The sequence below is a fragment of the Megalobrama amblycephala genome, linkage group LG11 (genome assembly GCF_018812025.1).
Source record: "Megalobrama amblycephala isolate DHTTF-2021 linkage group LG11, ASM1881202v1, whole genome shotgun sequence".
Classification (NCBI taxonomy): domain Eukaryota; kingdom Metazoa; phylum Chordata; class Actinopteri; order Cypriniformes; family Xenocyprididae; genus Megalobrama; species Megalobrama amblycephala.
In genome coordinates, this window is record NC_063054.1 from 10975686 (window position 1) to 11119864 (window position 144179).

At 36.9% G+C, this 144179-nt stretch overlaps 8 protein-coding genes and 1 long non-coding RNA gene across 9 annotated transcripts in view; 2 read left to right on the plus strand and 7 right to left on the minus strand.

The window, feature by feature from the left end:
* Positions 1 to 2019: 2019 nt before the first annotated feature.
* Positions 2020 to 8223, minus strand: LOC125279125 (glutamic acid-rich protein-like). The gene is made up of 5 exons (XM_048208645.1): positions 7536 to 8223; positions 7048 to 7143; positions 6701 to 6934; positions 6444 to 6603; positions 2020 to 6342 (listed from the first exon to the last, which is right to left on the minus strand). Exons 1-5 carry the CDS (start codon positions 8112 to 8114, stop codon positions 6098 to 6100), a joined length of 1314 nt encoding a protein of 437 aa, XP_048064602.1. The 5' UTR covers positions 8115 to 8223; the 3' UTR covers positions 2020 to 6097.
* A 5869-nt stretch (positions 8224 to 14092) lies between these two features.
* Positions 14093 to 23595, minus strand: LOC125279126 (tripartite motif-containing protein 29-like). The gene is made up of 6 exons (XM_048208646.1): positions 22679 to 23595; positions 21207 to 21302; positions 20771 to 21004; positions 20526 to 20685; positions 20387 to 20434; positions 14093 to 14328 (listed from the first exon to the last, which is right to left on the minus strand). Exons 1-6 carry the CDS (start codon positions 23255 to 23257, stop codon positions 14198 to 14200), a joined length of 1248 nt encoding a protein of 415 aa, XP_048064603.1. The 5' UTR covers positions 23258 to 23595; the 3' UTR covers positions 14093 to 14197.
* On the plus strand, positions 15632 to 27537 carry LOC125279138. The gene is made up of 4 exons (XR_007187321.1): positions 15632 to 15692; positions 20561 to 20776; positions 27113 to 27171; positions 27397 to 27537. It is a non-coding gene; the product is annotated as an uncharacterized LOC125279138 (long non-coding RNA).
* Positions 23864 to 30600, minus strand: LOC125279122 (E3 ubiquitin/ISG15 ligase TRIM25-like). The gene is made up of 6 exons (XM_048208641.1): positions 28653 to 30600; positions 27672 to 27767; positions 27331 to 27564; positions 27078 to 27237; positions 25061 to 25105; positions 23864 to 24767 (listed from the first exon to the last, which is right to left on the minus strand). Exons 1-6 carry the CDS (start codon positions 29229 to 29231, stop codon positions 24442 to 24444), a joined length of 1440 nt encoding a protein of 479 aa, XP_048064598.1. The 5' UTR covers positions 29232 to 30600; the 3' UTR covers positions 23864 to 24441.
* Positions 30601 to 45771: 15171 nt separating this feature from the next.
* Positions 45772 to 70440, plus strand: b4galt6 (UDP-Gal:betaGlcNAc beta 1,4- galactosyltransferase, polypeptide 6). Its single transcript, XM_048208663.1, has 9 exons — positions 45772 to 46595; positions 53386 to 53502; positions 54205 to 54318; positions 62804 to 62925; positions 63017 to 63133; positions 63297 to 63484; positions 65788 to 65910; positions 66102 to 66203; positions 66856 to 70440. Exons 1-9 carry the CDS (start codon positions 46481 to 46483, stop codon positions 67001 to 67003), a joined length of 1146 nt encoding a protein of 381 aa, XP_048064620.1. The 5' UTR covers positions 45772 to 46480; the 3' UTR covers positions 67004 to 70440.
* A 1614-nt stretch (positions 70441 to 72054) lies between these two features.
* On the minus strand, positions 72055 to 78302 carry ttr (transthyretin (prealbumin, amyloidosis type I)). Its single transcript, XM_048208665.1, has 4 exons — positions 78148 to 78302; positions 75922 to 76061; positions 72797 to 72932; positions 72055 to 72302 (listed from the first exon to the last, which is right to left on the minus strand). Exons 1-4 carry the CDS (start codon positions 78211 to 78213, stop codon positions 72195 to 72197), a joined length of 450 nt encoding a protein of 149 aa, XP_048064622.1. The 5' UTR covers positions 78214 to 78302; the 3' UTR covers positions 72055 to 72194.
* A 9278-nt stretch (positions 78303 to 87580) lies between these two features.
* Positions 87581 to 113118, minus strand: si:ch73-74h11.1 (desmoglein-2). Its single transcript, XM_048208667.1, has 14 exons — positions 112748 to 113118; positions 107834 to 107941; positions 99814 to 99972; positions 99592 to 99730; positions 98287 to 98456; positions 98062 to 98196; positions 97785 to 97970; positions 95915 to 96612; positions 94691 to 94833; positions 93902 to 94123; positions 91989 to 92228; positions 91783 to 91901; positions 91368 to 91679; positions 87581 to 90790 (listed from the first exon to the last, which is right to left on the minus strand). Exons 1-14 carry the CDS (start codon positions 112802 to 112804, stop codon positions 89927 to 89929), a joined length of 3552 nt encoding a protein of 1183 aa, XP_048064624.1. The 5' UTR covers positions 112805 to 113118; the 3' UTR covers positions 87581 to 89926.
* A 1736-nt stretch (positions 113119 to 114854) lies between these two features.
* zmp:0000001074 (desmoglein-2) lies at positions 114855 to 139198 on the minus strand. The gene is made up of 14 exons (XM_048208666.1): positions 139047 to 139198; positions 130036 to 130158; positions 128185 to 128340; positions 125419 to 125560; positions 125146 to 125315; positions 124892 to 125026; positions 121636 to 121821; positions 120987 to 121474; positions 118965 to 119107; positions 118539 to 118760; positions 118041 to 118286; positions 117754 to 117878; positions 117348 to 117641; positions 114855 to 117096 (listed from the first exon to the last, which is right to left on the minus strand). Exons 1-14 carry the CDS (start codon positions 139098 to 139100, stop codon positions 115540 to 115542), a joined length of 4041 nt encoding a protein of 1346 aa, XP_048064623.1. The 5' UTR covers positions 139101 to 139198; the 3' UTR covers positions 114855 to 115539.
* A 2561-nt stretch (positions 139199 to 141759) lies between these two features.
* Positions 141760 to 144179, minus strand: part of dsg2.1 (desmoglein 2, tandem duplicate 1) — a 19890-nt gene continuing 17470 nt past the window's right edge. Inside the window, exon 14 of the mRNA XM_048208668.1 lies at positions 141760 to 143941. Within this exon, the coding sequence (XP_048064625.1) occupies positions 142901 to 143941 (1041 nt within the window). The 3' untranslated portion in view covers positions 141760 to 142900. The remainder of the gene's footprint in view (positions 143942 to 144179) is intronic.

Consider the following 144179-nt stretch of genomic DNA (forward strand, 5'->3'; position numbering starts at 1 on the left):
TATGTAACATTCAAGATGGTGCTCATTAAGCCAATGTGGTGACTCCCAGGGGTGGAAAAAAACCCCTAGGAGAAAAACCCAGCGTGCTAACACTGGGAAAAAAGTCCTAGGAGGGAAAAAACCCCTTGGAAGATATATATAATATATGTAATGAGGTGCTATATAGCATTGCTACTGCATACAGAACCGGTTAAAGCTCTGTATGGTTCTTCAGCGGTTCTTTGGGGTGGTTAAGGTGCTATATAGCACCACTGACGTACAAAGAAAGCCCCTTTAAAGGTTCTTTATGAGCCAAAGAACCACTGTTGGTGCTGTTTAGCACCATTTTTGTTGAAGAAATAAAATGCGATATGGCACCTCTTATGGGTTCTACAGCATCGTTTGACAAAGGTGCTGCAGAACACCTTTAAAGATATGGTGCTACATAGCACCAAAAGTGGTTCCCCTGTGATTACGAGCTAAGAACCACTTTTAGTGCTATATGGCACTTTTTGCAGAAGAGATGCAGAGATGCAGAAGATGCATCTCTGTATGTGTATTTTTGAAATGCTTCATCAAAGTTGTTAAAGTGAGATGCTAATCGTGATTAGCGTAGCTAATGATATTTGTATGAATTTCAATGAAGTAGCGTTAGCATACCTGAAGTGGCATCATTCATTCATCATTCATTTATTTAATTCACTGGAGAACATTAAGGTAAAGTCCCTCATGACCTTCAGATGTGTCATAACAGGGTAAATGTGGCTGCAGGTAAATTTAATAGATGGTTGGTTTGATTTTGGTGTACCAATTGGCTTTTTTTTTAAGCCACAACTGTGCTTACCTTGGATGGTACATGAAAACAGTGCTCCGTTCATGTCTGAATGTCTTATAATGGTAAAATATGGAACAATTTATATAATTTTTAAAGGAATGGTAAAAATTAAATCGTGAATCAATTCTGGATTCATTGGCCTTTACAATTAAAAGCAGCAAGGCAGCTCAGCAGGTTTTGAGAACTACAAATTAAACTAAACTGAGTTAGATGAAAATCAGTACAATGATAACAAAGGGCAAATAATGATAAAGGGAAAAAATAGAAAATTAATGTATTCGTGAAGTTAATGTGAAATGATTAAATAAAAAGAATGTGGGGGAAAGTACGTGAAAGATTGACAATGAAAAGTTCTAGAGAAGTGTGATGGAGAAAAGGATGAAGCGATAGGAATGGGGGATATTTTTAGAGCAGCATTACCCTCCTGTTTCCTGCTGCCTCACGTGCAAGGCTAAATATAGATTGGCTGTTGGCGACTGAGACCTGAACAGAATACAAAACAGTACACACACACACACACACCTCCAGCACACACTCATTCATTAAAACAAGCTCATCAGTGTCAATCTGAGCAATACGGAAGAAGCAAGACCACAACAAGATCACAGAGAAGATGTGTGGGTGTTTTTTCTATCTTGTGCTGTGAATTACTCTTTTAACAAGGTGAATGTGTGTGGCTCTAACTGTTGCATTAAGTCTTCATTTACATCCTCTGTAAAGACTGTCCAACTCACTCCCTTAGACTCTCAAGTGCCAGATTTGTGCACTGGATCAAGCTGAATATTGTGCTTGTTGATAAGTTTTCTGTCTGTATAGGTGTATAGTTTTTAGTAATTAAAAAAATGTGATACATGAACTGCACTTTTGAGAAATATAATTAAAATTATCTTCACTAACATCACATGTAAAGTTAATGCATATTGGCTTCTAAAAAGTGGTGTATTTCAATCTACATGGAGAAGGTCGCCCCCTCATGGACAGCGTGAAACACAAAACAAGTAAACAAAACAATATAACAACAAATATGGGATATTAGTCTACAACCAAGGCACTACTGAGACAAATAAAAGCAAAAACTTAATAGTGTGTTACTGATCTTTTAAAAATAGTTTTAATTTCCATTTAGTTTAATAAATGATCATAATTAATACAAAACGTTAATAAAAAAAAATCACTTGGTTCCACTAAAATAAAACAGAACACACTTAACTTTTCAAGTTTTATTTAATATTTTGACAATTTCAAAATGTACTTTTTTTTTTTTTTTTTACATTAAGTGAAAATCCAAATCTGTTAGATATTTATCATTTCCCCAATTTAAATGATTTGGTAAGTGGGATTTGGTTTTCCGCCATGCTAAACCACAACCACAGAGACTGTTTGCAAATTTTTTTTATTTTTTACTTGTCACTCTCATTATCTCCCCTGGCATACTGGCACACTCATTGGATGTTTGCTTTAAAGCAAGACCGAGAAGATGTCTGTCCTTTTGTCCTGTGTGTGTCTTATTTGTATTCTGGAATTAGAGGCATTCTTGTGTCCTGTCAAGAGGGATAAGTCCTGCATGTTTGGATCCTGTATTTTTTTCCTCCAGACTGCTGGGAAAGTCATGAACTAACTGTAAAGGTGTTTGTTTTGTTCAGGTGTTCCTACATTATGGGGACAATATGCCCCCACAAACATGGCAATATCTGAAATCCTTGTCCTAGTGGGGAAATTTTTTGGTCCCCATGAGGAAAACAGCTTATAATAATCATACTACTTTTATATATTTATTTTTGAAAATATAAAAATGCAGAAAGTTTTAGGGTTAGGGGATAGAATATAAAGTTTGTACAGTATAAAAATAATTGTTTATGGAATGTCCTCATAAAAACCCAACATGTGTGTGTTAAGCTTGCCGTGATAGTTGGTGTTACTGGTGTTACATATAGTGTTCAGCCGTACACTGACAACTTGCCCACCGCGGCACCGCCCCCACTGTTGTTTTAGTAATAAAAATAATTTAGTTCAGTTAGAGCACAGACACTACAATTAAAAAATTCAATGGCACTGCTCAATTCAGCATGAGCTGTAGGAGAGTCACAGCACAGATCAGCATGCTGTGTGCCATGCCTCCAAGCTGTCTTATTCATATGTTAATTGGTTATTGGTTTTGGTTTCCTTCGATGTGTTCCCGAATTACAGCCCAGATGTCATCATCCAACTAAGTTCTCTAAGTTCTCATCCAATAGTGTCAGTGCAGTCAAATATGATTGATTGATCACCATGTGATTGATTCAGGCTGCATCAGAGGGCAGATTGGTTGCACTTGATAATTACAGACAGGTGTATTGGATCAGGTTGGATCTGAACTCTGCAGGTCAATAGATCTCCAGGAACAGAATTGGGCAGGTGTGACTCTGGGTCTCTGATGCTTCTGGACTGTGACTCTAATGTGTGGAGGGTCTGGGCTGTGACCCTGGATCTCTGAAGCTCCTGGACTGTGACTCTAATGTGTGGAGGGTCTTAGCTTTGACCCTTGAACTCTGAAGCTCCTGGACCTTGACTAATATTGTGGAGGGTCTGGGCTGTGACCCTGGATCTCTGAAGCTCCATGACTGGACTCTAATGTGTGGAGGGTCTGGGCTGTGACCCTGGCTCTCTGAAGCTCCTGGACCATGACTCTACTATTGTGGAGGGTCTGGGCTGTAACCCTGGATCTCTGAAGCTCCTGGACCGTGACTCTACTATTGTGGAGGGTCTGAGCTGTGACCGTGGCTCTCTGAAGCTCCATGACTGGACTCTAATGTGTGGAGGGTCTGGGCTGTGACTCTGGGTCTCTGATGCTTCTGGACTGTGACTCTAATGTGTGGAGGGTCTGGGCTGTGACCCTGGATCTCTGAAGCTCCTGGACTGTGACTCTAATGTGTGGAGGATCTTAGCTTTGACCCTTGAACTCTGAAGCTCCTGGACCTTGACTAATATTGTGGAGGGTCTGGGCTGTAACCCTGGATCTCTGAAGCTCCTGGACCTTGACTAATATTGTGGAGGGTCTTGGCTATGACCCTGGATCTCTGAAGCTCCTGGACTGTGACTCTAATGGGTGGAGGGTCTGGGCTGTGACCCTGGTTTTCTGAATAACCTGGACAGTGACTCTACTATTGTGAAGGGCCTGAGCTGTGACCCTGGATCTCTGAAGCTCCTGGACTGTGACTCTAATGTGTGGAGGATCTTAGCTTTGACCCTTGAACTCTGAAGCTCCTGGACCTTGACTAATATTGTGGAGGGTCTGGGCTGTAACCCTGGATCTCTGAAGCTCCTGGACCTTGACTAATATTGTGGAGGGTCTTGGCTATGACCCTGGATCTCTGAAGCTCCTGGACTGTGACTCTAATGTTGTGTAGGTTCTGGGCTGTGACCCTGGTTTTCTGAATAACCTGGACAGTGACTCTACTATTGTGAAGGGTCTGAGCTGTGACCGTGGCTCTCTGAAGCTCCTGGACCGTGACTCTACTATTGTGAAGGGCCTGAGCTGTGACCCTGGCTCTCTGAAGCTCCTGGACCGTGACTGTACAAATGTGGAGGGTCTGAGCTGTGACCCTGGATCTCTGAAGCTCCTGGGCCGTGACTCTAATGTTGTGGAGGGTCTGAGCTGTGACCCTGGCTCTCTGAAGCTCCTGGACTGTGACTCTAATGTTGTGTAGGGTCTGAGCTGTGACCCTGGTTTTCTGAATAACCTGGACAATGACTGTGACACTGTGGAGAAAAGTTCATGGTCTAAAGTTAAACATTTAGTCAAGCAAAGGTACATATTTGTAAAAAAAAAACAAAAAAAACAAAACAAAAAAAACACTAAGATGTTCCATAAGTTCTCGGTTTGTGGAGCTCCTGTTTTTTTTTTTTTTTAATTGTTTGTTTGTCCTGTCTTTAATAACTTTTTCCCCATAACATTTACAGGAGATGAACTGCTTCAGGCAGTTCGCACCTACCTTTTTTTTCTTTTTTCTTTTTTTTTACAACTTAGACATTTCTCTGGACATTTTAGTCAAAGTGGTGGTTCTAAATAGATGCTCCAGAAGATGCAAATAAGTGAAATGTGTTAACATGTTTGTAAAGCTTTGACAGTTTGGCTTTAAGACCCTATTGTGAATTATTCAGTGAAATTCCTCTCCTCACCTGGACAAATAAGGACATTTCCAGCTCTACTACTTTGTGCTACATAGAAACCTGGATAACTAATCTATTCTGGACAGTAGATTACATCTGCCAGGCCTCCAGCTATTTAGAGCATTCCTCCTCAAGTCTATGCAAAGTGGAAAAAAACAACATGGAGCAACAACATCCAGACTCTGATATTATTCTCTGGGACTTTAACAGAGCAAACCTGTCCCTTGAGCTGCCCAAATACAGAGAGGACATTACATGCCCCACCAGAGACAGAAACATTCTTTACCACTACTACACCACAATAAAGAACGTATATTGTTCAGTTCCCAGAGCAGCTTTTGGACTCTCTGATCACTGCCTAGTTCATCTTCTCCTGACCTACAGGCAGAAACTTAAATCTGCCAAGCCTGCAGTAAGGACTGTAAAGAGATGCACCTATGAAGTAGAGAAAGATCTACAAGACTGTTTTGAATCCACTGATTGAGTGTTTTGGCTGCAGCCACTGATCCGGATGAGCTCACCAATACTGTGACATCCATGCCAGTTTCAGAGCACTGGTAAGAAGCTAAGAGAAGCTACTCTGAAAAGCTGAAAGTTTTCAGTTATCAGTGTGGAAAAGACATAAAGACATCACCGAATACAAGACAGAAGATTAGGAAAGCTCTTGGTCCAAACAGTGTCTCATCCACCTGTCTGATAGTCTGTGCAGACTAGCTTTCACCCATCTTCACCCAGATCTTCAACAGATCTCTGGAGCAGTGCAAAGTCCTTTCCTGGTTCAAATGCTTCACCATCATCCCCATCCCAAATAATCCAAAGATCACAGGACTGAATGACTTAATGTCAGTGGTCATGAAGTCATTTGAGAGCCTGGTATTGGTCCACCCGAAGAATATTATTGGACCCTTGCTAGAACCCCTTAAGTATGCTTATTGAGCAGACAGGTTAGTGGGTAATGCAGTCAACATGGCATCCTGCAACACCTTGACAGACTGTGATAATGCAAATATGTTGTTAAATTATTAACTACTAACTTATTAAATCAGGGGGAACTTCAAGTGAATATTAATTCAAAGAGGTCCTGCTGACAAAAGAAGTTTGGGAATCAATCATACATTGTGTGTGTGCATTTTATTAGTAACCCTTACATTGTAAGTCTTCCTCGTTCTCATCATCATCTTCCTCATCATCCTCATCTTCCTCCTCTTCCTCATCATCCTCCTCATCCTCATCTTCCTCATCATCCTCATCTTCCTCATCATCCTCATCTTCCTCATCATCCTCATCTTCCTCCTCATCCTCCTCCTCCTCATCATCATCCTCATCTTCCTCATCATCCTCTTCCTCCTCAGATGAGTAATCGACCCCAGTGTATCTCACTATGGAAACCAACAGTAATTTAAATTGTTAAATTTTATAACAATCACATCTATATGTTACATGATGCGCATCTAATATTTGAACATCAGCAGTTCTTTACCTCTACTAGATATCTTTCCCATTGTCTCTTTGCAAAAATCCTCAACTTTCTTTTGTAGCAGAGAGACAGATTTTCTAACATCATCATAATGTATATGAGTATTGCTGGCAGTCTTGAAATATTTTGTAGATTTGGGGGGAAATGGGAAATACCTGAAACTCTGCAGACAAACAACAGTCATAAAATAAAGACAAAAAGTAACTCAGCAGACAGGATATCAACCATCCAGCATTTATATCACTATCCTGTTCTACTACCTGTAGGAAAAGGATGTGATGCTCTGTGTGTGAAAGCTGCTTAATTTCAGCATCTTGTCTCTTCAGGTCATCAATCTCCTGCTTCATTTGCTTCATGAGTTTTTCAGTTGATCTCACTACAGTCTTTTCCCGAGATTCGATCAGTTGTGTCACCGTAGAGCGGCTTCTCACAATGAAGCGGATCAACTCAGTAAAGATCCTCTCACTGTTCTTTACTTCTGCCTGCGTGGAGCGCTGTTAGGACACACATCACAGTCAGCTCTTACTGCTGTTGCACATGGAGTGTGTATCTTGTTGCCACGTGGCTCATCACTGATTGGAACAGAGTTGACATGTAGAAAACTCACCTTATGAGTCTGCACAACCTCTTTCAGCTCCTGGAGATCTTTCTCTCTCTGCTGGATTCTGTTTTGGAAGTTTTTTTGTGTTTGTTCCAGATGTTTCTGTTAAACAAAGAAATTGCTAAAAAATGCTCTAACAGATAATTATTTTTGAATCACTAAATCACTTAACTGACTTCATATGTAATGATAAAATATACAAGTCTTAGCCTACTAAAAACTGAAAACCAGTATTGAAATGTAATGACTACACTCCTAAAATATAGCTTTAATCTACACATGCTGATTTAAAAACACACTGTCACATCCTTTTTGTAATAAAATATAATGATAACCTATAATCTATCTTTATTGTTATCTAAAAAGTGCCTCTTGGTTCTTTTTATTTATTTTTAATATTCTTAACCCAGAAAGAGTGAAGCAGCTTTTACATTTTACATATGTGAAATTTTTTTTTTTTTAATGCAAAATAAGTAATGGAATTTGATTTATACCTGTTTCTTAGTAATCTCTTCTGTAACTCTTACAGTTTCATGTTTTTTGTGTTTATCCATTGTACACAGGTAACAAATACAGCGCTGGTCAGTGCGGCAGTAGATTTCTAGTTGTTTACCGTGTTGAGGACAGATCATCTGCTGGAGTCGTCCAGTGGCATCGATCACTTTGTGTGGCTTTCTTGAGCGAAATTCTTCATGACGTTCATAATGAGTCTGACAGTAAGATTCCAGACACACCAGACAGGACTTGACGGCTTTGTGTTTTCTTCCAGTGCAGATGTCACACTCCACATCTCCAGATTCAGCAGGAACAGCAGCTTGGAGTTTAGTCTTCTTCAGTTTCTCCACCATTTCAGCCAAAATGGTGTTTTTACCTAAAGCAGGTCTTGGAGTGAAGGTCTGTCTGCACTGAGGGCATCTGTAAACTCCCTTCTGATCATCCTGATTCCAGCAGCCGGTAATACAGCTCATACAGTAACTGTGTCCACAAGGAATGGTCACTGGATTCTTCAGTAGATCCAGACACACTGGACACATGAACTCATCCTGTCCCACTGAAATATTGGCTTCTGCCATTTCACTGCATATGAACAACAGAGACGGACACACTATGTTGCAGGTTCTTTCAGCTGAAGAGTTGAATTCATTTCCTGATTATTTGTCGTAGCAGCTCAAAGTGCAAAATGGCGTGTCTGTAGGGTGTGACTTCAGAGAACTTGAAAGTTAACTTTTTTCTGAAAGCGAAACTGAAACGATAAATAAGAGAGCAGTGCTATAGGCAGCCAATAGATGTGCACCATTTATTTTTTGTTTGTCAGCTAGAGCTTGTCAAACCGTAATGATTCTGTAGACCAGTGACCTTTGAAATCGGTGTGAGAAATACAAGGCATTTGCTATATTGGAACATTTGATATAGACTTTGCAGCAATATTCAATATAATGTTTTTATTCAGAGTCCCTCAGTGGCAGTATTAAGAAAGGTATCAAGGTTATTATAGTTTAAAATGTATACTATAATTGCCATAGCCAACTTACCTCAGAGTAGGTTTTATATTTCATATATAGTACCGTAAGTGTGTCTATTTTCCTCAGTATATCACATTACTTTTAAGTGAATTCCAGTATGTAAGGCAATGACTGAAGAAAAGTGAAAATACAGGGAACCTATTAGTAATTAATAAAGAATTATTAGATAATTCTGCAGGGAATTAGCCTACTTAGAACCTGAAACAGTATTGTAAAGTGAAGATTTAAGGAACCCATTAGTAATTAATAAATAATTACCACATAATTCTGACCCAACACTGAAAAAATAACCCAAAAATGACTAATAAAATGACAAAAATGATAAAAATGATAAATAAATAAATCATTTTATATCTGTGGTAAGTTGGATAGTTATGGCAAGGCAGTGGGGGTGGGGTTCCTTTCTGAAGCTGATTTCTTACAGAACGTGCACACAAGCATGTAATTAAAGCAAGTAGTTTTTTTTTTACCATACAGAAGAAAATTCTTAACAATTTGTAGTAATGAGTCTTTTTGGGATGTGCAGCATATTATGCAGCATATAAATGCATATGTAATTCCCATAATAATAATAAGTGGTGGACTGTAACAAAGTACAAAATAGTTGTAATTTTACTCAAGTAATTTTGAAAGTGAGTCATTTTCTGATCATTAGTAGTTAGGCTACTTCTTGAACATTAATTAGTAGATAATCAATAGTAGTTCTTCGGGAGCTATGACAGAATTCATTAGTTATTGATTAGCTAACTGTTACTTAACATAATCATAAAATTCTATTACATTCTGATTAGTTAACACATCTTGCTTAGTTAACAGTAGTGACCTAAGTGTTAATGAAAATTTAGCTATTAGATCTTCAGTAATTCCTTATTAGTTATGCAGTAAGAAACGGTATTCTAAAGTGTTACCCTATAATTTACTAATTTAATTTAATATTTCTGCCAAAATTTCAAAATGTAAATTTTTCTCTTTTTATGCATAATGTGATGTGCAAAGAAAACCACAGGTATGCTATGTTTCACAGAACCAAGATATGCTGCTGTTGTAATATTAGCTATAATAACAGGACAGTTTTGAGTATCATTGTTTGGAGCTGCTGTGCTGCTAGAGACTAACAACTAACTCTTGCTTGGATATACTCTTCTGTACTGTATGTTTATTTTTTGTTCTTTATTGTCATTCGTTTGCCATCTTCGCTTTATTTTTCAGGAAGCATTATTTTGCTTCGCTTCAGCTATAATGAGACGACATCCTCTCTTGCATTGCACTTTTGTCCATTTTGGGGGTGGAGCAGGGGTGTGTTTCAAATATCAACAGTGTTTCTCAGAAATCACTTACTGCACCTAATTTAAACATAGCTTGATGTTGATCTTATACTGCTGCTGTGGTTCCCACAGGTTTCATTTCATGTATGCCGCAGCTGGGAATGGCTGCTTCCATTAACCCAGACACAAACAGAACTTAGGCAGAGGCTTTCTGAATGAGTTTGTTATGGAGTGCAGTATTTGCTGTATGAGCGCAATCCTGTGTGAGAATCCTGTTTTAACCTCAGTCCCTCACACGTATTGAAGATCAAGGATAATTGTGTCTACCCTACTGCACTTGTTGCTCAAGTGAGTTTTGCTTCAGAACAATTTTGAAAAAATAAAATGTTTAAATAAGTATAGAAGTAAAATACATTATGAATATTTATTTAATTTGCCACACAAATGGGGATGAGGGGCATACTAGGGATGAGCTGATATGAAAATCAGTATCGTTACCTGCTCCAATACTGCCATTCTTTTTTCTCAGAGGAGACCAATCCAAATCCGATATTGTGCGTATACTTTTTTGTGTGTTAAGCCCCACAAAAGGCACAACATCATTATAAAGCACCATAAAGTTTTCTTGCACTATATTCCAAGTGTTCTGAAGCCATTCCATAGTTTAATGTGAGGTACAGATGAATATTTAAGTTGTTCACATATTAAGTCAAGTTCACATAAACTCTTCTCTCCGCTGCAACTGTCAGTCATTCTCCATTCAAACTGCGTGTTGTGTTTGGTTACAGCTCTCTCCAAGATGATTCAAGGTTCATTATACTTGGTCAAATTTTTGGTATTGGACCAGATGTATCCCTACAAATTACCACCACTACAAAATACACAAACCATCCTGAGGTCCCAAGTCCCAAATCGAAAATTTCCCTATATAGCCACCTTAGGTGCAACCCTAAATCATAGTGGGAAGCAGGCAAATTGTGAAGTCATAATCGATGCCTGATGTAGAAATACCTTTCTCTATTTGTCCTATTGACATTCATTATATGAATAAAAATGACAACAACAAACACTGAGACATTTCATCAAATTATCTTATTTTATGTTCTACAGAATAAAGACAGTTGGTGCAGGATGAACAGAATAAATGAATAGTAGTTCCACAGCAATACATAACTTTGCATAATTAACATAATTAACTATACTACCCTTCAAAAGTAAGATTTAAAAAAAAACAAAAAAAAAACAAAAACTTTTATTTAGCAAGAATGCATTAAATGGATCAAAAGTGGCAGTAAAGATTTCTGTTTCAAATGCTGTTCTACTGAAGCAATTTTAGCAAAGAATCCTGAAAAAATGTATCACATGTATCAGTACAATATGTAATGGCTGCTACAGTTTTTCCATCACAGTTATTTTAAACTGAAATAATGTCGTTTTACAATATTACTGTTTTTCTTTGTTTTTGATAAATTCTTGGTAGGCATAAAAGACTTCTTTCAGAAACATTAAAAAATATCTTACAGACCATAACATTTTGAATAGTACTGTAAAATATTTTGACGTTACTGGTATTTTGTATTTTAAAATAAAGCCAGTAATTAAACCTCCCTCATAGACCCTTTTCACATTTACGGGCTTCTCAGAAGCGGAAGTCGTCATAGTTGGGTACAATTCTATCGGTGAATGAGAGAATACATTAAATATATATTGTTTGTGTTTCCATTTACTCAAATAGCAAAAGAAAAACTCCAACAGTGTTTTCACAACTTTCAAAAAGAGGAAAAAAAAATAGAAAGCAATTGATAACGGCAGTCAGAAGAGAGAAAGATGTCATTTTTACCATCACTCCAATAGCCTCGCAACTAGTTTTTTGTCATTTGATGTAAACGTAATATAATACTAAGCATATTATAAATGTATATACGTTTATTTTTATTTATTTTTTTTAAATGTAAATATAAAAAACTATGCAGGATTTCACAGTCTGTGAAAAAGGGTCTATTATTAAACAGCTGACCCATTACTGAACCAAATGTCAAAGAACAATTTTTCTTTTCCTATACAAAAATGTTGGTAAAACTTTCCATTTGTTAATAACATTAGTTACCTACATTTGTTAAACATGAACATTTACTAATACATTGTTAAAAATAAAAGTTGTATCTGTTAAATAGCAATGAACAGTTGGAGTTTTATTAAATAAAGTTAAGATTATTAACAAAGATTAATAATAATATTGTTAGTTCAAATAAGACATTTAAAAAAAGTTAGTTCATGCAAATCAGTGTTGTTATCTTGTATTAACAATTGAAACCTTGATGTTAAGGTATATGAACTTTTTTTCTGTTTTATTAACCTATTAAAAATGACAAGGAATCAAGAGATGTTTAATGTACTTTCCCTAGCATTTATAAAGCTGTACAAAGATAACCAAAACAAAATAAATTCATCTTTCTCATAACAAAGCTGTAAAGTTAAGAAATTGCATAGCTATTTAAAAAAAGTAGTGGAGATTGAGCATCCCTGTCTGACTTTATGATTCAGAGTAAACCTAAGAGAGGTATCTATAACCATTGGTTTAGAGAAATTCTAATTTAGAGAAGTTGTAAAAATTCAAGAGTCAGCTACAAAAGAAAAGAAAAAAATAACTAAACCTGAGCAATTTAATACTTAGTAGCTTACAAAATTAAACATAGCCAGAATATTATCCATCTATCAGGGCATCCACAACACATTTCAATCAGTCATTTCATAACCATTATTCAGTAATCACTCAGCCATCAATTAATTTGGTTTTTAATTGGGTTTCAGAAGTTATTTGGCCTTGATGATATATGAAAGAAACTTTCTTTGAGCACTGAATCAGAAGTATTGCTAAATGTTTGTTAAATACTGTATTTGTGCTGTGAAGCTGACAGTGTGAAGTAGGGCTGAACGACTAATCGCATTTGCGATAATATCGCGATATGACACAACGCGATTTTTTAATCGCAAAGGCTGCGATTACGTGCTCGTCACGTGACAGGTGAGAGCAGTCTGCAGAGGAAGCATCAACTTAGCACGCAAGTTTATTTTTAATTAATGTTGTGTTGTTCATACTATAGCCTACAATATGGGAGAAAAGATTCTCTCTCTAACGTTTCTGGATCAATTCTGAGCTTAGTTTTTAACCACAGATGCGTGATGGCGCGGCGTGTGCTAAAATTATTATTCTGCTTGCTTAAATCGCGCTCCCTCCCTCTCTCTCTCACACATGTACAAATTTCGGAAAGGTTGAAGCTAATTACAATGACATCCGCACGCTTCATTCTTTCCATAGGATGTGCTGTGAGAAACGTGTGCTTTGCTGACGCTTGCGGTATGTCGTCTCGCCCACCGGTATTTTCCTTACAAATGCTCTATGCTGATAATTACATATGTAATTAAATAATAAGTTTTATTAAGATTAATCCATAAGAAAAAAAGATCAAGATTTGTTTTGGAATCGGACTGAAACTCCCAGAATCGGAATTGAATCGTGAGGTACCTAAAGATTCTCACCCCTACAATCATTTATTTCTGGTCTTTGTTGAATAATACAGAAGATAAAGAGCTTAAAAAATAATCACACATTAAATTGCAATTGCAGTATTGGTAAAAATAATTGCAATTTCATTATTTTCCAAAATCGTTATAATGCAACATGAATTAATATGAATGATCAATGTATAATTAATAATATATATATATATATATATATATATATATATATATATATATATATATATATATAAAGGATAAAAAAAGGAGTTAAAACTGAAAACAATCTTAATGCTTAAACTGTGTATGGAACAATTTTGCTCCTTTTGTATTTTACATTTAATTATACATTTACTTTCAACACTTTAAGGGATAGTTCACCCAAAAATGAAAATTCTCTCATCATTTACTCACCCTCAAGTTTCTCCAAACCTGTATAAATTTCTTTTTTCTGCTGAACACACAGGAAGATATTTTGAAGAAAGTTTGTAACCAGGCCACTTTGGGGCACCACTGGCTTCCAGGAAAGGAAAAAAAAAACTACTATGGAAGTCAATGGTGCCCCAAAACTGTTCAGTTTAACACATTCTTCAAATTATCTTCCTTTGTGTTTAACAGAACAAAGAAAATTATACAGATTTTGAACAACTTGAGGGTGAGTAAATGATGACAGAATTTTCATTTTTAGGTGAACTATCCCTATAAGTACGATTAATATAAGAAAAAAGAAAAAAAAACTTTTCATACAAAAAATATCACATACTTTAAAACTTTTACTCAAGTAATATTCTAAACAGTGCCTTTAACTTCTACCAAAGTCATTTTCTGGTAAGATATCTATACTTTTATTCAACGATAGCTTTTAAACATTTCATCCATTATTGTGCTCGCCAATGAACCTGATGTAGGGAGACTGTAGGAGGTCTTTAACCGTGGCCTTGATGCTGTCCCTATGTTGGTCTTTAACCGTGGCTCTGGCACTGTGGAGGAAAACCCATTTACACCAATGACTCATCAATGACAAATTATCAGATTAAGCATTAATTAAAGCTGCCAAGTTTGTTATAAAAAAACAAAAAAAACAAAAACAAAAAAAATCCAAAACAAAACGATGACATGTTCCATGAGTTCTTAGATGAAATAGTGACCAGATAAATTAAACATCTTGAAATGGACTCTTAACTGATGACGTGTGCATAATAGTTTGCTTATAATATTGTGCTTACACTTTATTCCAGTGGTTTTCAATCCTGTACCTGGGTATCCACTGCACTGAACATTTTGTATTAGCCGCCTTTTCACTGCTGACAGTCACACTTAGAGGGAAAGCAACAGTCGTATCCAAATGTAGCGTGCAGTGAAAAGGCGGCTTATGCGTCTGACACAGTCAATGTGTCTCTTATAATCTGACACAGTCAGTTTAGGCAAAGAATATGCACTAACAAGAAGCGACACTCAATAGAACGTTTCATTGCAACACCGGCGCTCAGCAGCGGCACTGCGTTTCTACCATTTTGGGGTGAAAGCGAGTCAGCAGTCCACTAGTTTCTATGGCAATATCAGCTGCTTTGTTAAAAAAACAAAAAAAAACAAACAAAGCTGTAATCAAACTTGAATGATGACAACACAGAATAAAATAATATCACTAGTGATCATCAAATCCTTTTAACAGTTTATTTTACAGACTTTGTGTTTGTCTTCCACTTTTTTCACAAAACCTTTTTGCTCTCTAGAAACCCAGTCAAGTATTAAGTTCAAGTATTAGCATTATAAACACTGAATTAATACCAACATATGAAATTAAATTAAGGACATGCATCAAAAAAACTGGGAATGTTGGACAATAAATTTATAACATAATATAACAGCTTGTTTTTGCAGTGTTATATAATGTCCGTTAAAGCTGCAGTCCGCAACTTTTTGGGTTAAAAATGATCCAAAATCAGTTTTTGAGAGAGTACATAACCAGCCAGTGTTCAAAACCATCTCATTATCTTAACTCGATTCACAACGGTAAGCTTGTAATAATGTTTTATAATGGTGGATTTCCACGGGAAATTTGGGAAATTTGAGCATGCAGCAGTTCGTCTGTGCGTCGTTACGTCACGGCCATAAACAGAAAGGAAGAAGTTCAGGCAAGTCTGTTGGGTGAGGAAGCTGCCGGTAGCGGCACATTTATAGCCTGTTCTCACAGCAGCTGAAATAATTAAACTTATCATTTTGATGGCGGATTGTAATCCAGAAAGATCCAAATGACAATCATCAGTGACAACTGGAGATTCACTCGTAGTCAAAAGCAAAAGACTTCGGATTGCGGAGTGGCTACAGACATTGAAATCTTCAGGTAATGCTAATACACACTAAATACACAGTCACGCAATGCTGATGTTGTAAACGTTTACAATTTGAGAACAATATAACAATAATAATAATTTGCACGGTTTGACGTGATCCGAGCTAAGCCATCGTTAGATTTAATCAACATTGGCAGCGCGATTTACTGTAGGCTTAATGCTTTTTTCCTCAGCTGGTCAGAACAAAAGTGGCAGACATGTTACTTACTTGTTCAGATGATATTTTCCAGTGAAAATTCTTATATTGGTCATACTTTCAAGACGTAGAATCTGTGATTCTGAAGTTCAGTATCCACCGGTGCGGTGACTGATAGCAAGCATTAGATTAATTCGCGCTGACGAGCTGTGCCGACGCACAATGCACGTACAGATAACTGTTCTGCATATGACTGCAACTGCAGGTTTCAAACAAGATATGGCGACAAAGAGGAAAAATGGCGGACTGCAGCTTTAAAGCAAAAGTGTCCAAAAGTGGGAATTATGGGATAATGGACACAGCAATGCATCATGTATTTTAAGATCGTTATGTTTGAAGCGCGATCCATTAAAACGTACAATATAGCCTATTTCTGTTCAGACCTAGTGGAGTGATACTATTATTACCATTACTCCACTAGGTCTAAAATATATTGTTCACTGCAAATATGATGATCTTAAATTTATTAATTATTAATTTACTATTAATAAATGTGTAAAGTTGCATAAAATGTAAATACTCAATAAAGTAGGCCAACTACGTTACCTCCGATGGTTGAATGGTTGGATTCCACAGCTGGTAGTAAAACATATATAAGACAAAACAACATTTACTGTAGGTGCCATAAAATTTACTGATGATTTCATTTGAAAAATGTTCTTTTGCGCTTCTGATTTGGCAGTGAAATTCGACGATTTTGGGTGTATAAGATGTGAAGTATTCTATGGTCCAGTTACTATTTTCACCCCATAATGGTGGCCGTGTTACCTGAGAGCCATCTAGTGACTGTTGCCCCAAAAGTATCAGAGTGTCGCCTCTTGGGTTCTATACTCTTTGGTTGAGGTCATGGAGGAACTGATGATCTGAATCAGGCATGTTAAATAAGACAGAAATAACCTAGGCCAGGACTGAAAACCACTAATCTGCTCAATGCAGGGCAAATTATTGATTGGAATAATCACATGAAAAGTATGGGTTACATGAGGATAATAAAGTAAAGTGAAACAATACATTTGTGATCATGCAAATGACAATGACTGGTCACCCCAGACTGAACTAAATAAACTTGATCAAGATCTGAATTAATGTCTCGTTTACGTATGTAACCCTTGTTCCCTGAAGGAGGGAACGGAGACGTATGTCAGTAGTGACCGAATGAAACTAAACAAGCCAATGGAACTGGCGTGTGATATTTGCATAATGCACACCGCCCCCGCCAGGTGCAATCGCACTCTGTTTTTCGCTGAGGAGACAACCTTGAGTCTGCACTACAGCAAAGGCACAGGAACTGTGGCGACGGGATGTAGGTCTCCATTCCCTCCTTCAGGGAACAAGGGTTACATACGTAACCGAGACGTTCCCATTCGTCGGTCAATTAGGAATTAGGATCCCAAATAAAACGCCACAGTTACTAACCCCCTCCAGCGCCCAGCGTAAGCTCCAGCCACCCGGCAGACCTTGGAGCGGAGAAGAGGGCGAACTTACACAGAGAGAGTCTCCTGCTGTTCCGCTAGATTAAGACAAACAATGGGAAAGCGAACCAATAGGGGACGCTGCGGAAGCCAGAACCTACCCTGCAGGGGAGGGATTACGTGGAAATACGCATATGGATTGGCCGTGGGCAGTACGCATATAGAGTCCCTGGGATGGCTCCAGCCTAGAGATAGGGGGAGACTCATCTGACAGGTGACAGCAAAGCTGGCTCTGCTAAGGGAAAGACACGGGCTCACCTTAGGGAGTTAGACCATGGACAATACACATATGGGACCACTCACGTGGCACCATATGGCACCCAGCCAAACCTCAATGCCGGAGACAGAGGTTTGGCCTGGCATCAGACACTCTGCAATGTCAGAGCCGCAAGGGGAGGCGGAGGAACTCGACAGGGTTCGCCAAGCAGGGAACTCTACTGGAGCAAATGGATGCACGTATCCGGCCCAGGGGGCGGAAATGGCATAGCAAGCCGACACCGACCGTTTACTGGCTACTCGAAGTGAGTACACGGGAAGATACCGGTTCCACATAAAGGCTATAGAATCTAGCATACGTGTTGGGTATTGCCCAGCCCGCAGCTCTACAGATATCTGTCAGCGAGGTGCTGTGCGCCAGCGCCCAGGAAGAGGCAACTACTCTAATGGATTGAGCTCTTAACCCGAGCAGGCAAGGCACACCTTGGGACTGATAAGCCAAGGTGATGGAGTCCACTATCCAGTGGGCCATCCTCTGCTTGGAGACAGCCTTTCCCTTCTGCTGGCCTCTGTAACAGACAAAGGCCACGTTCACACTGTCAGTTTTTGGGTTTGACAACCGCATTTACTTACAGGTCTGTCTGTATGAAAGTGCAACAAGAGTCAAGCCCATATTCTTTTACTAGTAACCATAATGACAGTGACCAACGTAATATTAAAGATGGTGACGTCCATAAAACTGAAAAGTCTCATCACTTTTGACATGACGAGACTAATTGAACCGCAAGTTCATCCATCAAAACTTCATTAACCAACAGCAGCATGTAAACACCCGATAGCCAGAGTGTTTGACTGTTGCACTCGTGTGTCACATCCTTTGCGACGTCTCGCACATGACACAGCATTTGAATTTCGAAAAGAAACACAAAATTTCGTGGAAAACAGTGACTGGATCTAACACCTTCAAAGGACACACAACTCATATTTCTGTTGCTGTAAGTTATCAAAAGCGAAACCACACACAAAACACCAGCCTGCTGTCTGGCGGGTGGAGGCTGCTGCTTTGCAGACTTAGCAGGGGCAGAGGAAGACACAGGCGGGTGCCCTCGGCAACGAGCAGACTGAGGTTGTGCAGCCAGCGGTGGGGTGGAGGCAGCAGCGGACCGCCGGGGCAAGATGTGTTTAATGCTGGGCGAAGCTCTCGACCGCGTCGCCGAATAGGCCGACCTGAAACACGGGGGAGTCCTGAAACCAATACTTACTGGTCTCCCTCATGTCTGCCAAGATCGGCCAAAGGTGGCGTTGCTGGACTACAAGGGTAGCCATCACTTGACCAATGGAGCGAGCCGTCACATTAGTCACCTGGAGGGTGAGGCCGGTGGCGGTGCGCAGCTCCCCCAGCAGTTGTTGGTCAAGACCAGCCTGGGGCATGTCCATGAGCTCTTTGGCCTGATAGGCCTGTAGCAGGGCCATGACATGCAGGGCAGAGGCGGCCTGTCCGCAGGCTCTGTAAGCTTTCTCTGTCAAGCCTGACGAGAATTCACAGGCCCAGGATGGGAAACGCAGTTCACCGCGCCAGCCAGCGGCCGTTGGACACAGTTGCATCGCAACGGCTCGCTTGACTGGGGGGATCCCAGTGTACCCCTTAGCCCCTACGGCATTCTCCACGACTTGGTCACCTCCTCATGCACTTCCGGAAAGAAAGGCACCGGGGCGGGACGCTGAAGACCAGCGCGGGCCGCCCCAAGAAAGGAATTGTCCAGCCAAGAAGGTTCGGGACGCAGTGGAGGATTCCAGACGAGCCCGACCTTCTCGGCGGCCCAGGAAAGCATAGCCGTCAACTCGGGATCAGCCTGTTCGTCCGCAGGTGCACCGAATGAAACGACTGGTTGCTCGACAAAGGGACCAGCGTGATCCTCCGGCAACACCACAGGCTGCACTGTTGTAGAGGGGATAGGGGCCTGCGGAGCTAACCATGATCCTCAGATCACTCTTCCTATGCACCGACGCACCATTCCCCTGACTGGATCCAGAAAAAACGGCCGAACGGGGCATAGGGGAGGGGACCCCCACTCCCTGAGATCCAAAGAATGAGAGTCTTGACCTCAACACTGTCATGTTCCCACAGTCAGAACATGAGCTAGCCACAAAAGCTACATCATCATGCTGAATGCTCAGGGATGTAAAACAGCAATTGTGACCATCAGCGGGGACCAGGGAATGACCGCATCCAGTAACGCACAGACGAAATGACATCTTGAAAAAGATGCAGTGTTCATCTGTGAAGCTCTTTTAGAAATGGAAAATTCAGCTCTTGTTCTTTGTGCTAAAGCACATAGGGAACAGCTGCGATGTGACTTCAGGTACACCACTCCCTAACACCAGCACTACAAACAAAGGCTCTTCACAGGATTGAGAAGTTCACTCTCAGTCAACAGCAGGAACACAACAGGTTGGCTTTCATATTAATATCCACCTGGCGGGGGCGGTGTGCATTATGCAAATATTGCATGCCAATTCCATTGGCTTGTTTAGTTTCACTCAAAGCTGATAGGGCTCTCTGGCGACATCCCAATTCTTTGGTCACTACTGACGTACGTCGAATGTCACCGACTGAAAGTGAACTGATGAATAGCAGACATAAATGCAAATTTTAAAAATAAAAGGTTTTCATATATTCTGTGATCACTAACTGCTTTTAATGAGCATGGATAAATATTGTTAGAAGTATTGATATAGTGTGTGCTGGTGTGTGTGTGTGTCTCTCTCTGAGTGTGTGTACTTTATTAGTAACACTTACATTGTTTCACTTTATCTTCAGAAATGGGAATGGTCGCATTGTTTTGCACTATGGAAACCAAAAGACATCTAAAGTATGATGTTCATATAAAGAGAATAATGTATCATGTAATGTATCTCAAATTTTTGAACCACTTTACCTCTATCATATATTTTTTTTGTCTCCTTTTTGCAGATATCCTTGAGTTTCTCTTTTAGCAGAGAGACAGATTTTACTACATCATCATAGAGGAGAGGACTGGCAGTGATTCCAACCTCAGGCACAGAAAGTACTGGCATGACAAACCCTCCACGTAAACTCTTCAGACAAACAAAGGGAAACAACAAAATCATCAAATAAATACAAATGAAGACACACCATCCTGTTTTTCTCAGGCTCCGCTACCTGCAGGTAATGAATGTGATCTTCTGTATGTGAAAGCTGCTCCAGCACAGTATTTCTCCTCCTCAGGTCTTCAATCTCCTGCTCCAGTCGCTCTAGTCGTTCTTCAGCTTGACTTACAGCAGCATTTTCCTGATCTCTGATCAGCTGTGTCACCTCAGAGCGGCTTCTCTCAATAGAGCGGATCAGTTCAGTAAAGATCCTCTCGCTGTCCTCCACTGCTTTCTGCCCAGAGCTCTGTCATGACAAATTACACAGTGAGCTTCAGTGAGACTGGAAGTGCACTAGGATCCTCGCTGATTGGAGAAGAGTCTCACCTGATTATTATATTTCTGAGCCAGAAATCAAATTCAGGTCTCCCAAAGCACTTTAGGGTTATATGTCAGAGCAATGTCCAAAAAGCTCTGGTTCTGATATCATGACAGCTTATCAAACTCACCTTATGAATCTTCACCTCCTCTCTCAGGTTCTGGAGTTCTTTCTCTTTGTGCTGAATTGTCTGCTGATATTTTTTTTTATTTTTCTCCAGCTGTTTCTATTGAACAAAAAAATAACAGTGATAAGAAATGTTCAAACAGAAATTAATTTTTATATAAATGTTATTTTATACATTTTTTTTTGTCACGTTTCCACCCACTGCTGTTTTGTTCCACTCCCCACCAGAGGTCTCTGTTTCAACATTAAGACTTTTTCAGTGCACACATGCAGTCACTTTCTGGACTACATTTCCCACAATCCCTCACCTAGGAACCAATCATGCACTCACACCTGTTTCTCATCAGTGACCCTTTAAAAGCTGCACTCACACGCACACACACATTGCTGAGTATTGTTTAGCCCTGTATCCGACCTTGTCTTTGTGTGGCCTTGCCTTGCCTTGCCTTGCCTTGCCTTGCCTTGCCTTGCCTTGCCTTGCCTTGCCTTGCCTTGCCTTGCCTTGCCTTGCCTTGCCTTGCCTTGCCTTGCCTTGCCTTTGTTCTGACCCTGGACTGTTTTCCTTGTTTGATGATCGTTTGCTGCCTACCTTGACCATTGCCTGTGTTTTGGATTACTCTTTTGCCTTGCCCTCTTGTATGTGTTTGCTGGTGTTTGACCTCTGCCTGTACGACTATGCTCATTTTAATAAAGCCTGCACGTGAATCTACCACTCCATTGTCCCATCCCCTCCGTTACATTTTTAATGAATGGATCAAATGGCAAAGCAACAATCGATTTTGCAATTCAATCTGAATCATACAGACAGTTCACTTGTGGAATGATTTTAATTTTTTTTGGAAGTGGTTTCTCACTAAGTAAACCACTGGATGATACTTTATAACAAAGAACAGATCACTGGAGGAAGTAAATGGAATTTATTTGTTCTTTATTAACCACAATAACCAAACTGTATTTACACTTCAGTTACTTTAAAGGGGCAGAAAGCGATTTCTGAGAAGCACTGTTAAAAGACGTTTAGAAAACTAGTCCCATCTAAATAGGGCTATTGTTTGTCTCAAGCTGATGTGCTTCTGGAGACTAACAACCACCTCTTGCTTGTATATACTCTTGATTTCAAATATCAACTGTTTCTCACTTCTGATCACTTACTGCATCTTAATTATAATTATTAGCTTATTATTATAAGCAGGCTAATAATTTATCGAAATAGAAAGACATGATTGGATGAAAAATTTCAACAGAATACATTTTTTTAAAATGATTTACTAATAAAAATAACTAAAATAATGTTTTAAAAAATAACATAATTAGATACTCAGAGGATATAATTTAATTAATAGGCTGCAGAATCAGCAGATGCCAGTCAGCTTGTGCTGAGTAGTAAATTATGTGATTTCTAGCAGATTGCGTGTTACGGATCTATCAGCCTGTGCCATCTAGAGTTTCATGACTGAACTAGATATGAAGTAATACCTGTTTCTCTGTCCTCTCTGCTGTAGCTGTTACAGTGTCATGGTTTTTGTGCTCATCAACTGTACACAGGTAACAAATACAGCGCTGGTCAGTGCGGCAGTAGATTTCTAGTTGTTTACCGTGTTGAGGACAGATCATCTTCTGGAGTCGTCCAGTTGCATCGATCACTTTGTGTGGCTTTCTTGAGCGAAATTCTTCATGACGTTCAAAATGAGTCTGACAGTAAGATTCCAGACACACCAGACAGGACTTGACGGCTTTGTGTTTTCTTCCAGTGCAGATGTCACACTCCACATCTCCAGATTCAGCAGGAACAGCAGCTTGGAGTTTAGTCTTCTTCAGTTTCTCCACCATTTCAGCCAAAATGGTGTTTTTACCTAAAGCAGGTCTTGGAGTGAAGGTCTGTCTGCACTGAGGGCAGCTATAAACTCCCTTCTGATCATCCTGATTCCAGCAGCCGGTAATACAGCTCATACAGTAACTGTGTCCACAAGGAATGGTCACTGGATTCTTCAGTAGATCCAGACACACTGGACACATGAACTCATCCTGTCCCACTGAAATATTGGCTTCTGCCATTTTACTGTATATGAACTCAACAACAGCTCAACAATGACTTACTCTGCAGGTTCTTACAGCTAAAGAGTGAAATAGTTTCCTGGTTGTGTTTATGGGACGTGTCCAAGAAAGACTGGTTTGTTGTAGGGTGTGACTGTGACTTCAGGAGTCTGGAAAGTTCACTTTTATCTATAAAAAAATATTCAAATTTAAATTTTAAAGTTTAAATTTAAAGCCTTTCAAAGTCAATATTTGGTTGGTTAGCTTCAGAAAGTTAGTCCCTCCTGGTAGATGCTATATCCAGAAAATCAGTAAAATACTGCTGTAAAACTTTAATGATAAATCTTTGTTTGACAATGAAAAACATACCAATTTCACCAAATGTGTAGTGTGTCCTGTGTTTTCTGATTAGAAACAGAATCATTTATCACTGATTCATGAATGAATCACTCTTCTGAGTCAGTTCTTTTTCAATGAGTAGGTCAAATGGCTTAACAACAGTTGTGAATCGATTTGTGATTCAATCTGAATTATACGGACCGTTCACACATGGACTGAATGGTTTGCAGTGTGTTCTCACCATGTAAAACACTGGATGACACTTCATAATAAAGAACAGATCGCAGGTGGAATTATAAAGTTTTTATTATCTTATGTTATAATAAAATAAAAAATACTATTTTTGTGTGTGTGTGTGTTTCAGTAACCCTCAATAACAAGCCGAATCATTTTTCCAAATAGAAAGAACTGGATTGACCAAAAATTCACACAGAAAAAAACAAAAACAATTATTTGCTCAAATTAATTAAAATGTTGTTGTAATATACTGCCCCACTACCAAATCTTTATAATTACAGATAAAAACATATCATTTAATTAATATTTTAAAAATGACAAAGAATCAAGAAATGGTAAATACATTTCCTCTAACATTTATAAAGTTATAAAGATAGTATCATAATACATTCACACATACATATTAATGGTGCATGGAGAGATTGCAGAATTCTAAAGAATAATAGGGTTATAAGAAGAATATCTGTAGGAAATATTATCCAGTAAACTTTCTTTGTATTTATTCAAACAAAAATCATATGTTAAAAATCAAAATTGAGCAACATAAGAAATGTCCTTTGTCTTGGTGAGCAAAACTCAGCGATGATTTGGGCCATTACTTTGGTGCTGAGGAGAGTCTGGCCTGTGACTCATGAGTCAGTGAAGTTCCAATACCTTGTCTTTGACAAGGATCTCGGCTGTGACTCTGGCATTAAGGGTCTCGGCTGCGACTCTGGCACTGCAAAGCGTCTCAGCTGTGGCTTTGGCACTGTAAGGGGGTTTGGCTGTGACTCTGTCACTGTAAAGCGTCTCGGCTGTGGCTCTGGCACTGTAAAGGGGTTCGGCTGTGACTCTGGCATTGTAAAGCGTCTCGGCCGTGACTCTGATATTGCGAAGGGACTGGTTGGTGATCCTAGCATTGGGTATGGACTGGGTGGTGACCCTGGCATCGTGGCCCAGGAGCATGACTGTGGCGCTGTAAAGGAAAGCAAAGATGTTAATGTCAAACAGTCAAGCAGTAATAAAAGCTTTGAAAACAAACCACTGGCATATTTCATTATAGTTATTAGCTTGAATTAGTGACAATGAGGAAAACAAACAGTTTTAGATTTACTCTTAACTGAGTTTGTGTACCAGCTGGTTTAGAATATTTTACATCTATAGCTTATAGATCTGAATAATCACATGATGAAACAAAAAATGTTGCATTAGTATAATGAAGGAATCAAAAAAAAAAAAAAAATTGTGCAATTAATTAGTAAGACTTACATTGTATGCTCTCCTCAGAAGTGGAAACGATCTCAATGTGTGTCACTATGGAAACCGGACATTTAAAGTATTATTTTTATGTAAAGAGAAAACTGATAAAACTCAAAGTAATGTGTTGTGTGTTGAATGTGTTGAACAACGCTTGGGACAGCGTTGCATTGTAATGAAAGCTTAAGTTTTGACAAGAAGAAGACTCGAAAGGGAACTCATTTCTTTCGCGCACTGTCTGTGGAAAGTTTTGTGCGCGCACACATCCGAACTAAACTGAGCTCTCTTTCATGTCTTCTTGCAATTTAATGGACAAATTCAAACAGAATTGTCAAAAAATAGCAAGTATCCTAGTAAACATTTGGTTATGTCTTAAGTGAACGTTAACAGTTGACAATATAAACATGTACAGTGTCCAATATCAGTAGGCTATCCGTGCGTTCGCTTTTAAAGTGACAGTAGCCTAATATTCCTGCGTCTGATTTTAATGTTGATCAAACAACAAAGGACAAAGAAACAATCACTAACAGCTCTTGACTGAATAACTTTTGTAACTTTATTAAGGATTAATCAATAAGGATGTTTAATTTATACAGTGAAGATTGTGCAGTGTTATTTTACATTTGCTTACTTTATTACATTTCTGTACCTGAAAAATACTGTAAGACCAACCTGAAAAACCTGAAAAGCATTGTTTATTTAATTTATACCTTTATTACATCGTATTTATTTGTGCTTATGCTTGTTTACTTATTTGTTCTTATTTTATTACTGACTGTTTACTTGTCTTTAATAGCTAATGTTTTAAATGTATATTAGTTGGTTAGTGATTTTAGCTGTCCTGTAGAAATTGTGAATTTTCACTAGTATCAAAAATTTTGGTGTCATTATTGCCTTTTATTGCAAAAACATGTTTCATGGTCGGTAAAAAATATATTTATGGCCGGTAAATTTTCTTAAGTCACTGGCCATTGGTAGGTGTGGCAAAAGTTAGTTTTAGGCCCTGTGTGGCCCTGTGTGTGTGTGTGTGTATATACAGTACAGTCCAAAAGTTTGGAACCACTAAGATTTTTAATGTTTTTAAAAGAAGTTTCGTCTGCTCACCAAGGCTACATTTATTTAATTAAAAATACAGTAAAAAACAGTAATATTGTGAAATATTATTACAATTTAAAATAACTGTGTACTATTTAAATATATTTGACAAAGTAATTTATTCCTGTGATGCAAAGCTGAATTTTCAGCATCGTTACTCCAGTCTTCAGTGTCACATGATCCTTCAGAAATCATTCTAATATGATGATTTGCTACTCAAGAAACATGTATGATTATTTTCAATGTTGAAAACAGTTGTGTACTTTTTTTTTCAGGATTCCTTGATGAATAGAAAGTTCAAAAGAACAGCATTTATCTGAAATACAAAGCTTCTGTAGCATTATACACTACCGTTCAAAAGTTTGGGGTCAGTAAGAATTTTTATTTTTATTTTTTTTGAAAAGAAATTAAAGAAATGAATACTTTTATTCAGCAAGGATGCATTAAATCAATCAAAAGTGGCAGTAAAGACATTTATAATGTTACAAAAGATTAGATTTCAGATAAACACTGTTCTTTTGAACTTTCTATTCATCAAATAATCCTGAAAAAAAATATTGTACACAAATATTTTGTACAATTGTACACATTAAATGTTTCTTGAGCAGCAGATCAGCATATTAGAATGATTTCTGAAGGATCATGTGACACTGAAGACTGGAGTAACGATGCTGAAAATTCAGCTTTGCATCACAGGAATAAATTACTTTGTGAAATATATTCAAATAGAAAACAGTTATTTTAAATTGTAATAATATTTCACAATATTACTGTTTTTTACTGTATTTTTAATTAAATAAATGTAGCCTTGGTGAGCAGACGAAACTTCTTTTAAAAACATTAAAAATCTTAGTGGTTCCAAACTTTTGGACTGTACTGTATGTATATATATTAGATTTCCAAACATTCCTTTTGAATATCTCCATTAATTTACCTTTATCAGATATCTTTTTTATCTCTTCTTTGCAGAAATCCTCAAGTTTCTTTTTTAGCAGAAGGACAGATTTTCCCACATCATCATATAAGAGGTGAGAACTGGCAGTGATTCTGGGCACAACAGTGGTTTGGGGAGGAACAGAGCAAGACTCGACACTCTACAGAAAGTCACAACAACATTAGAAAAGAAAGAACAACAGCATTAAAATGAAGACAGAGAAAACTGTCTTATGTTTTTCTCAAGCTGTTACCTGGAGGAAATGAATGTGATCTTCTGTGTGTGAAAGCTGCTCCAGCTCAGTGTTTCTCCTCCTCAGGTCTTCAATCTCCTGCTCCAGTTGTTTCAAGAGTCCTTCAACTCGACTCACAGCAGCATGTTCCTGATCTCTGATCAGCTGTGTCACCTCAGAGCGGCTTCTCTCAATGGAGCGGATCAGTTCAGTAAAGATCCTCTCACTGTCCTCCACTGCTTTCTGTGCAGAGCGCTGTCAGGACACAATACACACTGAGCTTCAGTGAGACTGGCACTAGGATCCTCTCTGATTAGAGGAGAGTCTCACCTGACAATGAAATGTTTCTATAGCCAACTCACCTTATGAGTCTTCACAACGTCTCTCAGCTCCTGAAGATCCATCTCTCTCTGCCAGATTCTCTGCTGGAAGTTTCTTAGTGTTTGTTCTAGATGTTTCTGTTGACAAAGAAATAATCAAAGAAATGTTCTTCTTAATGAAATCAGTTCTTTTTTTTTTTATTCATAAATAAAAAGGATTTCTTTCTTTTATCCTCAATAGGAAGATATGCTCCACACATATAGCTGGATCATCTATGTCTGATGAGGCACATTATGGACTTCTGTGAATGGCAGTCAATGGGAATACGCTGTTTTCAGTGCAGATCCTCATTCCTTACATACACTGTAACTCAGACAGCTTCAGGAAATCAACAAAGTCTTTGGAATGCACAACACACACGAAAGTAAAGTAGTACAAAACAGATTCACAAATGGCAATGTAAATGAGTGGTTTAGCATGTTTGATAGCATTTGTATTTTTATTATTAATGTCAAGAACATGCATACAAATGCCATGCCTGAAAGAAAATTCAATTATATGTAACAAAATTAGGAAAAAAAAAAAAAAAATTATATATATATATATATATAAATGTCAGTGAAGCTTTGGAGTTGCTGGTTTCTGGTGCTGGGAAGCATATTTTCCCAAAAGCCATTATTTACCCCATTCATTATAAGGATTACGAAAATAAATATCCAGAAGATCTGACAATTATTTAGGGGGAAAAATATGTTCACAATTTTAGGCTTAGTATTTTAATTTCAGTGATAATTAAGACTATTTCAAAAGCCCATATTTTCACTAAGCATATCTTTTTATAAGAGACATATGAAATGTAAATAAGTGTAATGTTGTTGTGTTGGTGCACAAATATTAATTATTCTTAAACCAGAAAAAAATTGAAACAGATTTTACTTATTACATGCTAAATTATAATGACAAATAAAACATTTTAACAACAATAATAACCAATTATATAAAACAGTAATTATTGTATTTACCTGTTTCTCTGTCCTCTCTTCTGTAGCTGTTACAGTGTCGTGGAATTTATGCTCATCCATTGAACACAAGTAGCAAATACAGCGCCTTTCAGTGCGGCAGTAGATTTCTAGTTGTTTACCGTGTTGAGGACAGATCATCTGCTGGAGTCGTCCAGTGGCATCGATCACTTTGTGTGGATTTCCCGAGCGAAATTCTTCATGACGTTCAAAATGAGTCTGACAGTAAGATTCCAGACACACCAGACAGGACTTGACGGCTTTGAGTTTTCTCCCAGTGCAGATGTCACACTCCACATTTCCAGATCCAGCAGGAACAGCAGCTTGGAGTTTAGTCTTCTTCAGTTTCTCCACCATTTCAGCAAACACCACATTCTTACATAAGGCAGGTCTTGGAGTGAAGGTCTGTCTGCACTGAGGGCAGCTATAAACTCCCCTCTGATCACCCTGATTCCAGCAGCCGGTAATACAGCTCATACAGTAACTGTGTCCACAAGGAATGGTCACTGGATTCTTCAGTAGATCCAGACACACTGGACACATGAACTCATCGTGTCCCACTGAAATATTAGCTTCTGCCATTTCACTGCATATGAACTCAGATCAAACAGCAGCTCAACAATGACTTACACTGCAGTTTCTTTCAGCTAAAGGGTTGAAATAATTTCCGCATTCATTAGACATGCTCAAGGAAATAAAAATACTGGTTTTATAGGGTGAGAGAACTGGTTTCAGGGAACTGGAATGTTTTTTTCTGGAACGTTTTGTGTATTAAAAGTGAAACTGTGATACTGCAGAGATAGAGGCAAACAAAGGCCCAAAACACTGCTTTCAAACCATATTCTACATTGTTCACTGAGGTGCAAATAACTACAACTAAGTATAAACAGTACTTAACATTATTTAACATTATGGCTTGGTTTCATAGATGGGGCTTAGATTAAGACAAGACTAGGACTTAGTTCAAGTGCATTAGCTTTTATAAATGTGCCTTAAAAAAAAAAAAAAAACTTTTCTGGTGTGCATCTTGATATGAAGCAATGGCAGTGACATTTTAAGATATGTAATTGCAAGTTGCTTTCAGTTAAAACAGCTAAAACGTGCATTTTAGTGCAATTTTGGGACTAGGCTTTTTGTGAAACACAAATAGATAAAGATAAAGCAAATTCTCATCGGATGATTCAGAATTCAGTTTTGAGTAAACTTTGAGTCTTACATTTCATAAGTTCTTATGTATTTCATTCTGTTTTCCCTCTCTCTTTACTGTTTTTGAATGGGTTTATTTTTGACCCTAACACTGTCATAGTCACCTAATTTCTACAGCCATCCCAAAACATCTGTGTATTGAAACTTTGCATGCACATTCATGGCCCAAAATGAGGAAAGGTCACACAAATTCAAGAAAAAATAAATAGTATAACCAGTAGTATAACCAGTGTTTCAGGCAGTATAAAAAGGAGGGTTAATAACAGCAAAAACACTAGAGGGAGTGAATATTTGCCTACAAACCTGCAACCTATGATTCCTATACAGTAGTTTGACAGTGACGAAGAAGCTCTTTATTTTGTTCTTGTGAAATACTCTGTACTTTAAGACCATTTTGCAATCAAAAATTACCAATTTTTTTTTTTTCTCAGACCATTTTTTTTACTGTATCATTCAATACTATATACTAAAGTAGCATAATTTATCATGTAGACAAGTCTTTAAAGGTTACAAAATGAGTCAATGAATAATGTGAACTCAGATCAGACTACAGTGCTCTGAGGGGGCGTGATTTCTACACTTCTTTTGTGGAATTTACTACAGTGTATTCAAGTAAAGTTGACAAATGGAAAAGTAAAATAAGGCAAAAAAGTAAATTAAAGTGTGAGAATTATGAGAAAATATGAGAATTAGGTGACAGTGATTATTTAGAAATAATACTATAGTGATCTCTGGTGGAAAACTTGTGACATGACACTTGATTAGATATTATCTGGATTGCTTTCTTTTTTTTTTAAGATTTTATTCACTTCCAAAAGTCTGCGGAGAGCTGGTCCTTCAGAAACCTTCTGAAAATAAAAATAAAAACAAAAGAAAACATAGTTGATAAAATCAATATTGAATTAGCATGTAGAGATTTGCTATCTAAATGTATATTTAACTTTATGCCTACTGTTTCCTGTGAGATCTGTAAAGGAGATGACTGCATTAATTATTTGATTAATGTTGTAAGTGCACAGCGGAAGTTGACGTCACGGAGGGCATTAGTGTGCTGGGGCTCCATCTAAAGGAAGAAGTAGGCAATAGCCTACAGTGATCAGCATTAACCAAATGCAACTTAATTACCTACAGATGTCTTTGGAAATAACGAAATTTTGTTTTCACGTCAATAGCTTTAAAAAGTGGGTAAATGAAACGTGTTTGCCTAGATAAAAAAGACTGCATAGACCAAAATTGCAACATAATATAGGCTAAATGAACCTTGCCCTGTTCGTACCGCTGCGGAGTAGCACAGTACCTGCGTGACTCGCCATAGACATAAACAGAGAGAAGTAGTTCCGGCTACAATGTTCTTCCGCAAGACGCATGTAGTTCTGTTAATTAACCACTAGAGCACCAAAAGTTACTCCAGCTTTAATAAATACTACATAGGCTGCATGTATTAAAAATAGCCTTGATAGCTACTCTCATTAAAAGCAAACCCATTTAGTGGCCGAGATAAACTTGAGAATTGAAGTAATTATTAAAAAGTAGTAGTATTATATTAAAGCTGCTGTAGGTAACTTTTGTAAAAAAAATATTTTTTACATATTTGTTAAACCTGACATTATGTCCTGACAGTAGAATATGAGACAGATAATCTGTGAAAAAATCAAGCTCCTCTAGCTCCTCCCAGTGGTCCTATTGCCATTTGCAGAAATACACCGCTCCCGGTAAGATAACAACCAATCAGAGCCAGGAGGAGTGTCATAGCAGTGTCAATCAATCAAGCTCGAGTACAGGCGTCAAATTCTGAAAGATTACCGGTGTGCCGCAGCTTTGCTTATGGCGAAATAAAACGATGTTATATGCAAAGGACCGTCCTGAATATCTACAAGAAACCACGCCATACATAATTTGTCAGTCACTGTTTTTGAAATTATCTTAGTTGTGTAGTTCTTAAAAAATTAAACATAATCAAGCAGGGATACATACTCTGTCAAGCAGAAATGTGGCTGACTCTGCATCGGTTTTTAATCCGTTCAGGACACGTAGCTCCCTCTACCTCGGAAAAGCCGCACCGATATTTACCCTCGTTTTATTTCGGGCTCTATCTAATTCTTTCTTTTTGGCTTTTTTATCATCGTCATCTGTCTTTATCCGTTTACCCGTCTTTATTTTATGAGCAGGTGCCACTCGAGGAATTGGCAGTTTGGATTGTTTTTCCGCCATAAGCAAAGCTGCGGCACACCGGTAATCTTGAAGCCTGTATGCGCTGGCGCTGTGCATGGGAGGGGTGAGATCAGCGCGCACGCGAGCTTGATTGATTGACACTGCTAAGACACTCCTCCTGGCTCTGATTGGTTGTTTCTTACCGGGAGCGGTGTATTTCTGCAAATGGCAATAGGACCATTGGGAGGAGCCAGAGGAGCTTGATTTTTTCACAGATTATCTGTCTCATATTCTACTGTCAGGACATAATGTCAGGTTTAACAAATATGTAAAAACAATTTTTTTACAAAAGTTACCTACAGCAGCTTTAAAGCAAGCAAGTTAATTAAGTCAGTTCGCAAGCTGTATTGTATTATCTAATTGGTAGCTGTTGACAACATACAGACCAATATGAAGTTAATATGCAGTTCAGTTCTGAGCAATTAGAAACCATGTTTTTTTAAGACTGCAGACAGAGATTAATAAATCACTCATAGTGATGTCATGACTGTGTTGTGACCTCACGGATGCTGTAGTGAAGCAGCTACAGCACAATTTCAGGGGTTGATATAGCAGTCCTGTCTTATCATGTCCTCCCCAGTAACATGAACCTTAGTTACTCTTCAGTTTGTAAATTGCTGTAGAAAAAAAGCTTCTGGTACATAGGAAGTGATAACCACAATTTAGATGTTTGTTTCCTTCCATAGCTATCCTTTGCAATGCAAACAGTAAAAGTCATATCGCAATAAAAAAAGAAAAAAGCTCATAGCGTTTCCCCTGTGTCCTTTGGTTTTCATTTTCACCTTGATCTCCAGTGATGCATCAGCTGCTTTTAAAGGCACTTTGCCGACTGGCATTCCTCCAGCAGCCGTAAAGCCTTGTTTCTGAAAATATGAAATGTAGAGCATCTTGTTTGCAGAACCTTGGAATGATCTTGGATGAAAATGGGATCTGATCATTCCCTTAAACGGAGGTCTTGGTTCGAATGATCAGCCTCCATGTCATTAGTTTCTGTGCTATATGAATGTCAGGTTGTTACAGGTCAGACTAAAGCTTGCGCAAGCACTTTGTGTTATATGGTCTGGATGTGTTAATACCACAGATAGAGAGATTTTAGCAGGTGTTAGTTTCTGCAGCTGTGCACTCCATAAAGAAATTCAGGGGAGCAATTGCCACAATTTAAATAAATGCATGGTTACAAGTTAAAATTAATTGATTTAATTAAACATTTTAAGTTGCAAACATCATTCTGATGAGGTCTGTTGGCTTAACAATGTTGATAATTACATCAGATTAATATTGTGTGTAATTGAAAGTAATTTGCACTTGTCTAATAAAATAGTCTTCATAATTTTAAATACTGGGCAGTGGATTTCTAGTTCCCAGTATCCTTTGCATATAAGTAGAGTAAATGTTGAAATTAAGCATTATTTTATGTGTTTTTAGTAAAGGGAAAGACTGTGCTGTTGTGTTTGACATTTAAATGTTTGTTGTAGTTTGTTGGTTGAACTTAATTTTATTAGAAGTTGTCATAACTTAAAAATATTGATGCATTGAAGCTGTTTTATGCATGAATGGTGTTGAAAAAAGTCGTAGACCTGTCCATGCACTTTGTTTCATTTTTATTTTTGAATTTGCATTTTTGCAGTTATTTATATTATAATTATGATAATATTAATTTATTTGCATTATTTTTGTATTATTTACTTTTTATGTATGCATGCGCTTATTTCTATTGAATTGTAATATTGACACATATTTAACTAGTGACAGGAGATGGCACCTGGGAGAGCGAACCAGTTTTCAAGGGCAATGCTGGTGTGTGTATGCCGTACAAAGCAAATAAGAAAATAAATTGCTTTCAAAGAGGAATTACTGGACTGCTTGTTGATACTAGAGGCCAGATGGTAGAAGTCAAAGCAAAGCTTAATGGTCCGATGCTTCTACAGGCTTAAATTATTTCCATCCAAAATATAAAGGTGAATATATCAAGCTCATAAGCTCATATGGTAATCTTTCAACCTAAAATAAAAAGAAAATAAATACTTAAGTTCCAGGTTAAGATATTAAAATATTTTAGCTACTCTGTAAATATAGTCAATTTGCAGGTTAGATATATAGCCAATGCTGAGTTAATGTACAGTACAATGTGTCTCTTTCTATGTCCCAGGAAGAATAGATAACATCTCAAACAAATCATATGGTTAAGGGTACCATTTCATAAAAGACATTTTTTAAAAAAGGTTCCTACTTCATAATCAGTCATGTGGTCACACACACACACACACACACACACACACACACACACACACACACACACACACACGTTTTTTGGGGTATAATGTTTGCTCTTTATTGTCAAGTGATTTTCTCTGTTGCAATTGCAAATGACGAATACAGTAATACGTCATACAGTAAGTATACAGTAGGTTATTATAAGTTATTACACAAAAATTAATATTTCTTATTCAATTTTTAAATTACAAATATAAGACACACCATACTTTAGAGACCTACTAGTAAATTGATAGAAAATTCAACAATAGCCTATAAATTAATACTCAGTAAAATGAATGTCTTTCACACGCAAGACAACACACAAGGAAACTATTTGTTTATGCAGAACAGGTCCGTAACCACCACTGTCAGTGATATGATACCAAACAGAGAACATGGTAAATACTGTGCATATGAAACATGACCTTTAATATATGTTCATATAGCAACTCGAATGTATTTTTGGAGAGTTGTCAGTCAATAAATGTGATAAACATGAGTTACTTATTTGAAAAAGCAATTTAGATATTTTGTTGTAAATTGAAAAAGTAATGTAAAAAGTAATCTGATTACGTAACTCAAGTTACTTGTAATGCGTCACCCCCAACACTGATGATCTAATGTTTTCCAGGAGTCTTCAGCTGTCTCTAACAAAAATTGCTTGTATTTTTATTATTTATTGTATTTTTATTGTATTTATTTTGATTTATGTTGCAGGATATATCATAATAACACTTTATTAGGGCTTTGTAACTGAATGAACACACACCTCTAAAAAACTCCACACAACTACACTGCGTTCCAAATTATTATGCAAGAGACAAATCAGTAAGATTTCTGTACAATAAACATTCAGATTTTAGTTTTTCTAAGAAAATGTTTGTTCGTTTATTTATCCATGTCTTTTTAGATAACTGGTATCAATCTCAGACAAAATAATTTGCCAGATCTATGAAAACCCTACTTAGAGGTTGTTCCACATTGTTAAGCAAGTCACAGTTCTCATGCAATATGAGGAGGAAGAAAAATCTTTCTGAAGATGAAAAGCATGAAATGGTGCAATGTTGTGCAAAAGGCATGAAAACAACTAATATTGTGTGAGAACTGAATGGAAATTATCGAATTATCATAAGATTTGTGAGTGATTTAGAGCACAGCAGAACTCGGTCAGATAAAGGCTTATTAATGAAAGTTCCTATCAAAAAAATTAATTGTATTAAAAGGGCAGCTATAAAAAAGCCAGTGTTGAGCAGCAAACAGGTATTTGAAGCTGCTGGTGCCTCTGGAGTCTCAAGAAGCTCTCCATGCAGGCTGGCAGTTGTGCGTAAAGATGCATTTCAGCCACCCTAAACCAAACCTCACAAAGAGAAACATTTACAGTGGGTTTAGAAATACATGAAGACTAATTTTTAAATAGTTTTATTCACTGACTAACGCCGTACTACAATGGATGGTCTAAATGGATGGATTTCTGGATGCTTGGTGAATGGCCACCGCATTCCAACAAGACTGTGACGTCAGCAAGGAGCTGACGGGTGATGATTTGGGCTGGAATACTGGGAAGTGAGATGGAGGGTACTAAAATGACTTTTGCAAGATATATGGAGTTTATAACTGGCCATTTTCAGCTATGATATAAAAAGGAGGATAGTGCATAGTACAATGCACTATTGTACAATGCACTATGCACTATCCCATGCTGCAAAAAAAACACCACAGCAATAAAACTGTTTGAAAATGTATTTCTACAGCCACTGTAAATGTTTCTCTTTAGTAGGTTTGGTTAGTGGTGTCTAAAATGCATCTTTACGCACAACTGCCAGCCTGCATGGTGAGGTTCTCAAGACTCCAGAGACACCAGCAGCTTCAAATACCTGTTTGCTGCTCAAGACTGGCTTTTTTATAGCTGCCCTTTTAATACAATTAATTTTTTTGATAGGAACTTTCATTAATAAGCCTTTATCTGACCGAGTTCTGCTGTGCTCTAAATCACTCACAAATCTTATGATAATTCGATAATCTCCATTCAGTTTCACACAATATTAGTTGTTTTCATGCCTTTTGCACAACATTGCACCATTTCATGCTTTTCATCTTCAGAAAGATCTTTCTTCCTCCCCATATTGCATGAGAACTGTGACTTGCTTAATAATGTGGAACAACCTCTAAGTAGGGTTTCCATAGATCTGGCAAATTATTTTGTCTGAGATTGATACCTGTTATCTAAAAAGACATGGATAAATAAACAAACAAACATTTTCTTAGAAAAACTAAAATCTGAATGTTTATTGTACAGAAATCTTACCGATATGTCAATTGCATAATAATTTGGAACGCAGTGTACAGTGTGATTCTTCAGTAAGTTTATACAAAGCTTTTCATCAAAGTATTTAAAGGTGCCCTATAACTTTTTTTTTAAAGATGTAATATAAGTCTAAGGTGTCCCCTGAATGTGTCTGTGAAGTTTCAGCTCAAAATACCCCATAGATTTTTTTTTATTCATTTTTTTAACTGCCTATTTTGGGGCATCATTATAAAGGAGCCGATTCAGGGTGTGTGGCCCTTTAAATCTCGTGCTCCACGCCCCAAGAGCTCGCGCTTGCATTAAACAACATAAAAAAAGTTCAAACAGCTAATATAACCCTCAAAATGGATCTTTACAAAGTGTTCGTCATGCAGCATGTCTAATCGCGTACAGTGTTTATTTTGATGTTTACATTTGATTCTGAATGAGTTTGATATATGGCGTTATTTTACTGTCAATTGTCGAGAGCACACTATTGTGACGCGAGAGCATATCAATGTAATGCGCGAGCGCAAATCTGTCCGCTCGCGCGCGGATTTCCTCTGCTCTCGCGCAAATCTGTCCGCTCGTGCGCGGATTTCCTTTGCTCTCGCGCAAATCTGGACGCGCGCGCTCAAATATACAGTGCTCTCTTATGAACTGCCTCTCCTCTCTCTCAGATATTGCGTGTGCACGCTCAAACTGTTTCCTGCGTGCTCAAACGTGTCCTGCGCGCTCAAACTGCACATGTGCGCTCACGAATCTCTCCGTGCTCTTGCAGAAATTAATTTGCTTTTGGATTAAATGCTGTCAAAAGTTATAAACCAATCAGAAGAGACGACTGATCCATGAAAATGCTACGTGGAATCTTATTGGCTGAGAGTGAACTGCGCCTGGAATTCTTTCGACAAAAATATATATTTTATTTCTTTACAATTTAATAATATTTATCAAATGTAACCTAGTCTAACTGCATCACATTACAGGTCAAACCCCTATTTATCTAAACAAACAAACAAAAAATGCTTCTTAAAGTAATTGTGGTCATACGTTTTGTGTTGAAATTTAAAAAAAAAAATAGGTAACATTTTACAATAAGGTTTTTATTTGTTAACATTAGTTAATGTATTATCTGACATGAACTAACAATGTGCAATACATTACTGTAATTATTAATCTTTGTTAACGTTAAAAATACAGCTATTTGTTGGTTGTTTACTTCACAGTGCATTTAATAATGTTAACAAATACAACATTTGATTTTAATAACGTATTAGTAAATGTTGAAATTAACATTAACAAATATTAATAAATGCTGAAGAAGAGCAATTCATTATTAGTTAATGTTAACTAATGCAGTTAAATAATGTTAACGCAACCTTATTGTAAAGTATTACCAACAAACATCTTCTGATTTAAGACCGAACAAGATCAGGGTCAAATCGTCATTCCCTTAATACTTAATGTGGAGATCACATACCACCATAGTCAATTGGTATAAAACATGACATACAAAAATACCTAAGCTCTTGTGTATGCACGATTAAGCAAAAGAACGCGATCTTATTCCTAAATGACAACGATTCGGTTATGTCTATTAAACCTTTTGAAATTACAATCATACCAGAATATTTAAACCTGCTTTTGCATTGCTGCTGAAAGCAGTGGTCATGTAAGCTATATGTTTTAAACAGCTTCACAAAGTGTTTTCAACAACATACTATTGCTACATCTGTGTTGCAAACATTAAATAATAATGCAAGTATTGCAATAACAATTTATAGTCTGAATATACACTGATTTCAGCAATTAAAATAAGTAGCTAAATGAATGTTGAAACTAATGTTGTTACACTGTTCTGCCAGTAGGTGGTGACCAGTGACTGTTAAAATGTATTTGATGTATCAGAATGTATTTGATGTATCAGAATCATTAATTCCAGACCTCAAAAGAAATTGACTATGGTGGTATGTGATCTCCACATTAAGTATTAAGGGAATGACGATTTGACCCTGATCTTGTTCGGTCTTAAATCAGAAGATATTTGTTGGTAATACTTTACAATAAGGTTGCGTTAACATTATTTAACTGCATTAGTTAACATTAACTAATAATGAATTGCTCTTCTTCAGCATTTATTAATATTTGTTAATGTTAATTTCAACATTTACTAATACGTTATTAAAATCAAATGTTGTATTTGTTAACATTATTAAATGCACTGTGAAGTAAACAACCAACAAACAGCTGTATTTTTAACGTTAACAAAGATTAATAATTACAGTAATGTATTGCACATTGTTAGTTCATGTTAGATAATACATTAACTAATGTTAACAAATAAAAACCTTATTGTAAAATGTTACCTATTTTTTTTTTTTTAAATTTCAACACAAAACGTATGACCACAATAACTTTAAGAAACATTTTTTGTTTGTTTGTTTAGATAAATAGGGGTTTGACCTGTAATGTGATGCAGTTAGACTAGGTTACATTTGATAAATATTATTAAATTGTGAATAAATAAAATATATATCTTTGTCGAAAGAATTCCAGGCGCAGTTCACTCTCAGCCAATAAGATTCCATGTAGCATTTTCATGGATCAGTCGTCTCTTCTGATTGGTTTATAACTTTTGACAGCGTTTAATCCAAAAGCCAAATTAATTTCTGCAAGAGCACGGAGAGATTCGTGAGCGCACATGTGCAGTTTGAGCGCGCAGGACACGTTTGAGCACCCAGGAAACAGTTTGAGCGTGCACACGCAATATCTGAGAGAGAGGAGAGGCAGTTCATAAGAGAGCACTGTATATTTGAGCGCGCGCGTCCAGATTTGCGCGAGAGCAAAGGAAATCCGCGCGCGAGCGGACAGATTTGCGCGAGAGCAGAGGAAATCCGTGCGCGAGCGGACAGATTTGCGCTTGCACATTACATTGATATGCTCTCGTGTCACAATAATGTGCTCTCGACAATTGACAGTAAAATAACGCCATATTGATAGTGCTCCGTGGCTAAAGCTAACATTACACACTGTTGGAGAGATTTATAAAGAATGAAGTTGTGTTTATGAATTATACAGACTGCAGGTGTTGCTGCTTGCTTACCTAATCTGATGATTCAGCTGTGCAGCTCCAGATGTGTAATGCCTTTCATAATGTTGGGAACATGGGCTGGCATATGCAAATATTGGGGGCGTACATATTAATGATCCTGACTGTTATGTAACAGTCGGTGTTATGTTGAGATTCGCCTGTTCTTCGGAGGTCTTTTAAACAAATGAGATTTATATAAGAAGGAGGAAACAATGGAGTTTGAGACTCACTGTATGTCATTTCCATGTACTGAACTCTTGTTATTCAACTATGCCAAGATAAATTCAATTTTTGAATCTAGGGCACCTTTAAATCAACAACACATGGTTACAGTTTCATTATGTTATTATGTTAATTATTATGTTATTGAATGTTAATGTGTTTTGCAAAGTAGTTTATTTGTTTTACAATGTTATGGCATAGTTTTAAATTCATTTTTCGCTCTTTATAAGGTTTATTGCAGGTGTAAACGGTAATTGACAATCATTAATCAGAAAGATTGTGTCTGGTGGAGTTGAACCAGAAAAGCTCGTTTGATTAAAGAGAATAATCACCCCACCCCCCTCTTGTCAATGAATGTGTTTGATAACCTCACACTACAACCCCAGCTGACGCCACACTTCTGATTAATGATTGTTAATCAGTGTTCACACCTGCTATATACCTATAACATAAAGAGCTAAAATTAGTTTAAAATTATGCCATAACATTGTAAAACAAGTAATATTCAATGGTATAATAAACTCAGAACTGATATCCTCGTGTTAATGTCTTGATTTAAACAACTGAAAAATATGATGAAATAAATCACACAAACTGAAGCAATGAATCGCATAGCAGTTGTGTGTGGTTTGGTGCCATTATTGAGTTTAGAGGTGCGTGTGCGTGTGTGTGCGTGTGGTCCTGGTAAACCCTATGTTGTGTGGACAAAATGTCCCCACAAGGATGGCAATACAAGAAGTCTTTGACCTTGTAAGGACATTTTTTGAATGTAATTTGGGCATAATGGGTGGAGCTAGAATGTCCAACCACACTCTTACCCTACCCATAACTCCATCCCTTCACCCATTAGATCCACAGAGGTGGAGCTGGAGTTGGTCAAACTCAACCCATGACGTCCGAGAGGTGGAGCTGGAAGTCGTTTGGTTCTGCAGTGAGCACCACTTGCATTTTTTGGTCCCCATGAGGAAAACAGCTTATAAATCATACTAAATGATATTTTTTGAAAATGTAGTATAAAAATGCAGAAAGTTTTCTGTGACGGGTAGTCCACTTTTAAATAAAATTTTCCTGATAATTTACTCACCCCCATGTCATCCAAGATGTTCATGTCTTTCTTTCTTCAGTCGAAAAGAAATGAAGGTTTTTGATGAAAACATTCCAGGATTATTCTCCTTATAGTGGACTTCAATGGACTCCAGACGGTTGAAGGTCAAAATTACAGTTTCAGTGCAGCTTCAAAGAGCTTTAAACGATACCAGACGAGGAATAAGGGTCTTATCTAGCGAAACGATCGATCGTTTTCGAAAAAAATACAACTGTATATGCTTTATAAACACATCTTGAATGACATGGGCATGAGTAAATTATCAGGAAAATTTTATTTAAAAGTGAACTAATCCTTTAGGGGTAGGTTTAGGATTAGGGGATAGAAAAAATATTAAATCAAATGCAATTATTTACTCTACTGACAGCAGTATGTCTTAGCAAATATGCAGAAATAAATCTGCATATATTTGTCTAAAAAATATAAGTAGGCCTATTCTTAAACTGAAAACATGTTCCTTATGTCTAAAGATGTATTCAATGTGTTTATAATGGGTGTGTGTGTGTTTATTGGATCTGGTTATTTGCTTTTTCTCGCTCTCTCCTTTTCTCTCTCTCTCGTTATGAGACAGGTGTTCCAATCAGCTGTGTTCAATCTGGTCGTGGCTGATTGGATGTTGACGGGAAGGAGTGAGAAGACGTGGTGAAATAGTGGAGAAGAGAGAGAGACTTCCTTCTGCCAGGGCAAATACTTCCTCCTGTGGCCCAGACTCATTTGTTGTTAGATTTCTTATATATTGTATATTTGTGAGTGAACTCAGTATTACAACTCAGGTGTGCTCTTTAATAGTTGTTTAATATCCTTTGATTCTGTTTATGTTTTACGTTGTCTATGTTTGTTAAAGGGTTAGTTCACCCAAAAATGAAAATTCTGTCATTTATTACTCACCCTCATGTCGTTTCACACCCATAAGACCTTCGTTCATCTTTAGAACACAAATTAAGTAGTCTGGGTAAACCCAGCCTGATCTGCCGGCGATTTGATTTCGCTCTGCAACTCAGTCTGGAAACCCGTGCATTCATTTCTATTGCTTCCGTTACACTTTTGCGGGAGCCAATCACAGACTGGCTTATCCACCTTGCTCGCTATTGGCGGGTATAACACGATGACGATAGAGAAGCGACGGCAAGCAGTTTTCAAACTCTATCTGATCTACCCGTCTCTTCAATATAACAATGCACAATCACAGTGACGCCGATTGTGTTAAGCATTTACCTTATCTGAGAGAAATGTAGCAGAGCGTTGATCCGACAGTCTCTTCATAGGAAGATTACAAACGGCGATTGATGACACACGATGATTCTCTGCTGTTATTTTGGTGGTTTGCTTCACGATGTGAGTACAGGACTCTTTTACTTCAACGCCCCTTGATGGTAGACAATATTTTTATTATTTGCTCTATATGTTTCGTCTCCCTGCTTCTTGAATCTCGCGCCGCCTGAGCTGACTGGAATTTTTTTGGTTGTCATGACAATGATGTAGTTTAGGGCGGCTATATTCCGCGTTCATTTACACTGAACCAGAACAGTATCAGAGTCGCCTTTTAAACTCTCGACGATGCTGAATGACTTCTTTAGTTAGCAAACAAAATGCTCGAGTGGGTGTAAATATCACTCACTTTCATGTTTTTTGTACAACCTGCAAAAATCGCTCGATGCCATTGCTGCTCCTACAAACCGCTGAGCAATGCTTCAAACCAATACAAACTAACCCTGCGTCTCAATCAGCTCCCTAGTTCCCTTGGTCGTGAATCAGTAACGTTATATCATGCAAGTGAATGTGGCTGATTCCCTGATCAGTGCTGACTACTGAACTAGGGAGCTGATTGAGACACACGGTAAACCTGTCTGGAGTTTTCGCATCGCTCTGCAAAGTACGTCACCCGGATCGTTGATCTGATTGGTTGAAGGACTATCCAATTGCGTGACTAATGCTCGTTGATCACGCCTCTTGTGCAGCAGGAAATCCATACAGACTCTCCAGACCAATGTTCAATTTTAAATTGAGCTTGGTCTGGTGATAGCCAGACTACAAATTAAGATATTTTAGTTGAAATCTGATGACTCAGTGAGGCCTCCATAGGGAGCAATGACATTTCCTCTCTCAAGATCCATTAATGTACTAAAAACATATTTAATTCAGTTCATGTGAGTACAGTGGTTCAATATTAATATTATAAAGTGACAAGAATATTTTTTGGTGCACCAAAAAAAACAAAATAACGACTTATATAGTGATGGCCGATTTCAAAACACTGCTTCAGGAAGCTTCGGAGCACAGATGAATCAGTGTATCGAAGCCAAAGTCACATGATTTCAGCCGTTGGCAGTTTGACACGTGATTTGAATCATGATTCGATACTCTGATTCATTTATGCTCCGAACGGCATGAGGGTGAGTAATAAATGACAGAATTTTCATATTTGGGTGAACTAACCCTTTAATTTCTTATGTTCTTTTTGCTTTAAGGGAACGTAGGGGAAGGGTGCCATTTTTGTTTGTACTTATCTTTTTTTCTCTCGGTTATGGCTGCGTAGGGAGAGATGGAAGTTGTATGTATTTTATTCGTGGATTATCTTTGTCTAGGTAATTTGATACAATTATTGGGTTAGTTAGTTTGAGTTTTAGCCCTCCCCTGCAGTTTTGTTCCCAGTACCTTTTGTTAATACTTTGAGAATACTCATTTTGTTTATAAATCTTTACCTTTTCAATTAAAAGATCCTAATTTGAATTGGTGTTTGTGTTGATTCTGGGACAGGATTTCCCTGGTTCTCTCTCCAAGGTTTTCTTTCTTTAGTTATTTTTACTTTTTTTTTTTCTTCTTATTTTGTTACTGGCTCCCCAGATGGGTAGTTATGTAACAATAGATACTAACATTTGTGTTTTATTTGCACTGTATTTGCCCTCTTCTCTTTATTTCCTTGCATTTATTACACATTATTTATAGAAAACTGCTATAAAAAGTTGCTGGATCCAAAATGGTCAATATTCATGCATTTTATTCATATTTCATGTCAGTCATTTATGGCTTATGATTTATTAATATTACTTTTGATTTCATATATTCATGTACTCCTACTCCATATATTAATCCTCGTTCAAGTATTTACTCTTTAATGTACTCCTTTATGGTTATTCTTCTTGTATCTTTTAGAGTATGTATGCTTGTTGTATTCAGTATTGTATTCAGTTAGAGTATGTATTCAGTTGTTCTTCAAGTGTTCCAGTGTGACAGGTTATGTTGACACGTTTTTTTGTTTAGATATTGGACGCCTGCCAAGTACAGAAGTGATGATGTTTTCAGAATTTGTTGCTCATTTGAACTTGTATGAAAATATGTCTGTTTCCATCTCTGCAGACTCTTCTGCATATTCTACTTCTGTCTGCTTCTGCTTCTTCTCTTCTTCCTCTCATTTCATTCCACAAATATCTTAAATATGTTTTTTCATTCTGATCTTCACTCGTCATTAGATACAATACTCTGGATTTTATTATAAACTATTTATTTACCTAATTAATTTGTTTGTCTCTATAATTTTTTTATAAATTTGTTATTCCTTATTCAAATTTGATATCTGACATAATCATTGCTGGACTGCCTGGATCTCATTGCCTCAGTTTTTGCATCAAAAGTATAGGAGATAGGAGCTCAAAAACATTTTAATCAAAATAATGCTGAAAATCGGCAAAGAATGAAAATGCTAAGGTACTTTTGCATACATTAGTTCCATAAAGAAATCGCGTATAGGTTAAAGGATTAGTTCACTTTCAAATTAAAATTTCCTGATAATTTACTCACTCCTATGTCATTCAAGATGTTCATGTCTTTCTTTCTTCAGTCGAAAAGAAATGAAGGTTTTTGATGAAAACATTCCAGGATTTTTCTCCATATAGTGGACTTCAATGGGGTTCAACAAGTTGCACAAGCATATTGTATAATACAATTTAGTTCAAACTTTGACCTGTGGAGGGCAGTAATACACTTAGCAGCATCTACACTGATGGAATTCAAATAGAGAAGAAGAAGAAGAAGAAGAGAGCTAGTTCAAGATGAGCATTTATGGTTAAAATGTATAAAAAAAATTTTTTATTATTATTATTATTTTTTTTTTTTTTTAGAAAATGAGAAATGGTTTCTCTAGATAAGACCCTTATTCCTCATCTGGTATCATTTAAAGCCCTTTGAAGCTGCACTGAAACTGTAATTTTGACCTTCAACCGTTTGGGCTCCATTGAAGTCCACTATAAGGAGAATAATCCTGGAATGTTTTCATCAAAAACCTTAATTTCTCATCTTGGATGACATGGGGGTGAGTAAATTATCAGGAAATTTTAATTGGAAAATGAACTAATCCTTTAAATGGTAATCAAAAATGTCTTTGGTGTTTGGGTGTCATTATACTTTTGGCCAGTTTTAACATATAGGCCTATATTTATACAGTTTTTTATGTAAATATAAAATACAATTTATATGTTAACAATATTAATTGAATGAACGTTTTTATTTTACACTATTTTACACACAAAAACATTTTTATCAAAATAATGCTGATAATCAGCAAAGATCGAAAATATTTAATCACCTCTGTCAGTGGTATAAAAATACTTAGGTATTTCTGCGTAAATTAGTTAAATGTTTATGTATTTTGATTTTCAATCTTTTTATCTGACGTTGGATATTTTCTGCAACCGGCTCGTGAAGACTTTTATTTTGAAAGCATTCCTCAAGCCTGAGCTTCTCACTGGCAGATCCATGGCTCTGCTCACTGGCAGCCATTTTGTAAGTCACGCCTACCGGAAACGGTGTCTGCACCTGCACCGACAGCAGAACCGAAATCGGAGGAATCCCTGTCGAGGCTCGACACGTTTCTCTCGACTCTCCCACTTCCATCCCGCTCACCACCGTTTCCATTCCGTTTCCTCTGCGGGTCGCGCGCCTTTTCACGCCGCCGTGTCGGAGGACTGATCGCTGGAGCGTGGGCGGATTTTACAGAGAGGGAGGAAGGGCAGGTCCCTCACCACCACCACCATCATCATCATCATCATCACTTTCACTCCCTTCATCATTTCCAAACATCATCATCATCAACGCGACGAGGCGTGTCTGCGCTCACTAGAAACATACCGCAACACTAAACCAGCAGCAGCAGCAGCAGCAGCGGCGGCGGCACCGAACAAAATGAATCGCATTAACCGCACGCCGAGCCCGGACGCCGTTTGATGTAGCACGTTTTATTATTTATTTATTTTTTGATCTGGAAATTTCTCGACTTTGTTGGGAGTGCGAACGAGCACTGCGGCCTTGCATCCATCTGAATGAACGATGCGGACTTTACCAGCACCCTGATTTAGCACCGCATTTCCCACGGATGACCGTTTCACCACACCAAACAGCGTCTCTTTTCTCCGTTCTGTGTGTTTTTATGGGAGTGACGGATAGCTAGTAGCCGGGATAAAATGTGGAAGTGGAGGCGGCTGATGCGGTTGTCCAACCGCTCCTTAATGGCCTTCATCTTTTTCTTCTCCATGTCCACGACCTGCCTCTACTTCATCTATGTGGCTCCTGGAATAGGTGAGTGCGTATGATTACTCCCGAGCATCGCTCATGTGACTGATCGTGTTAATCGTGTTTCATACATCACTGACTCCAGATACTGATCACCACCTCCCAAAACGAGCTCTAATGACAGCTTGTGTTTAAATCCCAGTGAGCTATCGTACCTAACTAAACAGCCATTGTAATGTTGCTGTGATGCTCAGAAATGCCATCTAGTTAGGCGGCTCAGTAGGTTTTGAGACGCAGTCGGTTTTAGATCCCCTTAATGTGAGCATAGTTGAAGCAGATTTGACTTTCACTTTACTTTCCACCATTACACGGTTTCTGGTTATTTCTGTACAGCCCCCCCTTAGCCAGCAACTGTTTGTACAAGCCTGTATATTTCAGAGATATATTGAATAATGCTCATATCATAAACCACATACGGATGGTTAATTTGTGTTTGAGCCTTATTTATTAGTTTTTGAAAATAACGGAATTTTATTTGCTTGTAGTAAGAACATAGTAAACACAGATATACCGTGTATGCCTGCTCACTACTACAGTATTCTTTCTGTAAAACAAAGTAGTATTTGTCGTGAAATATACTACCCTAATACATTTATAAACTATAACTCGTGTCCTTATTGTACCATTGAGTAGATTTCCTCCCCTAATACGTTTGCTATTATGATATTTACAATTAAAGGTGCAGTAAGCGATTTCTGAGAAACGCTGTTGATATTTAACCAAAACAACACACCCCTACCCAAAAAGATCACACTTAAGGCTGGAAACTTGGGTAAAGTTGGTTTTATATTCACACATTCGGACTTCTGATAAATTCAGACTTTCCAATAAATGTGCAATAAATTAATGTTTGTGAATTTTAAGCAGCGACATGATATGACAACCAACGATTGTCAACTTACAACATTTTTCACAGTCGATCAAAATAGGCAAGTATTGTTTTAATGGCATATTTACTTGTGAATGTCCACTGAATGTCCAATGTAGTGTGATTAACAAGGCTATTGAATACGGATGTCCGAATGTGCGAATATAAAACCAACTTTACCCAAGTAGGCTGGAATACACTACACGATTTTTTAAAATCTGAACAGATTTTTAAAACAATAGGCATCATACACTTGCTGACTTTGTAAATGGTTACAGAGAAAAGCTGGGCATCACACACTACACGACTTTAAAATCGTACGGAACACAAACAGAAACACTTGTCTGGTTGCTAGGAGACGCATGACAGACAGGCGAAACAAACATGGGAGATATGACGAACCGCAGTAGTGGAAGATGCGAGCCAAATGCGTTTGGAGATAGACAGGGGTGGGTAGACACAGTCAATATGGACAGATTACAACAGGAATTAGAGGTAATTTGTGTAGTTTTATGATTATCCAAGTTGTTACCTTTTAATTTAATAAATTATCAGTTGCTGCGTACCTTTAATTAGGGCTGTCAAACGATTAATTGCGATTAATCGCATACAAAATAAAAGTTTGAGTTTGCATAATATATGTGTGAGTAATGTGTGTAAATAATATGTATATATAAATGCACACAAATTAATGTATATATTTAAGAGAAATATGTTATTTATGTACAAAAAAATGTATTTATATATAATATAAATTATATAAAAATATAAATAAATACATATACTTGTAAATATTTCTCAAATATATACATGGATGTGTTTGTATTTATATATACATAATAATTACACACAGTACACCCACATATATTAGGCAAACTCAAATTTTTATTTTGTATGCGATTAATCGTGATTAATCGTTTGACAGCCCTACATTTAAAGTAATATAATCAATAATTCACAGCTTCTGACATTTTAATCCAGCTACATATCCAGGATAAAGCATACATGTATAATGGATAGTGATGAATATTAACATATTTAATAATGAATGAATCCGGATTTACCGGAGAATGTGGTTTGCTAACTCTCAAGGCAAAGCTTTAACAGTACAGTACTTACTGAAGCAATTTTTCCATCATGCTGGAGCTCCACTTAGTATTCTTCAGTTATTTTTTTTTTCTGTATATGAGAAAGAATTTCCGTATTTTTCAACCTCGGAGTGACGTGAGCTGTATTGACCCGACTGTGTGACGAAACTGCCGCAAACAATTACTAAACAAACGGCAGATTCTGCGTTTTCTCATTTATTTCATGCACGTCATGTGCGAGCTCGCGGGCGTGGCTCCATCTAGCGGCTGTAAGCGGTATATTTTAGTGTCTCAACATGATTACTCGTCAAGCGCCAAGCTTGTGATTTGTGAGCTGAAAGACCGTAAGTTTTTCTTTATTATCCGATCTTGTACAGTAGTCTGTTTTTTTTATCTCGATCTTTTTGACTTCGCACCCTTGATATGCATTGCTTGGGCAGCGAATGACTGTACCGTGTAACGTTATACTGTATTTATTAGCAACACATATAGTACACTGATATGTGTTCTAAAATCGGCTCAAAACATCAAACATGGTTTGATATCCTCCGACTGGGTGGAATCAAAATCTGAAGCAAAAAAATTGGAGTCTATGACCATCATATACTACGCGGTTTTTCCATGGAATCTGTCGGCTCAAATCTGCAGACTGGCTCTGACTTTTGTCAACTAGAGTCAACTCTTTCAGACTGTAAATCGGGGGGAAAATCGGGGCAAAAATCGTGTAGTGTATTCCAGCCTTTAGGGGTGGGCGATAAGGAAAAACTATCATATCACGATTTTTGTCCATGTTGGTTTTACTATTTTGCAAGTGACTGAGCAGTACAGCCAAACTAATTTAAAAAAAATCTATTTTAAAAATGAAGTCTTACAAGGTAACAATATATAAAAGAAAAAAAGAATGACATTTAGGCCAAAGTAGGGGAGGGCGATGAAAATATTTGAAAATATTTATTTCATGATTTTATCTTTGTTATTTAAAAATAAGAACAAATATGCCCATAACAAATACCATATATTATACAAATTAAATAAACAGTGCTTTATTTTTTCACTGTAGGTGTATTTAACAGTAGTATTCAAGTAAGAAATTGAATAAACAAATGTAAAAATAAAACACTAGACTTCACTGTCTAAATTATATACACTGATTTATAATTAAAGCTACTGAAGGTATTCAGTGAAGAGCAGTAAGTGATTTTCTCTTTGTCTTTTGTTTGATTAACATTAATGACAAGCGGCAGCAGATTAATTAGGCTGCTGTCACTTTAAGACCGAATGCACGGATCTAATATACAGACACGCGTCTGGTTTTCCCATAAATGTTTACGTTCACGTAAGATATATTTGACTGTATTTATTTAAACCTTCCGTGTATTTGACAGTTTAAGCGCAATGAGACACAAAAGATAACTTAGTTTAGTGCTCCCACCCTGTTTGACAGTCTTTTAATCTGGCTTTTAGATCAGAAAAGAACATGTCAGAACAGTGTGCGAATAAAATGTTTAACCGGCAAGGCTTTAAAATGCATGCAAATAATAAACTTTCATGATAGCGAATAACTACAATGTCATGTGAGTGTAACCCTACCTATGCGTTAACATGTGGTGTGAATGTACCTCGCGTTGTGCAGTATTGTTGGGATGGAGGTGCCAAAACTTCAACTGATAGAATGTGTGATACCACGAAACTACGATATTTCTTAAAAAGCAGATTGTGGAGACATTTTAATAAGTCCACAATCTAAAATCATGAAATCGCATACCCCTAATCACACCCCTGTCTTGATAGCCCAGCCCCCAAATTCACGAACACGCTATACAACACAGGCACCTCCCCCTCTAGTGTATACGACACTTGCTGCTGATTGGCTGTAAGTGTTTTGGTCCACTTTCAACAGCTTTTCTCAGAAATTGCTTACTGCACTTTTAAATTAATTATATGTATTGTAGTTTAAATGTTTATTAAATGCAGTTAGTTGAACTTGACCCACTCAAGTAGGACTTAAGTACTTCTTGTAAACTATGTAATTTCATAATTCTATTGTCTATGCAATATGGTTAAGGTGCCAAATATACTGACAGGTATTTATGGTAAACTTTAATATCATTTCTATTTAAATTTGTTGTTTTATAAATATATTCGTAGTTATGGATTAGTAAGGGTAAAGTTGCAATATAGTACATTTACAATGTTAACTTTTAAATGTACAATCAAATAACACTCTACAGTTAAAATTAGAATCAATTTGACTTTCATGTTCTTTAATATGTTTATCAGTAGTTTAGAATAAGTGTACTTCTTTAAAGCCTGACAAAAGATTGTTAAAGTACAGTATATTGATTTAAAGTGTACTTTAAAGCAAAACATTTGATTTGACGTTACTACAACGTGTGTTAAGAAACAATCATAAAATGTGCTCTTTACACTTAAGTGGCCTTTTACTTATTGCTGTATCGGGATTCTCTCACAACTAAGTGTCTTAAATCGTTTGCAGTTTGTCTCAACTTGCTTAACTGAATGTCTACACAGATGTTATGTTGCTGTTAACCAGCTGTAATATTTAACATCATCCTGACTGTCGTTGACCTCGTAGAATTTTGAAGATAGCAGGGATTTCACAGCCTTGAATCACAGTTATGTGCTGATTTGTTGAGTTGACTTTTTCAGTGTCTGTACTGTAAAATCTTTCTCTAAAAATCCAGGCAACACTCTAACACATGCACTACACCAGCAACACAACCAAATCCTGTTTAATAGCCTTTTCTGTTTGTATAATCAGTGTCCAAGAAACGTAATGTTTTTTTCCTCACCGCTGTTTGACCGGTGTTCACTGGACTGTGTCTAATATGAAGTGCTCAGGGTGGTTAGGAAGAACCAATGTGTTTTTTGTCCCTAGGCTTGGAGTTAAATTTTTTGTACCGTTAATGGCAGCTGTTTATATTCTGGCTTGAAGATTTGTATCAGAGTTGGGAATCTACTTGCTGCAGTGCAGTTTCCATGTAGCAATTATCATCAAAAAGCAAATTAAGTAATTTTAAGTCTTTCCATCAAGAGGTGCATCATTTTTTGGCCAAGATCTTGTATTGACAATGCAAGAGGTGAGCACTCTGTAAAGTCTCCTCCAGCACATCCCAAAGACTTTCAATTAATTTAAGGTCTGGACTCAGGTGACAAATCATGTGTGAAAATGATTCTTCATCCTCCCTCCCAACCATTCCTTCACAATTTGAGCCTGATGAATCTTGGCTTTGTCATCCTGGAATATGGCCATGATACGTCTTCCTACATGGTTGTTTAAGAAATAAAAATCGATACACTCCATCAATTACAGTTAGAAGAACTGTTGCTAAACATAACATGCTAGGAATATAGTAATCACAGAAATAATGATCCAATCATACAATCTTAAGCATTTGTCTATTTAAATCCAAACAGCGACCTTTTTTTTTGGCTTTGCAGTATATCAGTGCAAATCGGATGTGTAGACAATGTATTCAATTCAATTCACATTTATTTGTGTAGCGCTTTTCACAATACATATCGTTTCAAAGCAGCTTTACAGAGAATGCATGTCAACGTTACAATTTAGAGAATGCATTTAGCTATCAATGTAATAATTTAGGCAATTTAATTTACAATCACTGTTAGCAGATTAATTGAAGGTAAAAGCATCTTTCATGTTGCCATCTTTCTAAAGTCATTTTTAGAAAGATGACTTTAGAAAGTAATTTGGCTCCAAATCTCATTTGAAAATGGTCATTTTGACTCCCCTCTTCAAAATAGTGGATTACCCTGCAAATGCACATCCGTAACATTTAATATTTTGGCTTTACTAATCACTAATTATGTTTGTCTTTCTTTATAAAAAATGCTAACAAAACCTGGGGAACTTCCTGAAATTTGATTGATTTGACATGGAATGACTGTTTTGTATATTTTAAAATGTATTCTGTCAAAACTGAATTTTCAGCATCACTACTCCAGTCTTCAGTGTCACATGATACTTCAGAAATAATTCTAATATGATGATTTGCTGTTCAGGAAACATTTCTTCTTCTTATCAATGTTGAAAAACATTTGTTGCTTAATATTTTTGTGGAAACTGATACAGAAAACTGATACTGGTACTGTTTTTTTTTTTTTTTTTTCAGTATTCTTTGAATAGAAAGTTCAAAAGAGCAGCATTTATATAAAACGGAAATCTTTCAACATTATAAAAATGTCTTTACCGACACTTTTAATCAATTTAATGCATACTTGCTGAATGAAAGTATATTAATTTACATGCAGTATCCAAAAAAAAAAAAAAAAAAAAAATCAGTCAATATAGATTTTAGTCCACACAGATATCATGGGTTTATACTTATGTGCTTATATAGTTTGTCCCTTAGCAGGATGTGAAGCTCAGTTCAGACTTCCCTTCAGACCCACAGTTGAAACGTGTAATGGTTGGCATTCTGCTGATCTCGGTTCATTTCTCCCTCATATATGGACACAGAAACATTGGACTCGGGAATGCTGACATAATCTTAACTGTAGCGGTTAAACTAAAACAAAACCACATTACACTGACAAGAACCGAGGCTGAATGCAGATAGCCATTCATGCTTACAATGATAGCTGCTTATAGTTTCAACATTTGCCATTTTCTAATAATGCCTCTCTTAGGAGCTTCCCAGTGAGAGGAAGAGGAGAAAAAGCTTTCGGTTTTGCTGTCCAGTTACAAATGTTTTACAATGTGGACATTATACTGTACTTCTGAGTACAATGACCAACACTGTTTCCTCGACATCTTTTGGGAATTGCTTTAAACACTCTTTCTCTTTCTTTGTTTCAGTCAACACATATTTCTTCATGGTACAGGCTCAGGGTATCATGTTACGAGACAATGTGCGGACCATTGGTCACATGATCAGGCTATACACCAATAAGAACAGCACTCTCAACGGCACAGGTAAGAGTCAACGACAACATCTCTTTATAATAACATTGGCCTGACTGATCTTTGAACTGAACCATATTGCAAAGGCCCAGGTATAATATTCCTCATTCTGTTTTGTGAAGCGCACAGTGAGCGTGCCAGTATTTCAAAGTATAATCCATTGACCGTGAATGTGGATAGATGTGTTCAGTGAGTTCGTACTATATCCTGGACCTTTGTTTTTGAGTGCTCAAATTACTTGCACATGTATTGTTGTTGTCCGTGTGTACACAAAATTTGTTTATATGGACAATGACATTTACATCACGCAAACTGCCCACAGGCTGGAGCGAAACATTGACTAGGTAGTATACTTTCGCTTTAGTGGATCCTGTTCCTGGTCTCACTGTGAACTCTTCATCATGTTGTTCCATGGCAAAAAAAAACGTATTTGTAATCTCAGAAGTCAGAATGTATAATAACTTTATAAATTATCTAGTGTCATAGAACGTATAGGCTGTTGAAGGATCTTAACCACAGCTAAAGAGCTTTTTAGACACTCTCATTCAGTTCTTTTCACTGTCCAATCCATTCCCAATGAATAAAACCAAGTGCCGCCACATACTTTTCTTGGTGAATACCTTTTCACTCATGAACAAGTCACATTATGAAAATAAAATGGGAACAGTAATTCACATTAACTTTAATATGTGTCTGACTGTCTTTGTTTAACAGATTATCCTGATGGAAATAATTCTAGCGAGTATATCGCTCAGCCAACCACATACCTACCTGAGAACTTCACATATGCTCAGAACCTGCCCTGTCCCGAACGATTACCTTCTATGAGTAAGTTAAACCATTTATTTGTCTACCTGACTCAAATTATTTGAGTTTTGTGTTAGATTAGGGGTAGGTGATATGACCAAAATCTTATTTCTTTAATCTATAATCTTACGATATGCGTAATTTTATTTCACGATAACAATATAGATCACTATATAGTTATTTTTTCTTAAAATAATATAGTTTATCATAAAAAAAAACTTTTTTTATAATATTAACTTAAAGTAAAAAAAAAAAAAAAAAACTCAAGCTTACTGAAGACAAGTAAACACTAAGTGATAAAATAAGATCAAAAAAACTAATTACAAGCAATAGGACAAAACTACAATAGAACAAAGACACAAATAAAATAGACCTACCTGAAAAACTCCAAGCACAAAATAAGAAATAATACGTCAAGGTCAAGGGAGTATTTATTGTCTCCCTTAGGAGAAATTTGTTCTACAACATCAACACACAACATATGTAGCATCAGTGCTTCCCACAGGTTTGAAATATACTTGCGGTGGTAACCGGGTGGAAAATCCTTCTATTACCCATGGCACAAAAATGGTCTACTACATGTGACAAACAACAAATAATGTGTGATTTTTTAAAAATTTTTTAACGTTTTTTTTTTTTTTTTTTTAATTAATTATAATTATATAGCTTCTATTACATTTAATTACATACTAATATTATGCATTATTAATTATGCATTGTAAATTATGCAAAATTACAGCATTTAAATGGCAGAGTTCTCTTTGCTTTGTTATATAGTGTCGCTCTCAGTGAACGTGTTTACATGTTAAGTCAATGTAAACGCAAATGGCGCGGCGCGAATTGAGCGTTCACGCGCCTGACGCGTCTGATGCGCGAATTGAGCGTCTGGCGCCCTAGACGCCCAAGTTGAAAAATCTGAACTTTGGCGTAAATTTGCGGCGCGTTAACCAATCAGGGACTCTGCTTTGGTAACGTGTTTATGACGTGATCAGCGGTGGAGACCAGAACAAAGATAATAGTCGCTGTGTGTGGCCACCCTGAGCTCTTTGATGTGTCATCATATTTTTATAGAGACAGGAATAAAAAGGACCTTGCCTAGAAGAGGATAAGTGAAGAAATCGGACAATCTGGTTAGTTGTAAAATGCTTTGCATGATTTTAGCCGTTGATCATAGCCCACCTGCTCGCTAGCAAAAGCCGGCCGGCATAACAGAGTTAAATTGCCGCTACTAGTTTCCAACTGACAAGATGATGTGTTTATTCAGAGGATCTGTGCAGAAAGAGATGGAAGCCCCTCCCATGACGCGAATTGAGCGAATTTTACGCACGTCTGAAGCGTCTGACTTCAAAATGTTCAAGCGTCCAACTAGACGCGTCTGGCGCGAATTTGACGCCCCAGACGCGTTCGGTGTGAACGCAGCATTACAACCGTCTATAACATTATATAAAGGCCATAAAGTAGACATTGTCATAATCCAACTTGAGTTCATTAGCAATCACTTGGCATAAATGTGCGCTATTCATTGTTTGAGAATCACTTTGAAGCAGTCTGAAGTGCTGTTGCGCGAGCCTGTAGAATGCGCAACAGCGCTGCCTTGTGACTTGTCTCTGCAGCGCACGTGGGAAAGTCAGCGGAAGTAAACAGTTCTCGTGCACACGGAACGAGCAGGTGAGGGGAGATTTCCCACTAGTTAATCGATCGCGGATGGTTTCATTATCTCGGGCGGATACAGAAGTATAAGAGGATAGAAACAATAAAAGCAAAAATGTGTCTCCAAATATACTTGGGCGGCCGTTAATATACCTGGGCTGCCTGCCCAAGTAAAGTCTATGTGTGGGAAGCACTGAACATACATTAACAACCATCCTAATCCTATAATCCTGCATCATAAAAACAATACCATTAAAATAATAAATTACTTAAAGGATTGGTTCATTTCAGGATTAACATTTCCCTGTAATTTACTCACCCCTGTGTCATCCAAGATGTTTGGCTTTTTTCAGTTGAAAAGAAATTATGGTTTTTGAGGAAAACATTTCAGGACTTTTTTTTTTTTTTCCATATAGTGGACTTCACTGGGGTTCAACGGGTTGAAGGTCCATATTGCAGTTATAATGCAGATTCAAAGAGCTCTACATGATCCCAGATGAGGAATAAGGGTGTTATCTAGCAAAAAGATTGGCCATTTTCTAAAAAAAAAAAAAAAACTTTTATATATACTTTTTAACCACAAATGCTCATCTTGCACTGCTCTGTGTTGGAAAAGTCACATGTGACATAGGTGGAATTACCGCGGTAGTGTGAAAAACTCTCATCTCATTTTCTCCTCCAACTTCAAATTATTATTATTTATTTATTTCTTTTTTTGTAAAGGCGGATTGACCTAGTCTTTGTAAACACTTGCTCGGTACTTCCACCTACGTTACCTATGTTTTCCTCAAAAACCTTAATTTCTTTTCAACTGAAGAAAGGCATGAACATCTTGGAAGACATGGGGGTGAGTAAATTATCAGGCTTTTAATTCTACAGTGAACTAATCCTTTAAGAGAGAACCACTCAACACAACCCTCAGTTGCCTATTGTACCAGCTATTGGAGATATTTAAACATTCTGCTGTAGTTGCTCATTAATTAATTTAACAGACTGTGGGACAAATGAGTATTTGTATCGACTATGCCTGCATAATGGAACCCTGTATCTCCAACCAGAGTTCATCAGCGCATACTCAGGCTACAACACGTGAAGAGTCCAATGAAATTTTGTTGGCCTGCTGGATCGTGCAAAGCTCAAAAATATCTTGTAAAGAGCTGAGTGTCTGTATCCCAATGATTTTTCCTGCCACTCTCACCAAGTTATTTATTTGGGCTCTCAGTTTTACTGTTAAACTCCCAAACCAAACAATGATTTCATATCTTAAAACGGTCTCTATCGATGCTTTATCAAAAATAACATTATATTGCTACTCATTGCAACTCTTGAGCAAACACTTGACGTGTGTGCCATTTAAGCTAACTGTTGATATGGACCTCAAATATTTATAATGAGCAACCTGTTTAATATCTTCTTCACCATGAACCACAACAGAGCTCCTGTCCCCCACTGATCTGGGGTCTATAGTTTTCTTAACATTAATCTGCAAATAATGGTTGTCACACCAGTCCACAAACCCTTCTACAGCAGCTTTGTAGACGTCAATACTGCAGTCTCTTGTCAACTGGTGCAATAATACAGTGTCATCCAAAAATTTCATAATGAATAGATTTGACTGCTGACTAATGCAGTCATTTGTGTAAAGGGTAAACAGAAATGGTGAGCTTACACACCCTTGCAGGGCCCCTGTACTATTTACTGCAACTTCACCTGTTGTATCCTATTTGTTAAAAAGGAATAATGCAAATTAATTGTAAAAGGATTAACTTGTAAATGAACTAATTTCTCCAGCAGTCTGTGTGGTTGAATCGAGTTAAACCCAGGACAAAAATCAATAAAAAGCAGCCTAGCGTAAGCAGCCGGACTCTCCAGATGCTTTAAAACAAGGTGCGTTTATGTAGAGACCGCATTGTTAGTACCACGATTAATTTTGTATGCAAATTGATATTGATCTAAGGATGGCTCCACTTCCTTACACAGCTCTCCTATTATGATCTTCTCAAATGATTTCATAATATTCGATGTTAAGGCCACTGTCCTATAGTCATTGTCCTGAGGGCATACATTTTGTGGAATTGGGATTGTAATAGATTTTTTCCAAAGCTCTGGTACTGTTCATATCAGTTGAGAGCTGGAAAAGGCAATGCCAGGCTGCTGTGAGCTCCTCAGCGAATGTGTTTAAAAGAAAACATGACATTCCGTCTGGTCCTGTTGCCTTACTAGAGCATACATTTTTAAAATCCCTTATAACATTTTTATATTTATTTTAACAAATGACAACCGCACTAAGCAGTTTCATACCTTTATAAAAACCGTTATGAAGAAAATGTATAAAATGCTTGCATTTTAAGTGATACTGAAAGTTTATATTTTGGTCTCATCCGTTTTTCAGCATGTGCTTTATTTGTAAATAGAATTTGGTCTCTTTAATATCAGTCTAAGTGCATTAAGCCTTTTCTTGAGAGGACACGAGAGGAAACCATTTTTATAAATGTGTTGCGTTCATATTTTGGGCTCATTTGCGTATCTCCACGCAGTATGCTTTAATAAATGTACAGAATTGTTTGTTTGTCACATGAAGCGGTTTTCTTGTTAAGCACTTGGATGTCCCCGTCAAGTTCTGCTAATTCACGAGCGCAGTGAGAGTCAGACTTGCAAAGGTAATGTTAATTATTAAACCAAACGAAATCAAAACGTTCAAAAACACTTAGCAATGCCATTCTTTTATTGAGTGATAAGCAGTGGGTTTAATCAGTGCCATTAATAATAGATTTGCCATCCGGCGTCTTCTCGTCATCTCCTCGACCTGCTTCCCTTGGTGTTTTTACACGTAGAAAAGGCGAAAAAACGTTTTTCACTGTCTTGTTTTCTTTCAGAACGATGATCTGAGTTACTATCACAATTATCGATGCAGCATTAATGACATACAATGGTGACATTTTTCACAATCATGACAGAAAACAAATTACTGCACTAAACTCAATAACGGAAAGGCTGCGCGATCCTGTCAAGATGGCGAATAAACAAATAAGTTACCCAGAACTCAATGCGGCGTGACGTCAGATTCGTATTCTCTATAAACTAATTAAAAGTACAGAAAACACTGCATAGTCTTTACTGTGTAAATTAAGTCTAAATTTATTCTTATTAAAGTTACAAGTGATTCATTCAAGAGCAGTGTGTGATGTTTCTCTTAAACTGCTTCAATTATCATTTTCTGCAGTATCGATGCACAGATATCCGCTATGCGTTCTTGCTCTCTCTCCTCTCTGATGGCGATTTGATACAAATCCACTTCCTCCCTCACTCGTCTCATTCGCTCTGGTTGAAATAGTGATTGTATTGCTCATAACTGAGTCAAACAGCTCACGAATACCAAAATTACTTCTTTTTTTTATTGCTTATTGTGCTTAAACAGTCAAATACATACAAAAATCATGTCAAAATGCCCGACTTGGCAGGTATTCAGGTGAACACAGTCAGTTTTGAAACATAAATAGTTGAGCGAAAACACATGTTGTATATTGGATCCGTGCATAAGCTCTTAAAGGAAACCCCTGGTATTAAGACTTGGATGGCTTGATATAACGTAAATGATGTCTCTTACTGAAATATGTAGTAGAAAACCCATGAAAGATTTACGTTATTTAAAAAAATTCATGACATATTTGGACAATGGGCAGTGCCATTTTGTTTAGGAGCACAGTGTGTTCTGTGTCAAATGGTTGCACTCGGTGATCTACTGACACTGCCCTGTTGTTATTTTTACCGCAACACAACTCGGAATACAATATACGATGCCACATTGTGCAGCTTTTGGTTGTAATTTCCAGTCAAAGGGCAACGAGAAGCAATGCAAGTTGTTACTGCTTTACTAGCGATAAGAGGAGAAAAGAATGGGAAGTTGTGAATAAAACTTCCTAAAGACCCACGTCTTTGTTCTCTGCACTGTAGCCCTGATGACTGAGGCTTTTAAAAGACCACAACTACTGAAAGAGCTTACAGTTGCCGATGAATGAATGAACACTTGTGTATGCGCCAGAGTTTCCGCTGGAAAAAAATGGTGCCGGTCAAAGTGACCGGCAGAGGTTTTGTTTTCCGGACATTTTGATGATATGCCGGTCAAATATCGCCTCTTAATTAGTCAAGTTGAGGAACACTGAAAGCAGTTTATGTAACTTAAAAAATGACATAATCAGGCCGTATATGCAACATGTTTATTAGCCTAACTTTCAAATAGACGGGAAAAAAAACATGAACGTCCGATTGGCGTCAATCAACCAATTGTTTTTTACTATGGTTTCACATTTCATAGTTTAACAAACCAACCCCCCTTCCCCACATAAAATATCCGAATATAGCATTGTTGTTACTCAAGCAAACTTAATTATAAACTCAGTATGTCTCATTTAGCTGGTAACATTTAAATTGGCCACCGTGTGAAATGACTCCTTGTCAGATGAACTTGAACGCAACATGGTCATTGCTCTATGTTCATTGAGAGCAGACATTCTCAAATTATTCGACCCTCTTGTGAATCCGTTGCGTCGTCCTGCCTTTTCGCAGCGCGAACAGAACATTTTTTCGTTACCATCAACTACCTCACATCTTAGCCATGGGAACTTGTCACTCCATTCCGACCGATACGCCCTACACTTCGGCTTTTTCTCTGGTGGTGGCGGAGCTGTCTGGCTCTGGACATCTGAGGCTTCAGGCGTTCCTGATTCAGTATTCTCCTTCGCGTCTGGCCTCTGAAAAAAACTTTTAAGGCTAGTCTGCCTGGGCCTGGCCATATTTGAAACATCTCTCAATAGTTCGTGGTTTAGGTCTATATTATAGCCGTTAGGCGTGCGCTTTATTTGAAATTCAACATGCGATGTTGTTTAAAAACTTTCAAACGGTCGATTCAGATTGTGTTAGGGGGGCGGGGCCGGGATTATTAGGCAGTTTTAATCTGACAATTTGACCGGAGAGATTTAATTTTGTCGGACATTTAATTTTTTTCCCGGCCAATGTCCGGTAATTACCGGACAACAGAAACCCTGGTATGCGCCTGTCGTGGAGACTGACAAGGGTAGCCTATAACGCATCTCGATTAAGACGGACTGCCTCAAAGCTCGTGTGTGCTGTGATGCACAAAATCTGTGATCGCATAAAACAGTAGCATCTTCTCCGCATGTTTAACTGTGTGTAATGCATTCAGGTGACATATCAGACTATTTTTACACGTCGATCATACAACAGTTGTTCGAATAGCCACAGAGACGTTGCATGTCTTCGATGTTTTCATCCTCACTAATTTTGCGCTCTGGCTCAAATTATAAAGGCTGATTGGGTTTTAAAAGGAACCCCGTTGATATTAAGGCTTGTATGCATTGCTAGATTACCGTTGCACCAAAACATGATGAAAAGTATCAAACAGATGAAAAGTATCAAAGGCATCAAGGCTAAAGTTGAGAGCACAAAGACGCAGTTAGGAAGTTTTATTCATCCACATTCTTCACAACTTTCCATTCTTTTCTCCTCTTATCGCTAGTAAAGCAGTGAAGACTTACTTCGCTTCTCTTGTAGCTCATCGACTGAAAATTACAACCAAAAGCCGCACAATGTAGCATCGTATATTGTATTCCGAGTTGTGTTGCGGTAAAAATAACAACAGGGCAGTGTCAGTAGATCACCGAGTGCAACCATTTGACATCATCGACGTAGAACGCACCGTGCTCCTAAACGAAATGGTGCCCCCAATTGTCCAAATATGTAATGGATTTTTTAAATAACGTAAATCTTTCATGGGGTTTCTACTACATATTTCAGTAAGAGACATCATTTACGTTATATTAAGCCATACAAGTCTTAATACCAGGAGTTTCCTTTAAAGTGACAGCAGCCTAATAAACCTGCTGTTGTCTGTCATGTAAATCAAAGAACAAAAGTCAAAGAGAAAATCCCTCACTGCTCTTGACTGAATAACTGTTGTAACTTTAATTGTAAGTGTTAATCTGCATTTAATTTTGACAATGAAAATTATCCAGTGTTATTTTACATTACATTAATTTCTTTATTATTTCTTATCTGAATACTGCTGTTAGACCACTAAAAAATAAAAATAAAACAAAAAAAAACTAAAAACTGTTCTTACTTTTTTACTGACTGTTTACTTCTGTTTTTTTGTAAATGTAGTTCAGTGATTCAAATAAAGCCTCCCTGCGTTGAGTCTAAGCTACTACAACAAAATTAGCCAAACTGTCCAAAAATTGAGATAACAAATTGTCTGTATGGCGCTATATAGGTCTGGGCGGTATATAGGGAGCGGCATTTAATAGACAGAGCCGTAGATCACTGACAAGCTACACAATATCGCGTTCATTATCGAAGGCGATTCATCTGCGATATGAACGCGATATTGCTTGGCTTGTCAGTGATCTACGGCTCTGTCTATTAAATGCCGCTCTATTTGAAAGCAGGTGATGGCGATTTAGCGGAAATCAGGGAACCGGCTTTACTGACGAAATGCGCGTGACAATCGCATGTGATATATCGCCCAGCCCTAAGGGTAAATTTGGCAGTTTTCCCCATGGTATCAAATGGTATCGAATATCGATATTTTTCATGGTATCGTATCAAAGTTGGAAATTCCAGTATCGTGACAACACAACTGTGTTGCCTCTCTAAAATGCTTTCTAGTCAGTTAGCTTCCTAATCTAATCCAGTTGTACCCTCTGTATATCATTTGTCTCTTTGTGAGGAACAGCCATCAAATTGGCTGTCAAAAGCTTTTATTTGAACTGCTCTTTATGCAGAAATTTTATTCTCAAATCTCTTTTTCTTATATGCTTGCTGTTGTATTTCTTTGCAGAGGGTCAGATGGAAGTCAACATGACGGAGGTTCCTATGGAGGAAATCGAACTGAGGCTCAAACGTCTGGACATTCGATTTGGAGGCCACTGGAAGCCCAAAGATTGCAAACCACGCTGGAAGGTGTGCCACTGTTGTGGTTACATTGTTCAAAAAAGGTCATCAGGACATCAGCATGACTGCTTTTGTGTCTTTCTCTCTTCCTTTCTCTCAGGTGGCCATACTAATCCCTTTTAGGAATCGCCATGAGCATCTTCCCATCCTCTTTCAGCATCTCGCCCCTATGCTCCAACGCCAACGCTTGCAGTTTGCCTTTTATGTCATTGAACAGGTGTGTACAAACATACTACAAAACTGTATTGCCATAACATTTTTGTCTGGAATAATCATGGACTTCCAGAGAGGTTTTTAATATGGAAACGGCTAATTTACTGATGATTGAGAAAGTAAATAGTTGTCTGTGCATTTTTTCAGTCATGTATTTGTGCTTTCAGGCGGGTACTCAGCCGTTTAACCGTGCCATGCTGTTTAACGTGGGCTTTAAAGAGGCCATGAAAGACCTGGACTGGGATTGTGTGGTGTTTCACGACGTCGATCACATCCCAGAAAACGACCGTAATTACTACGGCTGTGGTCAGATGCCTCGACACTTTGCCGCCAAACTCGACAAGTACATGTACATGTAAGTGACCCATCTGAAAGGTTTACTTTAGTTATTCTCTCTTTTCACTACTTTTACTCTCCTTTTTCTGCAGTTTTCTGATTGTTTAACGTTTATTTTCTTTATTGCCCGGCTCTTGACGTTCCAGGTTTTTAATGCAGATAAGTTGAGTTCAGTTTGTTTTCAAAGTGCATATATGAAATAATTCTAGGCTCGTGTTTTAAACAATTCTAGTGTTTTAGAGCACACAATGTCGTGTTTAAGCGTGTGTGTGAGTGTATAAACTCTTGTGATGTTATCCGCCATCCCTTGCAGATCTTAAGGGATATATGCATTTGTGTTTAGTTAGTTGGTTGTTAGTTGGTTGTGTTTGTGCAATTTTAGACCTAAAATGAGCTATTTTGAAATTCATGTAACTAAAAACTGGAAAATCAAGAATGTTCAAAGCTTAATCTTGAATGCCACTAGAAAATGTGTGAAAACATCATAGTTTCTGTCACTTTTAACCACAGTGTGTTTTTGTTATTTGTGGCCTCTTTAGATTTGCCGTATGTTGCCATGTCACTTCCTTGATCATGAGATGTGAACGTGTCATCTGCCTTTTTTTCTTGCAAAACAAATTGGCTTAGTCAAAACTAGATGGAAAAAACATTTGTGATTTCCTCAATATTAGCTTTTGTAATGCAGCTTTAATTTGATACAAAATGTGAGGTCAGGCTATATGAGGGCTATTGAATATTCAGGGTGGATTTGCATTAATTTTAACATGCTTTTTATTTAGCTATTTAGCGTTTCCTAAAGAGTGGGTCATTAAAGGGTTAGTTCACCCAAAAATGAAAATTCTGTCACTATTTACTCACCCTCGATTTGTTCCACACCCATTAGACAAATGGAGATATATTTAATGAAATCTGAGAGCTTTCTGTCCTTCATAGAGATCCAACACAACTACCACTTTTCAAGGTCTAGAAAGGTAGGAATGACTTCATTAAAGTACTCAGTGCGACTGGATTAACCTCAATTATATGAAGCGACATTAATGCTTTGTTTGCCCAAAAATGAACATAATTTACCACTTTATTTACAAAATAATATTATCCAAAGCATTCAGAGTGTCAGCTCTCGTGTGAACACAAATGCATGCGTCATGATGCTCTCGTGATCGCGCGTTGAAGATCAATATTTTCTTTAATAAAGTGGAAAATTCAGTTTTTTTGCGCACACAAAGCACTCGCGTCGCTTCATAAAATTGACGTTAAACCACTGGAGTCACATAGAATACTTTCATGATGTCTTTCCTACCTTTCTGGGGCTTGAAAGTGGTAATGGCGTTGGATCTCTATGAAGGAACAGAAAGCTCTGATTGCATTAAAAATATCTTCATTTGTGTTCCGAAGATGAATGAAGGTCTTGCGGATGTGGAACGGTGTGAGGGCGAGTGGTTAATGACAGAATTTTAATTTTTGAACTGACCCTTTAAACTTAAGCCATTCTTTTCTCTATCCTTTCATCCCATGGTTTAGTCTTTTTTTCTCTCTTTCTAAGAAATGTTGAATCATTTCCCTTTTCCCTCATTTATCTAATCCATGTCTGTTCAAATATTTTTCATGGACTTCTGGAAACCTGTGTCATTTTGTTGATGTTAAGGGCCTGAAAAACTCTCCAGATCCTTAAGTTCACTTCCTGGTGTATTGTTTCGGCATATGTGTGTTTTGACCACAGAGAGAGACCAGCTCACATGTTTGGTCAAATAAATACAGGGCTGCAGTTTTTTGCGTTTTCGCAGCCGCTAATAGAACTTTGATGTAATGTAGGACTGAAATGCTTTTGGGACATGGTGTAGGACTGTTTGTTATGCAGATTATGTCATTTGTGTAATGAGGTGTAAACGCAGCTCTAATTGTCTCTCAAAAGTATTTGGGGTAGTTGGAGAGTTTACCCGTATTTTGCACGTGACTAAGGACTGGTTTAAGACCCCGTGGTTCAGCTTTGCTTTGATTGAGTTTGAAAGGACGGTTGTTCATGTGGACGTATTCTGGTTGAAACCAAAAATGCTTTGTGGGCAGATTACAAGGAAGTAAAAGAGTGCCGTATCTCCTCATCACCTTGTGAAGTAGCATGATAGTCTGTGCTATTAAAAGGCTTGTTTTTTGTTGCCTATTGCTTTCAAGTGATTCCTGATGGTAAGGTTTCTGTTTCTACTTTTTTCCCCCTGCTCCTTCTCTTGTTTGATTTCAATTTTTAGACATTTTTACAAGTGATTGCTTAGTGGTACTTTAGTTTACTGAGTGTTGAAGTTTGTGTATGTGTGTGTGTTTTTTCAGCCTTCCCTACAATGAGTTTTTCGGTGGAGTAAGTGGACTTACTGTCGAACAATTCCTCAAGATCAATGGCTTTCCCAATGCATTCTGGGGCTGGGGTGGAGAGGACGATGACCTCTGGAACAGGTCAGTTATGTTTAATTTGATGTATGTGCATATTCCTAAGAGCAGCATAACGCATAGTTTATAACGATCCAGTTACTTTTGTGTAAAAACAAGTTATTGCTGTGCGTGACTAAAGTATGTATCGTGTTATCATAAACAAATAGATGCATGTGTAACAGAAACATATGTGTGGGTGGGTTTCTTGTTCTCAGGGTTCATTACGCAGGTTTCAATGTGACCAGGCCAGAAGGTGATATTGGCAAATACAAATCTATCCCCCATCACCACAGAGGAGAAGTGCAGTTCCTGGGGAGGTCAGTGCCCGCACACATACATAAACATTAGATGTGGGTGATGTATAAGATCTATGAGTCTATTGGATATTGTAGGTGAATAGGGGAGTGCTACAGAGCCCCTCAAATACCGCCCTATAAGAGGGTGTGCTGTAGAGCCCTTGTGCCTGGCCCTAATGGCCAACATTTCCAACATGCGTTTAAAGTTTCAAGAGTTGGGCCCTGCATGATCCTAAGGAGAACAATAGGTATTTTTCCCTTTCAGGGCTTTGGCCCTAAAAACAGGAACTGTGCGTTTAGCAGAGGGTCAAGTCGACACTGAGGAAGCAACTTTATTTGTTCTAGCTAACACTTTGTGAAGGAAATTTGCTCCACCTTCTTCCTCAATCTCCTTTCAGTCCATCCCTAATTTTGGAAGCTAGGACTTCAATAACTAAGATTTGGAGGGTGGAAAACAGCTTTCTCTTCACTGCACTGTTCGATCTTTTTACCTCTGACCTGCTTACTCTTGACCTGACCTTAAAAGTTGTATTCATCTGTTTCTGTGTAGCCTAGAGTGGATTGACCTGTGTGACAAAAACATATTTGCAGTCATACTTGTATAGATATTTGCATATTGTAGCAGATTATCTCAAGGACACGCTAACACACATTCATCTCGCCCTTCCCTCAGGTACAAGTTGCTGAGGTACTCTAAAGAGCGACAGCATCTAGACGGCTTGAACAATCTGCAGTACTCTCCGGAGATCTCTCTGAGCAGCCTGTATAAGAACATCACGGTCAATCTGAATCCCGAGCTCGCCCCCATAGCAGAATACTGACAGGCTTCGCCCCCTCGGCGTGACCCCGAGTCAGAAAATGTGATGCCAAATGCCCTTAAAAACAGGAGTGAAGAGGGCAAAGGCCTGTCTAATGCACAGTTAGTTGCGTGACGTGAGTGTGTGTGTGTGTGTGCGTGTGTACGATTACTGGATCATATCTGTGAAAGTGTATTCGCGTGACTGCGTGTTCAATTGCATGTTCCTGTGTCCATGCTGGCTTTAGCAAATCAGATCACAACACATTTTAAAAAAGGTGGGGAGTGCCAGCATCAACAAATCAGATGTTTACTGCGAAGCCTTAATTGAATTTTATAGGCTATAAAACTCTGTAGATCTACATTATAGAAAGCTTGGTTTTACATTGCAACAGCACTCTTGACGCCAATAGACATTTTGTCATGTTCTGTTAGTATAATTTTTTTATACATATCGTTTTTTTTAAAAAGAAGACGTCAATACAGTTTAAATGGATGTATTTTAAATCTGTCCCTCACCTTTTGTTCTTGTATTACAATATACATTTCACCTTGGTGGTGTGCTACAGTTTTATTTTTCCCCCAATTCCATGGCTAAACAGAAGGCTGTGACAAGTTGCATGCATGGCCCTGACTCCCTTGTACATAACTGGCCTTTTAAACAATGCTTTAGCTTTGTCCCCCCTCAAAAGACGCCTGTGATTCCAGTGGAAACACTCTTCTTTTTGGCAGCTAATTGTTGTTTTTGACTTATTTTTTATTTTTTTCTTCAGTGGTTTGGGACACATGACTGCCGGTCAAAAAATATCAGTGACTGTAGAAAGCAAACAAAAAATCAAAAACGAAATACAGATATCATTACCTGCTGCATGCCTTAATTTATTTTTTGCTAAATGCTTATTTTGTGTCTTAAAGAATTTTATTTTTTAGTCATATTGAATTTTTTTTCGTCTTTGCTTTTGTTAATAGCATAATCATTCTCATGTCTCGTTTTTGAAATGCACTCCACGGTAGTGAAAGATGTGACTGAAACGGTGTTTAGAAGACAGGTCGTTCGCAGGATAACCTGTTGGTCAGTCAGGTTCGCAGCTGCTAAAGCCAAAATGCCCTTCGCAGGGTTTGGCATGTGTCTCAACCTGTGTGTTTTTGTCTGTTCGTGTGTGTAGCTCTCAGTATGAAGTACTGGGTGACGATGCACTCCTGTAGGGCCAAGATGAGAGAGCGACGTCGCAAGTTGCTCTTGAATGGCATTCGGAGTACCCTTGGGCCATGACGACTTTATGCTGTTAAAGTTTTGAGCATTACAAGCTGTTGGTATATGTTTGCCTTTTGTATATATTTTTATTTTTTTGGAGTTGTTGATGTACTTTAGTTTTTTTTTTTTGTGTAAATTTTAAGTTATCATATTAATGTCCTAAAACTGCTATGTCATATCCTCTCATGCTGTCTGTGTGCGTGTGTTGTATGTATGTATGTATGTGTGTGTGTGTGTGTGTGTGTGTGTCCGTCCACTCAGAATTACACATCGAGGGTGATATTTTGTCAGCAGCATGGTTTGCGACATTAACTGGACTTTCTGACACTTGAAGTTGAGACACTTACAGTTCACAAAAACGCTTTATTGCTCCTGCTTTCGAGGCTTTTTGTAGGTTCTTTCCATCCGCATGTCTCTGAAGTGTAGTTGAGCCATGGCATCTCTGAGGTCCTCTGCTTGCTTTGTCTTTTTCTGAGTGGATGATTTCTTAAACCCTAGTATGGTCTTTTCCCATTGATGGTGACCCCGACGTGATCTCCAGTGCCCAGTCTGTTGTTTACAGTCTCCTCTTAAACCATCAGACTCGCAGTTGGGTCTAACCAGACCCGTTTACTGTGGTTACGGGTTACAATAACATTTGAACAACTCGGATGAGGAATTGAAGAATTCTGTCATTTTCCGAAATTAACTGAATATAATATACATAAATGGAGGTTACTGGTGCCAAAGTCCGCTTTTCCTCATTGATCACCTCCTTTTAACTCGTTCAGCATTGTGTGGTAAAATGTAGCTCTAGGACTTTTCAAGCCAGTCACTTTGAAGATCTGCAAGTGTTTTTCGGTATGCGTGAAGCGAGTTTGTTTACGAGTTTGTGTCATATGCAGTCTAGTGTGAGAGGATTGCATTAGGCTATAGAATGAAGGCTGAAAAAACCCTCCCCTCGCTTTTCCATTGCACGGGGCCAACAAATTTACATAAGCAAAGTTTAGGCAAAGTTGGCATCCAATGTGGGATGCTAAGCTGTTGTTTTACACCCTGTGTTCATGTTGAAGCAGCTGGTGAGATTAATAGGTGTTGTTTAATGTAGAAATAGAGGCGTTTTAGACTGATTATAGGCTTTCAAAGAGGGGAAGTGTGGCTTACAGGTACTAGTTTCCAAATGCTCAATTAAACAAGTATCATTCCATCTTCACAGTGCACTGTTTTCTTGTTTTGCAGGCAGTAGGCTGCACTATCATGTGCTAACGGAGTAAAGAAATGGTCTTGTGCTGCAATACGGAGTCGGATAGGCCTGTTATGGATTGTGTTAATCATTAGCTTGCAAAACGCTTTTATTTGGTTACACAGATGGGTACTGAACGTTACACATTGTTCTTAAAGTGTGGTGGGTTGCAATATGAATATTGAATGTTAAGTTGATTTGAATTTTATTTTTTATTTATTTATTTTTGTTTTGTTTGTGGTGGTGAATGTGGTCACGCCCCATTCCCCTGATATGAAATGTGCTTTTTTTAATATTATGGGAAACATACTGGTGAGACTGCTCTGGTGTATTTGGATCTGGTGGTTAATCAGTTGTAACTTTTGAGGGAGCTTTGTTCAGTGCTGTCATTTGTCTCCTAATTTAAGGTCCATCTCATTTTCCACCCCAAAACCAACTCCTCTCATAGCTGCCCCATCCTGTTCAGCTGTCATTTGAAAATATCCAGAAGAAACAATAGATAGAAAATTTAAAAAGATGATTTATTCACCATTACATATCTGTAATGTGTAGAGTGTTCAACTTTTGCAGTATTCATATTTGTGCCTTGATTTTTTTTCTTTTCAATTTCACATTGTTGAGATGTGCAGTGGGGTGTGTGTGGATGGTGTTTAAAATTAGAATCGGGAGCACATTTACATTTTTCTTTAACAGTTTATTTCAATCTGGAGCTGTCTATAAATCTAAAATGTCTGCTAGTCATTCAGTGGGAACTAAAAAAAAAACATGAGGATATTCTCCTGTGTTTGTTTCTCCAACGTTGAGGGTCCACTTTAACTGTAACACCAGTATGAGAAGCAGAATGTCTTGAGATGCCAGCTGCTTTGACTGACATGTACAATCCTGGTTCCAGACTTTTGTTTTGTTTTTTGTTTTTGTTGTACCGGTCTGTTCACTGCGTTTCACTCTGTAATGATCATTAAAAGACTTTATAGTTGAAAACTTATTCTGAGTCTGATCTCTTCATTTGGTCTAAGGCTGAGCGAGTGTAATCATGGTCCAAAATTAACACCAAATGCAAGTAAAAACTGGCTGTGTTGAAGAAATAGTTACTTATATTACAGGCAAGTTACAAAGACACTTGGTAATTTTTTAAAGGCAGGGTAGGTGATTTGTTTCAAAAACATTTTTATGCTAGTTGAAAGTCTCTTTACATCCTGATAACAATCACTAAGTGGTCTAAATGTATTTATATGTATTGATATAGGGGAAGGCGTAGGACCATAAAATGTTCATCCAATCACATCCCTCGGTCTAAGGGATAAAATAGGATGTCCTTCCTGCTTGTCAATGTATGCTTTTACATATAACCTGTTCATACTTTGCAGAGTTCAGATGCCAGCCAAAACGGCAGTTTTACAGTTCCTCCTTAACCAAAACAGCTAGTTTATGCTGCTTTCACACCATAACCACCGTAATTCGGATGAGATGGAATCCCATGACATTATACTCAGAGTGGTTCGTGACTCGAATTTATGTGACGCTGTCAACGGCGAAATTAATCTGCAGCAGTCAGGTGGCACAGGTCAGTACTTTTTAAGTTGTTAACATTACAATAATAAGGAATGTAATGTGCTTTGAGGCATGAGGTAGTTTAACACACCGTCTATCATGACACTTTTGTTTGCTCCCTACTGCACGTATTTGTGTATTGAAGGAGGCGTGGCTTTGGAGATGCTCTGAAGGGAGGGTGGGATCTTGTGCTTTCAAAGCTAGCTTGCTTATGCTAGCCTCTCTGGAAATTACCTACCATGCCTTTAAGTTGACATTGTTTAAAGGCCATGACACACCAAGCCACGTCAAAGAACTAGCGGCAATGAAAAGCGACTGTTGTCGGCTGCTCCTGGGCCAAAAAGCTGCACATCACAAAACTAGCACGTGCATTCTGCATTTGCTTGTAGGGAAATAACTGCCTATAAAGAGTTTATTAGTCATTCAAAAAGAGAATCAAAACATGGACTGCTGTTAAACAAAGCAACGCTTGCTACCACTTTGAATATCAGTCGTGCTGATCACTTTATTCATTCTAATGTTATGAAAATATTAACGTATTGGAATGCATTACGGCCCTAAATTGTTTAACCTGTTATCACCAAAATGGAGTTGGTTTCGCTCTTCGAGAGACACTTGATTTTCTAGCAGCTCCCTGTTTATTTTACCTAGAGGTGGTTGATATGACCAAAATCTTCTCCATAAGTAGGCCTAATTTTCGACCAAAGTCTTTGCCATGATATAAAATGTAGAAAATGTTTAACTCACATTAGATTCTCTCGGATAACTGGCTAGTTTTCATATAAGACAACTGATCATATCTTCATTGATGCTTTCTAAAAATAGTTTATCCTTGTTTATAACAAAACAACCATTTTCTAAATCCCTTCTCCCAAACATCAGACTTTTTATCTTTAACCAGGGTTGCCAGACTATATTAAAAAATAATAATAATAATAATAATTGTAACTCATGCTAATGAATTTTACTATCGGATGTTTATTTGTGTGGAATATTCCTTGCATTATATTCACAAATATACAAGGAAAAAACTGTAATGACAAAAGAGTAATTTTTAAATAAAAAAGTAGTTTAATCGCTAGTAATATATCTCAACTTGGGATTACAAGGTGTAGCAAGGAGTTAATCTTGAATCCTGGGTGTGAAGTAATTTCTCTAAGTTGACGTGAACCAGCTTTCTGTGTGATGTCAATCATGTGCTTTGACGACCACAGCTGTTGTGGTGTATGAGAAGGGGCTCAGAAGAAGAGCCAGAGTGTAATGACGATGCCCCTCCGCATGAGCCTCAAACACCACCTGCAAAAACAGGCAAGAACCACTGAGAAACACCATCTAACACGAACACATCTGAATGTCTGTCACTTGAGCCTTTCATATGTCAGTGCCTGTGTGCTCTGTATGTCTGTGTGTGCATGCATGTGTTGTCCTTGAATGCTCTGTCCTCTTATCTAACACTGGTCCATTTACTGTGTGTCTATAGAAAACAAGATATAGGTTCTTAAATATTTACCTCCCCACAGTTATTATAGCTCTTGGTTCTCATCCAAGACAATCATTCAGGGTATTAATTTACATATATTTGCTGCAAAAAAGAGCTGTATGCATATCTAGTAGGTAGCTCTTAGAAAAGATAATTACAAAATTATATATAGTAGTCCCAAATCGTCCTAATGAAGGGTTTCGGACTGTGTGTGTTTTTGTGGTTTAGGTGTCTTGATACAACAATAACCCATCACTTAGCAACCAATAGTCACTCATGAATATAGGAGTGTCGTCACAGCACTGCTTACATCAGCCATCTGGTGGAACGGTGTACGACCCTCTTCCTTCCAGTAGGCTTTAGTGTCAAACTCCACACGATACACACCAGGAGTGAACTCCTGCTCTGTGATCAAGTTGTGCACCTCGCCAGTCATATCCACTTTCCTGTGTAAGAGGAAGAGCTTATTAATTACAATGACAGCGACAGGAAAGAGGAACCATGCGGATGTGACTAAAATGAAAATGTGCAGCAGAGTGAATAGAGCAGGCAAAACCTTTCAACAAAGACAAAAGGGATGTTTTCTTTTCTTTTCATTTTGAATTTAAAAAATTAATCAAAATGCATACATTTGCACATCGTTTTCTTTATATCGGAGTATAATTGAGTCAGTCTGTCACTTTCAATTTTGACAAAATATTTTTTTTAGGAACGCTCACAAAACCTATACAACATTGTAGTTGTAGCGGCATTTAAATAGTTTTGTAGATTTTCAGGTTAAAATCTGTAGATTTTAAGGTAAATGTGCAGGAGTGTCAATAGATCAGTTATTACTTTCTGTAAGACTTTAGTAATTGGGACACACATTCACTATTAATTATGACTTTTCCCTCAATAAATTCCTAATTTACTGCTCATTAATAGTTAGTAAGGTAGTTGTTCAGTTTAGGTATTGGGTAGGATGAAGTAGAATAAGGCATTAATATGTTCTTAAGTACTAATAAACAGAAAAAAAAATCGAAAATAGTTGAATAACAAGAGTTCAGTACATGGAAATGACATACAGTGAGTCTCAAACTCCATTGTTTCCTCCTTATGTAAATCTCATTAGTTTAAAAGACCTCCGAAGAACAGGCGAATCTCAACATAACACCGACTGTTACGTAACAGTCGGGATCATAATATGTGCGCCCCCAATATTTGCATATGCCAGCCCATGTTCAAGGCATCAGACAAGGGCAGGCAGTATTAACGTCTGGATCTGTGCACAGCTGAATCATCAGACTAGGTAAGCAAGCAAGGACAACAGCGAAAAATGGCAGATGGAGCAATAATAACTGACATGATCCATGATAACATGATATTTTTAGTGATATTTGTAAATTGTCTTTCTAAATGTTTCGTTAGCATGTTGCTAATGTACTGTTAAATGTGGTTAAAGTTACCATCGTTTCTTACTGTATTCACGGAGACAAGAGCCGTCGCTATTTTCATTTTTAAACACTTGCAGTCTGTATAATTCATAAACACAACTTCATTCTTTATAAATCTCTCCAACAGTGTGTAACGTTAGCTTTAGCCACGGAGCAAAACCTCAAACTCATTCAGAATCAAATGTAAACATCCAAATAAATACCATACTTACGCAATTAGACATGTTGCATGACGAACACTTTGTAAAGATCCATTTTGAGGGTTATATTAGCTGTGTGAACTTTGTTTATGCTGTTTAAGGCAAGCGCGAGCTCTTGGGGCGTGGAGCACGAGAATTAAAGGGGCCGCAGCCTGAATCGGCGAATTTATAATGATGCCCCAAAATTAAAATTTAAAAAATTAATTAAAAAAAACTATGGGGTATTTTGAGCTGAAACTTCACAGACACATTCAGGGGACACCTTAGACTTATATTACATCTTTTAAAAACATGTTCTTCGGCACCTTTAATATTACTCAGTACTTAAATGTATAATTACAGTGTAACAAAGACACCTTAAAATAAAGTGTAACTGATACTTGTTTATTGAATGAATCAAAATTCATCTATTTTCACACTGTTTTCTTTAAATTTGAGTTTAGTTGAGCTAAGATCTGCTTGGGTGGATCATATACTCTCAATTTTTACTTTATATCTTTATATCTTTTTTTTTTTTTTTTTTTTTTTTTTTAAACAAATATACAACATTGTAGATGTAGTTTTGTAGTTCAAGTTAATATTTGATTGTACTTTTTTAGGTTAATATCTGACTGGATTGACTTGGATTTGATACTTAATATAATTTATTAAAAATGGTCCATGAACAATAATACATTTCTGTCCAGAGATCCCAGCTGACAAGTAAAGGTGTATAGAGATGTACAGCATATGATAAATATGACAACTATTCTGGATAATGTTTGAAACGTATTGCTAGCCCTTTTTGTGTTATAAAATGAGGCACTTGTATTCCTCATTTGTAAGTCGCTTTGCATAAAAGCATCAGCTAAATGAGTAAATGTAAAATGTGAATGTCAAAAAGGTCATTGCTGAAGTCAAACTGAGCTCATGGATAGCAATAGCATTTATGAAAAGTTTCAGTGATCCACTGGGTTTTAATTTGAAATGTAATTATTCATTTTATATATAAAATATATATATATTGGTTCTCGAATCTGATTGGCTGAGAGCCTTTTCCAGCCATGCAATATTCCCCCAGTATCAGCACTGGAAGCGTTTCACCATTTGTATCACTCCGTTAGTGGCGACTGTCATGGCGGTCGAGCAATTATATATATGTCCATTATTGACACTAAAGTCATAATTACACCATTAACTGTCTATATGAGCAAATTAAAAGGGACTGGTTGTAAACAAGGAAGTTGTTTTAGCAGTCATGGGAAATTTTTTAAAAGGTCAAAGACAAAGATATTGCTTTCCTAAGCGGACATTCAAACTGATACTTTATAATGGATATAATATTATGGACATCGACCTGAAGAATGAATGCTATATCAGAGGCAGGTAATACACTCGTTTAGTCGATCTCTCTCTCGTAATACCATAATACTGTACTGCACATAATACAATAAGCTTCGATGAAGCGACTCAACGTTTCTTCGTTATTAGTTCTAAAGTGACGTTTTATAATTAGTAACGAAGGCTTGGGCTCAACTGTTAAACTGTCAACTTGAGTTTTGAATCCTTAGAGGAAGAAAGTACTGCACAAAAGAGGGTTTTTAAAGACTGTTGTTGTTTCTTATTTATTTACACACTCGTGCCGTCGAACTGTTATATAAACACAATATCACACTCGTAGCCGTGCGATATGGCTGTATAGCAGCACGCTGTTACCTATGACTGAATCATAGCTATGCTGATATACAGCCATATCGCACAGCTATGGGTGTGATATTGTATTATTATTATTTATTATTATTTTATTTATTATGTGATCTTACCCACTGGCAATCTTTTCCCATGTCCCACTTTGTTTTTGGCGATAAACATCCAGAGATACATTTCCAGCGGGAATCCCCTTCACAGCATCCAGGATCTTTACCGTCAGAGGGCAGTGAGCATCTGAACCACCATGAAAACCCTGGAACATATTCAAAGCGGCTCACAATCAATGTGCATTCAAATACTCCTTAGTTTTGCTTAGTCTAAGCATGGTGCTGTAGTCTTTTTTTTGTTCTGGTTTAGGCCTGAAAATGATCTTGACTTCAATGATCTTGATGATGAATTTCTTGTTGTATTCCTCATTTTTAAATAAAAGGATACATGTAAAATGTAATGGAAGTAGATGCAGATGTATCAGCCCAGAGCTGTTTGTTGGGTCAGTGACCACCTGGACGTACAGTTGTGTGTTTTCCAGGTATAGATTTTACTGCAGCACTTTGTAGTATGGCAGAGTGCAGATAACTTTGTGACCTTTATGTTAGCCCGTCCAGGAAAGTACCTTGTCTCACCCAGAAGGGGCCATCTTAGGAGACATTTTATCTATCTTGTACATTTCATAGATTTTGTGTCAATGCCAAGTTAAATATAACTTAAAGCTGTTGTAAGAGATTTTAGCCAGTTAACTTCACAGCCTCTTTCCCAAATTACACCCTCCAAAGACGCCTGCAAACCTGCCCATGCAAAATGAAGCAGAAAGCATTTTGGATTGGCTAGTTTTCACAGCAATACCATACAAGAAACATTTCTGCTTTTCATCAAACAGTTTTTAAAGAATTTTTTACATCTACATCTTAATCTGAAGAACATTTTTCCACTTAAAGAATGTTTCGTACATCAGAAAGGTTCAATGGATGTTAGATGTCCTCTATGTTTAAGAGTCTGGTTAGAATTCTATATAAGATATGATACATGACACAACATATTAAGAATCAAGGCTTGACATTAACTTTTTTGCTCACCAGCCACTGTAGCTAGTGGTTTTCTGAAGTTGCTAGCCACTCAGCATTTTCACTGACCACAATTTTGACATCCACGCCTTGGGGAAAAACTGCCATATAGATATTTTTAATATTATCACATAATTTGGCAGCAGGTACAGTATATTAGGGTGCTGTCACTATAGGGGTGGGACGGTTCAGATTTTGCACGGTTCGGTTTGTATCACGGTTTTACTGTCATCGTTTCGGTACAGTTCGGTATGTACTATGTTCAGTAAAAGATAGGACAATTGTCAAAAAAAGATAAAGAAAAATAATCTAACTACAGAAACAGCACAAATAAATACATGAGAGCTAAGATACAAATAAAATAAACAATGTTTTACAGGTTTTTCAGGTATCTAACAGCTTTCAGGTACAGAAATTGAATAAAGTAATCAATATAAAATAACACTGCATATAAACTTCTTAGAATAGTTAAATAAAGATGAAACATAATTGAAGTTACAAAAGCTATTCAGCCAAGAGTGATTTCTTAGTCCTTTGTCATTTGATTAACATTAAAACACAGAGAGCAGGAATATTAGACTGCTGTCCCTTTAAGATATTATTCAAAGATCCAGTATAATGATACTGACACACATGCGTTGTCTGTCTTGTTTTTCTCCTAAGACATAACCTACTATGTTAGTTAGGATACTCGCTACTGTCTGATTTGCACATTGTTTTCAACAAACCATATTATAGATGCGTCGTCAGATTTGTGATGAACCGCGGTGCAAGCGTGGGCCGAACCGTGGGTGGAGAAGCGAACGGTTAGATTTTTACAGCGAACCGTCCCACCCCTAATCACTATACTGTTACACATGCATTTTCTTTCTCAACTCTTTACGTTCACTTAAAACAAAACTGACTGTTTATGTGAATACTTGCCAAGACCAGCATTTTTACATAATTTTGTTTGTGTATTTGAGTGTTTAAGTGCAATAAGCAGCAAAAAAGAACTCAATTTAGTACTGAGAGGCGGCTTTATGTGCATGCACTTTGAGTGTGAGCACAATATATGCAGGAATGAGTAAAATTATGCACAATAAGTGCAATACCTCGCTAAAATTCAGCTCTGTAACACCAATAATATTCATCCGGAGTAAAATGAAACCCTGGTAAGAATGCATTGAGCTGGTCAGTTTAATGATACTGAAAGGTTACATTGCTATGCAAAATTTTAAAATTGCGCCAGTTCCCATGGCATAGCTTTATTCTATAGACCGAAGCAATTGAACTTACCACTGGAGCACATCTACAGAAGACAAACAGAGATGCAAGAAGCACACAAACCACTGCTTTAGCCATGTTTAGAGTACAACTGTGGGCGATAACACCCGAAATGCCCTTTATACAGCTGCCGACCCCGTCATCAGGTGACTCGAGGGGGTGTCTGAGGTGCTCTGTTGACACAGTAAATAAATGGGAATGAGTAACTCCATACAATTTGGTTAATCCAGTGGAAACAATCAAGGGCATCAGCCCATAAACAGCACTCCTGTCCTTGGAATTTGTGCATTTCATGAATGTTAATTCCCAAAGTTCCTCCATTCTGTGTGAGATCTGATTCATTGTCTGTTTACTCTCTGAGGACCTTAGTTCAAGCTCACCGGTGAAATATTTCTGGGCAGCACAAATTTGAGGGTCTGAGCTATTATTGACAGTTCAAAGAAAAGTGTACAGATATCCCTTGAGAGGCGAGTGCACACTTGTTTTTCACATGTGCTAGCTGTATTGCTAAAGGCATTGAATCCATAAGTGGAGAACAGCAGAATTCCTTTGCTTGTGAGCAGATTCACAACACATTCACAACTGGCCCACACTGTAAAAAAATTGCCAGGAATTTACAGGATTAAACAGTATTATTTTACAATGAATTTCTTTCTTTCTTTCTTTCTTTCTTTCTTTCTTTCTTTCTTTCTTTCTTTCTTTCTTTCTTTCTTTCTTTCTTTCTTTCTTTCTTTCTTTCTTTCTTTCTTTCTTTCTTTCTTTCTTTCTTTTCCTTTATTTAACCAGATAAAACTTTCTGAGATTAAAAATCACTTTTACAGAAGTGACCGTGCTTACGTCTGCATGTTGATAATGACGACCAACAAACTCTATTATACAGCTCATAATGGTGAGTGCTATAGTCACAATTTAATATAAACTTAAGTGCACCATGATATAAAATATCCAAAGAATTTAAAAGTATGTAAGTTGCTGATTTATACAATATATCTCCATAATCAAGGACAGGCATAAAAGTGGCAAAAACTAATCTTCTTTTCGCTTCAAAAGAGAAACAGGATTTATTCCTAAAATAAACCCCAGTTTTATTTTTAATTTAGTCCTTAAAGGTGCCCTAGAACCAGTTTTAACAAGATGTAATATAAGTCTAAGGTGTCCCCTGAATGTGTCTGTGAAGTTTCAGCTCAAAATACCCCATAGATTGTTTTTTATTAATTTTTTTAACTTCCTATTTTGAGCCATAATTATATATGCACCAATTCAGTGCGCGACCCCTTTAAATCTCGTGCTCCCCGCCCCAAGCTCTCGACTGCCTTAACCAGCATAAACAAAGTTCACACAGCTAATATAACCCTCAAAATGGATCTTTACAAAGTGTTCGTCATTCATGCTGCATGCATGCATCGATTCCTGTGAGTATAGTATTTATTTGGATGTTTACAATTGATTCTGAATGAGTTTGAGGCTGTGCTCCATGACTAAAGCTAACATTACACACTGTTGGAGAGATTTATAAAGAATGAAGTTGTGTTTGTGCATTATACAGACTGCAAGTGTTTAAAAATGAAAATAGCGATGGCTCTCGTCTCCATGAATACAGTTATAAACGATGGTAACTTTAACCACATTTAACAATACATTAGCAACATGCTAACGAAACATTTAGAAAGACAATTTACAAATATCACTAAAAATATCATGTTATCGTGGATCATGTCAGTTATTATTGCTCCATCTGCCATTTTTTGCTATTGTCCTTGCTTGCTTACCTAGTCTGATGATTCTGCTGTGCACATCCAGACGTCCTGCCCTTGCGTAATGCCTTGAACATGAGCTGGTATATGCAAATATTGGGGGCGTACATATTAATGATCCCGACTGTTGCATCACAGTCGGTGTTATGTTGAGATTCGCCTGTTCTATGGAGAACAAATGAGATTTATATAAGAAGGAGGAAACAATGGAGTTTGAGACTCACTGTATGTCATTTCCATGTACTGAACTCTTGCTATTCAACTATGCCGAGGTAAATTTAATTTTCACTACCTCTATTATAGTGCCCTGTAGGGTTTTAAGAGATGGTTGATTTGCCACTTGCTTCTTTGATCTTGAGAAGAACATTGCTTTAGTTTTAGTCTCGTTCAAAGTCAGGCTTAAATCACAAAGCCTTTGCTGCACATCATCAAAAGCATGTTGTAGCAAGGACACAGCGTGATGTAATTCTGGGAGCACTACAGTAGATCACAGTGTCATCGGCATAAAAATTAAACTTAATGTTACTAATATTAATGTCAAGATTACTAATATAAATAATAAAAAGTAAAGGCCCCAAAACAGACACCTGAGGAACACCCCTCGTAATCTCCAAAGGTGCAGATGAATGGCCTTCCATCTGCACACACTGTGTCCTGTCAACTAGCTTTCAAACCACAAAATTGTATCTTTAGACAATCCAATCTGTCTCAGTCTATTTTTCAGTATACTAAGATTGACAGTGTCAAAAGCCTTAGAAAAGTCAATAAAAAGTGAAACACAATTATGACCTTTATCAAGCGCATCAATAATATCATTTAAAACCCTAGTAGCAGCTGTAGTTGTGCTGTGCTTTTTCCTGAAGCCTGACTGATTATGTGATAAAATGTCATATTTATTTAGATATGATGTCAACTGCTCGCTAATGAGAGATTCAAAAACCTTTGACAGAACACAAAGTTTTGAGATCGGCCTGTAGTTATTCATATTAGAGGGATCTCCTCCTTTTATTATTATTAGATTAAAGATGTCTTCCTGTGTCATCCATATCAATATTCATATCATTGTTTTTGGTGCCTGAAATGACGACCCAACACCAACAAATTGATTAAAACAGTTCAACATCTCTCCTTTTTCTAAAATTTTTATGAAATTGTCCATTATATATGAAGGAAGTCCTACAGCCTTTATTACACCAGTAATTGATTTTTTAACATTTTTCCAGAATTTCATAGGTTTGTTTAGATTACGAGTTGTTTCATTTAAAAAGTAATCAGCTTTAGCTTTCCTTATCATCACTGTACATCTATTTCGTAATTGTCTGAAACAAAGCCAATCGGATTTAAGGTCAGAATGCCTTGCTCTAGCCCAAGCGAAATCGCGCTCATGAATCACATTTGATAATGTGGGTGAGAACCAGGGGTTATCTCGACCCTTAACGCGATATTTTTTAAAAGGTGCATGTCTATTTATAATAGTGGTGAGCCCTTCATGAAAATACTTCCAGGCACACTCAGTATCAGGAATCAATGAAATTTTCTCCCAGTCAAACAGAGCACGGTCATGACCAAAGCCTTGCTCACTAAATTGAGACATACAATTTTTAGGTAGTTTTGCATTTCTTACTATTCCAACAGCACAATGATCACTCATATCTTGCACAAACACAGATGCTGTTGAATATCTGTACGGTGCATTCGTAAAAATTAAATCGAGAAGTGATGATTTATCTGGGTTTTTTAAATTTAACCAAGTTGGTGTATTTACTAATTGCTGAATGTTAAAGGTATCACAAAAAGACTTTACTTCAGCAGAGAAAAGCTATAGACAATTCCAATTAAAATCTCCAATTAATATTAATTCCTTAAAATTCAACTTGGACATAAAATCTGTCATAAATAAGATAATCTTTTGTTGCTGACGGGGGTCTATAGCAGCCCACAACAGTAAACGCTAAGGATTTTGAGAATACCTCTTCAAATGCCATGAGATCAAATTGTTTAGGTATTGACTTGGATAGCAACAAAGATACCTTGTACTTATTTTTTATGTAAATCGTTAATCCACCCCCTCTTTTTGGCTGATCGATTCTAAAAATATTATACCCTTCAATATTGATAACCTTATCTGAAATTGATTTATTAAGCCAAGTTTCAGAAATGGCCAAAACGTACACAGCAAAATCTCCAGAGTTAAATCAACTCTGCTCAGAGTACATATGGTCCCTTTCTAAATAGTGTTAAAATAACACTAAAGCAGAGTTAAAGTTAATGAGATAATTAAGCAATTAATTAAGTGATGATTGTGCATTAGTGATGAACACCTGCTGTTAACAAGCAGAATCACTAAAGAAAAGAGAAACACAAGAACAGCCTTAATAATTGCTTAATTATCTCATTAACTTTAACTCTGTTTCAGTGTTACTTTAACACTATTTAGAGAGGGACCAAATGTACTCTGAGCAGAGTTGATTTAACTCTGGGTATTTTACTGTGTAAGCATCAGTGTTCTTTAACCATATACGCACCACATCCATTTTAGGGAGCAAACTTTGTACATTTAAATGAACAAAACCTATCCCAGATCTGATTTTAAACTCTGCCAGAGTAGGATAAGTAGTTGTAACATCTTGTGGACCTGGATTTAGTGCAACATTTCCTGAGATCAGTAGCAGCAACATTATCATACATTTGCGCAAAACTGATCTAGGTAAAGAATCCCCGTTCGTTGATGTTACACGTTGAAAAAAATAGGTCATAACATAGTGAGAAACATGATGATAAAACTTCGTCAAGACCATGTGTAGATGATTTAACACATATAAATTCTGACGGTCATTCACAGACAATAAAACACAGGTATATCTCCCAGTATAAGTCTCATTTGGCCAGTGCACGTAAATACCAAAATCTAATTGTCCAGAGTGCGTACGAGAGTGACTGCCAACATCACAACTTGTTAGGATATAGCATAAGATGATTGGAATCAACATAGTTATTCTCCAGTTTCTGTGCTGCATTGGGCCTTTAAATAATTAAGTCTGCAAGAAGACAGAAACTGTAGAGTTGTGGAGTTATGAAGTTATGAAGTTGTGAAATTAATCAGCAAAATGCACGTCTCGAGTCAAGTTCTGAACAGCGGAACTATCAGTCCACGGCCCTGTTATCCATGGAATCTCCACCAGACCAGGGCCCTCTTTTCTTTGCGCTCACCTCACCTCAAATCCGCTTGTCGACACAGGTGTTGACTCCCTGCCAAATTATTACCCCTCTCGTTGAAGTCGCTATACCTGACTGCCTAATCCTAACCCCACCCCTAATCCTAACTCCTCCCCCACACCTAACCCTAAACCTACCAATACTAGGGGGGTAATAATTTGGCGGGGGTCAGAATTCGGCACAACACCGCCAATACAGTAAGGCAAATCACAGATGACGATGGCCGTCGGTCTAGTAACTCTGGATCCCGTATAACTCTTCTACGGCGTCCGTTTGTACGTCCAGACTAAAAAAAAACTCGCTACATTTACCCACTAATATCATAACATTCTTGAAACAAATTAAAATTGGGAACTTAAAAGGGAAGAAAACAATAATAATCAAACAAACAGAGAGACTAAATCGTTACTGATGTTGCTGCGCCATCTTGGAATTACGCCTCTACAAATGGTTTAATGTAGTCAGAAATTTACTGTGAAATTAATGTATGCTGGATGTATGCAAATGATGCTAACATCACAGTAATTTACTGCTCTTTTTACTGTGAATTCACATGATAAAGTTGCCTTTAACCATGCCACTCTAAGAAAATATATTGTTTACCAATGTAAACCAATGTCACCATAATGGTGATCAGTGTTCAGTTTGCTTGTGATCTTGGACCTTGTATATTCATATTGAAATGTCTGATCTAGCCAAGTCAGAACATTTGTTAAAATGATGACAAGCTTGAATATAAAATAAATAAATTGGCTGATTATAAGTTAGTAAAATAATATTAGCGTTATGTAATTGTTTGTAGATGGAAATTTCACAATAGTAAAGCAGCTGCTGAGATTTATCTTTAAAAGATGACATAAACTTGCAACACAAGATTTGTTTTTCTTCCATCACCTAATGATGCACAGACATCAGTACTCAACATACAAATAATACTCAATAAATTAAAATAAACTCTGAAGATTACAAAATAAACAACACAAACTGTTAAAATTGAAAGTTGTCAAAAATAAGTCCATCAGAAGCACAGATAAATAATAATAAAAAACTCAAATTTTAACAGTGCATGGTTGGGTCATACAGAAGTCATAAAATACAATTTCACTTTTCTTTTAAAGAAATGTAGGCACAGCAACATTTAAAGGAAAAGGGTAAACTAATTGGCGCCTTTGTATCTGCGAAATGCTGTCACGCACATAAGGTGCAACTTGTTTCTGCTGATGAAATTTGGATATGGTAATGGATGATTTTTGAAAGTGAGGTAGGAAGCTACTTTGAAACTGTAGCCTGCCAAGCTACCTGCTAATAATGATTTGAAGTAGTAAAATTTGCTGGAGTTTTGAATTAATTAAATTAGGATGACAATATCAAACTTCAACATTTAAATGTATACAATGAGAGCTTTGAAATGTACATAACCAAGTCGATAGTATGTACAGGGAGTCGAATCGGTCAAATTCAAAATGTTTTTGAACCTGTTAATTTACATGAACTTTCCGAAGCTATTCACTAGAACTTCCTGCGCCACATATGACTTTCCAATGCTTCACATGAAAAAGATGACAGTTTGAGATGAACTGATTCACTAGAATGAACTGAACTTTCCAATGCAACAAATGAGAGAGATGAACATCACTGAATCAATTCACTACAATGAATCAGACATATGAGGACCATTAGGGCTAAGCAATTTACTTTTCAGCACTTTATATAACACAGATTGTTTCAAAGCAGAAGTAAACAGGAAAATAACAGTGTTGAAAAATTCACCAATTATGAAATGCCTTCAATTTCAGCTGTAAAGAAGCTCTACAGAAGATAAGTGGCATTATTCAGCTCAATTTAGTTCAATGTTGATTCAATTCAGTTCAATAACTGTCGATTTTGCAAAGTTCATCAATCACTAAACTAATTCAATTCAGCTGTAAGACATCTTTACAGAGCTCAATAGTGTATTATATTCAGCTCAATTTAGTTCATTGTTAATTCAGTTAAGTTTAATAACCATTTGGGTAAGTGTGTTTGGTTTTTTAAAGCTACAAAAACTCTACAACTGAATTTTTCAAAAAAGCATAGTTTATATTAAATTTAAAAGACATAACATTTATTTATATTTTCTGGATGTCGTTTATAAAAAAAAAAAAAAAAAAAAAAAAATTCTCAGGAACAAGGGCCTTTGAAAGGACAGGATGTTTCTGCACTGCCTCATTTTACTATCTGTTACAAAAGATATGTTTAAACATGAACATGATAATTGCAACTGCCAGGCATGCTCTGATCATTGTGATTCCCATGATCCATGTTGATTTGGGCAAAGCATGGGAACTGGATGCTTTGTAGGCCTAATAGTCTTAAATCATAAGTGACAAAATCTCATGTTTGTTGAAAGGTGTCATTCTCATACTTTAGCTCATACCCAGTGGCATGTTAGCTAGTTACAACAGTTTTATGACTGAACTTGAAAACTGCTGGTAAGGCAGGTTTCAGCAAGTGGCGTGAAAAGAAAAAATTAGATTTGTTTATGAAACAGCTCCTCAGGGTTTACAGGAAAGCTGTCAAGCTGACAACACATGACTCACAGCAGTAACAAAAAAAAAAAGAAAAGGAAAAAAAAAAGACTGCAGAACTGGAGCATTAAAGGACTTTATTAAAGATTATTGTCTGAAATCCCCCTAATAAAAGATTTTCATTAATTCATGCAGAAAAAAAAAAAAAAAAAATCAATCACCACTGGATAATCACCAGAATTACCAGTAAACAAGAAAATAGATGAGTCACTGTGTAAAAACATTTTTGGAAGTAAAAAATAAAATAAAATAAAAATTTTGACAAATGTTATTTAGCATTTTTTTCTCAATTTTACAAAGTTTTTTTTTTTTTTTTACCATTTTATTGATGGTTAAAAAATAGAGAAATAAGAAGAAATGATTGTAAGAATGGGGAAAGACACCCCAGCTAACCTGGAACATTGTCAGAACGTACTGGCAAGGTTCTCTCAACATTATTAACAAACATTATTCCAGTAACATTAATAGAAGGTTCATTTAAAGTTATCTAGTCTTTAAAAATGTTCTCAAAATGTTAGCACAAAAACATTATTTATACATCGCCCGTGGAATGTTTGTTGGACGTCTAACATTCTATAAACTTTTTTCAGAAAACTTTCAAAGATTCCGTTCCCATAATGTTTGAAGAATGATAAAATTGAATGTTTCCTTAATATTTGCATATATATATATATATATTTTTTTTTGAACAAATTCAAACCCTCACTTCCTGGGTGAGCATTAATGTGCCTGGATTTCTTACTTCCCTGTGCTTATTTTACAGTTTCTTCCCACGGGCCATCTCCATCTGTAACACTTAGCTCACACACAGTGTTCTTTACTGTTCACTCTCCCTCAAATGATTCCTCCTTCAGCTGTCAGAACATCAGGCCACATGCATGTGTGTCAGTGTGAATGCTGATGAACCTCTTGGCCAAACGGTCCAGATGGTGTCTGCATCGACACACCCTTCTCTGACGGACTGAACAGCACAAGATATTATCTTTCAGTGAGGACATTTATGTTTCTCCTTCCAGACATTTTTTGATAAATAGTAGCTTCAGCTGAAGACAAAGCGTTGGATTTTCAAGTTGTGCTTCTCAGGCTTGATCTCATTTTGCATGCGTGATCCTGTCTTTACATTTTCTCTGTTAAAAACAGCGTTTCGCTTCAGGGTTAAATGTCATTTGATCTAAGTGATCTTATCTTCTATGAAATTAAATTAAAGGGGTGGTTCATTGCAATTTCACGTTTTTAACTTTAGTTAGTTTGTAATGTTGCTGCTTGAGCATAAACAGTATCTGCAAAGTTACAGCGCTGAAAGTTTAATGCAAACTGAGTTATTGTCTTTTAAAGTTATGGCAGTTTAATGCCTACAAAAATGACTGGTTTAGACTACAATGAGCTTCTTCCCGGGTTGGTGACATCATAAACCCTGCAAAACACGCCCCCGGGAACACGCAAGTGGGCAAGGCCATGTCACATGGCATATAAAAGCGGAAGAGTTGTGTACACTGTACGCAAGAGGCGCAATGCATAATAATAATAAGTGATATTGTCTACACCATAGACTGTAAAAAACACACTGTTTACACTGGAAGCGGCACCAAAGACAGCTTCCAGAATCTGCTCGAGTTCAATGCTGGATTTGCACGAAGGCTATTACTGAAAGATGAAAACGTTCCCACTTTAAAAGCAGAAACTGCATAACTGTAAGTATGTTTTATTGTTTGTACATGTTTTTTAAATGTATAGTTATGTTGCTATTTTTGGTTGCATCAAGGACGTATATATATTCACGTATATATTCATGCTATAAATTAAATGCTGCCTTTACAAAAATGCTACTACTCAGTCATGTATTCAGCTACAGTAAAGCTTTAATCAGGATAAAACTGTATATTAAAAGCTAACAAACAGCAGTAACATTTACAAGTGACAGCATATCTAAACACTTTGACACAAATACAAACAGAAATAAACCGTGCTTGCAGAGGTTCTGCTTGACCCATGTCATCATGCTATCTGGGTCTGATTCTGGCTCAATTTGATAATATGGACGCCATTATTTACATTTCCACTGAAGCAAATGTAACAACTAATGGTAAGGGGTATGGCGTTTCCAGATGCTTCAGTGAATCACAATACACTGGGCCAGCTAACCAATCTGAGCACATTGCATATTCCGGAGGGAGTGGTATCAGAAGCAGGAAGTCAATCCGGCCATTCAAATGACAATGGAAACAGCGGTGTAGAATAAAAGTAAAATATATGAAAAATACAACATTTAAAAAAAAAAAAAAACATGTTAAACTGCACCCCATAAACACAATCAAGCATAGAAAAAAAAAAAACAGTGAACCACCCCAGAATTCCAGAATTCCACTACTTTGGAGTCACTCTCTTGAAGTTTGGCATTGACATCTGACTACAGACATTGGCGGTGTCTCAAAACATATGGGTCCCACTTTATATTAAGTGGCCTTAACTACTATGTACTTACATTTAAATGAATAATTTGATACAATGCACTTATTGTGTACATACATGTTTTTGCATTGATATTTTACTGAATAGATTACTGATATTTTAAAAACACCTGCATGTAATTACATCTGTAATTAATTACTGTAATTACATTTATAATTACACTGTTGACCCATCCCTTACACCTTACCCCTACACTTAAATCTACCCATACTGCCAAAGCTTTCCCTAACCTTACCCGTATCACACCTCAAAAGCAGCAAAAGTGTTTTGCAATTCAATATGAACCCAATAAGTACATTGTACATATTATTTTGATGTAAGTACATAGTAGTTAAGGCCACTTAATATAAAGTGGGACCAGCCTATGAGAAGTCTAATGGGCAGCTTCTTCATCTATCTATACAGACATCAACCCAAATGGAACTTCATGAGAAGTTTTTCATAGACAGCAACAGTTGATATTTCTATCTATCTATCTATCTATCTATCTATCTATCTATCTATCTATCTATCTATCTATCTATCTATCTATCTATCTAATCAGGGGTTTAACGAAACATGTACTCATCTACAACCGTCAATCAGATGACAAAAAACAGTCAGTCACAGACAATCCACACTCCAATCCAGAAGGGTGTGTAAGTAGTAATGCAACACTGTTTGCTAATCACCACAACGGGAAAAAGCGCAGAAGAAGAAAAACACAATCTGTGCATAGATATGTTTACATGTAATCTCTAAACTAGTGTTTCAACTGCAGAAAGACATTAATAAAACAGCTTGAGAATAATATCTAACATAGCATTACATTTACCTCAGGCAAGTCGTTTATGCCTCGTTTCCACTGAGCGGTACGGTTCGGTTCAGTACATTTCGGTATGGTTCGGAATGGTACACCCTAATCAGGCTTGCGTTTCCACTGCCAACAGTACGCTTACTTGATAGGCGTGGTTTAGCCGGAAAGTAGCAATTGACGTCATTCTCGTGCGAAGAAGAAAATGACACAGTAAACAACAGTGAATACAGCAGATCTTGATCTTGCTTCTCGGCTTGAGCTTTGCTTGCTGCATGCAACATTCGGCTTTTCACAATACCAAGTACGCAAAGTTCAGTCGTTCATGCAGCAGCATGGATGTGAGATCCAGGCGATCACTGGGCGCTTAGTGCTAATGTACACCGCCGAGAGCAGCTGTACCTTGGCTAGTCCTTCCGACATTTGCCGCTGGCTCAGATGTCTCTGTAGTGGTTAAAAACGAGATATCATTCATCTTGTGTATAACGGCCAATCTTTGGTCTCATGAATTTATCATTTGTTCCCAGGCAAATCGTTGCCTGAACCACATTCGTGTGTGGCGCTTCTTGTGTTGTCATTCCCCTTGTAGCACGTGCAAGTGACGATTCTCTGTCAACCAATCAACGTTCTGCAGAGTGTAGCTCCACCCTTTTGGTACGGTACTATTGTACTTGGTACCCCAACGAAAGGGTCCCAAAAAAGTGGTACGGTATGGTTCGGAATTAGGGTAGCATTCACAACCTTTGACAATGGAAACGGCAAAAATCGCGTACCGTACTGTACTGAACCAAACCAAACTGTAGCGCTCAGTGGAAACGAGCCATTAGTGTCCACAGCATGTTAATTCACTAGAGAAATGAACTCTAGACGGAGCATCTATCTATCTATCTATCTAGATCTAATCACTTTTTTGTAAAATACGGCAAAACATTTATAGTCACATCACTCAAATCAGGTGTCATAGGTGCTTGTCTTATTGGATCTGCTCTTATCTATTTAGATGACACAGTATCTTTTAGTTCAGCCTTCACTAATTTGGTACCTAACAGCTCAGATGGTGTTTTCTTTTTTTGTTTTTTGGCCAGTGCTGGCACATCAGTAAACAGCAATGGTGGTCTTCCCGTTTCCTTTTCTACTGCTTTCTCAGGAAAATGTGTCTGCATTAGCAGTACACCTCCAGGCGCTCCGATGGGAGATGAGATGGGGCTAAATCCCAGCACTGCCTCCTGTTCCTGTACTTCTGTTTGCAACTGAATCGGCTGATGAGCAGCTACAGGGGCTCCATTTATCACATACATTGCCTGCTGTCTTCTGCTTAGTGTCGCCTGTGAAACATTTCTGCCTTGCAGTATCAAACCTTCCGTCCCAGGGTTGCCATTTATTACATACAAACCCTGAGTGGGGCTCTCAACAAAAACTGTGTTTGGCATTTGCTGCTCCACCAGGTAGAATAGAGGCTGCTGTTGCACGAAAAGTGTCTGGCTTGCTTTGGCCCGTGGAAGTGTGGCTGATTCATTAACCGTCTCGACTTTGGTAACAGAGCTTTGTTGTACCTGTTGTGGAGGTGGAGTGGTTTTGGTAACCTGGATGGTGCTGGTGCTCTCGCTTTTGTAGCTGGTTTCAACTGATTTGACTACTTGCTCAGTTTTGGGAGGGGGTAAGCAAGGCTTTGGAGAACGGCATATGTCCGCTAATGTAAGGAACTTTGACCCAAGGTTGTTAAGGAACTCCAGGTCATCGTCAGACTCAAGGAGGCTGCAACAACCAACAGAGCCAGCAGGGGTGCCCTGACCCTCATACTGATATTCCAGAAGACCGTCTGTCAGGGGAGGCTTTGCTGCAGCACAGCTTGCTTTCTGCAATAAAGAATCAAATGAAAATTCTGTCATCATTTATATAGCCTGGCCACTGTTTACAATATAACATAAGTAACTGAGTCTGGGGATGTCAAATTGGAAAAGCACCATAAAGAACTCAAAAAAGAACTTAATTTAATAATGAGAGGCAGCTTTATGCGGGAATGAGTAAAATTATGTGCAGTACGCACAATCCCACACCAAAATTCAAGTAATAAGGATGCATTTCAGATATGTATCGAAAAATTAATATTTTTGACAACATTGCACTTAGTTTATTATTTCAGAAGACTTTAAAAGGTTACAATTGAAAATGTATTTTATATATAAAATTCAACCCGCCAAAGTGTCTAGTAGGAGTGACTGAGTTACACGCTACTGCTGAAATCTACCCACATTTGGCAGAATTCACTTTCATTAGATTGGAATGATTTCCCAAGGTATTCCATAAAAAAATTCACTTCTTATTTTACACAGAATAGTCATACAAACGCTATGCAGGGCAATCGTGATCACAATTATTATTACATTAATTTAAATATGAATAAGATGCTTCAAAACCTAGATAATCTCATACCTGAGAGAAGTATTCATTGAGGAATTCATCTCCCAATGCCATATCCCCATAAATATCCTGTTTTTCATGCACGAGTGTTGCAGAGTAGAGAGCACTATTGTGCTGGTTGGCTGTTAAAAGGGTGTTTTTCCGGTACCAAAACCTGCTGTCAGTTTCTGTAAACCCATCGTTTATTTCTTGGTTGAACATTTTGCTGACATTAGCAACACTTGCTTGAAAGGGTATTGAGGATACAGTGTTGGAAACCTTGAGATCCTGGGACAGTTGTTTTTGGGGTATTATAGCAACAGGACTGCTGAGAAGAGGAACCTCCTATATACAAAATCAAGTCCACATGTTGAAAGTGTGTTTTATGATATAAACTCAAGTTGTAATTTTAAATTTGAATCTGAGTAAATAGCTTCTGGGTACATACCTTGTCCTCCCCTATGCCTTCAGTGTGATATGAAATAAGACATTCTTTTGCATCAAAGGGCAAATCTGTGAACTCGCTCACGGTCCCACACTGGCAGAAGATCAGTAGGAAGGGTACCACTGAAAATGCAAGTAACACAGCGTTTGTATTATAAGCTTTATAAGGGTGACAACTGTACAACAGTGTCGCGCACACGGATAACTCACGCAGGAGCACAGCTGCACCGCTGAGGAACAAGCCAATGGCTGGTGCTCCTATTTTGAACGGGAAGCCACGTTGCGCGGCTAGCCTCGGCCCACATGAGCCTGTTTTCTCACAGGTGCACACTTCTACCTCAAACTTTTGGCTGTCTGCACAGGACAGACCCTGAGCGTCAGAGATCTTCACTGTCAGTGTATAGATGCCTCGCCACAAATCCTCATGTGCATGGAAGCTCACAGTTGTTCCTACAAATAAGAGAGAATTACACTCTGCTAACTGCATTCGAGTTTGTCCAGTCTACAAACCAGATTCCAAAAAAGTTGTGACACTGTACAAATTGTGAATAAAAACAGAATGCAATGATGTGGAAGTTTCAAATTTCAATATTTTATTCACAATACATAAGAGATGACATATCAAATGTTTAAACTGAGAAAATGTATCATTTTAAAGGGAAAAATAAGTTGATTTAAATTTCATGGCATCAACACATCTCAAAAAAGTTGGGACAAGGCCATGTTTACCATTGTGTGGCATCCCCTCTTCTTTTTATTACAGTCTGCAAACATCTGGGGACTGAGGAGACAAGTTGCTCAAGTTTAGGAATAGGAATGTTGTCCCATTCTTGTCTAATACAGGCTTCTAGTTGCTCAGCTGTCTTAGGTCTTCTTTGTCGCATCTTCCTCTTTATGATGCACCAAATGTTTTCTATGGGTGAAAGATCTGGACTGCAGCCTGGCCATTTCAGTACCCGGATCCTTCTTCTACACAGCCATGATGTTGTAATTGATGCAGTATGTGGTCTGGCATTGTCATGTTGGAAAAGGCAAGGTCTTCCCTGAAAGAGACGACGTCTGGATGGGAGCATATGTTGTTCTAGAACTTGGATATACCTTTCAGCATTGATGGTGCCTTTCCAGATGTGTAAGCTGCCCATGCCACATGCACTCATGCAACCCCATACCATCAGAGATGCAGGCTTCTGAATTGAGCACTGATAACAACTTGGGTTGTCCTCGCCCTCTTTAGTCCAGATGACATGGCGTCCCAGTTTTCCAAAAAGAACTTCAAATTTTGATTCGTCTGACCACAGAACAGTTTTCCACTTTGCCACAGTCCATTTTAAATGAGCCTTGGCCCAGAGAAAACACCTGCGCTTCTGGATCATGTTTAGATATGGCTTCTTTTTTGACCTTTAGAGTTTAAGCCGGCAACGGCGAATGGCACGGTGGATTGTGTTCACCGACAATGTTTTCTGGAAGTATTCCTGAGCCCATGTTGTGATTTCCATTACAGTAGCATTCCTGTATGTGACGCAGTGCCGTCTAAGGACCCGAAGATCATGGGCATCCAGTATGGTTTTCCGGCCTTGACCCTTACGCACAGAGATTGTTCCAGATTCTCTGAATCTTTGGATGATATTATGCACTGTAGATGATGATAATTTCAAACTCTTTGCAATTTTTCTCTGAGAAACTCCTTTCTGATATTGCTCCACTATTTTTCGCCGCAGCATTGGGGGAATTGGTGATCCTCTGCTCATCTTGACTTCTGAGAGACACTGCCACTCTGAGAGGCTCTTTTTATACCCAATCATGTTGCCAGTTGACCTAATAAGTTGCAAATTGGCAGTTCCTTATATGTACATTTAACTTTTCCGACCTCTACCTGTCCCAACTTTTTTGGAATGTGTAGCTCTCATGAAATCCAAAATGAGCCAATATTTGGCATGACATTTCAAAATGTCTCACATTCAACATTTGATATGTTATCTATATTCTATTGTGAATAAAATATAAGTTTATGATATTTGTAAATTATTGCATTCCTTCTTTATTCACAATTTGTACAGTGTCCCAACTTTTTTGGAATCGGGTTTGTAGTATGTTTAAAGTGAATAAACCTGCTTTGTCTTTACCATTTATAGGCACCATCTCCCATTTTCCCACACTCTCCTCTTCTATCAGAACAAACTGGAAAGGTGCGGCATTTGGATCAGCGTCCTCATCGAAAGCCGTGACATTTATCACTTTATTATTTTCACAAGTTTGATGAAATGTGCTGGTCAATGTGGGGCAGTGGTCATTTGTGTCCTCCACCTTTAATGCTATTGTCCCAGTAGCTGTCTTAGCTGGCATATCTAAAAATGTTGAAAGAAATGTAGATATTTTAAAGAAAACAACACAATCAATAGAATGAATGTTTGATGTTCAATGATTTAGAACAAGGGTTTCAAGATTGTAACAATGCAAATACAAATACAAGTATCTAAAAATTATCTAGATGTTTTAAATATCTAAATATTGTCAATTAAATATTTAACAAATATTAGATTCTATAAATGTTAATGTAATGCAATGATCAAGATTATTAATCAAGATAATTTAAATCAATCTAAGATTGATTAAATATCTAAATATTTAAAACAATTAATATTTTAAAAACAATATTTAGATACTTATTAACATTTACATATTTACAACATATTAATTATTTACAAAAAACAAAACAAAAAAAAACATACAAAAAACATTTAACAGCCTTCTGTTAGAAAACCACCCAATCCAAACACCTTCAAAAGTCTCTCTATTTTTTTGAACATAAATATTTATCTTTCTGACAAGGTTGGAGTTCAAATTAATTTCAGCATTTTTTGTTTGTTTGTTTGGGCTTGGAATAGATATGAAACCTGAAAAATTATGCTTGCCTTGAGTCATGCAGATAATCTTTGCGAAGTAGGTTCCATTGACCAAAAACTTTGATTCTCGATCAGGAACCTTTGTCAGTTTAATCTCAGCAGTTTCTTCATCGATGGTTAACCAGTTATCAGGATCATGACCTTTAGCATACCTGGGTATTCAATTAATGATCAAAACAATAACATGAAAACAGTGGATCTAAGATTATTAGGCCGCCATATAAACCATGCTATTTGATAATCAATTATAGCAATGATAGAAATCTATATTATCCACCTTTATTTACAAATATAATCAATGAAAATAATTCTGTATTGAAACTTCATATAAAATCATTAATATACTTAACATTAATATAAAAACTAGCTGTACACTTTATAACACTGCGTCCTAACCAAATGCGAAGATTCAAGCGATTACGAGACGCGACAAAATCAATCAAAAACCACATCTAATCAGAAGAGCATGAGGGCGGGCTCTCTTGGGAAGCGCACGGCAGTCACAACGAAATTCATAAATATTACATAATTTAAATATTATTTGAAGTACATCAAGAGTGACCAAAACCATCTTTGTCATATAATACACTTGTTTGTTTACAATGAGTTGACAGTTTGAACGTTCCTGTGCTGTGCCCATTATTTTCACGATCTGAGGTTTCTTTCAGAACGGCTCCCTGTTGAAAAAAAAACAGCATATGTTGGTTAGGCATGTTTTGAAGCATGGAAGCTGGTTTGAGCTGGTTTATACTGGCCCTTTGCTGGTTTCATCTGGTTAAGTGCTGGTCCTAAGCTGGTCCTTAGCTGGAGCTAGTTGCTTATGACCATCTTAGGACCAGCACTTGACCGGCTTAAACCAGCTCATGACCAGTATAAACCAACTCAAACCAGCTTCCATGCTTCAAAACATACCTAACCACCTAACCTGTTTTTTTCAATAGGGCTACAAAGCGGAGAACGCAAAATGATATTCAAACGGACATTAGACACTTTTAACAATAAATAAAGCACATAAACAGTACTTGAGATTATCATTGCCATACTTTGTGTTGCTGTTGAAGCTGCATCATTGCAGAAACCATTTCTAAAATAGAATCATAACGTGTCACTAGTCGCAGCTATTTAGGACAAACTCTGATTAACATGGGAAAGATACCTTTTATCACATGTAGTTAGGACACGATGTAATACCATTCATTACTTTGAAAAAGTGACCTTGGTATCAAAGCTCACCTCACATTTTCAGCTGGCTCTCCAGTATCACCATCCAAAGCAGCATATTTGCCCAGCACTATTGGGAAATCTTCATTATCTGGATCTTCTGACACTGGGAAGTCTTTTGAAGAAGGTGAGAATATAGGGCCATCAGGTAGGTTATTTACACTAATCTTAACTGGGTAACCTTTCCCAGCTGGTTTTTTATCAGGCTCAGATCCAGGTTTGCCAGAAGGTTTCGTTCCCGGTTTTGTTCCTGGTTTAGACCCAGGCTTTACACCAGGTGAGGGGCCAGGTTTGGCTCCAGGCTTACCATCAGGTCCAATATTACCACCCACATCTACTCCGACATCCACTCCAGCACCCAGATCCACTCCAGCACCTAGATCCAATCCAGCACCTAGATCCAATCCAGCATCCAGTCCAGCATCTACACCCAATCCAGCACCCAAATCCACTCCTGCATCCAGTCCCGCATCCAGTCCAGCATCCAGTCCAGCATCCAGTCCAGCACCTACTCCCACATCTAACCCTACTCCTAACCCCACTCCCAATCCTGTTCCCATCCCGGCCCCTGCTCCTAAGCCCGTTCCAGCCCCTGGTCTGTTCTTGTCCAGGTTCAAGTCCAGCTCTAAAGCACTTCCGTTTATAAAAGGAGCTACATTTGATATAACCAAACTAAGGTCCAAGGCCTTTACCTTTTCAAAATCAACAGGCTTCAGACAAGCAGATAGACATGGAAAAGAAAAACAGGGATATGAGTAAGACATGTCTCAGGGTTGATGACATACAAGAAAAAGTGGTTTTAAAAAAACTAGTTTAAAATGCTTGTGCCAAGTGAAAAACGTACAAAAGTTTGAAAAAAAAGTCAAATTTAATGATTCTTAAAATTATGTGGTATAACCATCAAGGAAAATTAATAATAAATAATAGTATAATAAAATAATATTATAATAATAAATATATTATATATATATATTTAAATATTTATATTGAATGCAATACATGTCCACAGAAGGTTTTTCACCTTGGGAGAATGCATATCCTCATTGTCATGTTGAAAAAATGCCCAACAATGCAGGGAATGAGGAAAGGGTAACATCTTCTGTTTCAAGTTTGTGTATCAAATCACACAGTGGTGTGGGAATTCATGACAGCATTGATAAAGCATAACTCCCTCACACCTTCAGCACTCATAAATCCCTATATAAGAGCTTTACTACCACTGAACTTTACTGTGGGAACCAGGCACTTCTCACTGTACTCCTCCTCTAGCAACACCAGAACATTTTGGATGCTGTTGGATCCAAAATGATTGATTTGGTCTCATGAGACCAGAGTATTGATTCCCAGAATCTATATTTTGTAAATATGGGCTTTGGAAATGGCTTAGTGACTTTTGGCTACAGTTGGTAGTTCCAGTGAGAACAACAATGCATGTCATTTCTGCAGGCTGCATCTTACTCTGAGAGATAAACAGTCACTCTTTTCATAGCTTTTGCTGGCTCTGAGACACTCGCTTGGTATTTCTCCTGCTCTTTGTCTAGCAAAAAAATCCCTCATCACAAAATGAAAGCATAAAATGCAGGGCTGATTATTTCAGGGCCTTGTCACAAGTCCATTATTTTTGAATTTCTATGTTACTTTTGCAATATTTTCACACTTAAAACAATGATTTGGTAATCCTCTTGTACCACTGTCCATTTGCAATGTATTTTTGAATGAATTGAGAGATTTTTTATTTTATTTGTTGATTTGGATCCCCATTAGCCACTACCTAGATAGTGGCTAATCTTCCAACACTGAATTCAGAGATTCAGTCATTGAGCCCTCAACAAATAGTATAATATGAAAGGGTGATTATTTCCATTTTAGAAAAAGCATTCACCTTGACAAGTTTTAGAATTCCCTCATTCGTTTTAGGGTCCGTTTCAATAGTGAAGAGATCATCTTCATTTCCTTTGATAATATCAAACACTGCCAGCCAGTTATCAGTGAATTCCAGATCCTTGTCCAGGGCTTTAATTCTCATGACAACCACATCAGTCACACCTTCATCAACACTGCCTGAATACTAACAGAGGAAAGAACAACTGATGCTATAGCACAAAAAAACACTTATGTCATTGAATAACCACAGCTTGCAGGACATTTTAAGATCTTACCTGTTCTTTCTCAAGAGTGGGAACATTGTCATTTATGTCTAAAATATGAATTTGCACAGTGCCTGTTCCTGTGTTTCCAGATGGATCTCCATACATATCAGCTCCCTGAACTATTAAAGTATATGTGTCGTGTCTCTGTAAAAGAGAATTGGCCAAAATCCTGAATTTAAATGATCATGCAGTTTAAATGTTATGCAGTGCCAGTTTTCATATCAGTTAGCCTACCTCTCGATCCAGGTTTGTCTCCTTCACATAGACTTTCCCAGTTTCTTTATCTATGGAGAACATGTATTTGGAATCCGCTGGTGTTTGTTTTACTATACTGTATGCTATTTTGGAATTGATAGTGCCCGGCTCGTCTGCATCAGTAGCTGTTATCTGCATGACAGGTGTTCCTGTAGTTTCATAAGAACATTGACAGAAAAATGTGTCATTTGTATTAAGTATTTAGAATAGGTGGGTGTATGATAATGTTAAAGAGATCCTATTATGTCCCTTTTCACAAGATGTAATATAAGTCTCTGGTGTCTCCAGAATGTGTCTGTGAAGTTTCAGCTCAAAATACCCCACAGATCATTTATTATAGCTTGTCAAATTTTTCCCAATTTGGGTGTGAGCAAAAACACGCCGTTTTGTGTGTCCTTTTAAATGCAAATGAGCTGCCGCTGCCGGCCCCCTTTCCAGAAGAGGGCGGAGCTTTAACAGCCTGCGCTTCGGTTGCTCAACAACAACAAAGCTGGAGAATCTCACGCAGCCAAAATGAGGATTGTCAGTAACGGTGTTCAGCCTTACATTGTTCAAACTGTCGACACTGATGGAGAGACTCGGGAAGAAGTTACAACTTTTAGAATGAAACTGGACGTTTCTGAACGGTTAGTGGATAAATTTATGTAGTTGCTGTGGAGTTGATTCAACTCATCGACTAGCATGTGCCGTCATGTTAATCTTTTGTGCAAATCCAGCGTTGAATTGACCCTCGTTTGTGAAGAAATCCGGTGTAAAATGACGGCATGGCAACAACTCTCTACTACAACAACTCTTCCTCTTCTCTAAAGCAGCCCAACATGGCCCTGCTCCCTTTGTTGCATGTTCTCGGGGGCGGGGTTTATGTAGATTTTAGGGTCAGTGATGTCACCAACCTGGGAAGAAGCTCGTTGTAGTCCTTAAACAGAGAATTCTTTAAAAGAAAATATCTTCCTTTGCATTGAACGTTGAGCATCGTAACTTTGCAGATGTTGTTTATGCTCAAACAGCAACATTACACACTAACTAAAGTTAATCATAATCAATTTAAAGCACAATAACTCACCTATAACAGTTATTATTGGAGTAGTAACCTATTAACATCATCAAAAAGTGTGCTATTTTAGGCTAACTTACTAACAATGTATAAAATAGCATTGTATTTTTAATTCATAACCTTTTAACCTGCAGAACAGAGAAAGCTCTGTGTTTAAGGAAGTTGGGAAACTGCTATGGTTGATTGGGAAAACAGGAAGAACAATGTGGTAATAAATTAATTCAACCCACCGATCTTGCTGCTTTCCTTCACAGATCCCCTTTGTAATTTGAATATCGGTGTGTTATCATTTTGATCCTCAACTTTAATCTTCAGCTCAATGTTTTCTTCTGCTATTGATCCGTTACGAAATTTTGCAATGCCAGTCAACTATACAGAAGAAAAAATTAGAAAAGATATGTGTATTTCAGTCATTATCACCATTTCATTCATGAACCTGAGGCACAACTCACGTTGTATAAAGATGTTTTCTCTCTGTCCAGCAGGCCGGTGACCCTAACAAAGCCATTTTCTGGATTGATTACAAACAAATTATATGGTGCCTTGTCAGCACCATGACCTCTTAGTCTATATTCCACCATCTGCCAGTTGATATCTTTATCAGACCGGATCTAAAAAGAAGAACAAGACAATATTGAGAACATTAGTGAATATTGAGTATTTAAATGTGTGAACGTGGTCACCTTAGCAAAATTTCTGTGAAATTTTGTGGTCAAAATAGGTCCATTGTAATAAGCAATGCCGGTACATGACCGGACTTAAAATCACCATGAAATCAAAATGGACAATTCTTTTTCTTTCTTTTTTTAATGGAATATTGCAGTGTTTATTATAAATGATTTATCTGTGCACATCTTTAAAAAAAAAAAAAAAAAAAAAATCTAATTCATGTGCCCTCATATTGTTTAATCAAAATAATGTTTCCCTATTGCAGGGACATCTCTTCTGTTCTCTGATGATGTGTTTACTAGTGCGAGGGCGGGGCAACCTGTCACTCATATGACATCACACCAAAAGCAAACCAAAACCATCCAATCAATTCCCGATACACAAAATCAAGCCCCACCCTACATTTTTTCTTGTCCGAGAAGTTTCACTCGGGTAAACGTCACAATAGGAAAGAAAAGACCATCGCAATTCCATTTTATGCCGACTTTAACATGCAAAGTAATACCCATTTTGCTTTAACTGTAATTTTTTTCACAAATGAGTAGTACTGCATTCACTGAAAAAACTAGGAAGCTTACCAATTCAGGTTATTATTTACCTAAATGATTTGCATGGTTTTATAATTATGTTGGTAAATCACCAACATTCATCATAGATGAATGTTATAGGATAAATTTGCTTTGATGTAGCAGCCATTACATCTGATATGCTAAAATATTACTTTGACAAACAGTTTTTAAAGTAAATGGGTCACTTCCACCCCCTCTATGTGCTTCTCATTTTCACAGTCTGGCAGAAATGATGGGTGGTTCACATGACATCTTACCCACTGGCTCATCTTACCCCACTCTCCCCTATAGTGCCCTTTTAATATGCTATAGACTTACATAATTATTATTGTATTGTTGGTGGAACTGAAGAACTTTTGTGACTCTTGTTTACGATAGTGTATAGGCATAATGAAAATGTGTTTTGGTGTAGACTATAGCCTAATTAATTTATCTCAATTGTTGTAGGCTGGACTAGCTTGTGTTTTGGTGTTCTGTTTTTAATATAGATCTTAGTCAGTATTTCATTTATAATACAGTTTTTTCAAATTTCTTACATGCTAAAAGTAGTATATAAATGGTTAGTTCACCCAAAAATGTCATTAATCACTCACCCTCAGGTCATTCCACACCTATAAGACCTTCGTTCATCTTCAGAACACAAATTAAGATATATTTGATGAAATCTGATGGCTCAGTGAGGCCTCCATTGCCAGCAAGATAATTAACACTTTCAGATGCCCAGAAAGCTTCTAAAGACATATTTAAAACAGTTCATGTGATTACAGTGGTTCAACCTTAATGTTATGAAGTGTTGAGAATACTTTTTGTGTGCCAAAAACCAAAATAACGACTTTATTCAACAATATCTCGCGTTTCTTCGAAACTTTTGAAACACGACGTAACGAACCCTCGTTTACTGAAATCATGTGACTTTGGCAGTTTGATACATGCTCTGAACCACTAATTCGAAACAATAGATTTGTAAAGCTTCGAAGCAGTGTTTTGAGATATTGTTGAATAAAGTCGTTATTTGTTTGTTATTTTGGCACACAAAAAGTATTCTCGTCACTTCATAACATTAAGGTTGAACCACTGTAGTCACAGTGGGTGAGTAATTAATGACTGAATTTTCTTTTTTGGGTGAACTAACCCTTTAAGGCCCACTCAGTGAAACCATTCAATCATGTACTGAATCTTCAGACCAAGTCTGCAAAACTACAAGCACATCACGTGCTTTACACTCTGTTTGCTATTGAAAAACAAACAGACACATCACTCAAAACTAACAGCTCTTGTGGTTCATTTGGGAAGATCTAGGCTACCATTTAAAAACCACACTCATTTCCTGATTAACTACAACCAATGATGAATGTGTGAAAACTCTTGTATAAAATTTGTTCACTTACAAATCAAAACTCTGTTTTGAGAAAGAAAGAAATTATTCTTATATATATATATATCAACAGTTCAGTTCAATACCTGTGTAAAATGCATCAGTTGTGCATGCATACTGTACATACAGTGTATTTGTGCAAATGTACATGCAAGTGCTATGACAAACTCCTGTACACTCCGCTGAACAAGCAAAATACACAAGAGAGTATTGTTTTACATTTTTCACATCTGTGTGCAGTTTGGCGTGTATGTGACTAATCATTTTATGTTTGTTTGTTTGTTTGTAGAGTTACTACACAAAAATACAATTTTTAGAATAATTAAAATAGTTTTGAATGAAGTGTTTGCTTTTGAAACATATGTGTGACGTTTTGCATGTTGTGTGCGTGTTTGGTTTTGTGTGAAGAGTTTTGAGAAATGGAGCCGTTGTTTCCATTTCAAAAACTGTGTGTAAGCAATTTGAAAAAACTGTAAATACGGGTTTTAGTGAATGTGTGTTTCTCAGAAAGAGCAGTCAGAAAAAAAAAAACAGTCTATCTTTTCTGGCGACAGCCCTGTATGAATGCACTATTAATTTAGTGTATGCAATTATGTACAAAATATAGGCCTAACTCAGGGGTCGGCAACCCAAAATGTTCAAAGAGCCATATTGGACCAAAAAAAAAAAAAAAAAAAAAAAAAAAAATCTGTCTGGAGCCGCAAAAAAATTAAAAGCCTTATATAAGCCTTATATTAAGGCAACACAGGCTGTAAGTGTATATTAGCTATATTAGCCTACTATCAAAATGACTAAGTAGGCTACAAATACCTAAATAATGAGGTATTCCCGAGGTATATATTTAAAAACTGCTGAAAGCAGAAAAAACCTAATGGATCGGTGCAATTCACAGAAACAGCTGGACTCCAGGCAGAGAAACATGGATTTGCATTTATCATTTTGTGTCAAATTGTTGTAAAATCATTCCATATATATTGTATTGTTATATATTATGTTGACAAATCGTCAATTAAATATTTTCCATCTTATATTCTGCATAATTGTGTGTTTTAAAATAAACATTGACAAAAACTATACTATAAAACTATATGTTTTAAGGCTGGACAATATGACGATATATAACATTGATATAAGTGATTACTCGGATTTAAACCTACCTATATTGTAGTTAACGTTATATAAAATATTCACAGGCAGATTTGCTTTATGTATTTCCCCGGCGTCAAATCAGGCACATATAAATGTCAGGAAACACGACTCCTGACTGCATGTCGATATCCATGGATTAGGTTTATTTGACAAGTTGTAAGAAACACTTTCGAGTCCAACCTTTAGTGTAATTCGTTTGTTTTACTCGCGTTTTCCTCAGTTTCCCCTATTAAATCCAGTCATGCAGCAGGTTCTTAATTGCCACTCAGTCCAGCTGAGGGAGCGCGCTTTCGGCGGGAAGGTGACGTCGATGCATACCCTCGCGCCGAGCTGAAACGTGTGTCGCGAGCTATGACGCAAATCTTCGTTGACAGAAATGCTGAAATTTAATATTTATTATACACATTTTTACAGCATTGGAAAACGTTAAGAATGTTTGTGTCATGTTTGTCCTCCTACAGAAACCATATGAAAACAAAAAATATTTTTCCATTGTCATACATTTTTGAAAAAGCTCCAGGGAGCCACTAGGGGAGCGCTAAAGAGCCGCGGGTTGCCGACCTCCGGCCTAACTGAAATACATTTTTAAAAAATGCTTTCAGCTTTTGTTTTGCTGGTCTCAGGAGGATTTACTGAGGGCAGCTAGACTGGGTAAACCCAGCCTGATCTGCCGGCGATTTGATTTCGCCCAGCAACTCAGTCTGGAAACCTGTACATTCATTTCTGCTGCCTCTGTTACACTTTTGCGGGAACCAATCACAGACTGGCTTATCCACCTTGCTCGCTATTGGCGGGTATAACACGATGACGATAGAGAAGCGACAGTGTTAAAATATATTCGGTTCCTGAAATATTCTGTTCCACTGGGTGGTGCTTACGCGAATATTCATGATATCCTCCTATTGTGGGCGTGTCCTTGAAACAACGCGCAAGCGAATGGAACTGAAAATATTAGTACACTCTCCTCAAATCGCATCGGTTTAATGGATTATTTCGAAAAGGTAATAAAATATTCCTTTGGAATATAAATCTTTGGAGCTTTGTTTTGATGACAGTCTTCATGCCAGCAGCTATGTTATTTTTGTTTAAAATATTATAATTATGATAAGAAAATTATAGTTTAGTTTAGTTTAGTTTTATTTAAAGTTTGACAAGGCAGGATATTGCAGCACAAAACCCTGAAATTTGTCAAACATAACACATACTCAAACAACCTGATTTACCTGATTTAAAACAATTTCAAAAGCAGTCAAAAAAAAAAATTCTGATAATAATCATATAATTTATGATTACAGAGGTAATGCAGCACAAATGCACAGAAAAAATAGACAGCTACTTTACAAGATGACGTTATACTTGTTATTATCACCAGTGTCATATGGTTTTGTTTTGGTTTTGTGATGTTTCCACATTACACTCATCATCTTGTAAAGTCACTGTCTGTTTCAGGCTGGATGTGAGAGCTGAAGTCTTGGATAGCTCTGGCAGTGTGTGATCTGGACATGCATATGAAGGCTGCTCCCGAGTGCCAAGGCCCTGTTTTAATATTTACCTCAGAACCTCATTGTTTTTGAATTTTTAAATGTCTTTTCAATTTGAGTTACATTCGTAATTACTTCTGTACTTGTTATAACATTTAATGTATTTAATATTTATATAGACTACAACTGAATTTGTTGTTTTAAAAAAAATAAACTAAGAAAAAATGAAACAATTTTCAGGATAATATTTTAAAGAATTTTGTACAATCCAAATAAGCTTTACAGATATTTAGAAAAGGTTTTAGCAATGTTTGTCATGTTTTTCAATTATTTCACATGCACCTATAGGTCAATCAAGGTCAGTTACAATAACTTAGGACACTAAAGAGACCTTTCTACTGACTCTGAAAAACACCAGAATAAAGATGCCCAGGGTCTCTGATCACCTGTGTGAACATGCCTTAGTCCTGTTGCAGGAGGTATGAGGAATGCAGATGTGAACAGAGCAATGAACTGCAATGTTCCTAAAACGTGTAAAGTAGTCAAAACAGCGGCGGGAATCCCTCCATCACACACACATACACACACACACACACGAAGATGCCATATCTTATCTTATCATATCTCAATAGAACACATATTTTAATTAGATGCCTGAGACAGTGCTACAGGGAGACAGAAGGACAGCTGATTGTCCTACCAGTGCCAAACCACATGTAACCGTAATTCCCCCCAGACATGTTTGAGAATGTGTATAAATATGTCGATAAACACTGAAAATATCAAATTAATCAAGAAATTAAGGATGACAGAATAATCGCACCAGGCTATAGCTTTTTATTAGGTCACAGATACATTTGTAGAGGTTTGTTTCAAGTTGTCAACACTATGCAGTAGCCTGTAGTCACACAATTACAACAAAGGAAGCAAACTAATCAAACTATTCAAATACTTTTTAAAGCCTCACAAATAAAAAAGCTAAACAGAAAACACATCAGTGTAAAACAAGGTTATTCGCTCATGTTTGCTCTGATGTATCATTACGTTAACTGTTTATCTGAATGCCTGTCTTGTACTCAATCAGGCAAAATAGCTCTGACGATTTATCATATTACACAAACTATGCATTGCTTTGAACATGTGAACTGTTGCTTAACACTGAATATTTTATTGCCTTTTCGAAATAATCCATTAAACCGATGCGATTTGAGAAGCGTGTACTAATATTTTCAGTTCCATTCGCTTGCGCGTTGTTTCAAGGACACGCCCACAATAGGAGGATATCATGAATATTCGCGTAAGCGCCACCCAGTGGAACAGAATATTTCAGGAACCGAATATATTGTAACACCGGCAAGCAGCTTTTAACCTCTCGACGATGCTGGATGACTTCTTTAGTTTAGCAAACAAATCGCTCGAGTGGGTGTAAATGCCACTCACTTTCATGTTTTTTTTTTTGCACAACCTGCAAAAATCGCTTGATGCCATTGCTGCTTCTGCAAACCGCTGATCAATGCTACAAACCAATACAAACTAATGGTGCGTTCAAGTCCTCCTGGGAAGTTCGTATTTACGAGGTGGGAATTCGTGTGTACGACGGTGTGTTCAAGTCACTTTCGTCGGAGTATGATGGCGGTGTGCCTTCTCTAAATTAATTACACAAAATAACAACACTTCTACTTTTTGAAAATGTAGAGCAAAGAATGTGCAATGGTTGTATGTTGCTTTTTATGGTTTTAATTAATTTATGAAGCCATTGTAAACTTTATTGTTACATATTACATTTTTATATTATGATGCTATCGTATTTTTTGCTCAGCTTACTTCATTGTAAATAGAAAAACCTGACAATGTCGCTGCTAAATACCTAAGTATTGTGGTATTTCGCCATGTTTCTGACTGACACGCCCCCAACTCGTACAGATCGGGGCTTAAAAATAATCCCGAGCTTCCCACTCGTATTTACAACATTGTGGTGTTCATGTGCGTTCAGCACGTAGCCTAAATACGATCTTTCCGACATGACTTGAACGCGGCTTAAGCCTGTCTGGAGTTTTCGCGTTGCTCTGCAAAGTAGCCTACGTCACCTGGATCGTTGATCTGATTGGTTGAAGGACTATCCAATTGCGTGAATAATGCTCGATGATCACGCCTCTTGTGCAGTAGGAAATACATACAGACTCCCCAGACCAATGTTCAATTTTAACCCTCTACAGTTTTCTTAAGCCCTATGTTTAGTAAATTTTTCTTTAAATGAAAAACAACCAATTAGAAAGGTCGAGAAAGCACCAGATAACAGTCCAGTAAGGTGTTAGAGTACCATCAAGCACCATTAAGAGGTGGGACGTCCTGTTCTGACACATGGTCACAGGAGCACATGGTGTGAGAAGAAGGCAATATTATTTGCTTTAGTAATCTTATTTAAAACTGCATGAACTGTACATACAAAATATGTGTGCGTGGATGAAGGTGTAGAGAAGCCTTTTGTCAGGTTTTATGAACTTTTTTTTTTATTTTGCATGTTCAGAAATTCAGTTTTTCTTTTCGTTGCCTCAGGGCAACGTTGTGCAATGAGTACTTTTCGAGGGATGTTTTAGAGAGTACCTCTCATTGGCAACAATGTATTATAAGAAGGGAAGATGCAGGGTTCCTGGGTGTGCAGGAACACCCAAAGTGATGTGCAAAAATTGTAACATACACCACTATGTCACAGCAGAGAAGAAGTGCTTTTTGAAGTTTTGTACGGAGTGAAATCTTATTACTTGAAGTACATTATATGGCATAGCACACTACATGATACAGACATATGCATGTATCAAATTCAATATATCAATGTCTTTCAAGTGTTTTTCCCTTTTTACTTAATGATTTCTTGAATTTTTTTTTTTTTTTTCTCTAATAATTTTTTTTTTTTTTTTTGATAAAATGTTCCCAAATGAACCAAAAAATGATGTGGAATATTTTTTTCTTTTCATGTGCCATCAACATGTGTGCAGTAGAGGGTTAAATTGAGCTTGGTCTGGTGATAGCCAGACAATAGGGCAGCTTGAAACGGGTGAAAATGTGAAGCTTTAAGAACCAGTAGATCCAGACCTCAAGTTTTTCAGGTGCTTGCAAGAACAAGAAAAGACTAACATTAGGACCACCCAGTGCAAGCATATGCAAAATATGTCTTTGGGTGTGTACAGAAAAAAAAAAAAAAAAAACTAAAAAAAACTAAAATGCTTACTTTTGCCACACACTCCTCTTTTGTGTAGTCAACATTCTCATACAGCCTTGTTGGTGGAAGAATCCACTCTCGTTTCCTTCGATTAGATCTGCTGTTGGCTCTTGATGCCTAAAGAATTAGATTTTTTTCAGAATGTATGACATTAAGCACATATAACTTCATTTACCATATATTCAGTATTATTTATTATTACATATATGAAAAATGTATTATTTTATCTGTACTCAACAGTACCTCTAATCCTACAATTAATGTGAAGATCTTTGGGATTTTGTCTTTATATGTTTTAGTGACTATTTCATCATGTCATGTCAGTTTGATCTTCTTTGTCAACTGTTTATGGTTGGCAACTGTTGATGTTGATAAAAATAGATCCAAGTGCTATTTTCAAGTGTGTGAACACGAACAACAATGTATTGTGGACTATTGGAGCACTGGTGTACATTTTGTGAAAGCAGATCTCTTTCTCTCTATGCTTGTACATGCTTTTGGGAATTATTTATGGCCTGCCGTGACAGCATACCAGATCTGTCAACAGTATTCGTGCTTAGAAATGATTCACACAGTACCGGTCAAAAGTTTGAAAACATTACTATTTTTAATACTTTTGAAATAAGTATCTTATGCTCATCAAGCCTACATTTATTTGATCAAAAATACAGAAAAAACAGTAATATTGTGAAATATTGTTACAATTTGAAATAATGCCTTTTTATTTTAATATAATTTAAAATATAATTTATTTATGTGATGCAAAGCTAAATTTTAACCAGCCATTACCATCTTCAGTGTCACATGATAATTCAGAAATCAATCTTATATGCTGATTTTTTATCAATGTTGGAAAAAGTTGTGCTGCTCAATGCCTAAGTTCTGTCATGAAACTCTATTGTGATGATAGAAATGTGTTTCATAACCTGTGATACCTTTTTTCAGGATGAATGATGAAATTTTTTGATGAATAAAAAAAAAGAAGAGCATTTATTTAAAATATAAATCTTCTGTAACAATATACACTACAGTTTAAAAGTTTGGGGTCAGTAATGTTTTTCTTTTTTTGAAAGAAATTAATACTTTAATTCAGCAGGTATGTGTTGAAGCTACAATTTTTCACCGCTAGAGGTCGCCTATTCAAAACAAAGGCGTAGCTTGATGACGGCGAGTTTGAGGTTTGAGCACGGAATCTTTGGAAATTTCGTCTTCACCTCACAGCCAGTAGAAAAGAATCAGGACGGGAATCGAGCAGAAATCATGTTCATGGATGAGATTATTAACGTTACTGTAATATGAAGCAGCGCAGGAGCGATTGCTAATGAACACCTCGCGAGCTGTGGAGCTCTTATTATGTCGCAGTCGCCGCTTCCACTTCTTCCGGTCAACCGTATGAGGTAACACAGCGCTGTTTATCATATTAGATACATTTGAGAGTGTTGAAAATGATGTTATAACGTTACTCGGTGGCTGTTGTGAGTACACACTGCAGTAACATAGATCGATTTTAGAATATCATAATAAAAAAATGCTGGGTGGCTTGTGTTGATAAATGGCATGCAATGTATTGTATGATGGAGAAAATGCTGTATTACTTAGCTACTTGACAAAAGAGTGTTTTTTTCTCTGAGGCATGGTAAAAGCATGGTAGATACTCACTCTGGGAAAATCAAGAGAACTAGATTTAAACAATAAGACTTATTGTAACAGAATTTTTCAGTATGAAAGTAAATGTGTTGATCTATATACAGTACAGTCCAAAAGTTTGGAACCACTAAGATTTTTAATGTTTTTAAAAGAAGTTTCGTCTGCTCACCAAGGCTACATTTATTTAATTAAAAATACAGTAAAAAACAGTAATATTGTGAAATATTATTACAATTTAAAATAACTGTTTTCTATTTGAATATATTTCACAAAGTAATTTATTCCTGTGATGCAAAGCTGAATTTTCAGCATCATTACTCCAGTCTTCAGTGTCACATGATCCTTCAGAAATCATTCTAATATGCTGATCTGCTGCTCAAGAAACATTTAATGTGTACAATTGTACAAAATATTTGTGTACAATATTTTTTTTCAGGATTATTTGATGAATAGAAAGTTCAAAAGAACAGTGTTTATCTGAAATCTAATCTTTTGTAACATTATAAATGTCTTTACTGCCACTTTTGATTGATTTAATGCATCCTTGCTGAATAAAAGTATTCATTTCTTTAATTTCTTTTCAAAAAAATAAAAATAAAAATTCTTACTGACCCCAAACTTTTGAACGGTAGTGTATAATGCTACAGAAGCTTTGTATTTCAGATAAATGCTGTTCTTTTGAACTTTCTATTCATCAAGGAATCCTGAAAAAAAAAAAAGTGCACAACTGTTTTCAACATTGAAAATAATCATAAATGTTTATTGAGCAGCAAATCATCATATTAGAATGATTTCTGAAGGATCATGTGACACTGAAAACTGGAGTAACGATTTTGTTTTTTACTGTATTTTTAATTAAATAAATGTAGTCTTGGTGAGCAGACGAAACTTCTTTTAAAAACATTAAAAATCTTAGTGGTTCCAAACTTTTGGACTGTACTGTACAATAATTATTTTTCTGTCTATAAATGTAACCAAACAGTTGTTCCCTTAATAAAACATGTAATATATTAAAGCGTCTTTAGTGTTTCCATGGTTTCTACAAACCGAGGATAACACGGGTATGACGCCATTGACGGGCGACTCCCGGACACGTCCCAGATCCTTGGTTAAAATCGCAATTTTCTCTCTATTTACAAATAGCTGGAAAGATTTGGGATATTTTAGATACTCAAGTGAACAAAATATATAACACTGGCCTAGTGGTTTTTGGATATTTTACTGCAAAATTTGTACATATTGATTGATAAAAAAGTGGGGGAGAACCGGGATGAAATTAACAAAGCGATTTTTCCAGAGCTCTGACAGCATTTGCATTTCAAATTATGACAGCACGTTCAGCACGCAACCCTTGACGAATATCATGTGATTTCATCATTGTTTCCTGCAGTTAGGTCTGAAAAGCAGTTTTTGAGAAATAAATTGCTGAAGCTGTACTTTTTTTTCTGATTACAAGTTGTGTTTCTCATTTTCTGTATCACAATAATGATCAATCTACAAGTTATTTAGTGCTGTAACCCATCCCGAAGTTTACCTTGTCAGAATTTTCAGTATGAAAGTAAATGGGGTTTAAATATCAGAAGAACACTTGTTACTTTCGTCCTGCTGAAGTGACAACAACTGCTTCTTTTGTCCCACTGCAAATGTGGTGGCTTTCTCTGCGTTGCAGCATTTATTAAAACATATTTATGTCATGTTATACTAGCAGAATATGTCAAGAGTGAGAGTCAGAAAGACAGACAGAGGTCTGATTCAGCCAGATGTTTATGTTCCTGGACATATCTGTTGCTGATTTCTGTATGTCACCATTTATTCACTCAATCTGTTTACATTTACCATAGTCACATTTACTTTTTAGCTATACCGTAGCTTTTCCACATCCACCTATGAGTTTGCAAAGTTTCCATTCAGATGTTTTTATGCATATTTTGAATTTATGCATAAAAACAGCTGGATTGGAAACATGATTACTGTTACATTATATTGAGAATTTATATTATGCTAATGTAATTTAATTTTCATATTGTTCATACTGTTGAAAAAATGTTTTATAAAATAAATTGGCATTGACAATTCAAGTTTGTACTGTTGGGTTACTTGTGAAACATTTGATGAAAATATGTTTGCAGTTACATAGTAACAAGGTCATAGTTAGGTATATTTAATAAAGACAAGACTAACACAAAAAATCTAGCTTGATTTGTTATGTTATTTTCGTCCCAACTGACGGGGTCGAAAATAACAATGTGCAATTATACTGAAGCCGTATTTTTACAAAATACCACCTGGTATTGATAGACCGCACTAGTGAATTATTGACCACAGCAAAAATATATCGCTGTCTTAAACATTATCTTTTAAAATGACATTTTTGTGAAAAATGGTATTTTCGTCCCTGCTAGTAAAGACTCATATTGTTAGAAAAGATTTCTATTTTGATTAAATGCTGTTCTTTTTGACTTTTTATTCATCAATGAATCCTGAAAAAATGCTTCACAGATTCAAAAAATATTAAGCAGAACAACTGTTACCAACATTGATAAATTCAGCTTTGCATCACAGAAATTGTGATAAAGTATATTAAAATATAAAACCTTTTTTTTTTTTTTTTTTTTTATTGTAATAATTTCACAATATTACTGTTTTTTCTGTATTTTTGATTAGATTAATTCAGGCTTGATGAGCATAATAAACTTTTTTCAAAAACATTAAAACTAGTAATGTTTCCAAACTACTACAGGTACTATGTGTGTGTGTTTGTTTGTTTATGTGTGTTTACTGTAAACCTTTCCTCTGTACTGTAAACTGAACTAGTACTGAATGTGCTGAGGGGACAGTAATGTCTTTTTTCTTTCTGTCTACTGTAAGAATCCGCTGCTGTAGCACAGAATGCAAGTTTAAACTTGAGACTATGCTGCCCACAGGCATTTTTATATTAACAGTAATTAGTGTTAGATCCTTCTATAGGCATAACAATAGGCCACAACAATTAGTGACTGTTATGATACTCATTTTACTATAATGATGTACTTGCTTACTTATATATATATTATATTTATATATCAAAATAAACTTTTGAGAACTGATCAGACCAAATCTATTTCATGTAACACTGCATAATCTTATACAAATGCTTTTGGGAAAAAAAAAAATGAAATTGTTTCTGTTAATGTGATCAAGATAGTGTGTGAAGTATGTATAGTATGTTAATAATAAAAGTGTTTGCTTAAGTATGTGTGAAAGAAACCAAACTGAGCATGTGAGAATATCACTCACCGCAGTCCTGCACAGCAGCAGGACCAAACATATTCGTCCAAGCCAAACGAGAGACATGACAGCTGTAGGTCAGGTGCAAGCGGTCAGTTCTTGTTTCTCGTATCTTCTCAGGTCCTTCTTTTCTGAGCTGCAGATCAGAGCTGTGCTTGAGGATTTGAGGAAAGGGTTTGAAGTGGGGGGCAGGTTAGGCTACTGATCACTATTTTTGGGTGGGGCATCTGAAAACTTTCACCTGTACACACCCAAGAGCGAGAGTTTTCTGCTGTGGAGGAGCCCCCTACCACCTCTCTCTCTCTCTCTCTCTCTCTCTCCACCCTTCTTTTTTTTTCACATTGTGTATGAAGGAAGCTATACAACAGATTTAAAATGTAAAAAGACATAGTGACTGTGACAGCTGTATGTGATTTTGTGCAAATGTAATAGAGTCCCTAAAAAGGAGTTTCATGATGACATAGATCGCAAAATTTTAAACCAAATCACGAAGTGTCACGATACTTTATTATTGAGCATTGTTTTATAATTTGAAATCTGACAAACCACTTTTTGTTAAATGTTTTGCTTTAAAATGGCTTTTGCTATATTTCTTTAAAAAAAATGGCAGTTGGTTTCTAAATATACAATTTACAAATGTCTCGGTTCCACTAAACAGGTACTTCAAACAATTTAAAGAACTCTGAGAATTCACCAGCACTGCAAGTTCATGTGCTACACCTCTCACTGAAATGCAGTCTGCCCCAAGCAAAAAAACACCTGACCAGTGTGCTGAAAACATCAATACAGTTTCATACCACTAGATGGTGTGAATCACAAAATAACACTCTAGCCATATATTTATTGCTTTTATAGTGGTAACAACAGAGGTAACAGCTTCCAAATACATAGATAGTTATGCAATGCAAAGCACACATAATTAGAAACAATATGCATTGTAAAAAAAAAAAAAAAAAAAAAAAAATTTAAACACTATACAAATAAACTTGAATAATTATAGTGTACATTAAACCTTCAATAATGCTTGGAATTAATGATTAAGGGAAGGTTTTTGAAGCTGCTGAAAAAATAAGATACATTATTAGCATTCACAAGACAACATTGTGTTTAAAAACACTGAGTGACCATCTTACAAACTCCTTAACTTGGTAACACTTTATTTTACAGTGTCATTGTTACGCATGTTACATGTAATTACTGTAGTAAAAACTAGAAATTATGCATAATGACATGCAATTAACCCTAAACCAAACCCTCATCCTTACCCTAAACTCAGTGCTTAAATGTATAATTACACTGTAATACTGACACCTTAAAATAAAGTCTAACCCTTAACTTCAATGATTATTATTACAATGTATCAAACAGTCGTAGTTTCACCAATGACGTGTTCCCCAACAAAAATCCCAGGGGAAACAATATTTTAAAATTCTGAAAGAAATATTAAATATCTGTGGTTATGGACACTTAATATTCAACAATGTTTTTGATCTGCCTGTACTGACACCATTGTATGCGAACTGAACTGAGCTGGACGATGACATCACTGTTTTCTCCAGAGCTGATATATAGATAAATTTACTAAATTAATAACTACTGATTTTTTACAAAGGAATGAATTAATGCTGAATTTATTTAAGCTGGACAATGAAACTATTTTCTTCTAGAGCAGCCAAAATTATTTGCCAGTTATCACTGTAAAGCTGCTTTGACACAATCTGCATTGTAAAACACGCTATAAATACAGGTGACTTAACTTGACTTGGTTTGATTTTCACAGGAACTGAACTGAATAGTGACTAATAATAATCAACACTAACTTTAAACCAATTAACTTCAATCTTCACATTTAAATGATTCAAAATGTAATTATTTAATTTATGGAAATGAAAGCTTTACAATATATTTACATGTTTAAAGGGAAAAAAATTCTGTCATTAAATACACTCAAACCTGTAAAACTTTCGCTTTGAATGAAGATAATTGGTTCTCGCACGTCAAGCAAATATGCTTGAACTTACGTTTACCACAACTGATGTGTGAGTTGATGAATGTTTATTTTTGAATAAAAGCCTAAATTCAATCTGTTCATCATATAAAGCAATCGATTCTCTTCAGAAATTTTGGACTAAACCGCTCAATTCATACGGATTAGTTTTACGATCTCTAACCCTAACCCAGATTTAATATAGGCTTTTACTCGCATGTAAACATTGATCAGTGAACATAAGCAGAAGCTCAATCAAACCTGAATAATGCACAAGGTTCAGGTTCGGTTGAGTTTCTGCTTATGTTCAATGATCAATGTTTACATGTGAGTAAAAGCCTAATTAAATAGCATAACAAGCAATCGATTCTCTTCAGAAAATTTGGACTTAACCGCTCAATTCATACAGATTAGTTTTAAGATCTCTTTGTGAAGTTTTTGAAGCGTCAAAGGGGCAGTTGCAAAGGCAGTCTATGGAAGGAAATCTGACAGCATTCTGTTACCAAAAAGATCTTAAATTTTGTTCTGAAGATGAAAGAAATTCTCACGGGTTTGGAGGGTGAGTAAATATTGACAGAATTTTCATTTTGGGGTTACTAACCCTTTAACATTATTGGCCTTTAAAACTAATTCAAAGCACCCTTCATGTAGATTTCTAAAAAACAAAATGCTCATGCCCACTTAGTGTTTTCATTTATTGTCATTAAAATGAAGTACTTCTAATTCATCTGATGCCTAAAATAGTTTATCTGCTTCTCTGTGAGCAATTCGGCCCAGAGAAAAATAATGGTATTAAATTGGGAATTGATCACTCCTAATCATTCAGGTGCCCATTTTTTACAAGACCTCTGGATTTTGGTGTCATAACCAGTGAAGTCAGAACTTTGGACGCTGTAGAGCGGAATAACTGTTTGTTTGCCATCTGAGGCAGTCCTACAGGACTAGGTGCTCCTTGACTCATGACAAGTGGACGTTGAATTGGACCATTAACCAATAGTCTACTCTGTCCACCTTCTCCTGCTACAATGTTCTGAACACTCGAGAAGGGACCACCTACTAATAGCTGACTGTTATTTACCTGTCCAGTTGCAACTTGAGACATGCTCACTAGGTTTGACGTACCTGTACTCATGGACACAGGATACTGTCCTGGACCTGCAACCATTAAGCTACCTCCATTGATGGGACCCTCTGGAATAGAAGGACCACTAAACAACAGTCTACTCTCTCCACCTTCTCCTGATACAATATTCTGAGCACCTGAGAAAGGACTATTTAATAATAGCTGGCTGTTTACTTGACCATTTGCAATTTGAGGCATGCTCACTAGGTTTGGTGCTCCTGGGCCTCCTACTAAAACATTACCTCCATTGACGAGACCCTCTATAATTCTTACTTTCCCTTGTCCATCATTCTGTGCATTGGAAAATGAGCCATCAATTGCTCTTTGGTTAATTTGTACTGGTCCACTCATCTCTTGAGAACTTATTGTGTAAAATTGTTGTGGGCTCATGGGACGTTGATTTGGACCTCCAACTAATACCATTCCTCCATTGGCTGAACCATCTAGAAGAGTTACTCTACCCTGCCCACTCTCCCCTGATACAACTGATCCCATAGGTACTTTTACCATCTGTAGTGAACCAGTTCTATCTAGTTGTTGCTGTGGCATCATTACAAGGTTTGTAGTTGGTGAAAGGTTCTGGATTACCGCAGAATTAACTTCACCTAACCCTTGATTAAACATGACTGGACTTTGAGGTCCAATTTGAGAGTACGGGATGGAATCACCAATGATGACCTGCTGTCCACTAGCTAAATGTGCAAGTGCATGGCTGTTACCTTGAGTGAGAAGTCTGTCAGCTTCTGGAGTGCCATTAATTATGTAAACACCTTGCCCAAATCCATCCCCAGACAACAAAACATTGTTTTGCATTGGTTGGTTGAACCCATAGTACATAGGCTCCTGTACGACCATCCCCTGACTAGGTGCTGTTTGGACAAGTGGTGATTTAACAGTTATTTCCACAGGACTGGGCTGGTCGGTGTTGGTCATGTGATTGGAAGATACTGCAGTAAATGCCGTTGTGGTTGCTGTTGTCTCAACAGCATTTACAGTAACTGCTGGTGTTGTCTCAACAGTATTTACAGTAACTTTTGGGTCAGCCTGAGGAGATTGAGTCTGTCTAAATCCACAGACCTCAGCCAAGGTGGTGAACTTTGTACCAAGGTTGTTCAAGAACTCCAGGTCATCGTTGGACTCGTTGTAGCTGCAGTTGCCAATAGAACTGATAACAGATCCTTCACCCTCATAATCATACTCCTTCAATCCTTCCTCCAGAGAATCAGAGTCTTGTATATACCTACATTTCTGCAAAAGAATAAAAAAAATGACACTTTTAGTGTAACTTCATGAAGTGTTATAGACATAGTTCACCCAAAAATTAAAATCATCTTATACATATCTTCATAACTTCATGACTTCATGTTTTGGAGCAACATGAGAGTAAAAAAAAGAGAGAAACAATTTTGGGTGAACTATCCCTTTAAATATAAAGAATGCATTTACAATAATACAATTATTGTAAATATGCAATAATAATAATAATAATAATAACATACTTGAATTAAGTATTCATTTAGGATTGCCGCATTAAAAAAGACCTCATGTTCTTCTTGACGCCTGGCAGATATTTCCATGTCTACTCCATCAGTATCATAGGAAAAGCCTCCAAATGCATTCTCTTGCATCATTCCTACCATTTTAGAACTGTTAAAGACAGGTTGGTTTAATTCTGGGACTTTCCCGGAATGATGGAATGATTCCGCCACCATTCTCAAAGGTTCTTTGGACATTTTTATTCCATCACCCCCTCCATTGTTGAGTTTTGTTGGGGTGCTCATCAGAAGAACATCCTGGAAGAAAAACAGAATAAATGATCACATACTACAAAAGTGTTTTACACTGTCACTTGTTCCCTATATATAATTATGAGCTGTGTGAGATCATGAAGGCATTTTTTTTTACCCCATCTTCTCCTTTTCCCTCTGTGCTATAGGACATAAGGTGTTGCTTGGTTTCAAATGGCATGTCAATAAAATGTATTCCAGCACTCCCACCACGTTCACATTTTATTAAGGCCATGGGCACCACTAAAAGTACAGACATACAAACAAACACATCAAAATCGTATGTCTGTTTTACAATGTTACTACAAATAATTTGATCCAGACTAATTTAGCCAGTAAACGTTACAGTTAACTAAACTTTATATTTACAGTAGTAGCCAATAGCAAACTACACATCATGCTTACAGATTAGGCAGAGGAATCCTAGAATCAGGAAAGCAATTCCTGGTGCTCCAAGAGTGGCTGATGCAGTGTGTTGGCCTACTGCTGCCATTTTTGCACCACAAACCACTCCTTCAGAGCAGGTGCAAACCTCTAACTGGAGGACTTGCTCATCGGGGCAGGTCAGTCCTTGCATGTCTCTGATCTCCATGGTGATTTCGTAAAAACCAGGCCATAATTCATCTTCAGCGAGCAGTGAAGCACTTACATCTGAAGAAGTGAGAAACAGTGGTTTCTTTTGATTCAAAACAATGATTATCTACTGTATGTTGCTTTCAGTTTATTATAAATAAGTGGATAATGCTTAAAAACAACTTAGTGTTTTTGGTAAATATTAGATTAAATATATCTTTTTTATAATTCAAACCATTGCAAATAAATTACATCAGACATTTACATGAACATCTGAATATGTTTGATAAGATAGTAGTAGTGGTAGATGGTAGTTCTGTTCGGTATTACCATTTATTCTCTGCACGTTCCATTTGCCTTGTGTCTTCTCTTGTATCAATCTGAACTCCAGTGGAGCTCCGTTGGGATAGAAATCATTATCTTCTGCTGTGATATTTACTACTCTGGTATCACTGCAGATGGTCTGCACATTATCAAGGAGTTTGGGGCAGTTATCATTCATGTCCTCCACCTGCAAGGCTATGGTTCCTGTAGACGTCAGAGAGGGCAGCTCTAAAATGTGTAAGAAACACAAATTATGTTACAATTAACCTTCATTCTGTAAATCATCTTTTAATGTTTGACTCTTTCACTAGTATTTAAAGTGTGTGTAAAGTGTACTATTTATACTATTTTTATAAATTGTCAAAAAAATAAAATTTGTCTGGCAATGTAAAGGTTCCCAACATAATGTACTGACTCTTTGTTCCTACTAACCATCTGTAATGCAGAGGATCTTGGCATAGTAGGTCCCGTTTACCACATATGGAGACTCACGATCTGGTACCTTGTTGAGTGTGATCTCAGCAGTGTCCGTGTTAATAGAAACCCAGTTGTCAGGGTCATATCCCTTTGCATATCTAAACAAACATGGGGAACATTACCTAATTGCAATTTTAAATTCCACATTTGGGGTTTATAAGCAGAATAGTTAATATTCAATCACATTTTGTAAAAACTAAGGCATAACAATGCTTCTCAACATGCCTGATTGAGCTGTTGTAATGTACTGCAGATTTAACTGGATAATTTTGTTGAAAGATTATAAAATCTTGAAACTGATGTTCCCTTTTAGTTAGTCACATTTGACATCACATCAGTGACTGATAAATTGGGATCTCGCCTGAGAGCCCTATCACCATTGAGTGTAAACTGTATGAGCCAATTCACATTAGCATGTGAGATCTGCATCTCGCGCTCCGCCCCGCAGACGCACATTCAGCTCTTCGCTTCGGAGCCAAGCGGTTCAACTGTTCTACTCTATCTGTCACTTCAAGAGTGTTCTATAAGTGTGTGTGAGTGCTCTTCGAGAAGAAGCCTCTACTATTACGGTGTTGGTGTGACAGCGCTGCAGTGGTTGTCGCAGTCTTCCAGAGCATTTTCCTGCTGTTTTCATACAGCCTAAAAAAGCTTTGTGCACACTGCAGGCTGCACCATTCCCTACTAGCTGTGCTGCATCCATTTCGCCTGTGCGCTTCAGCACTTAAAGAGAACTTAAGTTTCCCTAAAAGAGCAAAACACGGGTGTGACGTTGCGTCTTTCTAAAGATGTCATTCCACCCGTGTCTTTTGGGCCATCAAACACTGAGGTTTCTTTCGTGGATGTACCAACTGCGGGAAGATGGCCATCATGTTGTTGTGGTCGAGACTCCAATACCAAAGGAGGTGGAGTTCCCTTACCTATGCCCCGATCTCAATCCTCTTCTGGGAAGAGGGCTACTTCGGTGAAAAGCCATGGTGACCTAAGGATCACAGTGGGGGCTAACCTGGCGAGTTCACTTCTCTTGCACACTGTGCAACAGTGGAGTTTCCAGTTGAACACGATAATCCTTCTCATGGGGGCCCAGCCATCTCATTAGGGGCTCCTCCTGATGATCAGATGTCGATTGTGACATCAGAGGGTGAGCTGGAGTCCTCCAGGGATGAAGACTCATGTCAGAGTAGCATTACCCGAGCCTGACCCAGAGTTGATGGCTATGCTTTCCCTGGCTGCCAAGAGGGTCAGGATCGAGTGGAGACCTCCATCGTGTCCTGAACCCTCAAAGTCTAGACGATTGGTATCTCGGGGCAGCCTGGGCTGGTTCTCAGCCCCCCGTCCCAGTGCCATTCTTTCCGGAAGTGTACGAGGAGGTTACTAGATCATGGACAGCACCTTTCTCTGCCTGAAACTGGTCTGGTACCTCTGTCTTAGATGGTGGGGCAGCCAAGGGGTACGTTTCGATCTCCCCAGTGGAGCACACTGTTGGATGAGAACCTGTAAGTCCATTCTCATGGCCAAGGCTTACAGAGCCTCATGGACAGGCTGCCTCTGCCTTGAACGCCATGGCACTCCTGCAAGTATACCAAGCCAAGGCACTCAATGAGCTGCACAAGGCTTGTTCTGACCCAGGACTGATGCAGGAGCTGCACACAGCAACGCAAGTCACTACACACTCCCTCAGTCAGACGATGGCCACATTAGTCACTGGCTCGGCTCCTTAGCGGAAACCTGAATGTGCGTTGCACCCGCTTCCGCATTTATACCCACGCTGCAGGGTGGAGCACGAGATGCAAATCTAGCATTTTAGTTTACATGTTTAGTTTACACTCAAAGGTAATAGTACTGTCAGGTGAGATCCCAATTCATCAGTAACTGATATGATGTCTCCATTCCCTCCTTCAGGGAACCAGGATTACATATGTAACCAAGACATTTGTTGTTGTTGTTGTTTTTCACAAGAAATGCTTGAAGAACACTTACTTGACTTTTTCTGCTGGTTTCCCTGTGTCTTCTTCTACAGCAGTGTAGGTGTCAATTACTGTTGGAATAGAACTTTTGGTGTTTTCAGATACAGATATAGGCTTGACCCGTGGCTGGAACTTTGGGCCTTCTGGTTTGTTTCTCACACTGATATTCACTAAGTATGACTTTTTCTTGGACACGCTGGAGCCTGACAAAAACACCAATCCAGTTCCAGGTCCAGACCCCTGACCACCGGCTCCAGATCCTCCAGACTGACCACCAGCTCCAGAAGCTCCAGATTGACCACCAGCTCCAGATCCTCCAGATTGACCACCGGCTCCAGATCCTCCAGATTGACCACCAGCTCCAGAAGCTCCAGCAGCACCATCTGATCCAGTGTTTGAACCTCCTGCTCCTGCTCCACTCCCTAAAGGTGCTCCTGGATCAGCTATGTTTGCAACAGCTAGGTTCAGTTTCAGATTAGATGCTGACTCAAAGTCAACAGGCTAAAGGAGAGAACAAAGTGCAAGTGGTTACTCAATACAAATCATGTAACAAATATGTGTGTAAATATGTGGGTATCACACTAATACAGCACACCCTTACTACATCTTAGCCCTGATCTCCTTCACATGAACTTGGAACTGTGTACAAAATAAGCACTGACCTTGTTCAGGTACAAAGTACCCACATTTGTCTTCGGATCAGTTTTAATGGAGAAACGTCCATCCTCGTTTCCAGAGGTTATTTCAAACACGGCCAACCAATTGTCTGTCCTTTCTTCATCGTTATCCAGTGCCTGGATCTTTAAAACCTCAATGGGTGCCTCATTCTCATCAATGCTTACTGAAAACTATGAAACCAGAAAAAGTGTTCACCCTCTTTTCCAGTAACATCTATTATATAACATTTTCTTATACTACAGTAGACAATTAAGAGGCAGTGCTGGGTTGATTACTTACAAATTGTAGTCTATTACTGATTCCAAATTACATGACAAAAATTGTAGTAATAATCATTACATTACACATTTTAGTTAATACAATCTAACTGGTGACTACTTTTTGATTACTTTTACATTACTTGTGACCTAACGTTATCACATTGATTTGAATGGTATAATAGTGTAACATACTGATTATGAAAATACAAAGAGAAAGAAAAATATTCCATTCTTTGGTATGAACAACATGACATCAGGGCTTCACAGTGTTTGTGAGTTGAATGAAAAGCTAAAAGTTAAATCATAAATATTTAAAATGAAAATAATTTTCATAATAATTTAAGAACAATGTGTTTGAAAAGTGTTTGAAAGACAAAAGCCTTCCAAAGACAGAGCAATGCATAGTTAAATGGCACTGAGTGATTAATAATTAATGTGTTTGTTTGAAGTTGAATTAGTATGCAATGTTGCAATGAAAGCACTCCTTAAAAGTCAAATGACTTTGTCAAATGCTGCATGGCCATGTATACAGTAGCTGTGGCCATACATTTTCCATGTATTTATAGCCACCTGACTCTGTGAAATTTCATAAAACTTTAAGACTTTTTGAATATAAGTGATATGCTTTTTTTTTTTAGAAAAGAAAATTTAAAACATGAAGGGAGAATCAAAAATGTATGAATGATTTACTGCCATTGTGTGAACAATATGTAAACTTGTAATCAATAAGAAGTAACTGTAGTCTGATTATGAGTATTTTAAATTGTAATATAATCAAATTTCTGGAATCTAATCCAGATTACATGTAAACTGTTACTACCCAGCACTGTTAAAAAGGAATACCTTTGAGAAAAAGAAGTACATTTTAGCATACTTTTAAGAAGAGCACTTATTATGAGAATAATACGCTTTAAAAGAATAAACTTAAGTGTGAATTGAATGTATTGTTTTCGGACACTTAATTTCATGTTATTTTACAATTAAATGAAAATGTATCATAGTTTAGATTGCTATTAAATGCAATTTTTTCTTTTCTTTTTTTTTTTTTCTTTCTGGATTTGGTAAACACTTTGATCTAAAGCAACCTGTAAAATAAACAGTTATGAACCATAATTATTACAGTATAAACCTTTAAATGAAACAGTGTTGAACTATAAAATAGACTTTAAGTGCTGTCTCGTAAAACCTAAAATGTTGCTACTATATCTTTTACAGCAAAGTTCTGCCAACCACCGCTGCAGGGTTTTTTTTTTTTGTGTGTGTGTGTGTGTGTGTGTGTGTGTGTGTGTGTGTGTGTAATTCATAGTACATATTTTACTAGTTATTGCTATCCCTGGGATTTGAACCTATGATCTTCGTGTTAGCATGATGCTCTACTGTTTGAGATGCAGAAAAAACACTCCTTACCGTATTTTTACGGTATCATGCTGGCAATCACAGCTGCCAGAAGATTACCGTTTATTTACAGGGAAATTTTTTACAGTGTAGCTAATCAGTAACTACTGTTTTTTCATACCTCCCAGAGAACTACTAAGAACTGCTATATACAGGTTCATAATTAACAAGAATGATGCATAATGTATAATTAATTCTAAAGTAAAGGTCATGGTAACCCACTAGTAATGACTGAAGTATTACCAAATCCTTCAGAAGGAATTACTAATTATTTGGATCAGTATTTCTAAAGTGAGAAACATGATAACTCTGTAGTAATTACTGAAGTCATTGTAAACTTTTGAGGTTTTTGTACATTTTTGTGCAGTAATTCCTTCTGATGTATTTGGTAACACTTAAGTAATTACTAGTGGGGTACTGCATTGAACTGAGCACTATTACTTACTAATTCATTAATCAGAGTTTGTTGTTAGTTATAGTTATTAGAGTGTCAATAATGCATTACTCTGGGATCTTTGGGAAGCTGAAAAAGATAATCTTTTTCCTCACAACCAAAAACATACTCCTTCGGTGACAGGAGCTGCGTCTCATTTCGGAGGCTGCGTCCTCCGGAGGTCACATTTGAAGGCTGCATACGTCATCAAGGGTGTCATATTTAAGAAAAGTAACCGTAATAAAATTGACTGATATTCATTGTGAGGTGTAAAATACTGTCATTTATTTCTTACTTTGCAATCTAATGGTTATTTTTCTTAAATGATGTATGCAGCCTTCAAAGGGTGCAACCCCTGAATTGGGACACAGCCATTGTTGAAAAATCTCTCGGCTTCCGTATCCCGAACGAAGCGCGTTGATCTGCATGCTCTTGCTCTTGCTCTAGGTGATGTGTGTGTGCACGCTTATCAGGGAGAAGTGCCTATACAAGGAATTCCACAATTTATGACGTGATAAAGGCCATACTCAAAAAAATTCAGCAAAACTTGTCCACAGCTGGTAGTATATTTGGCACAGAAATACTCCGCCATACGTCTAACTCGTGTTTTGAAACTTTGGCCATGTTTAGCATGAGAATGCAACTCTTTAACAGTGTAAATAAGTCAGAATGCATGAAATAGCATTGAAATATATATATATATATATATATATATATATATTATTGTTACAGTTCACGCCTGTCCCGGACTCCATCTCCCATGATCCTCCCTGTTCCACACCTGCTCTCACTTCTTCTTCATCTCTCCCGCTCTTCCCGGATTCCCTGCACCTGTTCATCGCCATTAGCACTCCCTTTATATTGGACTTCCCTGCACTCCTGGTCCGTTCTACTGTTTGTGTTGTTTGTATTATTTGCTGTTTTGCTCCTTGGTTTAATAAATCTGTTTTTTGTGGAAGTACGATTCGGCCTCATCCCTGCTGCAACCCACACTTGTAACAAGTTCAGTTTTTTTTTTTTTTAAATATACTATAAAGGTGCACGTTCAATGTGTTTAAGCACACTTCTTTTTCTCAAGGGTATGAAGAAAACAACACTATTTATTGTCAGAATTGTGACCTCCTGACTAAATTAGCCAGTGCATATAGTCACCTCATCCTTCTCCAAAGTGGGAATATTGTCATTAACATCCAGGATGTCTACATATACAGTAGCTGTAGCAGAATTTCCTTTAGCATCTCCATACATGTCAGCAGCTTGCACTGTAAGAACATACAAGCTGTGTTCCTGTTCAACAGAAAAGAAATTTAATCAATCTCAACTGTTTGGAAGAAGTAAATGAGTTCTTTGGAAACTACAGACACATAATCACACATATAAATACCAGTTTAACTGGAAGCAATTACCTCTCTGTCAAGTGCTTGGTTGCTCACAGAGATTATTCCACTGTCTTTATTTACAGCAAAGAAAAGATGGCCGTTGTTTGGCTCTTGTTTGATTAAGCTGTACGCTATCTTAGTGTGATCAGTTTTTGGGTCATCTGCATCTTTGGCCACAACTTGTGTAACAATAGTCCCTAGAAAGGACACAGCAATTACAAAAACAAATCTATCTCATTAAATCTTTTTGGTGAAGGATCTTTCATCCCTAATTACAGAAAATCAGACAATCAGGCTCACCAACTTGACTCCCCTCGTAAATTCTGCTTTGTTCAGGCTTGATGAAAACTGGTGGGTTATCATTCTGGTCCTCCACGGCGATGTTTATTTTAATATTATCTTCAGCTATGGAGTTGTTAGGGAACCATGCAGTGCCAATAATCTACAAGACAGAGAATAAATGAATAAAAATAAAAAAGGCTTCTATGATGATATGACTGCTTATGAAATAACTTTCTTCTTGAAATGGCTGTATGGATTTGGAGTTTGTGGTTATTAAACAGTTTATCAGAAGCCGATGGCAACAATTTAAAACAATAATGATACAAAATGTACCATACAAAGTTTAAATAATTGTTTTGGCCAACAAATATTGTAATCAATAAGTTAATTAATTAATTTATGACATTTAAAACACAATTGCCCCATTAAAACTGTGTTCTAACCTAGATTTTAAAGGGACAGTTCAACCAAAAATGGAAATTTTGCCATCACCCTCAAGTTATTCCAAACCTGTATGAGTTTCTTTCTTCTGTTGATCACACAAAAGATATTTTAATTAATGTTGGTAACCAGACAGTTGACGGCACCCATTGACTTCCATGGTATTTCTTTTGCTAGTCAATAGGTGTTGTCAACTGTTTAACATTCTTCACGTCTTGTTTTGTGTTCAACAGAAAATCATACAGGTTTAAACAACTTGAGGGTGATTAAGTGATGGCAGGATGGCAGGATAGGTGCACTATCCCTTTAAGAAAATGCTTTTGCTAATTAAAGTTTAACTTTTTTTTAACAACTATAGCAAACATTTTATGACATTGTAATTTTACATTGGACGACTGAATTTACAAAACTTTTGTTTTGTATTTAAAGTTTTGAGCTAGATATCTAAAATCAACATGCAAATATGTTTTTTTTAAATCAGCGGTGATTTTTAGATTTTAAATTTACTTGAAGGGGTGTACATAAGACTAACATGACACCTTCATAATCATGACATGACACATGCCATGAATATAAAGGAGGTTTTATGCATGTTTATGACAACTGTCATTAAATGTCATTCGCTCAATTATGTCAGTTTTAATGCAAAGATGACATTGTTTGAGATGTCTGTGTCATGACAACCTGACATTACCAAGACAGCATAACCTGTCATAAACATGACATAGCAGATTAATTGTCAAACTTAAGAAACTACTTAGCTTTATGGGTTAACATTACATTACATTATTTTGGTAACACTTTAGTATAGGGAACACATAACTATTTAAGGGTTAGTTCACCCAAAAATGAAAATTCTGTCATTTATTACTTACCCTCATGTCGTTCCACACCCGTAAGACCTTCATTAATCTTCAGAACACAAATTAGGATTTTAGGTGAAATCCGATGGCTCCGTGAGGCATCTCTCAAGATCAATAAAGGTACTAAAAACATATTCAAATCAGTTCATGTGAGTACAGTGGTTCAATATTAATATTATAAAGCGACAAAAATATTTTTGGAACGGCAAAAAAAACTAAATAACGACTTATTTAGTGATGGCCGATTTCAAAACAATGCTTCAAGAAGCATCGGAGCACAGATGAATCAGTGTGTCGAATCTGCTGTTCGGAGCTCCAAAGTCACGTGATTTCAGCCGTTGGCAGTTTGACACGCGATCTGAATCATGATTCGACACACTGATTCATTTATGCTCCGAATCTTCCTGAAGCAGTGTTTTGAAATCGGCCATCACTAAATAAGTCGTTATTTTGTTTTTTGGCGCTCCAAAAATATTCTCGTCGCTTTATAATATTAATATTGAACCACTGTACTCATGAACCTATTTAAATATGTTTTTAGTACCTTTATGGATCTTGAGAGAGGAAGTGTCCATTGCTCCCTATGGAGGCCTCACTGAGCTGATTTCAACTAAAATCTTAATTTGTGTTCTGAAGATTAACGAAGGTCTTACGGGGTAAGTAATAAATGACAGAATTTTCATTTTTGGGTGAACTAACCCTTTAACTATGACTTTTCCCTCAATAAACTACTAATTTACTGCTTATTAATAGTTATTTGTTAAGTTTTGGGTAGGATTAAGACTGTAGAATAAGGTCATGCGGAATACAGCATTAATATGTGCTTAATAATTACTAATAAATAGCCAATATTTTAGTAATATGCATGCTAATAATAAGCAACTAGTTAAAAGATCCTACAATAAAATGTTACCATTATGTTATAACTGTGTCATCTTTTTTTAAGAAATTTGACGTTGTCTATTATCTGACCTTCTGTTGGACTTTTAAAAAAAACATTGTTGATTTATTCAACAATGATTTATTCATTGTTTAAAAAAAACTATTCATGATGCTGTTATAAAATTATTTGACAGAGTATTAACACTTAATGACATTTTAATGACAAATTAAATTTGTACCACTGTAGTTGATGTCAAGAAAAATATTCATGACACTGTTATAATGGCCTCATGACAGCCAATGTCAAAACCAACCACATGACAGTTTAATGTAATGTTAACTTATAAAGCTAAATAATGTCAAGTTGTCATGACAAAGACATCTCAAACAATGTCATCTTTGCATTAAAAATGACATAATTGAGCAAATTACATTTAATGACAGTTGTCATAAACATGCATAAAACCTCCTTCATATTCACGACATGTGTCATGTCATGATTATGAAGGGGTCATGTTAGTCTTATGCACACCCCTTCAAGTAAAGTGTTACCACTATATGCTCTGTATCTTAATTAATGTGTGTTTGTTATCCTCACAGTGTAGTTTTGTCTCTCCTCACGATCCAGAGGCCGTATGATGCGAATCCACCCTTTGTACTCGTCTACCACGAAATAACCGATAGGTGGCTGGTCAATTCCTGGACCCCTCAGACTGTAGCGCAGTGGCTCCTTCTGGTCAAGATCTGATTGTATCTGAGAAAGTTAATATTGCAATAATAATGGTTATACTGCTGTCTCTAAAAATGAGTGTAAAATGTCTTGGAAAGTTTAAAATCATACTTCAATAACAATTAAAATAAAATTATAGCTCTCTCATCATATACTTCTGACATGTGCTGAAATTATATTCAATTTACATTGCTTAGAATTTACTGATTTTAATAACCAAAACTATAATGTTTAGCTCAGACTTACTAATTTAGCAAAGTCCTGTTACCACATGAAAAAAATGTAAAATTCCTTTAAATTCTAACACCCAAAAAGTAACATCATTTGGACATTTTAGCCAGTTGAATGGCACAAAACAAGTAAATAATCTTTTAACCTTTCATCCTTTTTTTCAAAATTTTCACAGACTATAGTGCACAACTTTTTTACACAAACTTGACTGCATTCATCAAGCTAAAGCTCAAAAATGATTAAACAAGAACTTTAATTTATGGAAAATAAGTGGTAACCCTTTATTTCAATAGTCCAATTCAGACATTCTATACATCAACTAGCAATCATTAGAGTATTAGTAAACTGTCTGCTTAAAATCTGCTAACACTTTACTTTGATGCTCCACCAACAGACATTGACTATAAGGCCCTGTTTACACCTGGTATTAAGATGCGTTTTGGTCAATCAGATCTCAAGTAGACAGGAGACACATTCCCATTTACACCTGGTGTTCAGAAATGAAAGCTGCTGCTCTCCGTATGTTTTTCTGTCATCTCCGGACGCATTCATATGTAAATTGCGCAAGCTTATTTTGTCCATTAGACTGAAAGATCTGAAAAAACCTTAACATTTACTCACCTGTAGTTCCTCCCCTCAAAGAAATCAGGACAGAAGTGGTTGAAAGTGGACAAAAGAGACGGATTAAAACACCAGATGTAAACGGGTGTGTCTGCCTCATCTACTTGTGATCCAATCCACCAAAATTCATCTTAATACCAGATGGAAACAGGGCCTTTAAGGACCTCTGGTCTGGAAGTGGTTGAAAATGGACAAGCTCAAAGCGTTTTAGACCCCATTTACGCCTGTGTTTAGCGTTGTCCACATGTGACCCGATCGACTGAAACACATCTTAATACCAGGTGTAAACAGTGTAAACAGGACCTAAGTAATTTTGCAAGTACATGCCAACTTATTCTACTGACCCTAAACCTAACCTAAGCCTACTAATACTCTAATGAGAGTTAGATTACATGTAGTTGCAAATTAATGAGAGTTAGTTGACACACATAGGCTATGAGTTATAATGTAAATACAAACCAACATTTGTTGCTAAACTAGCTAATCCCTCTTGAGTGATAACTTCATTTAGACAACATTTTCAATGCTGTAACCCTGTCATTTTTTTATGATTATTATTTTAGCATAATTAATTTTGTCTACTGAAATTGGATTTCGATTTAATGCTCATTGCTTGAAAATGAGCAAAAAATAAATATGTAATTTGACATGTCCCAAATGTTTGTAACAAACCTGACTGGTAAATAAAACTGGTAATATAATTTAGTTTGTACCCTATTTGTGGAAAGTGCTGACAACTGGCTATGTAACAGATTTATTCTTTTAACAGAGAGAAACTGAATAACTTCGGCATTGAAGCCGGCATTGTAATATGCTGTACGTGCAACGCGTGGAGAGAATTGCTGTATAGTATGGTGTTTCTTTTACCTTACTGACATATGGCTCATTACTGTAGTCCACATTTTCTGTAATCTTTTTAACAGGTACAATCCATTCCCTTTTTTGACGGCGCTTCTGTGAACCTGTCCAACATTCTGCAGTGCTCAAGATCTGTAAAAAAAAAAAAAAAAAAAAAAACACATAACAAAAGCTATAGTATTTGCCCCATAATGCTGTTAAAAATAGTATGTTATGCTATTTTCTTTTAACTGTAGCCTGGTGGTTAGGTTTAAAGGATTAGTTTATTTTAAAATGAAAATTATCCCATCATTTACTCACCCTCGGGCCATACTAGGTGTATATGACTATCTTCTTTCTGATGAACACAATCAGAGTTATTAAGATAATATATGATAAGAATAAGATAGATATTAATCGCATTTGAGCTTTATAATGGCATTGCATGGGACCAACGAGTTTGAGCTGAAGAAAGTGTCTCCATCTACATTCATCCATCATAAACATACTCCACATAATAATAATAAAGGCCTTCTGAAGCAAAGCGATGCGTTTGTCTAAGAAAACATATCTATATTTCACAAGTTATAAAGTAAAATATCTAGCCTCCGCCAGACTGTATTATGAAAAATGCGTAAGTTGAATACAGAAGGCGGTCTTGCAGAAGCTAGATATTTTACTTTATAACTTGTTAAATATGAATATTTTTCTTATGCAAACGTATCACTTCACTTCAGAAGGACTTTATTAACCCCCTGGAGCCGTGTGGAGAACTTTCTTCAGCTCACACTTGTTGGTCTCGTTCACTGCCATTATAAAGGTCGGATGAGTCAGGATATTTATTAATATAACTCCGATTGCGTTCATCCGAAAGAAGAAAGTCACATACACCTAGGATGGCTTGAGGGTGCGTGAAGCTTGGGGTAATTTTTGTTTGAAAGTGAACTAATCCTTTAATTGCTACGTTCTTTAACAGTGATAAACAGTTTTTTTTTTTTAGTAATAGAACTTTGTGTATGAAGGTAGTAAAACATGCGACAAAAGAATGTGCCAATATTTACTACCCCAGTCATTTGATTATCTTCTTAGTCACCTTGATTTGCATATGAAACGGGAAATCTCAAAGAATCACTCATCACCTGCCAATTACCAAGACTGTTTGTGTAAGAGTAGCTTCATAAAATCATTTGACTGTAGAACTCAGACTGAAGAATTCTGCCCCAAGGAAGAGTAGTGGAGAACGAGGCACAACCTAACACTTCATGGCTTTCCCAGTTTGTGTAAATCTACTTGGGGTTTAAAAGTATTTATTTTTTCCCCCCACATTAATTTCACACATTTCTAGTACAATTATGTGCACTGTCAATTCTAACAAGTTCAGTTTACTTAAAAAAAAAAAAAAACTTTGGAAACTGATTGCCTTATTTTTGCAAAGCAAACTTGAAGGGAAAACTTAAGTTAAGTTAATAATCTGCTAAAAGTAAAGAAAGCAAACTCTTCCCAAGTAAATTAAATATATAGTTAATGTCAATTCTAGTTAACATACTATTTACTAATCTTATTTAAGATTTAATAGTAAGATTACTGCTTAAATTCCATTTAAAGTTCTAGTGTAAGTTCTGCCAGGAAGACTCAATGTTACATCACCTATTAGTTTAGATCTAACCAAGCATTATCTTACACTTGGAGTATAAAAGATCGCTGACACATGTCTGCCAACCTTCACCTCCATCCTCCCCACCAGTTTGATGACGCAACATCTGGATCAACATGCACATTCCCAAATTTCTATCCTAATTATTGTTAATATGTAATTCATTATTTCCAGGAGCTCATTGCTTCTACCTTCAATTAAACTGCTAACAGTGATTGTAAATTAATTGCCTAAATTATTACATTATTTGCTAACTGCATTCTCTAAATTGTAATGTTGACATGCATTCTCTGTAAAGCTGCTTTGAAACGATATGTATCGTGAAAAGCGCTATACAAAGAAATGTGAATTGAAAAAAAAAAATTTAATTGGTCCCTGTCCATACCTCCAAGGGGGTCGGTTATGCCCCTGCTTTCATCTTCAGGCAGGAAATGCAGAGTGCAACCCTTTAGGATGTGTGTTACGGACGGGGACTACACCAAAGAACTTTATCTTACAACATTTTGCTTGCTGACTGTTAATTAATATCATTGTTACCTTATCTTGTCTCCCGAGTCTTTCTGGTAGAACTAACAGTGTTTTATTGTGTTCAGCAAACATCTTAAATACTGATGGATCCGAAATGGTCGATATTCATATTCCTGCATTTTTATTAATATTTATGTTAATCGTTTATGGCTTATGATTTATCAGTTTTACTTTTGATTCCATATATTTATGTACCTCTACTTTATATATATATATTAATTCTGATCATATTTTCAAGTATTTACATGTTATTGTACCCTTATGGTTATTCTTATTTTATATTTAAGAGTATGTATGCTTGTTATGTTCAGTTGTTCTTCAAGTGTTCAAGTGTGACACGTTTGTGGTTAGATATCGGACGCCTGCCAAGTACTGCAGAAATTATGTTTTTCAGAATTAGTGCTCATTTGAATATATGAAAATATGTCTGTTATTATTTCTGCTAACGTTTGATAGTGTAAGATTTGTAAAATTCCATAAGGGTCAAATCAACTTTTATATCTATTTTTGGCATCTGACCAGTTTATGATATAATGGGTAAAACCATTTAACCTTTCCTTATTAGAACAAAAACATCAGTTTGAGTGGGTTGGGAATTTCCCTATATGCTTATGGTATAATATGGACTCAGTCGTTGATAATTTAGCTTTTCCCTCCTTTGCTCTCCTGGGCTTCTGCTTCTTCTCTCTTAATATCATCTATTAGATACAATACTCTGGATTTTACAATACTCTAAATTTATTATTAACTATTGACTACTCCTTTATGATGGTTATTTTACCTTTTGGTTTTATGAAATATTTTCATTATCGATTAAAGTTTGCGTGCGAGGCTAAATTTAATTGTAATGAATAAATAATTTTCCTTCAACGTTTTCACAGCCTGGATCTCATTTTCCCAAGTTTATGCATCAAATACTATTATTCTCAACATGGTTTTAATCTGCCATTTTAGCTATGGAGACTTAGAAAACTATGTGCAATCTGTTTCCACATTTTCTTCAAGTAAAGTGAAAGAGGAATAGTATGTTGTACTGACAAAAGCTTTGTTAGTATAGTTCACTTACACGAGAGTACAACTAACTAAAAAAAAGAACTGTAGAGAGTGCTTAATTTACTTAAAATTTTATTGTTATCATAGTTGTGGTTTGCATACTGAATGTTTAGATGTGTGTGTGGCTCAAGCATGCCAGTACACTACTGTTACAGATACTCGATTAAAAGTTACACAAGATGTTGATAACATTAGTGTTACACAAACATTTTAAAACATTACTACTGAATAAGAAAATTAAACATCTAACTAAACAAAGTTCTTGAAGCATGCACTCTAAAAACTAATTCAGGGGACCTTTAGTCATTACTTATATATATATATATATATATATATATATATATATATATATATATATATATATTGTTGTGAAATAAAAAATCAAGTTCTGAAATGCTGTTAGACTTTTACTTGTAATTGTTATTTTATTGAGCTTGGATGACACAAAATATGCCTATTGATTCGATATACTATCTACTACTGACTTGTCATAGTTTAACATTTTCAGTTAATCAAAAATGTATTTAATTTTAAGTTCTGTTAATGTAAAATACAACCTGATGACGTGTAAACGTGTTTCATTGTTTTGAGTTGTATGAACACTTCTTTTAATTTAGACGAACTTAAGTTAAGTGAAACTGGGCTGGGATTTATATTTCCTATCATGCTTTGCCCATGGCACTTGAAAGGGAGAGTAAATGCTAAAATTAAGTGTTATATAATGTTTTTTTGCACAAGATTAATGGTGAGGGAGATTTAGCAGTAATTAGTGTTTTGTTATGCTAATTTAGAAGAGTTTCTGCTAATGTCGGTTTTTGGAGATTTACCATCATGGTGACAAGCGGTGCTTGGTAAGTTCATGTTACTTAGAAATGCATTTTATTGTGTCCAAAAAGCGTCTTCACCTTACTTAAAACATTATGTTGGATCAAATTAAATAGTTGCATTCATGTTGACAATTATTAAGTTCATGTTACTTGTTTTATTGTGGCAAAAACCGTCTTCACCTTACTTAAAACATTATGTTGGATCAACTGAAAATATTGCTTTGAATTAATGTAATTCTCCCAATTGGCATAAGTTAAAAATTCAATTTTTTTTGTTGTTGAACCAATGTTTTATTTTTTAGAGTGTGGCTGGACCAAAATGGAGAGATTTATAAAATCTTTAACAAAGTTTCAAGTGCCCAACAAAAGGGAACTTGAATCACCATCATGGTAAGTAAAAAATAAATAAATAAATAAAAACTTTTTAGGAAAATCAACATCAAATTAATTAATCTTGGGTTTTCTGAGTAAACAAGCCATTAATAGACAGCAAGAATAGCTTTTAGTTTGATTTTACTGAAGTAGATCCCTCTGCAAACATAACGTTGAATCCTCAGTCCGTGTGATTCTGCGCTGTGTGGGGGGTCCAGTACACATGCGTAACAGCGTAATTTTAGTAATTTTACTCAAATTACGTTAGTTATGAGAACTATCTGTTCTTATATTTCAGAATCAATTAAAAATTTGTAGTAAAGTCTACATTTTGGTTAAAATCAAGTAAACATACTAGTGTTTTTATAGAAAGGAATACTATTTGAATTTACAGTGTGGTTTTGATTCATTAATCAGTGTATACTGTTTTCTTTACCCCGAAAGAATGTAAGTGAAACATGCCCAAAGGTGGGGCACGTTGTAACATGTGGCGTTATGTCTAGCCAAGTATTATGTTCCATACTCGGAATTTGTAGTGAATACACACGCCGTGAACACACACCTGGATCAGTGATCAGACGTTTTTGCTGCGGCACCTGGGGAGCGACTGTCCCAAATTTTGGTAACAAGCTTAATTTAAAAATGATTGGGAAATAAAACAGGTTATTTAATTTAGTTTGTACTCTTTTTGTGGCGGGCAATTGGGGGGTTAGGTGCATTGCTCAAGGGCACCTCAGTTGTGTGTAATGAGAGTGGATGAGAGCGCAGTTCATTCACTCCCCCCACCTACATTTCCTGCTAATATTGAGACTCAAACCTGCAAACTTCAGGTTACAAGTCCAACTTTCTAACCAATTCTGTGAATGTGAATTATATTTCATTAGAATTCTAATCGGAGCAGATTGTAACATAGTGTTAAAATCCCCCGTCTGTGCAACTGGGATTTAATCTTGGCTAGAAACTGCGTGGAAACTTCTAAACCTTGTGTTACAACTAGCCCCGTGTTAGGTTGTGCCACAATAACTCCTACTGAGAAATGATGAGTTAATGTGTCAAAATTCGAATCAATTAATGTAGTATTCAGCAAAGAAAAAACATCGTCACACTTGGTGTCTTTAACTGCTATGCACAATGTAAAAAAAAAAGAGAAAGAATTAACATGTTCATGTTGCAGTTGTGTGGACCATAAATGTTCCGTTGATCACAAATGTAACTGGAACATTGATGGTTATTTCAGTGGATGTTTTTATTTAACTGAATAACTTATTTTAATTTTTAAATAAATAATAAATAAATGGATTTGTTTGTATCACATGATAGTTTGCTATCAGTTTGCTTAAGCTTAACTTTCAGGTAGGATTGCTCAAAATGTGAAGAAAGTTCTGCTAACAATACAGTTGCAAGTGAACATTCATTGCAATATAGATATTTTTTATATGAGGTCTCTCATTTAAGACTTCCAATTGTAAAAAGGAGTAAATGACTTTCTTAATCAGTAGTTTTGTCTTCTTCTACAAAAAAATATCGAAACATCCTTCAAACATCCTATTATTATTTTTTTAAATCTTGAAATATTTTTTGATATATAGGTTTAATCATAAAAATCATAATCATTTAAAAAAAATCATTATGGAATAGCATTTTTCTACCTGTATATGTACTGTAAAGAAATGATTTTTCAAAGTTGTAAATAAAATAAAGATTACTGGTAATTTCGTCTTGAAAATTAAATATTTGGTTTAAAATGTTACTTGCTGTTGTATTGTAATTGTGAAATTTACTAGCAATTTCTGAGTGAAAATTTTTCTATATAAAGTTTTTCATTAAATTATATGCTATTATAGCAACCTCTTTGAGAAATTAATCAATTTGCTACTGTAAAATATACTGATAATAATGTGTTAATGTGGTACGAAAGACCACACAAACACTACATGTCATGTATTTACTTGCAAACAGAATTATGCTTCTTTCCCTTAAAAAGAAGAAAGAGATTCTTATCATTGCTTTGTTACATGTAGGCTTTTTTTTACATCACAAAATTTTTACTTAATCTAAAAAGCATATTTGACAATATTTCACAATAAATATTCATGCATCATTTGTCTTTTAAAATATAATATTACTGGTAACATTTACAGAAAAGTCCCATGTTAGTTAATAAAAATGCAACTGTTCGTTGTTAGTTCATGTTAGCTGAGGGCTGCCGGAGTTGATCGTAGAGACTATTGGTGTAATTCCTTTTATGATCTTCATAGGCTTTTGATGCTTTCCGGAAACGTGGCCCATGTCCATTAAATAATATTAACAGATTGAACTTTTGATTTTAATAATGTTTTAGGAAATGTTGAAATAAACATTAACTAAGGGTGCGTCATGTTTGGTTCGATTAAAAAGAACCCTGGTGCGATTGCTCTGTTAGTGCGGTTCATTTGAACATATGTGAACGCTGCCATCCGAACCCTGGTGCGCACCAAACAAGTGGACTGAGACCGCTGAAAAGATGGGTCTCGGTCCGCTTCCAAACAAACTCTGGTGCGGTTCGAAAGATATATGAACGCAACACAGACCAAAGACATGTAAACGAACCAAAAACAGGTTTACTTCAAACGAAATCGAAGAACGAACTGATGTAACGTAATTTCGAACAAAATCAGGCCAAATGAAGTTCGTTTGGTGTTCTTTTTGGAAGTTCGAAACGGCTTGCCAAAGCGAACTTTCTGGAAAATTTCGCTTCATCTCCAAAACACCTTCATGTCACCATTTGTCAGTGATGATAACCTAATAGGAGGTGTGCGCTGAGGCTCCGCCTTCATTAGCATGGAAGTCTTCTCTGACTCATTTGATCTGTAGAGTTCGTTGAGGTAAGATGAACACACTGGATAGCTGCTTTATAGTACAAAATGAAGTTGTGCTTCTGATAAAATGAGGCACTGACACAGTTTTTCATGTTTGATACTGTAAAGCTGCTGAATAAACATCTATCCTATATGCTATATAAATAAACGTGACTGGCGTGCGAATTTGCAGAGCTCGTGCTAACATACCCATGTTATAATCAGACGCTTTTCTTATGCTTTCTATAAAAAAATGCTTGCTATTTTCTCATTTTTGTTGTGTTTATTTTATTACTGAGAAAAAAGTGTACAGCACGTATTCACATATTCATCTAACCGTCGCTCTCAGCAGCGTGGGCGGCGTCAAACGTTCGTTTACAGTATATCGCAGCTCACGCATTTCGAACTTCGTTTTACCCCTAAACGAAGAACGAAAAAGAACTTCGTTTGAAGTATATCGGGACCTTAAAAAGTACAGAATCCTCACGCATATCGGGTTTTCTCATCACAGTCGCAAGTTTGCCCATCACAGGCATCAAACGTGCGTCTCCACGCAGCAGATCGTTTGTGTGTGTGACGGAGAGATTCCCGCCGCTGTTTCGACTCCTTTATGCATTCTATAAGCTCTTCACGAGTTCCCATCTGGCCAAAATACCATCATATGCAGGCTACGCACACACAACAAGCGCATTTAATTCACCTCAGCACACAGCGTTGTTTGGGATGTTCAGTAGCCTAAGTTCCGTTTCAAAGCAATACGTCATAAAATCCAACCAATCGGGTCGTGAATGTGTCCCTATGCCTTTAGGTTCGGTGATAAAATTGCCAATCTGAATGCTAATCGGACCAGGACTGTTTTTTTTTTCTTTTCTTTTTTGGTCCGGACCAAATGAATCAAACGAATCGCACTACAAGTGTGAACGGGAGAAGGCGGCAAAATGCATAACGTTGCTCTCCTCACATTTATATTTTTGTTTTTGAACCGTTGGTTTTGTTCATAACAGCAGAAATGAGAAAGGCTACACTACAGCTCTCTGCTTGCAGCACATCAGTCACACTCGTCGGGAAAGTGATTGAAACACACACACAAAGCGGACTCGGGTATTCGCGGGTTCAGAAGACATGTGTTCACATCATCCAAACGTACTGAACTCTGACGTCAATCGAACCCGGGTGCATAATAAATGCTTTACACTGTAAAATGTTTGAGAAAACTTAAAAGTTTAAGGCAACCAGATTAAGGAGATTTTTGAGTTTTTTCAACTTGTTGTATAACAAGTTTAAATTTACAACAAGTTGAGAAAACTCAAAAATCTTCTGAAGCTGGTTGCCTTAAACTTTTAAGTTTTCTCAATTTTTGATTTTTTACATTGTTAGTTTAACTTAACAAATGAAACCTTATTGTATATCATTATAATATATGTTTACAGTTAACGAAATTTAACAGCAGCATTGGTGCCTTTTCTGTTAAATTTTAACAGTGCTGTTTTTTTTTTCTTAGGTACATTATCTTATTTTGGTACTATTTAGATATTTGGTAACACTTTATTTTAAGATGACGTAGTTACTACATGTACTAACCGTAACTCTATAGCAAGTACATTAATTAATGTTACTCAGTGCTTATTTAAGTAATTACATTGTAACTACATCACCTTAAAATAAAGTGTAACCAAATATTTTGATGACTATAAGTAACTTTGTAACTACATGTCAGCTAACTTTCATTAGAGTATTACTATCTAAGCCATCCCATCTCTTTCTACTTACCTGCACTGTGAGAAGCAGAAACAATGTCGAAGCCAGCAAAGAGTGAGGAAACATCTTCTTTAAGAGATGAGAGAAATCCGTCAGTGAGAGTGTTTTCACTGGCAGAGTTTCAAAGTGTTTGCGCACTATTCTTGATACCACAATAATATAAAGCTCAACCCATCTTTTGGTCCGCCCAAAAATGAAAGCTTCACATGTGTCTCTGTGCGTGTAGGTTAGGGAGTGACATATTAATTTTAATTTTAAGTCACTACACAAACAACATGTCATATTAAGGTGTGGAATTGTTCTTTAAAAGTTTGCTTGATTTAAAAGTTAATTTTAAATCATTAATGAAAAATGAAAGTAAAATATGCATTTTTATTACCCATTGAGTTATGTATTGTGACGTGACTTGGTGCAGTTCTAAGGAATTAGCAGGAAGCGTAAACCCGGAAACACACAACATTTTCTCATACTTAATCACAATAGCTACAGGGCTTTTTAAAATGTTTTTATTTTTGTCTGTGGCTTAGAGTGAGTAATAAATAACATTAATTGTCTTCAGAAGAAAATACTTAGTTAATTACTTTTTATGAAGGCAGAAGTCATTAAAAGAGTTTTGAATCTGTCATTGAGTTGAATCGCTTGCATTACTAGCATCAGTTTAAACCTGTTTGCTTCATGCAGCAGTTCCTTATGAAGTTATCGGCCACTGACAATTTATTGAATTTTTATATTTAAACATTTATTTACTCAACAAAGTCTCATTGTTTTTCAACCGCTCTACCTGACTTGCTAAAATCATGAAAGCCACCCCTAGAGTGACCTTCTAACCTGTACACTGTCCATTACAGTAATATAAGTATGCGTATATTACTTAACGTGTAAGTTGCGTTGCACCAGTTGATGTTCCATTGAAAATGTAACTGCCATATTGATGTATGTTTTTTTTTATAGTGCTTTCTGTATTTTAACAGATAACAAATGTGTTACACCTTATTTTTCGATTTCGACTTTAGACATTCTAAATTCTACTGTAAGTAACTTTGCAACTACAACTAGCAGTCATTAGAGTATTGGACTGTAGTAGACTGTATGGATGTTACACTTTAGTTTAGGATCCAATACTCACAATTAACTAACTATTAACTATGACTTTGGTAACACTTTATATTACAGTGTCATATGTTACATGCAGTTACTATAGTATTGACTATAGATTATGCATAGGTACATGCAACTAACTCTAAACCAAACCAAACCCTAATGCTAACCCTATGGTAAGTACATCTAGTTACTTAATATTACTCAGCACTAAAATGTATAGTTACAGTGTAACAACGACACCTTAAAATAAAGTGTAACCCTAAATAAAGTGTCAGTATTACAGTGTAATTATACATTTAAATACAGAGTAATAATAAGTAACCTCATGAGGGTTTGGTTTAGGGTTAACTGCCTGTAGTTATGCATAATTTCTAGTTATTACTACAGTAAATACATGTAACGTGTAACAATGACACTAAAATAGTGTTACCCACTTTATTTTAAGGTGTCCGTGTTACAGTGTAATTATGCTTTTAAGTACTGTAATAATAATTAACTGTATGTGCTATAGGGTTAGGACCGGGGTTTGGTTTAGGGTTAGTTGCATGTAATTATGCATAAGTTACTGTTATTACTACAGTAAGTACATGTAACAAGGACACTGTAAAATAAAGTGTTACCAGTTTAGGTATTGGCTATGATTATGAGATGTAGAATATGGTCATGCAGAAAAATGTGCTTTAATAAACAGCCAATATCCTAGTATTATGCATGCTAATAAGCAGCTAGTTAATAGGGAGAATTTGACTCTAAAGTGTTACCGGTTAGGGTTAGGTGTTAGCATTCGAGTAAGTAGAATAAGTTGAGATGTAGTTGCTCATAGTCAGTAGAATGTCTATTGGGAGCATCGAAATAAAGTGTTATGAGATATTAAACAGACAGCCTACTAATACTGTAATGACTGCTAGTTTTGAGATATAGTTGCAAGATTACTTGTTACTAGAATGTCTAAAGTGGACCATCGAAAAAAGGTGTTACCAAATATTGTATTTCCTTGCTTTATAGGAACATCATAGTAAATGCTACTAATTGACCCAATAAAAACAATTTGTGGCTGTTTAATGTGTCGTGACAGGTTGCTATAGTGCCTCAGCTCAAGCAGCTCGTGAACCGATCATCTCTTCCTACTAGGTAATTTATAGTATCAAATAGACATGAATGAACTTGAGAAGGAATGTTGTTTCAAACGTGGAAAGATGTCAGTACACACAGTTTTTCAAGTTTAAATCCACTTTGTTAGACAAAATGGTGGATTCGGCGTTATGATTGGTTAGATCGCTTGTCAATCAAACTTCCGGCGAAGGGTCAATTGGGAATAACAGTGGAAAAGAGGATAAAATTACATGTTAAAGTGCCTGTGTAAAGACAAACCAGGATGTCATTCATTAATTTGGGAGAGCAGACCACAAGATTTTTCTGATGGATAAAAATAAAGCATCCAATTCTTTTGAGTGACAGTTCCCAAACTTATAAATATATATATATATATATATATATATATATATATATATATATATATATATATTTTTTTTTTTTTTTTTAAGTTGGATCTCTCTATTGGTTATCTCTGTGTTTCCAGTTTTAGTTGACATTTGCTTACAGACAGATACAGCTTTACACTGGATGACATTAAAATGACTTTTTATTGCTTTTGGTAGTCTTTTCCAGTCAAACATATCAAACATTTATAAAAATGAACATTAAAAAAAAGACATTCTAGACAGCCTTATGCTGCTTTACAATATATTCTATTGACCCCTGAAAATGTTTCACTGTCAAAACCAGTACCATACTTTCCCAACATGCAGCTATGAGTCCATTTCTGGGAAAGTTGGAACCCACTGCCCACCTCTTTAACAAACAAGTGAAAAGCAACCATTTTGGGTACCAAACCAGAGCTGTCAATAGAAAAAGCCCAGCACCGCAACTTTAGTATTTTTTTTTTTTTCAAATGTTTTGAGAAAAGAAATACAATTTTACAAATATAAGACTCTTTTACATAACATTCATTTCATGCACAAACATTATTGCTTGGAATGTGGGTTTGGTCTTGGTATTTAAACACACGGCAAAGGAAAACCACAAGCTTCTAAACAGACTGTACTAATCAGACTTGCTTTTTATTTGTTTACAAGTCATTAACGAGGAATGAACAATACATAAAAACCAAACCCTAACCGTAATCTGTTCTTTTCCAAAAATGCCTACTGAAAAAACAAAATTGGAGTTCACCTGATGCCAAAGTGATTTTTGAATTGTCTTTTACAGCACTATACATTTCAGGATAAGAAAAAAAAAAAAAAAACATCTGCCCTTCTCAGTCTTTTGAGGTGACTGTACTTGGCTGATTTATGCATTTAACAAGGTGTTCTCATATATCAGCTGTTTACGAAAATAGCTTTGAGGTGATTTGCATAAACTGCACTGGAATGGCCTCAGGGCTCCTCCTAGAACTGCATGTTATGTGCAAACAACATTCTTTAAAGAACACACACACTGAATGCATACATACAAATAACATATTACCTATATGCAAAAAGAAAGGAAGAAATTAATGTATAGTGCACTACACATACAGAGAAGCTCAAGGGCATTAAAACCAGTTTTTCAAGCGTTAATTTGCATATTCTCCATGACCTAACGTGTTACCAAGATGATAATCTAATGATTGGCATGCATGAGCTGAAAAGTTCAAGACTTTTTATGGCTTTCTAAACCCTCTAATACTTTCACAACTGTACATGTACTCTATGAGCGTTGCATTGTTACTTGATACTTTGTGTTGTCACCTTTCTCTCCTGGACAACAACTTTATGTGATGATGGATTTTGGTTAATCTGGACAGATGGCCCATTAAATCCAACGTTACCAATAAAGGACCCTGCTGCGGACGCCATGCCCTTTTGAAGACCCCCCTGGACCATACCTGATGCCCCTTTATTCTCCACATAAAGGACATTTTGAGATCCTCCGTGAGTGGAAACACCTCTTTTGAGGGACCCCTGAATCACCTGGCCCCCTTGTCCATCCACAACCATCAGGCCCTGAGATCCAGAAACTCCTCTCTGAAGTGTCCCCTGAAGGACTTGACCGCTTGTGGCTCCCCCATCCACCAAAAACACTTGTGATCCAGACATATTACTTGTGTTCAGCAGTCCATTGTTCAGAGCCTGAGCAGATCCACTCCTTTCCACAAGCACCATTCTCTCACCACGATTCAGGGTATTCGACGCTATGTTGGTGCCCTGGACGACGACCCCCTCGGCTACTGGGCCGCTGTTCAGCACGAACATGCCCTGTCCCATGGTGGGCCTTTCAGTGAGCAGTACCGTGGTGGGCTGCGGCTCAACCATGTAGTACATCGGCTGCTGTTGCACCACGTAAGTCGGAGCCGGCTGGACACTTGCAATCATTGTTGGCCGGTTGTCTGTGACAACCACGTTCTCCACAAGAGTAGATGATGTCGGAGCCGTGTTGGAAGCCACATTCATTATGTTTGTAGATACACCTCTGTTAGTGGCTATATTCCCTGCATTTATAACATTGGTTGATGAAGACACCACCTCGGTACGGTCCACGACGGGTTTGGGAGGGGCAGGAAGAGGAGCGGGGACCTCTGCCTTTTTACCTCCACATATTTCGGCGAGAGTGGTGAACTTTGGCCCGAGGTCATTCAGAAACTCTAGGTCATTGTTATCTTCGAGCATGCTGCAGCAGCCGACAGAGCCAACAGGGGAGCCCTTCCCCTCATAACCATACACCATCGGTTCATTCTTAGCAAATCCATCCTCCATTCCTCGGCTTTTCTGTAACACACATAGAGCGATACATATATGTGATCCACATAGAGATAGATGATAGTGCAGTGTAGTATTGTCAAAAATACTGATTTTTCGATACATATCTATACTGAAATATCTGAAACGCTTCCAACACTCATTTTCCTCAGAATAGATACACAATACCAGCTGTTCTTTGATTGGCTATTGTGTTCACACTCTCAAAATATATGTCTGTGATTGGCTACAACGATCAACGCACGGG

What these genes read in the sequence shown, in the direction of transcription:
- b4galt6 (XM_048208663.1), top strand. Translation starts at nt 46,481, where the DNA reads ATGTGGAAGTGGAGGCGGCTGATGCGGTTGTCCAACCGCTCCTTAATG. An exon ending in CAGCACTCTCAACGGCACAG is followed by an intron (nt 53,503 to 54,204) that starts GTAAGAGTCAAC and finishes TTTGTTTAACAG; the next exon opens with ATTATCCTGATGGAAATAAT. An exon ending in CGAACGATTACCTTCTATGA is followed by an intron (nt 54,319 to 62,803) that starts GTAAGTTAAACC and finishes ATTTCTTTGCAG; the next exon opens with AGGGTCAGATGGAAGTCAAC.
- zmp:0000001074 (XM_048208666.1), bottom strand. Translation starts at nt 139,100, where the DNA reads ATGTTTCCTCACTCTTTGCTGGCTTCGACATTGTTTCTGCTTCTCACA. An exon ending in TTACGAGGGGAGTCAAGTTG is followed by an intron (nt 125,316 to 125,418) that starts GTGAGCCTGATT and finishes TGTCCTTTCTAG; the next exon opens with GGACTATTGTTACACAAGTT. An exon ending in ACCAAGCACTTGACAGAGAG is followed by an intron (nt 125,027 to 125,145) that starts GTAATTGCTTCC and finishes TCTGTTGAACAG; the next exon opens with GAACACAGCTTGTATGTTCT.
- ttr (XM_048208665.1), bottom strand. Translation starts at nt 78,213, where the DNA reads ATGGCTAAAGCAGTGGTTTGTGTGCTTCTTGCATCTCTGTTTGTCTTC. An exon ending in TCTGTAGATGTGCTCCAGTG is followed by an intron (nt 76,062 to 78,147) that starts GTAAGTTCAATT and finishes AATATGTTCCAG; the next exon opens with GGTTTTCATGGTGGTTCAGA. An exon ending in TGGGAAAAGATTGCCAGTGG is followed by an intron (nt 72,933 to 75,921) that starts GTAAGATCACAT and finishes CCTCTTACACAG; the next exon opens with GAAAGTGGATATGACTGGCG.
- LOC125279126 (XM_048208646.1), bottom strand. Translation starts at nt 23,257, where the DNA reads ATGGCAGAAGCCAATATTTCAGTGGGACAGGATGAGTTCATGTGTCCA. An exon ending in CAGAGAGGACAGAGAAACAG is followed by an intron (nt 21,303 to 22,678) that starts GTATTACTTCAT and finishes TTTGTTCAATAG; the next exon opens with AAACAGCTGGAGAAAAATAA. An exon ending in AAAAAAAATATATGATAGAG is followed by an intron (nt 20,435 to 20,525) that starts GTAAAGTGGTTC and finishes TGGTTTCCATAG; the next exon opens with TGCAAAACAATGCGACCATT.
- si:ch73-74h11.1 (XM_048208667.1), bottom strand. Translation starts at nt 112,804, where the DNA reads ATGTCTCTCGTTTGGCTTGGACGAATATGTTTGGTCCTGCTGCTGTGC. An exon ending in AGACAAACCTGGATCGAGAG is followed by an intron (nt 98,197 to 98,286) that starts GTAGGCTAACTG and finishes TCTCTTTTACAG; the next exon opens with AGACACGACACATATACTTT. An exon ending in GATTATCTGCATGACTCAAG is followed by an intron (nt 94,124 to 94,690) that starts GCAAGCATAATT and finishes CAACATTTTTAG; the next exon opens with ATATGCCAGCTAAGACAGCT.
- LOC125279122 (XM_048208641.1), bottom strand. Translation starts at nt 29,231, where the DNA reads ATGGCAGAAGCTAATATTTCAGTGGGACACGATGAGTTCATGTGTCCA. An exon ending in AAGAGAGGACAGAGAAACAG is followed by an intron (nt 27,768 to 28,652) that starts GTAAATACAATA and finishes CTTTGTCAACAG; the next exon opens with AAACATCTAGAACAAACACT. An exon ending in AAAAAAGATATCTGATAAAG is followed by an intron (nt 25,106 to 27,077) that starts GTAAATTAATGG and finishes CGGTTTCCATAG; the next exon opens with TGACACACATTGAGATCGTT.
- LOC125279125 (XM_048208645.1), bottom strand. Translation starts at nt 8,114, where the DNA reads ATGGCAGAAGCCAATATTTCAGTGGGACAGGATGAGTTCATGTGTCCA. An exon ending in AAGAGATTACTAAGAAACAG is followed by an intron (nt 7,144 to 7,535) that starts GTATAAATCAAA and finishes TTTGTTTAACAG; the next exon opens with AAACATCTGGAACAAACACA. An exon ending in GGGAAAGATATCTAGTAGAG is followed by an intron (nt 6,343 to 6,443) that starts GTAAAGAACTGC and finishes TGGTTTCCATAG; the next exon opens with TGAGATACACTGGGGTCGAT.